This window comes from Anastrepha obliqua, chromosome 2, assembly GCF_027943255.1.
Source record: "Anastrepha obliqua isolate idAnaObli1 chromosome 2, idAnaObli1_1.0, whole genome shotgun sequence".
Taxonomy (NCBI): domain Eukaryota; kingdom Metazoa; phylum Arthropoda; class Insecta; order Diptera; family Tephritidae; genus Anastrepha; species Anastrepha obliqua.
Genome location: NC_072893.1, coordinates 60,530,133 through 60,674,311, shown reverse-complemented (window position 1 = coordinate 60,674,311; position 144,179 = coordinate 60,530,133). Strand labels below are relative to the sequence as shown.

Genomic DNA, 144,179 nt, shown 5'->3' with positions numbered 1-144,179 from the left:
AATGCGTGCTGCATTGGTCAAAATAAAGATTTTTATCACTGAAATCATTTTGTATTTAATAATTTTAATTAAATAATAATTTTTAATTTAATAAATAATAAATTTTAATTTAATTAATAAAAAATGTATTCAAACACAAAATTGGATGATTAATTGGACGTCACCTTGTAAATATTCAATATTTAACGTGCACATAAGTCCAAAATCTTTATTTAAGTTCTGCTAATGTCCACCTATGTATGCATGTATAAGTAAATTATCAAGGAGTTGAAATTCGGGAAAATATTAATTAATTGCGTTGGAAGCTTTAAAAAACAGCACGCCGATTACGTTTTCCCACACTACTAATTATGTACATATGTATGCAACTTCTGCTCAAAAAGTACCGGAATTTTAAAATAAAACGAAAAACGGTTCAATTATGTTTTGAAATTCATGCTACTCCCTCCAAACTAGGGTAGTAGTGGTATCTTTGTGGTAACGAATGCATATACGAGGTGTGTTATAAAAAATAAGGTGAGTTTTCAAATTTCGCGGGTTTTGTACATTCGACTTTCCAATTTTTTTTTATGTTGGTACACTCGTCCCGAAGGTATATTCACGGTTTGAGCAATAATAGCACGTTTAGTTTGTTTGTGAACGCTATAAACAAGACAAGTGTTTTGCGTGTTCGGCGATTTTCTGATATCGAAAAAAGTGGATCAAAGAAATTACATAAAATTTTGTGTAAAACATGGAATTAAGTGCTCGAAAACACTTGAAATGTTGACAGTGGTATACGGTTAGAGTACTCTGAGGCAAAAAAATTGTTTACAAGTGGTATAAGCTTTTCACAGAAGGTCGGGAAGATGTGAGACGACGCTCGCTATGGACGGCCCAGCACATCAACAACCGATGAAAATGTTGAAAAAGTGAAGCAAATTGTTATGGAGAATTGTCCAATCACAATTAGAGAAGTTGCTGAGGATGTCGACATATCGGTTAGCTCATTCCATGCAATCTTTTCGGGAATTTTGGGCATGAAGCGTGTGGCAACGAAGTTCGAATTGCTGAATTTTTACCAAAAACAACGTCGCATCAGCATCAGATCCAAATTCAATTAAAAGGGTCATAACTGGTGACGAATTATGGGTTTTGATATCGAAACCAAAAATCAATCGTCCCAGTGGAGGAGTTCAAGAGAACCAAGACCAAAAAAGCACGCTAAGTTCGATCAAATGTCAAAGTTTTGCTCACTGTTTTCTTTGATTACCATGGCGTAATGCATCGGGACGGTTGTACGGTAAATAGGGAGGATTACCTTGAAGTTATGCGCCGTTGGCGTGAAGCAATGCGAAAAAACGCCCAGAATTTTGCATCATGATAATGCACCTGCTCACTCATCTTTGCTTGTGATAGATTATTTGCCCAAAAACAACACCGTTATCAGGCCTCAGCCACCGTATTCACCAGATTTGGCCCCCTTCGACTTTTTCCTGTAGCCAAGATTGAAGAGACCCATGAAGGAACGGCGTTTTGCGACGATTGAGGAGATAAAAACCGAATCGGTGAAAGAGCTCAAGGACATATCGAAAAGCGCATATCAGAACTTCCTCGAGGATTGGAAAAAACGCTGGCTTAAGTGTATTATATCTGAGGGGGACTACTTTGAAGGAGGTAAAATAGAATAATAGAATAGAATATAATAACTGAAAACTGAAGAGTGAGCAACATTGTTATTCAATTAATAAGCCGATTTTTTGTGTAGAAGTATACAAAACTTTTTATTATTGAATCATGAGTTGATTCGAGTAAAAACTTCATTCAAGCGGCACCGAAGACCCTGGAGAACGTGCGCAAACCTCAAAGATTGTTCAAGAATGTAAAAAGAAGCTTAACTCCGTCGCAAGACAGAACAGGCTAGTACTTATATGGGTTCCAGGACACCAGGTGTTCAAGGAAATGAAATTGCCGATTAATTGGCCAACCGTGGATTAGCCTTTCCCCCACAAGGGCCAGATCCAATTATCGGAATCAGTTATCAATACATATAGAACGATGATCCGGTTTAGAACGCTGCAGAACTACAAAGTAATTTGTGACAAGTTCAAACAGAAAACTCGCAAACTTTCTACTAAAACTACGTTCGGTTGATGGTCGGAATCATTGAGGACCCAGTGTGCCTGTCTTGCTTAGAGGAGGCGGAACTTTCTCTGCACTGAACACTTTCTCTGTGAATGTCCTGCCTTTGCTAGAGCAAGGCTACGAATTTTGGGTTCCGATGTCGTGTGAATGAGTAATATTCGTTTTCTAAAACTGTAGGATATTTACAGATTTACCAAAGAATCTGGAAAGTTCTCACAGGACTTACAACCTCTGGCTCTGTCTTTATTCTTTCCTATCTCTGATACTTTTCTCCTTCCCTCCTTGACTATCTATCCTCTTTCCAGAGCTCTAAATACAATGCGCTTTTTAGCCTGAGTGTTTTAGGAGCCACCAAATCTCTTGGTGCTCCTTGGCTCGACCAATTCAAATTTCAATTTCAAATTAGTTGTAAAAAGATGCGTTTTTATAAAGTACTTGGGTTTCCACTCTCCGCGCTAAAGCTCTCAGCTTGTGCTCAAAACTCAAATGTAAACAACTGACAGATGTACGAAGCCACAAAATAAATATTTTTTCAAGCACGGTTTATATGAGAAATATTGGGTGCTTTTTGAACAGAAGTTATACACATAGAGAATTATGTAAGTGTAAGGGTAAGTATGTACACATCCATACAAATCTACACATGCAGGTAATTACTAAGGTAACAGATAGAAAAGAAATGTAAAAATGTATCCTTGAAGGGATTTTTTCTGGAACAATTATGTCGGTTGATAAGTTATATTCGCATGATTTTAGTTTCTCATACTTTATTTAATAACAATATATGTATGTGCGGGCATAAACCTATTTACATACATATATACGTATGTATATATTTTTAATTATATGGCTAGGTATATAAAGACGTATTCTGTACATGCATACATACGCACGTAAGTAAAAGAATGCAAGTACATTTATAGATATGTACTCATTAAATCATATATGCATGTATGCGTGTATGTAAATATTTTATATAGGTGTAAACACTCAAACGTATTCGTTATAAATATAAACTCCACTTTTAGATACATATGTACATATGTATATTATGTATGCATATGTAGGTATTTATATATTAACACCAGTCCATAAGCCACTTGAAAGCAATGAATTGGATCAACAAACTGAATTTACTCACTCAGTAAGCCGAAATTATTTTAAAATATCAATGAATAATGTTGTTGCACACAAATTTACGTATGCACATTCGCTATGGATTTCATTTATATATTATATATTTCTAGAATATCACATTTTCTTCATTTGTACTCTTAATAAAGTAATGGTACATTTTGTTTGTACATCTCTTTTTTAAATTAACAATATTTGATTTGTTTAATCCATTTGAGTCACTAAAAATTTCTGAACTTTAAGTTATCATTCACTACAAGATCGACGATTTCGTATGTACAACCGATTAATACTAAATTTATATATTCGAATTTTCCGAAACACAGGTCTCTTCATTTTTGAGAATTTGAACGTGATTTGTTTACATTTACTATTTTTCCATTTTTAAGTTTTCAGACGTGAAAACACTAGGAGATCGTGTTGTTTGGCTATTTTTCTATTGTGCAGTTTGTTTTTATCTTCGGCACTCATACGCATATCCATATATGTGTGTATGTATGTACATACATACATAGATGTGGGCAAGTGTTCATAAACGTGCATACATATATCTGATTGTAATGTGCACGCTTATGCACATACATACATACATACACGTATAGTACATAGAGTACGTTGATTTTTGTGTTCCTTGACGCCCGAATAAACTCGGAAATGAGCTAAAAAAAAGGTTTAAAACATAAATAAATGGAAGAATGTGATTCACTTTATAGCTGTGGTGTACTTGTGTACATACATTCATACATAGGTGAATAACGGGCACGAACGAACACTTGTAATCAATAAATTAATCTACATATAGCAACTAAATCCGAACTCGATATAACCGGCGCACGACGAGCGGACGGAAATCCAATTTGAATTGCTTGGGAAGTGGGTGTAGTTTTTCCACATTTCATTAATTTTCAAAATCGTACTTGACAATGTCAAACGCAATGTGTATAGCTAGATAAAGAAGGCTCGATTACCCGAAAGGAGGTGGTGTCACGCCCATTTTCCTAGATTTTTTAAAGAAGCATAGTGATAGGAGAGGCCGAGATTTTCCACCAATGGACAAACTCGTCATAGTCACAAAAGTACAATGGGGTCAACTCGCTGCCCGACAGTACCAACGATATGTTTTTCCGATTATTTTGAGGCAACTGACTTCTATATTACGAGGGTCGTTTGAACAGTCGGTGCAAAAATAAAAACTACTTAATTGTTTGTGGTAAACCATTTTTATTGATTGATATAGTCTCCTTTTAGGCTTTTACGCTCGAACAACGCTGTTCTAGTTTATTGATCCCTTCCAAATAATAGGACTTGCCCAAGTCTGAAAAATAGACATTCGTTTCTGCAAGCACCTCCTTGTTTGAATAAAATCCTTTTTTCGCTATCCATTTCTTCTAATTGGCTTCTTAGGGATCAAATACTAGTCCGAGGGATCTGAGGGAGCTCAGTCTGGAGAATAGGGGGATGTTAAACGAGCTGGAACCCTATTTTTATTAATTTTGCGACCGCAAATGTTGAGGCGTAAGCTGGTACGTTGTGATGATGGAAAAGGAAAATCACTCGACGTCCTCGTTTCAAACGAATGCCATATATAAAGAAATAGACCGATCTGGCTGAAACTTGGTGTGTGATCTTCCAAGAGATGCTAATAACTAAACATAACCACGATGCGCGCCAGTAGTGCCACCTCTCATACTTTGCACGGACTTTTCAAACGACCCTTGTATATTATTTATACTATAAAGAAATTTTATTGAAAACATCGCCTATGTCCTTCTTATAAAAGCAAATACCTAGTAACCCGTATATCCAATAATTGATCTCATTTATTTTTTCTCCAACTAACGAGGATATGCTTTTTGAAGTGAAAACTTCTTTAGAATCGTTGGGAGTGATTTGAGACTCGATGAAACGAAAAAGTGACACTACGAAGCGTTATACATATGTTGATATACGTATATGTGTGTGGCTGCGTACTGCTGAGCCACGCTAGTATAGTGAGTATTGTAGTATGTATACTACACTGCCTATTACTTACTTTGGTGTTTAGTTCAAGCATCATACGTATGTATGTTTGTATGTATGCAAGTACGTATGTATGCGAGCCTGCGTATTACGGAGCCACGGTGAGCGAGAAGGCATTATGTATACCTGTACTACACTACCTAATACTTGCTTAGACCAAGCGTCCTACGAATGTTTGTGTGTATGTTAGTACGTCTGTGTAATATACGCGTTACGACGCTCATAATAGCAACCGCGTGTGCTGTATTGCGTCCGTATTTTAACACACTTTTATTAGCTAGGGTTGTATGTATGTAACGGAATCTTTGAGCTTAATTTTCACTGGCTTTTAAGAATCTGATCGACTTGAAATTTATCACACCTATCTTTTTTTTACTGTGGGCAAAAAGGAAGGTAAATTTGGTTGCAAAATGAAAAATCTTTATTCTTGTAAATCAGTTTCTCAGGCTCCCTCCCCGAAATAAGTTCTTCATCCCGAAAAATTAGTTTAAAAAAACTAAAAAACACGCTTTAATTGCTAATCGAACTAAAAAGTAGAAAATAAATTTTAATGACAAAGGGACCTATAATGAAGTAATAGCAAATCGAAGGATCAGTCATAGTCAACTACCTCAGAACAGAGTTATAACAAAAATTAAGACACAAATAGAATAATTAACACACTTTTATTATTTTTAAACTAATTTTTATTTATATTCCTAAATATTTTCATTTTTAAATATTTACCGTAATTACAGGCGGTGTTGCAATATACCACAATCAAAATGACGGTGCTCGTATTGTAACTCCACAGATAGATCTGAATGCACAGCAACTAGAATCACTGTCTGTTCAGCTCTCTAAAGTGGGAGAAATATGTACATGCGAAACCAGATTGAGCAATGGAAAAACAGTTTTAATTGTGGCAATTTATATTTCACCGAATCAATCAATAAATAGCATCACGGAATTCATTCACGAAAATTTAATAAAGTTTACACCAGAAGTATCGCGGATACTTAGAAATAATTACGATAAAGTTCCAATGATTTTAAGTGGCGATTTTAACGTAAATTTTGCAGTGGACACAGCGGTTCCTTTAATTGACTTTCTCAATACAACATTCAATTTAAAAATGTGTAACAATCGTACTGAATCGACAACACGATCAAAAACAACAATTGACGCGGTATTTCAAAGATATGTTGACAACATCGAAACCAAAGCATTTGTATCATATTTTAGCTACCATAAGCCACTCGTATAATTTGTTGAAATTGAAAGCATTGAGGATGAATAATAATAAAATGAAGAAAATAAAATATGAACATTATAGCAATATTATAATGAACCTATAATTATCCCGCTCCTAATGCTGCTTTCGTCTCATTCTCTCTCAGTTTGTTTTACGGAAGGTTTCACTTCTATCGCGTCTAACTGTTAGACTGGTATTTTTTTTATTTCTTCTAATTTATTGTAGGTGTTAATTGCAATCATTCCAGCTTTTCTTTATAAGAATTGATAACATCCGCAAATAAAGTTGTCACAGCTTACTAGCTAGCCGGAGATATTTTGGATATTTTTAGATACCTCTCGACACGTTTTAATAATCGCTAGTTAGGGACGAGTCCGAGATGTTTTGGGCGATTGTTTCGATAGAGGTTTTTTGACAGATCATGCGTGACTACTGTCAAACTAAATACATAATTTTTTCAGTATTCATTGAAGTTTCATCATGGGAAGACTTACGACTCCACAACGTTCACAAATCGTATAGTTGTATAACGAAAATCGAAAAGTGAAACAATGTTCATCGCGCGTTCAGACCAACTTATGGTGTTCAGCGATGAGGCCATGTTTGGCTTAATAGCAAAAAATTGCCGTATTTGGGCTGAAGAGCAACGTCATTCAAGAACAGCCATTACATCTATTGAAAACAACCGGTTGGTGCGGCTTTTGTGCCGGAGGAATCATCGTCCCATATTTCTTCAAAAACGGGGCCGGCACCAATAAAACAGTAAATGGCGAACAAGTCCAACAACAACCTTTTATACATTAAAATGACACGACAAAAGAAAGTAGAGTAGTGTAAAATAAAAAGGCTTTTCTCATTCCATTTTGTGCTGATATCCTAATGCACCGGGTGCTTTTTTAAGAGATTGAGGACTTAAAATGACTATACAAAACAGAAATATTGTTGGAATGCATTTTTTTTTTGTTATAATCTGGTTGATAATTTCATAGCCTTTATTTTTTAATATGACATTCGGCATATGTCCGACATGGCTACGAATTACATGATCCATTCGATCAATCCAATTTTTGACTACTTTTCCCAATAAATCTGGCCGTATGGCGTTAATAATGACTTGAATACTGCAACAAATGGGTTGTTAAGTGCGCTGTATGGCAAGTTTAACCCTCTTCTTGGACCAAATGTTGAGGACGTTTAGCTGATTAATTTATGGAAACAAAAATTCAAAGAAAGTCAAAGAAATAATGACCGTTAATGCCGCCAGTGCTCTATGAACTTCGTGAAAAGATTTTTTTTTTTGCAAAGTAAATATTTTCGAAGCGTTGTTTTCGTATTAAATGATTCATTATGACTTGCTAAACCGTATTGGACAGAGATGTCAACATAATTTTCCATTCCCAGCTGTCAAACCATAGTTATCGATATTGATAGTTCTCCTATAGCTAAAAAAACCCCATATAAGATGGGGAACAATTGAGCAATCTATCTGAAAATTTATACTTTTCGCAAATGTGGCCGTACGTCAATCATATTTGACACTTGCTAACTGGATAGCTGCATTATACAATTAGATAAGCAATGGACCGCCCAAAAGTAAAAATAAAGATTTCTATTACGTAAAATAATTTTTTTTTTTAGAAAAAAGTTATTTAAAAAATTTTTTGTTACATTTTTAAAATTACTTAAATGCTAATTATTAGGCAAATCGACTAATACGAGTTGCATAACTACGCAACAACAAAAACTTCTGCAATGAAATGAATACAACATCGGCAACTAAGATTACATGAAATTTTAAAATGATCGGGAAAGTGAGAGAAGAACTGTGCTACGCTATGTTAGTCGAGTTGACTCTGGGGTATTGATTCTTATACTTAGTTGCTTTCATTTAGTTAAATTTATTCTCAAATGCTTTAAAGCGCCAACGCGTTTAATATAAAGTGTTAACATAAAGCTGTAAACTTAAATGCATTGAGATCGAATGAAATGAGTCAGCGATGGTGGTTACAACTTCAAATAGCGTTCGTAAGGATAAAAAAGTTTAATGCTACTATTTTCATCTAGAAAAATATTATTTATTTATTTATATATACATATATAATTGGCGCGTACACTCTTTTTGGGCATTTGGCTGAGCTCCTCCTCCTATTTGTGGCGTGCGTCTTGATGTTGTTCCACAAATGGAGGGAGCTACAGTTTCAAGCCGACTCCGAACGGCGGATATTCTTTGAGGAGCTTTTTCATGGCAGAATACACTCGGAGGTTTGCCATTTCCTGCCGAGGGGCGACCGCTATTAGGAAAATGTTTTTCTTAATTTAGGTGTTTCACCGAGATTCGAACCTACGTTCTCTCTGTGAATTCCGAATGGTAGCATTTATTTATTTACTTACTTGAAATATAATTATAAATAAACATAATACAAAATCAAGGCATCTAGCAGCAGAGAATATCGGCCTCTGGATAAATAGTAAAAGCTTCGCTTTGTTTGTAATTACATTTTTGTTTATTCCATTTTCCTTTCTGACACGCATTTAATCGACAATTTGTGTCAAAATTAGATTCAGCGCTTCACAGCTATCAAAAGGCAGGTAATAACTTCCTAAACTAACTATCTAAAAAATAAAATTTTGCTGTCTAGTGTTACAGCAAATATGTATGTATGTGGTGATGGGACTTGGGTGTATGAGTTTCACATGCAAGCCAGTGAACAGACGGCTGAATGGCGCTAATCACATGAAACCCAAAAACCACTTACATTCTGTCAAAAAAATATTGGGAATTGTTCATTTAAAAAGCGCGCGTTACACATATGTCTAAATTTTTTTTGCTGATCGCAGATTTTGAGCGTAATCTGTCAATTAGCTTGTTTTTGACACATAATTATATCAGTCAACCGCAGATATACTCTGCGATTTGCACTATGAATAAAAATATCGAACAAAGAATTTGTCTTAAATTTTGTGTGTTTGAACGAGATTTCGTGTTTTAGAAAGCCTATGGCGAGTGTGCTTTATCAATTTGCTTTATCAAGATTTGCCCCGATCTGGTTGCCCATCAACATTTGAACGGATGAAAATGTCAACAAAGTCAAGGAAATGGTGCTGGAAAACCATCATTTAAGTTTGAAGGAGGTAGCTCGTGACCTTAGCGTGTCTCTCGACTCAATTCGCAACATTTTACACCATTAATTGGGCATGAGTCGCATGGTTGCTCGACTCGTTCCAAGAGAGTTTAATTTCTTTCAAAATTCGCGCATCATAACAGGTGGTGAGCCTTGGGTGTATGAGTTTCACATGCAAACCAGTGAACAGTCGGCTGAATGGCGCTACTCACATGAAACCCAAAAACCACGTCAAAGTCGGTCAAAAGTGAAAGTCATGCTACTCGTTTTCTTTGTTGTACACTCGGAATTCGTTCCAAATAGTTCTACGGTAAATAAAGAATAGTATTTGGATGTTATGCGACGTTTGAAAATGTGCGTAGGAAACGCCCCAATTTGTGGAAAGAAAACTCATGAATCTTGCACCATGATAAAGCACAGGCTCATAAGGCTCATATTGTGAACAATTTTTTGACCAAAAATTCGACAAATCTACACATATCATCGAACCGCCACCGTGTTCACCGGACTTAGCCTCCTGTGACTTTTTCCTTTTCCCAAAACTTAAATTGCCACTCCGCGGACGCCGCTTTGAGTCGACAGAGGTCATTAAGGGGAATTCGTTGAAGGAGCTGAAGAAGATCTCGCGTTTAAAAGGTGCATTGATGAGTGGATTAATCGTTAGCATATGTGTAGTGCTACGAATGGAGCCTATTTTGAAAGTGACAAAATAAATTTTGAGGATTAAACAATTATTCTGCATTTTATTTAACAATCCCCAGTACTTTTTTGATTTTCTTGTTTTTTTTTTATTTTTTTAAAAGCTTAAATAACAATAGAATTGTTAAATAAACAAAAAGATAAAGCAGCACTAACAAAGGAGGCTTTCAGCTGAATATAAGTATTATATTCCATGTTTCTACAAATTAATCGAAATATGCTTCAGCTGTCTTTTGCTATTTTTAAATATTCTTATATTTACGAGTATACTGAAGTTAATGGGACTCAAACGAATGTAACTTTGCTTAGTCCTATAAAAAGCTTATTTTTTTAAATTGTTGTCTATTTTGTAGGCTTTAAAATATTCAGATCGGTTCGGTTCTGACCGAAGACTGTTTAAATTGGCTAATGGTCGGTTCGGCTCGGCTTCGACCTCAAAGCGTGATGTTCTGCGATTCTCTGTAGAAAAGTGAAGGAACGCAACCGATTTCTCCAGAAGCACATCAATGAGTACTAATTCCAGCAGGGTAGTTAACGTTAATCTTGAATTGAACGTGCATACTCACATACATTTATACGTAATGATAGATGATAAGAAGCACATTATCAGTGTTTGGTCGTATACAATGCGTAAAACATAAAATGAAATATGTACATATCTACATATTCGTGAATATTTGCGGGAATTCGTGCGATCTTACAAAATTTAACAACATTCGATCTTACCGTCGATCTTTTCATGCAATAATGAACGAAGCTTGGTACCGCTTTAATACATTATTTTTCATCAAGTCATTTTTCATTCAACAGTACACAATTTTATTTACATAGATACATATCTCGTACACATATTTGACTAAAAAGCTGCTTGTAAGCAAATACAACTAAACGAATAAAACTAAAGCAACCCCTGAATGGCGTCAAAAAATGTTACAAAGCCCTTGCGATACTCGTACTAGTCAATAGTACTCTCCACAAATGAGCGTTAGAACGGATTTCAAAGATAAGAAAAATAATAATATAAAGATATGTATTATTACTTTAACGGTTTAAGTGTAAGAAAAATACCGACAAAAATGTTCCAGTCAATTGAAAATAAAATTTAACGCAAAATATTCAAGGAGCACTTTGCGTCCCCGTCGCTTTAGCAAATAACTAGAATAATAATAATAGCTCTAGATTGATTTCAAATTTGCTATTGAAAGGTGGCACATCTCCGGTACATCGTTATTGGAAGTCACCTATGAATTGCACGGCGCACAGTGGTGTGGCTTTATAAATTTTTTGGTAAAAAATATTAGGAGTGCTCCTAGCATAATGAAATTTCGAATACATGATTAATTTAAACTAATTAAGAAAAAATTCTAAAATTAGTAGAACTCCGTCACTGCATAGTAAACAATTTCAAATCCATATTTTAAATTATCCATCATATAAGATGTACATAGGCTACCGAAAAGTGTCCACAGCATAGAAAATCGGGGAAATCGGTCAATAACCAGGCCTACTTTTCAAACAATAGTATTTTCAAAAACACATAAATTAAGATATTTTAGAAATGAAGAGAAAGAAATTATCAAACTTGTTATTTGGATTGGCTTCCGAAAAGCTGCTTGGCACCGCGCAGTGGTATGGCTTCATAAATTTTTAATGCATGCCTCATTTAAGGTTGCACAAATTTCTAAAACGTTTAAAGTATTAAAATATTTTATTCATCAACCATCATTTGATTTCCTACATACATCATCCATTTCCAACATCCGTTTACATAGTTGACGTCTTATACTACTTATGAAAGGATCAGATTGTTGCAAACAGATAATTCAAAACATCAGTATTTGTTCAAGTTCTATTGCACTTTCTTGGATGGTTTCTTCTCGGGTTTGGATGTCTCGGACTATTTTTCAACATTTAAATCTTTTGTTTTCGAAATTTGTCTAGATAATATTCCCCTAATTTGAAAAATGCCTTCCGTGGTACAACAACGAACATAGGAAGCTAAGAAACCTGCGGAATAAGCTAGTTAAAAAGTTTAAAAATTAAATGATCAGTTTTCCTATATAAATATATGTATATAATAATAATATTATAAGTATTGAACACAGCTCTAAGACTTTTTGGCACTACATTAAATCTAAGAAATCCTGTAGTAGTGTTCCATCTGCTATTTATTTTGGTAGTAAATCTGCAGCACGCCATTAGAAGCAGTCCGTCTTTTCGCAGAATTTTTCCAATCTAATTTTATTCATAAGAAGGGCGATCCTGCAATTTGTACCAATTACCGCGAGATTAGTCTTCTAAATATCGCCTATAAGGTTCTAGCGAGCGTATTGTGTGAAAGGCTGAAGACCACTATCAACCAACTGATTGGATCTTATCAGTGTGGCTTTAGACTTGGAAAGTCTACCATCGACCAAATATTCACAATACGCCAAATCTTGGAAAATACCCATGAAAGGAGAATCGACACACATGATATTTTCGTCGATTTCAAAGCTGCATTCGTCAGTACGGAAAGGAGTTACTTGTATGTCGCGATGTCCGAATTTGGTATTCCGCAAAACTAATACGGCTATGCAAGATGGCTTTGCTCAACACCAGCATCGCCGTCAGAATTGGGAAGGACCTCTCCGAGCCGTTTGATACCAAACGAGGTTTCAGACAGGGTGACTCGCTGTCGTGTGGCTTCTTTAACCTGATGTTGGAGAGGATCGTACGAGTCGCAGAACTTAATCGCTCAGGCACAATATTTTATAAGAGCGTACAATTGTTGGCGTATGCCGATGATATTGACATCATCGGCTTTAACAACCGCCCTGTTAGTTCTGCCTTCTCAAACTGTATAAAGAGGCAAAGCAAATGGGTCTGGTGGTGACAGAGAACAAAACGAAGTACCTCTTGTCTTCAAACAAACAGTCGACGCACTCGCGTATCGGCACCCAGTCACTGTTGACAGTTATAATTTTGAGGTGGTAAAAGACTTCGTATATTTAGGAACCAGCATTAACACCTATAATAATGTCAGCCTGGAAATTCAACGTAGAATCTCTTTTGCCAACAAGTGCTACTTTGGACTAAGTAGGCAAATGAGTAGTAAAGTGCTCTCTCGACGAACAAAACTAACACTCTACAAGGCTCTCATAATGCCCGTCCTAACGTATGGCGCAGAAGCGTGAACGATGACAGCATCCGATGAAGCGACGCTTGGAGTGCTCGAGAGAAAGATTCTGCGTAAGATTTTTGGACCTTTGCACGTTGACAACAGCGAATATCGCAGGCGATGGAACGATGAGCTGTATGAGCTTTACGACGACATATACATAGCATAGGATACAAACGCTCCGGCTCTGAAGGTATTTGATGTGGTACCAGCTGGTGGTAGCAGAGGAAGAGGTAGGTCTCCTCTGCGGTGAAAACATCAGGTGGAGAAGAACTTGGCTTCACTTGATGTGTCCAACTGGCGCCGGTTAGCACGAGAAAGAAACGACTGGTACGCTATGTTAAACTCGGCCAAAATAGCGTAAGCGGTTAACGCGCTAATTAAGAGGAAGAAGAATCAATTGGTAATAAGTTATTGATATATTATCTTCAATTAAAATTTTAAGCCTCAAAGTAAAAAAAAAAAATAAATAAGAAACGGTGCCGAGACCTGTTGAAATGTTTGTCTGCCCACGGCTTCAAGGCAACCTCCAGAATACTTTCTCGATAATATTTCACATTTACTTTGACGTCAGGCTCGATGAAAACGATTGGAAAGCGTTCATCTGCAGTTACAGCGGCCCAAACCATTATCTGTGGTGGGTGCTGCCTCCTGGTGTCCAATCGATGACACAAATTCTCGTATGAACGGTCGGTCAAATAAACCCTATCGTTTTGGGAGTTTACGAATCCCTCAATTTGAAAAATTTTTCTCGTCAGAAAACACAATGTTCGTAAATTGACCGCTTTCGGCCAAGCGAAACAACTCCTTCGCTCTCTCAAGTCTGACTAGTTGCTGGTTTGGTGTGAGATTATGCGCCTTTTGGATCTTGTAAGGCTTGACTTTGAAATTATTTTTCAGTATGCGGCGGATTCTACGGTCAAATATTTTCAGTTATTTCGCCATTTGATTGGTACCTGGTCGGGGATTTCGCTCATGTCGCTTTTTCACTTGTTGAACCATTTCGCTTTCACTGTAGAACCTTTCACGTAGGTTGCGCTATAATTCAAAATTTTTATCGAAAAGTTTGGTATTTTTTAGCATAAACTGACTTACGAGCTTTATTTGCTCTTATTTCAGTGAGATAAAAAATTCATCTCGCCAGAAAGATGTAATTAACTCGTGACTATTTTCGTGCGATTTATTATGATTTTCGACGTGAATTATCGTAACAAGAGTGCGTTGATAAACTTATTTCGACTTTTAGCGTTGAAGCTCCACACTTAGTCACTGCGAAACGCTGGTACCATGAGTTCCAACGTGGCTGTCGATCCTTGCAAGATGAATTTCGTGTATGACATCGTAACAGCTGGCGAATCTTGGATATTTGAGCCGGAAACAAAACAGCAACCGACCGTTTGGCGGTTCCAAGACGAGTTTAATCCTAAAAAAATTTGTACACAGAAGAAGCACCTCAAAGCAAATGGTCACCCGTTTTTTTCAGAAAATTTGGTCATATCGCAACTGCGGCACTAGATAAATTTATAAGAGTCGATCCTGAATGGTACATAAACATTTGTTTGCCAAAAGTTTTCGGATAATTAAGAAAAATCAACCGAAGCCGAATCACTAAGCCAATGCGAGCCTCACGCATTGGCTCACACAAGAAAGTTTTTGGGCATTCAAAAGATCGAATTAATGAATAATCCGTCGCACAGCCTTGATTTTACACCTGTTGATTTCCTTTTGTTTCCTAACATCAAAAATAAAATGCGATATCAACGCTTTGCAACGCCTGAAAATTGGTGGAGCGAATACAGAAGTAGAGAGATTTGCAAGTAGAATATTTAAAAAAAAATAAAGCTATTTTCATTATTATTTTACAGAGTTTTCATTATTGGGCGCAAAGTATAAATGGCAGCCCTCGTAAAAAATTCCCTTAAATTTGTCTAAGACAAGATATTACTTTTGGTGAGAAAAATTTTACATAGTCAGACATTTTTCTTTTAAACTCAAAATACCACTGTGCGGCGTGAAGATTTCTTTATCAAAACACAGTTCAAAATGATCCTCTAACCTCTTATCGGTTAAATTCAGGAGTTGGCGCAAGAACAAATTCAACCTTAAAACGTGCTAAGATCAATAATCGTTATTACAAAATTCTATTTATATAACGTCCAGGCTTCGAAGTTGTAATCGAAGCACAACCTTCAGACACTATTTACAATCCATACATCAAGCACAAACGCACTTAGCTACAGCAGCTGCCAACTTTCTAATAACTCAAATGATTTTCTGTTATTTGCTACTAAAGAGTTTTCACACTGCTGATAAGACAGTGTTGAGTTTTCACATTACTGATATACAACACGCTTGCATATACATACATGTATGCATATATACGTCTAATTTATTTTTATTATAGTTGACTTTAAAGGCTATGGATCTAACCCCATGTCAATTGGTAGTGGCATTTGATGCGTTTGTATGTTTCTTTGCGACCGTCATATCTAAAAAACTTAGATAATTGTGTATAAAGAATTGTGAACATGAATTAAAAAAGTGTAAAAATTGTATGGCAACTTGTCGAAATCTTTTGTCACAGGAAAAACAATCAGTTTATCATTGCGATTATTTTAGAGCTTTTGTTTTTTGTGTTATGACTATCTTAAAATAAGCGATAGATTTGTATAATATATGTATGCATACATATGTAGATATGTACTATAAAGGGGCCTTAAAGTTTTCGTTTCTTTTTAATTTTAATTAATTTCGTGCCAAATCTTCGAATATTATGTTTCAATACTTCGATTGTTTTTGTATTTTTTATTCATACAAAGTTCTTACTTCGAGATGATTCCAAAAAATATATCGCTCGTTTGCTGGGAGAGCCTCATAACTCAAAAAACCAAAAATTCGAGAAAAACGCCTTCCAAGTTTTCAATTTACTATGCCTTCCTAAGATAAAGAATATAAAAATTGTCATCTTATTCGATACTATTAGGTATTGCAATGACTTTTTTGCGCATCATACTCATCTAAAAGAAAAAATTTCTCAGCAAATGAGCGACGACGGTAAGCCGCTGCAGAATATCGTGGATTTATTCCTTCCGCGAATTTCATTTGCAATAAACAGGTTATTTCGTTTACTCTGTGAGGTGTCGCATACTGTCGACAATATAGCAGCAACTAAAAAATAAAAAAAAAACGAAAAAAGACGCTCAGATGTTTTAAAATAAAACATATAAAAAATTAGTTTATTTCTAGTTTCACTATTTTTATCCAAACCACGGCTCTTGACGATTAAATATGCAAAATGGCACCATTTAAATGTCCATCCTGTGCACGCCTACAGGTAAAATCTGATCGATTCATGACTGTCTAATTATTGAGAACGTCGAGATATCGATGTTGAAGGTTGCTCAATAACACCTTGAGCTACAGCAGCAATATTCTCAACAGAACGTCCAGTTTTTAGTCTACCAGTCCTTGTTCTATCCTCAACAAAACTAGTTTCTTGAAAATTTTCCATCAATCTTTGAATTGTCGACTCATTCGGACGATTATTTCGATAAAAAAATACGAATTTTGCTATATGTTGTTCATAAAGATCAACCATTTTCATGATATGTTTCAATAATATTAGCGCGTTGTTGTATCGCGTAAGATTGCACTTCTGTCTATTTGACAAATGTAAAAAAACAAACAAATGTGTAAAAAAAGTTACTGTCTAGGAATTAGTCTCTTCTGACATCTAGGCGTCTCTTTTGAAGATATACTGTACACGCCGTTCAAATGACAAATTTTGCTCTTCTTCCCTGTTTCTTCTCTGAATTTCTCTTAAGCAAGAACTACATATCAAGCGTTCCTGGCGCTGCGGCTTTAAACACTTTCATTCAGCTATAATTAATATAAATATAATATCATTCAGCTATTTAATTTATTCAGCTGATAAATATTATAATTGAGTAAAACGTGGAGCACTTGGTATGGAGTTCTAGCTTTATAACAGCGATATTTTTATGCCTTGTAGAGGGGTGTTATTTTAAAATTTTTCGATTAACTTATTATTCAGCGCTCTGTTGGACGCTTATAACGACCAAAAATGTCCAAAAATTAACGAAGATACCAATTCCCACAGATTCACCACTTCAGTAGTGGGTTTGACTTGTTTTTGTTCGGTTATCGAAAAGTAAAAAATCGTACTTTGTAAATTGTAGACTTTCTATCCAATATCTATCAAAAGAGATACCATCGAACTGTGGTAGCTGTCAAAGCAAAACGGTGCTATAAAATAAACTCGAACTTGCAAGGCCCTGTACATGTTTGTAGATACGACTATTGCATGTGATCGCGTTATTTATGTCGTTGGTAGTAGCTGCCGCTCGCTAGCTTACTGACTACTCAATAAGCGTCTCCCTTTTTTACGCTCAATTGTCATTATAATGTCAACGCGTTCGGTTCGAACTCCGCTGATATTGCATTCATAGTTTTACGCGGTTACAGTTCATTCACAAAAGTATTTACAAATACGAAATTTAGTGGCAAACATTTAATGAGTTATCGAAAAAGTTGACACAGTTCTTTTCTTAAAGTGAGTGAGCGACCGGCATGCTTATATTGAATAACAAAAAATACACATATTCTTATCAGTAACTCGAAGACAATTTTTTTCCTTAGATTTGGAATTCATATCGAAATTAAATTATTTTTTTTTATATCTTAAAAATGCAGAGTGTGAATGACATAGTTCAATGTATAAAGATAAATTTTGAGAAGTTAGCTTGTGTTGTAATCTATTAAAAAGAATAAAATCGTGTACATAAATAAAATAAATGGAGTTTCCACTCGTATAAGCGATGTTCCTCACAAAAAAAAAAAAAACAAAATCATGTAAATATTGTGTATAAAAATTTAAATATTAGTCATCTGTTTAAAACTGACTTATGAACGTGAATCATGGTCATGTTTCTACGGTTATACGATTACAAAAGCAACATTTCTGAATTCTCAAGCGTTGTTCATTGAGCTGCTAAGTTTTGGCATTGCATTACTTGGAATTGAACAAATAAATGAGGAGAGTTACGAGTATATCGAGCTTACTGACTCACACATAACTGGCAGACGCACATCCATACATAAATATCTCTTAGGTTTAGCTACACATACACATACATACATACATAACAAATTTATGTATGTTATTGCTACTGGAATAAATCGGTGAAACGAGGTCTGAAATGCGCGGAAATAACATATGTACATACATAGCTTACACTCCCTGCTCATACTCACTCTCGCTTATTTTTCAAATAATAAAATATTGATACTCCAGACTTTTTTGCCCGCTCTCGATTGCGCGAATTTTTGTTTATACTTACACAATAAAACAGCCAACAAGTATTGTGTTATTTATACGCATATACGTATGTAAGTATATGTGTATGTGATTATTGCTGAAGTACTCCCCGGCTCCGTACTGACTGATAAGGCCATGCAGTTGAAGCAATTTTATAGTCGATTTACAAATAACGTAATTTTGTTGACTATTAAAATGTTTTGAATACTTACTGCGCAGGCGAGGCGATTGAGGTAAAGGTGAGCGTATTGGTAATTACAAATTCGCGCTTCACGATCCATTACATATGCACGGCGTAGTACAATGAGAATATGGTCAGAATATTTTTGAGTCGAATTTTGATTTGCTAACGTTTTTCAATTAGTGATATTTTAAGAGATGTAATTTACTCCACTACGACAAAGGCGATTAAAAACGATAAGCAAGCGATACTTCTTCAGTAACTAAAGGAAAAATTAGGTAAATTCTAAGTTATGCGTATATTAAAAAAATTTAAAAATGTGTGTGCGACTGTGGCCCTTTTAAGCAAATGTTTGTTATTTGCTAAATAATAAAAAAATATTTACCAAGCTTCGTTAAACATTGCGTTTGCGCGCAATAGGCATGATATTGAAAATTAATGAAACCGGATAGCAACACAATCATCGACCACATTATGCAACACAACTTTTTCCGTCCATCTACGTTTGTCGATGTAGCTCATAACTTTCCAACAAATCTTTATGTTTGGTATCAGCTTGAGATGTATGTATTTTATATGAAAAAGCTTTTTCAAATCTCCAATGTTAATTCTCATTGAAAGGGCCTTTTTTTACATGGAAATTTTTTAGTTATCAAGTAAATTTTTTTGGTTAAAAGTAAAAAGACATGTAGGGCTCCGAACCAAAATATCAGCCACTTTGCATATAATTAATTATATTAGCTTTATAAATAAAAGTTTTGTGTATAAAAAAATATATGAGTTGCCAGAAAGTTGTATCCCTCAACTTCAGCACGAGTTGAAAATAAGATTTGAGAAAATTGTTAATATCAAATGAAACGGAAGATTGAAGCTCAACTTGAAAACTAAGGGCTTATTAAACATTGGAGAATATGTTTTCTTTTCAATGCTGGGTCAAGCAAAAACTGAAATTTTAACGAAGCTTGGTCAATCGAATCATTTATTGCTCGAAACAGTGCCGGAAGTAGGTAGGTAGAGGTGGCAGTCGGTATCTATACCAACTCACTTATACCGTTGCCGATCCACTGTGATGGCCCGGTAGTACATGGTTTAATCTGCTACTCCTCGCTAAACCATTTTGTGTTAAGTGCAGACCCATTGATCTGACTGACAATTATATCCCTAAGTTTATCAGTGTTATTCAGAAATGATGAGTATCTAGACCTAGTGACATGCCACGCGGTACAGTAACAGAGAAGATGTTTAACGGACTCTTGAAATGAGGTACGTTCAATCGTTGAGCATGTCGACCTATGAGTCAGTAGTCTGTGTTTAAAGCAACTAACATTGAAATGTTTTTCCTTGGCCGATTAAGTAGCGCTTTTGAGCACCTAGCGTCCCATTTTGGCCAAATTATTTTTGCAGCATTATATGTACATATGTCAGACTATCAACCCATCTCGTGTTGGCTAAAGTGACCTTGCTACTTGCACCACGCAGTTTGTAGGTTGAGAGGGGTGCACCTACAATCTCCATATCAAGAGAGAGACTGCCAGCTGATTCTGTGAAAAAATTGAGCCCTGTGCTCCTATTACCATTTTTATTGAACCGTAAGCTTAAACATTTTAGGTATAAATGGTATAACTTGAGCAAGACTATCTCGAGTATACAAGCTTTATTTGAGATCCTAGGTTTATGGTATATTCTGATCGATTGAAGTGTATTAAAAAAAATTCACTAAATTTGCGCTTTTGCCAATTTTTTTCTCACAAATCTCCGTTCTTGAATTTTAATTTACTGAACCTTTCAAATAGAAAAAAAATTCATAGTATTACTTTTATAAAGGACATTATAGGTAATAGAGGGGATTCACCTGAGCTACTATCTCTTTAATATCTACCGAATTACACAACTGGCTAGCACTGGAGCATTTGTGTACCAATTTCCGACTTACTTTTCGAGTATATTTGCTCTCCAATAAATGATGGTCTCAATGTCTGTTTCCAAGGTTGTAACATTTTGTTGGCTTATTCGCATTGATCAGCGACTTCAAATAGTCCAGATGCGCTAAATTATTGACATCGGACCGGTTTATTTCTGCAGATAAATCTATCAACCAACACTTCCTTCATCAAATGGATAGTTTTACGAGTAATATAGCAATATGCATATACGGGCTGCTAAAATCAGAAGACTTTTAAGACATGCTGACGAAGATATGAGACCGTTTGCCAATCACTGTGATCAGTCTAGTATTAGTATGGTGCGATTATACCTTCGATCCACGAATCGCAGCCTACAGTGACTATTTTAGCGTTTTATTCACCCACAAACCCAGTGAACCTCAAATGATCCCCTAAATTTCCTCTAATTTTTGTCTCTCAATTACAAAATATTAAAAAATACTGAATTCAAAAGTCTGTCCAATTGATCTCTTCATATTAAAAAAAAGATCTTAGAAAGCACATCGTATATTTTGCGAATGTGTTTTTTGTGATTAATTGTGACTGTTTACTTTAAATGAAGGAAATGTAGTATACCTCAGCATCAAATAAAAAGTATCAGAATTCAGTTTATTTTTGTTCTTCTGTCCATTATGTTGCCGGCAAGCAACTATGCGGAAGTCATCTGGAAAAAAAATGGCTTGTAGGATGCGTTTTGAAAGCAAATCTCCAACTTAATCTTCAAACTAATAAATTTTGAATTTCACTATATTTTTTCTTAAATGGATAAAGTCGCACCTTTTTAATCGTGATTGTGTATTCGTTGCCGATAACGCAACTTCTTATAATTTTATTGCTTCTGCCGGTGTCCCTCAGGGCAACATTTTGATCCCTTTGTTCTTTGTAATTTTTTTAAAGACTTTTCTGAATGTTTCCATTTCTCTAAGTTTTAAAACTGTATTAAGCCTGTCTGATTCATACAATCTTCAACCAGATCTCAACAACGTCGCGGCATGGTGTGGTTAGAATCTACTTCAACTAAATATTAAGAAATGTGTCGTTTGGTAAGTTTAAGCTTTTATTCACTATCTCATATTTTTTAAAGAACTCGCCTGTAAATACTCTTAATGAAATTTCTGATTTGGGACTAGTCTTTGATCCCATCCAGTTCCTTCAAGTTTCTTAGTCATTTGCCGTATATCATCGCCAAATCGTATTCTTACCTTCATTCGGCGTTTTGCTTCCGATTTTACGGATCCATACTCTTTAAAGTCACTACTTATCGCTCATACGGCCTAAGCTGGAGTATGCCGTCTTTATTTGAAGTCATTAGTGCCACATCAATATACTCGCATTCAAAGGAAATTTCTTCTTTTTGTACTCAGATCTTTAACCTTCAATGATCCGATTCCTTCATACAACGCAAGGAGTTAATTATATATAAATAAGAAATATAAATAAAAATAAAAAATTATATAAAAAAAAAAAATACTCACAAAATTTACTCACATTGTAATATCCATGAAAAAGTGTTTCGAATTTATAGTTTACTAGCTTTAACCCGCGACCCCGCTCGCGTAGGAGTAGTTTTGAGGGATTTAGGATATGTATATAAAAGAATTACAAACAATAATTTCATAGAAAATAATTTTTATTAATAACCATAATATTACAATACCCGAAATCCGTTGCTATGCCTCGTTGAATAAAATAAAAACAACCAATCAGAAATATTTCAAGCAAAATTATTTTTATTAATTTTCTATCTCAAACCGTTTTTGAACTTTGCATTTGGGTCACAGTTGAACAGCTTATACGGAATATGAAGTCTACAGTGTGCTATAAATAGTAGGAAATAGGAAAAACTAAGATTTTTTAGATTAAATTTAAGCAAATATTCGATTATTAGTGACGAATGAGAGTGGTGGCGCGGCCTGGGGGCTGTGGGAAGGGAGTTCCATCATAAAAACATGTCTATAACCTTCATTGGGTGAAAATATGAATGTATAAAAATTTTTACGTCATTTGGTGTTGTCGTTTCGTTGTGATGCCAAAGATAGCCAAAAAACCTTTAGTCTTATAACCAAAAGTCCTTCCAATGTAAAATCGGTCGCTATCTATATAATTTCTTTTCTGTCATTTAGTTTTCGAGACAAGTTACGATTTTGGATTAAAAAAAAGTAGATAGATCATAAAAATTTCTAATATCGGGAGAATCCTTAACCGATCAAAACAACTGATCTATTAAAGGTTATTACATAATTTATATTTTACTCTTCATTTTGCATTGAAATTGAACGTTTTCGAAATATATAAAATAAATTGTTTTTTTTTTGCGTTTTTGAAAAATATGAAAATTCTCAAATAATATTGTCAGAAATATTATATATAAGAAACAGATTTTCCAAAAAAAAACTGTGTATACATTTTTTAAACCTAATATACATATTTACAAAATGCAAGATACACATACATATGTATATAAAAAAACCCTCCTTAAGTATGCATAAGAAGAAAATTACTCAGTTTTACATGGACATAGTTAAGAACAACAACACAGAATCAATTTTTGTGATATCATTAGTTGGTTTTCCTTCTGGATTCTCGTACTCAACGTCATTTTTACATGAAAAATGGACAGACCGGTTCTTGGATATAAAAGTTATAAGTCATTTGTAAACCAGTGCTATTTATGATTTTTTTTATAAAAAATTTTTCCACAAGAATTGTGCACTATATTGCATATATTTATGCTTGCTCGCCCAATTTTTCATATACTGTAAGAAAATAAAATTATTCACCCATAACTTGAAGAATTACTTGATCTTTGCACCCATCTAAAATATTACTTTCAATCAAATGAAGTCTATTAAGTGAGCTTCAGGCGCGTAATATTTTTCTGCTATTCGTACTAGCGCACGAAATAACACAGACCCATATAGCATATACGTAGGTATGTACATACATATGTATTCCGAATTGTCTTCCGAAAGTGAGTAGTATTTTTTGTTGAAATTGACCTCTTTAAATTACTTAATTGACATTAATTTAAAGACAGGGCAATATAGCACTACATATAGTCTCAGGCTAAACACCATCAATACAATGAAGTTCATTATACCCAGCTATGCATGTGCAATGTTTTAAGTATACTATATTATATACATACGGACATACATACATGCGTGTGTGCTCATGAATGAACAAAAGTTTACGTGTATATGTACATATATATGTATGTATGTCGCAAAGATATGTTACCCAATGTAGCTTCACAAAAAAAAGAAAAAAGGAAGAAAAAAACAACAAATACTACTAATCAAAAGTGTCATAAATACTCCGCGTTAAACGATGGTACAATTCTTAAATAGATAGTTAAAGTCGTTCTTAACTTTATTTAAACTGTTGAAAAGGCAAGTGGAGTGTGACAGCTGTCAAAGCTGAAAAGTAAAACAATATGTTTGAGCTATGCTGTTGAGAAAATATGTATACAAATCTCACACACTGCGGCACCACAACTCAGTTCTTAGTGAATTTGACAGAATCTGTTGTTGAACTGACGTCATAGCAGAAGTTTGTTTGTATACTTTTATTCACAAACAACAATTTTCTTTTCATAACCTTATCAATTATCTTCCAGGCATACATTAATCTTCTCATTTTTGTTTACAAAAGTTGGCTCTTCTGACATACTTCTTTCACTTGTTTGCTTTATCGTGCATTCTATCATTCATTGTTGATCTCTGCTTCCAGATTTGAAAATACATCCCGTTTAACTTCAGTATAAGAGGATTACGAGTTTCGAGTAAGTGCCAGCTTTAAGTAGCACCAAAATTAATGCGTGTTTTTAGGCAACCAAATTTCTTGCAGGGGGTTCGCATACATACGATAGTAGGAGTGCGGCCATGCAGTTTTTCTACTTTACATCCTTTAGCTGATTGTACGAGTACGAGTATACTCGGCGATAAAAATTAAGTTTCAAGAGTTTACGCACATATATACATATGTGTGCACTATGATTTTTCAAAAAACCCTGACCAAGTGTAGCAGGATGGGAGCAAACTCAAATTGCTTTTTTCTCATCAAATTAGTATTCAGTTGAACCATATTAAAAGGTCAATGAATGGCGTACAGTTTCACTTGAAAAAATAGCATCTCGAAACTTTGATAGTATGTTTTGCATTTGGCGTAAGCGTATGCACATTTGCACATAGTAGATTAGCCAAGCCACAACATTTTGGAATACACTGTCGTATGCATTTTTGAGCGGTGTTTCCTTAAAACTCCCGGGATTCAGACATTCATTATTTTGCAACAGCTTAACTGGAAAGAAATTGCATCAATATTGGTTGAGAAGCTCACCTACCGTACACTAAATAATAACTTAAAGGGTTTTAAATATATTGTATTATATTTTTTTATTTCAAGTGAAAAATATTTATTTATTTAAAAAAAAGTAATATAAAAAATAATATAATAGTATTTGAGTACGATAATATTATCAGTCTTTGAGATTCTGGCAACTCAAGCGGCTTTGCTCTCTCATAGCTTTTTCTTGGCATAATGGTGCTCAAACTCAACAACGTAAACGTGCGCCCGTTCGCCCGTATAGTTGACACGATGAAACAACGATCTGCTGTGCGGAACGGTGGGGAGAATTCATTTACATGGGGCTCTCATTAGTTTTATAGTGTCAGCTGATACTGGCCTACATTTACGTTGGTGAGTGTGAGCACCATAATTTTCATTACAATTTGTGGTGCCGTACCTTAGCCATAACCGTAGCCATAACAATCAGCTGTTGTGACTAAATATATGGGCATCACCATAACGCCATACCAATAACCGTAGCCGTATGTATACGAGGTGTGTTCAAAAAGTACCGCAAATTTTGTGTTTTTTCAAAAATTATTTATTTATTCATTAATATCTATTTTGTCCCCTTCAAAGTAATCCCCATGAGATGTTATGCACTTGTGCCATCGTTTTTTCCAATCTTCTTGTTCAGCTCCTCCTTCGATGCCGTCTTTATCTCGTCAATCGTAGCGTAGGGTCGTCCTTTCATGGGTTTCTTCAGTTTCGGGAACAAGAAAAAGGCACAGGGGGCCAGATCTGAGATCTGGGGAATCCGGTGGCTGTGGCATCATTAGTGTGTTGTTTTTGGCCAAAAGGTCGCGCCCAACTACGATGTGTGAGCAGGGGCGTTATCGTAATGCAAGAGCCAATTTTTGTTCTTCCACAAATCCGGGCGTTTCTGGCGGATTGTTTAGCGCAAATTGCACATAACTTGCAAATAATATTCCTTATTGACCGTTTTACCCTGTGGCAAGAACTCATGATGCACAACGCCCCTGCAATCGAAGAAAACGTTAATCAAAACTTTTACATTCGACCGAACTTGGCGCACATTTTTCGGTTTTGGTTCGTGCGGCAGTTTCCATTGAGATGATTGAGCTTTAGTTTCCACGTCATAGCCATAAACCCACGATTCGTCACCAGTTATGACCCTCTGGAGCAAATTTGGGTCGTCGCGGACAGAGTCCAACATCTCATTATCAATATTCATGCGATGCTGCTTTTGGTTGAAATTGAGCAGTTTTGGTACGAATTTTGCGGATATATTGCAGCCGGACGTAGAGCAAGAGGGATAGTTTTCTGGACCACAGAATTTTTTATTAGTAATTTGCTTGGTCATCTCATCGCGGCGTCGTTGTCTTTCTATAAGTTTCTTTGTTTCAGGTATGTCCACTATTCCGAAACGGCCTATACGAGCACCTCTTTGGTCTGACAGAAAAGCTTACTCTTTTTGAGAAACTTTTTTTTCTCTTGGACATGAGCAAGTTGTAAAATCTTGAGACTTACAAGCTGAAATATCAAAAGTCGGGAAGTATTCGCCTTAAAGTCACCAGCACGTTTTTTGAAAGCACGACTTCTATGTGCAGAATACAAACCCTTTTTAATTTCTCTGTACTTTTTATGATACTCATTTATCATGTATATTACACGTGAATGTGAAACTGTGCGAATAGAAGCCTTGTTATAAATACAAATGATTTTCTTGGCAACTTGTCCGGCTATGATCCGAAAAGCCGGCTCTCTGTTTCCTCTTGACTCTACTCCCAGTTCCCGTCTTTGAAAAAAACAACATCTCATTACATCTTCATAACTTGGTAGTTGATGATCTGGCAAATCTTTAGGACTTCCAAACAATGGGCAATTAAACGTTTGTCTTAGGGAAAATTTGGTTAATGCCATTGTCGTCATATAAACTTTTAATAAAAGATTATAATTAAATGCTTTCATACGAAACAATATCTTTCGAATAAAGCGGAAGAAAAAATAGACAATGTAATTGCTGTAACTTCAATTCAACTCGCAGTACAAGGAGGAGCTGGGAGCTCCATAAACGTATTGCTTGATCAAACAAACAGAGTGGAGTGTAGTGAATTAAATTGTTTCGGTGAGCCTTCTCATATAAAATTTGTGTCTAACATATATCGGTATGATAACAAATAGTATTTTCAAAAAAGTTAAAATTGTTCAGAATTTAAACCGAAATTTCAAAATTTGAGGACTCTGCTAGCGACTGAAGATATCGTTCGATTGGGCTGCAACTTTTCCGCAATATTAGAATTCGATCCTAAAAAAAATTCGATTCACACAAAAAAATCGAAATTCGAATATACGTAACCTGCGAAAATTCAAAATTTGCATTACTTTTTGAACACACCTCGTTTATTGAATTTTGGTTTTCCGCGTAACGGTAAGCAGCTGTGAAATACATTACATTTGTTTTGATATTTGCGATAAGAATTTGAATATTAGAACGGAACGACGAAAAATTAATTGACTTAGTCTTGATTTATCCTTGTTTTTATGACAAAATGCAAATGTTTTCATTGGTTCTACTTCAATCTCAGTTTTTTATGGTTAGAGCATGACTAATCGACAAATCGGCTATGGTGTTATGACTATGATCATATCTTTACATTTAACTGTTTCATTTATGCCGTGAGCTACTAAAAAGTTGTCTGAACTTTAAATAAAAAAGTCAAAACTTAATTCTTCACCCATATGTACATATTTTTTTAATATTATTTGGTACAACACGAATTTTATTATTTCAGTAATTTGAAGAGTTGAACAGTGAGCTAAAGAACCCAAACTGTTTCTACCAAAAAATTTTTGTAAACGCAAAGAAGTTTTCAATGTTGCTTTTTGCCATAAAAAGAGGAATTTTCTGCCTTTTCATAAGCTTCTTAATAAATTACAAATACGGAAAATTTGAGATACCTGAGACTTAAAAGCGGCCGAGACCCTGGCTGGAATGCATTCGAGACTCTTTCTAGAGGGATAAACAATGAATTAGCCATTATTTTTAGACATCATGAAGGGTATAATCGGGAATATCTGCTGAAAATAGCTAGCTTTGTGAAAAAACACCAAAAGTGGCATATTTGTAATAAATCACCTGATATGGCCAAGCCTGTTTCGAGAAAGGCGGCTTGAGTTGATTATGTTCATGGAAGCAATTCCAGTGGATGTAACTAAAGAGAAAGGTATGAAAGAAAAGCGGCCGCCGTAGCCGAATGGTTGATACGTGACTACCATTCGTGAGTGCCTAGGTCTGAATCTCCGTGCATGATAGGAAAAGTTTTTTTCTAATAGCGGTCGACCCTCGGCAGGCAATGGCAAACCTCCGAGAGTATTTCCGGCATGAAAAAGCTAGGCCATTCGCCGTTCAGAGACGGCTTAAAACTCTAGGGATATTAATGGTGGATGCTTCACTTCGTTGGGAAACTCTATTTTGAATTCAATGGAGGATTTCTTGATGAAAACTCGTACACCTATTTTTCCACCCAATTTCAAGTCATCTGTGTATAAATTCAGTGGATCTTGGTTCCTTTTGATAGTCCCTCCGCTAATTTTCTTTGAAGATATGTGGATGGAAGGATCTGTTTGAACCTAACGAAAAAAATGTTACTATTACAAAATTTTATATTTATTAGTCGTTGGATCTAGGCTGTACGACGTTTTGGCATTTCTGTTTTGGAAAATAAAAAATTATCATTAGTTTTGAGCAGAATTTTTTTTTCAAAAATGAAAAACAATTAAAAATAATGAAATAATTAATAATACAACAATAAAATAGTTTTTATTTAACTTACATCTATTATTGAGAAAAAAATTAAGCTTTTTAAGAGATTAATAAAGCTTACATTAAAAAATAGTCATTGCTGGTGAGCGAAAAAATTAATTTTAAACCAATAAATAAAAATCAGAAAGTATTCATGAAATAAATTTATAATATTGATTAAATTTCAATTATATTACTTCGATTGTCTACACGATTAGTAATGAAAAAATTGTTGAACAATCTAATTGAAGCAAAAATTCTAAGTGAACCTCATAAAAGAGAAGACGTACTACTTTCACGAATGCGACCTTCTTGGCGTTCATCCATGAGTCATGGCATCTATAAAGCGCAAGGTCAATATTTGCAAATTACAAGTTGATTTTAGACAACGATTTCTTTTATCATCGATAATTAAAAGTTGCACGCTCCAGAGCTGGTGAACCATCTGATCTTTATGTTTATGCCGCAAATGGGCAAAAAATAAATATTTATTTTCTAAGAAAAACATTGCACTCCACAAAGGCTACCGAAATGGAAGACAAGGTTAAATTTGTGAGATAGGGCTAGTTTACTGGGGCTCCTGCCGAGAAAAACTCGAGACATTCCGGTGCATAGAAGGGGCTGTCAGAATCGATCCCGAAATACTCAACGTATGTCCGGCATATGAAGGTACACTGCACGATGCACCTAATCACATGCCCCCTTACTTTCTCACTTTGGTCCCTCGGTGGTTGAAACAGCATGTTTCCAGGGCCTACCGTTAGATGAGATAGACGGACGACCGATGACTACACCGTACTGGAAATTGCTACAACAACAACAATAAGGTTAAATTTAGTACTCAAGAGTCGTTTTCGTTTCTGAAAAAAAATTTAAATTCTGGTAACAAATATTCGCTCCCAGACAGTCAGTTCTACGTAGCCTGAGCGGCCAAAATTTATATCCGGCCAAAGACTGTTATACCAGCATTATTTCTTAAGATGAATTTATGCTGTTACAATAATAACAGGGTTGAGTTTAGTTGTACATTTTCTTAACGAAGTTCTGTACTATAATTCCTTTATTTACTTTTCGATTAATTTCATATCTGATAGAGTCCCAACAAAGCGGCCACGCAAGCCGATATAAAATTAACAATATCAAGATTGAGTTAACCGTCTTTTTTCTTTTTCACAGAATGGATTACACAAGCACTGAAACCAACTTGGCAAATGAGGACGGGACCGACAAGTCTGGGTGAGTAATAAATTTTCTCTAAAGCAAAACTCTAAATTTAATTTTAAATCGTCGTCCAATTTGTACTTGGGAAAATAAAGTTGAGTCACCAAACAACTTTTAAATAACGGGTGATCAATCATGAGGTGATTTTTTCAATAGTTAAAAAAAAAACAAAAATGTAAATTATGTTCAAAACCTTTATTTACCATTTGAAAGGACATTCTTTGACATTTACTTTTTGAATATGACTTCATTCAAATGTTGGCCGCAACTACGCTTAAGGTGGTCCATTCTGAAGGTCCAATTTCCAATCACTCGTTCGAGCATTTCGACTGGTATGTCGTGAATAACACGCGTAATGTTGGCTTCCAGAGCTTCAATCGTAGCTGGTTTATCAGCATAGACCTTGGACTTCACGAATCCCCAAAGAAAAAAGTCCAAAGTGTGATATCACAAGATCTTGGTGGCCAACTCACAGGTCCTAAACGTGAAATCAGCTTCTCTCCGAAATGACTTCTCAATAAAGTCACTGTTTCACGAGCTGTATGGCAAGTGGCTCCGTCTTGTTGAGACCAAATGTCGTAGAGATCATTAGATTCAATTTCAGGTAGCAAAAAGTCCGATATCATGGTACGGTAGCGAGCACCATTCACAGTTACGTTGCGGCCATCATCATTTTTGAAAAAATATGGACCGATGATTCCACCAGCCCATAAACCACACCAGACCGTTGTTTTTTCTGGGTGTAAAGGTAGCTCTTGAACCTGTTCTGGTTGCTCTTCATCCCAAATACGGCAATTTTGCTTATTGATGTAACCATTGGGCCAGAAATGCGCCTCATCGCTGAACAAAATTTTGCTCGAAAACAGCGGATCTTCTTCAATCTTTTCAAGAGCCCAATCAGCAAAACGGTGACGTGCAGGAAGGTCATTTGGCTTTAGTTCTTGTACGAGCTGTATTTTGTATGCTTTTAAATGAAGATTCTTCCGTAAAATTGACCAAGTTGTTCCATACGACAGTCCAAGTTGCTGAGAACGGTACCGAATCGATTCATCGCGGTTTTCATGTACACTCTCTGCTACTGCCGCTATATTCTCAATGCTTCTTGCTGGACGTGGTCTATTCGGTCGAGAATTATCCACCAATGAATATTCGGATTCAAATTTGTTGATGGTATGTCGAATAGTGTTTAAGGCAGGCCGATTATGTTGACCATAATGCGGTCTAAGCGCACGAAAAACATTTGTCACAGAACGCTGATTTTCATAATACAGTTGAACAATTTGTAGACGTTGTTGCGGTGTGAGTCTTTCCATGATGAAATGCCAAACGCTGTTCAACAGATCCACGATGACAGTTTGCCACAACTCGCGCGCGATCTGTAAAAAAAAACGCAAATGAAAAAAACTCCTCTTAATTGATCACCCGTTACAAACGCTTAGATGTAGGAACAATAATAAATGAAATGCGGTTGGTAGTAGCAATATACATATATATGTATTTTCTTTATTCATTTGTGTAGCTTACATGTGGCTTTTACGTAATTAATTTATTTTATTAGTATAACTAAATATAAGCATCACTTTTTTATTTAGTTATTTAGTTATCATTTTCTTGATGCCTACATATTAACACCAAATTTAGGATTCTGTTCAATACATTTACTGGCTTGCATAAGAAAAGTTTATGGCATTTTTTATCACAAATTTAAATAGTACTAAATGCCATTATATTGGCGCAAAAATAATGGATTTCTTTTTCGCCAAACTAATCTATGAGAAGCCAAAATAAGATATACTTATGATACAGTCTGAGTCTGAAGAAAAAAAATCGTTTTTTTTTCATGTAACTTCAAGATATAGGTATTTCGTTCTGCTTTTTGCTGCATAATAGTCCAACTCAAGGGCTACGACGCACGTGCTAACTCAGGTTAGTGCCGTTTGAAACTTTCCCGTAAACGCAATCAAACAAAAATGAGTGGAACCTACGCGAAGCGTCTTGAGGCGGTCTTTTTATGAACGCATTTGGAAGGGCCGAAATTATCTTATGCCGCGGCTGCAAAGTGATTAAAAAATCAAAAAAGTTTGTTGTGATGTGGAATCAGCGGTATAAGGTGTACAACAAAAAATGTTGATGATTTTTTTTTTTGAAACGAGTGACAACAAAAAAGCTGGATAAAGTTATCGCCCAAGTTTTTAAGCGGGACTCTTCTTTGTGACAACGCCAAGCACGCATAATTCTTGCTAAAAAGGGAACAGATGTGAGTATCAACACCATCGAATGTCGACTGAAGGAGGCGAACATATCCTACCGTCCCACATCATCAAAACCACTGCTCCCAGAAAAATCCATTAAGAAACAACAAAACAAGCAAATGGCGTCACAGTATTGGACTGGCCTTCCCAGTCCCCAGACGCCAACCCCATTGAAAATGTGTGGAGAGCTATGAAAACGCATCTTGTCGGAAGGCCAGTCCATGATTTAAAGCAACTTGTGCATCAAGTTCGCAAAATCTAGTCCTGTTTGTGAACGAGCTACGCAGAGAAGCTGGTTCAAATCATGAAGAAGATGCCTAAGTCGCCTAAGAGCCGATTAATTTTAAGAATTAATTCTAATTCCCCGTTCAAACTTCATTCGATTTTTTTTAAGAAATCTAGTAATATATACATTGTGATTTTTTTCGCAAAACACAACGTGAAATACACGTGTTGATTTTGTACAAAAAATCAGTGCTTGTTACTAGTGGAATGAATACAAGACTTTTGAAGAAAGAAAGTGAAACGGATATTGTAAATTATTGCTATTGAAATACAGTTTGAAATTTTGCTAGCTCCAAACGTTTACTCCTAAAATTTATTGAAACTTTTTAATACTATGGACTGAAAAACGTAAATGCCAAATATAAATTCCATCGAAACTTTTGAAATAGGTTATGAAAAATAAACAATGGGCGGCCGTCAAAGCGATTTTATTTGTGTGGGAGTAGATCAAACAATTTTCCTCGGCGGGCAACAGCAAACCACCGTGCCCATTTATTTCTGCCACAAAAAAACTTCTAAAAAACCATCTGATATTCAGAGATACCATTAATTTCTATAAATTGGAGGAAAAACTCGGTCTAAACACCGATTTAGACGTCTTGAATACTCTACCTTTCTCTCCACTTCTTCTATGTGTGCCGTTCATAGTAATTTTTGATGAATGTTTTACCTAAGAATTTTAGCATTTGGCACTTTCATACCAAATTAAATAATTATTTTAAGATGTTTGAGTTTGTGTTCCCTTGTGAATGATACGATGGTTGTTTTTGTTTTACCTTAACACACCACCTTTTAGTTAGTCTTAATTCTAGTTGAATTCTGTTACATATAGTCTCCTTCTACATATTATGACTATGTCGTCAGCGTTGCCATGAAATAATAAATCGTTGCGGTCTAATTCCAACAAGAGTTCATCTATTACTAAGCTCCACATTAGTGTTGAGCATGGAAAGCTTTGAGTGATTTGGGGTTCGCCGAATATTATTCACTAGAATACCCATTTTACGGAAATAAGTTGTTCAAAAAGGTGGCAACCCTATTCAAAAATATATTAAAATAGAGAGATTTTCATACCTCTTTCGTTTTTCACCCATATAAGTAGTATTTCAGTTAATTTTCTTTTTAATGGAACTAGCAAGTTTTTCACACAGATGGTAACCATTTCCAAAAATATTTTTTAAAATAAGATTTCTTAGATTTCTTTCATTTGGCACCCGTATTGCGATATACAAATTATTTATTGTTAATTATTTAATACATTGTTGAACTCAATTTTTAAACATGTGGCAGCCCTATTAAAAAATTAATTCGAAATTAAGATTTTTCAAACCTCTTTTCTTTGATAGCCATATTGCTATATTTAATTTATTTTATTATTTTTACTTCAACTTAATTTTTCAAACAGGTGGCAGCCCTCTTCAAAGTTTATTTATCTAAATTTGGCTCTCTTAAATCTTTTTTTCATTTGACACCTATATTGTAATATTCGATTGGACTTGTTTTCATTTAACAGATGGCAACTCTCTTAAAAAAATAGCCTATTTCTCAATCCACCTCATCAACTATCTGAATCACAGTCATTCAAACTCACCAGCATACAAACTTGCACATTTAGATTATTTTAAAGGACATAGGTTATTATAGTCTAGCTCAAGCTTAAATTTTGTTTTTGAATGTTGGGTATTTGTACGTTCAAAAAACTTATAACGAAAGCTGTCTTAACCAAGATCTAAAAGATTCATTCAAATATTAAGGGGTCCCGATGGTCCCAATGGTTTAGAGCTCGAAAATTAGGGTATTTTCAGGAATTTTTTTTTTACAATAAAAACAAATTAAAAACCGTATTTAAATTTTTTTTTTTTAATTTGAATAGTTTAAAAAATAGCACTGAAGTTGGCCCTCCCGAAAAATAGGACCTGGACTGTGTTGTCCATTTTGGCTCTTCTTTTTATCTGAGACATAAAACCAAAAAAATTATTAATCAGTATGACTTTAGCTATGTCCCGTACTAATATAGAATAAAAAAAAAATTTACAAAATGGCGCGGTTTTGAATTTGACACTCCAAAAATCGGGTTTTCTTTTCAGTATTTTAATAAAAAAAAAAATGAAATAATAATATGATTCTAGCACGGGCGATAGCCATTGATGTTAAAATTTCAGACGATTCGGTTGAATAGTTTTTTTTTTGACAACACCGGGCCGAAAACAGTCGTTTTGAGGTAAATGAGTTTAAAGTTTCAGGTACAGGAGCTGTAGAAGCTATAATATTGTGAATTTCCGCATGAAAATTTTACAGTATATTCTTAAGATACATACATACATACATAATTGGCGCGTACACCCTTTTTGGGTGTTTGGACGAGCTCCTTCTCCTATTTGTGATGTGCGCCTTGATGTTGTTCCACAAATGGAGGGACCAACAGTTTCAAGCCGACTCCGAACGGCAGATATTTTTTATGAGGAGCTTTTCCAGGGAAGAAATACACTCGGAGGTTTGCCATTGCCTGCCGAGGGGCGACCGCTATTAGAAAAAAACTTTTTCTTAATTCTCTGAATTTCGAATAGTAGTCACGCACCAACCCATTCGGCCACGGCGGCCGGTACTATATTTTCGAAAAAACGAAAAATCGATTTTTTGAAATTTCTAAACCACCTGGTCCCCTTAAGCTGTGTGTAGGTGGAACAGACACCATTAATTCTAATTAAATTAGTCAAACCAATGTAATTTTTTAACATTACAAAATGGATGTACGGGTATATAAAAAACTAAAATAATAATTTTGGCCGGCAGTCTTAGCTACCAGTGTCTTTCGTAATGTAATACAATTATTCATAATTATATGCGAAATAAATGAGTAAATAAATAAAAAATAATAATAATTACCAAGAAAAAATTCTGGTCAGAGTGCTGGTTCTTAAGCGAAATCGAATAATGAATTATGTCTTATCGTTTTCAGGTTTTCTCCCGCTTTGTTAACATTTGCTGGAGTAGCAACTTTTACTATAATGATTGTAGGCATATTTGGCAACTTTCTCACCGTTGCTGCTTTGTATAAATGTCCAAAAGTCCGAAATGTGGCAGCGGCCTTCATTATAAGGTATGTATTTTCTTTTCTAAATCAATATAATGAAATCATCATCATTCATAGCATTACAGCTCGTTGGGAGCCTTAGCTTCCTCCATAATTCTTCACCTTGCATCTCGGTCCATAGCCAGACTTCAATAGTTGGTCACTCCTTCGCTTCTGAGGTCGTCCTCAGCGTCGTCTAACCACCGTTTCCGCGGCCGTACTCTTCGCTTTTCACCAAGCATGCGCGCATCTAGAACTTTGCGAAGTATTCTTTCATCCTGCATTCTGCAAACATGCCATAGCTATCGGATGCACTGCGATTTTGCAACCGCATAACGTTTTCGCCTTGTAGGAATTCCTCTATCTCTATAATGAACTAACTGAGTAAAAATCAAAAAAGTTAAGAAAGGCAAACATATTTATTATTTACAACTACCCCTTATTAATACAAATCAGTCAAGTAATATGTACAATGTCAATTTGACTCAACATCAAAAAATCAAATTTAAGCAATAAAAAACAGAAAGTCTATACATTTATAGAAAACAACCCAAAATATATTGAAAAATAAATATAAAATAAAAAAAGTATTTATTTACACAGAATGAGGTGATGTTGTGGTCAAATTAACACAATGCACTGAAGCGAGTTAAAGAGAATTTCGCGGCTTGCTAATGACGCACCATGACTACCGTATATTCTGTCAGACTTAAATCCGAATATCTCACCATCGGTTTTTGAATATAATAACGCATTAACAATTAAAATTCTAATAATTGTCAAATCATTAGTAAAATCTGTCCTTATCATTTCCCTTCAGTTAACTCATCGACCTTCTGTGTATATCCGCGGAAAATATTACATTTCATTTCAAAAACAAACACTCCTTTGAACCAGGCCCATTCAGAAAACCGTCCACCGGTAATAACTACTAATAAAGCTTTTCAATGAATCACTAAAATAGGGCAATCCTGTTCTGTCGATTATGAAAGGGTTGTTTACTTTACCTTGACCGCTATACTTTAAACCACACCAAAGCTTTTTAAGGCTATTATCATTGACGGAATGACCCAATTTCATCAATTATTACCATCTTCAATCTTCAAAAGCAGACCTTAGGGCCACCGAGTGTCTTGTTTTAGACTAACCAAACCTAAATTACCATTTTTGAGAAGGAGTTAAATTTACTCTCAATATTCCCATACCTAATCTAAGTTGATTTCCAACGTTTTATGTAGCACTCCGCAAATATAATATTATATAAAAAAATTGTCAAATATGCTTCTTCGACTAGAGTCCTATTTGAGTTAACTGATGTTTTGTATACGTACCCTTCACTTTCCTTGCGGAGCTCTCGGTAGCCTATTGCCGAGTAGCCAAAAGTTTGAGTAGGAATTAAGTAGTTTTTTCCTGTAGTCAAAATGCTGGTTGAATTAGCTAAATAAAAAAAATAATTAATTAATTAATTTCTTTTGGTTTTTTTTTCTGTTTCTTTAGTTTTCGTGGTTTGAATGTTAAAGTAATCAATTTTGTTTACCTTCTGATTGAAATTCGCCGAAAATTCGTGGGAATTATTCAACTGTTTTTGACATTCGAGCTAACGAATTGCGAAAGCAAATTCTGCTACTATTGGAGTTAACTCAATTAACTTTGGTTAGCTCTTTTTTCTCTATGCTTGCATTGCCTTCAGTTTCAAGAGTAAAGCAATAAATATTTTAGTGACAGCTCACTTAAAGATTATACATCAAAATCCGTTAAAAACTCGATTTGATAAAAATATGAGTTAAGGTATCTCTATATTAAGTATATAAATAAATAAAACAAATTTTTTCTACAATATTACAGCTTATGTATGGCCGATTTGCTGTTTTGTGCCATAGTGCTTCCCTTCAGTGCTTTGCGGTTTATTCAAGGCACTTGGACTCATGGAAGTTTTCTTTGTAAACTAATACCTTTCATCCAGTATGGAAACATTGGCGTATCATTATTATGTATAGCAATGATTACAATTAACAGGTAAGAATTCCAAAAATCAAAAACCTTTAATGAAATTGAACTAACTACACTTATTTAAAAAACAAAATTGGACGATTAATTTTGTACCACTTTGTACCACTTAAGTCATAAAAACCGTCATAAAAATGCTGATTCTAAATGACAAATGATTTTTTATGAAGTCATTTCATGCAAGAAATAAACTTGGAGGTATGCCATAGACAACCGAGAAAATACTGAGAATAGAAAAATATGTTTGGTATTATTTCATGTTTCGTGTCTAACACTTGCCACGAAACTAAGGACTCAATGTTTAAATGAAAAAGCGTGTCGCTAATGAAATTTACATATCGCTCATTTACTTCAATAATGTCGTAACTCAAAAAGCCAAACTGTCGAGAAAAACGTTTTTAAGGTTTTATTTCAATTTAAACTTTGATACCTCTAATTTGATCCCCCTTTATTTTCATCTAATGAGATACTGTTAATAGATGTTGGCTTGAATTTTTTACACAGCATAAAAGAAGAGATTGTGGTATTTCCCAATACGTATCCAAAAAAATTGTTTTTCTTGATTATGACACTATTGAGGGATATTTATACCCAGATATGGTTAAAATGACCAATATAATATTAAAAATAAGTGAATTCGAGCATCTTCTGAAATTATATACATATATAATTGGCCCGTACACGCTATTTGGGTGTTTGGCCGAGCTCCTCCTCCTATTTGTGGTGTGCGTCTTGATGTTGTTTCACAAATAGAGGGACCTACACTTTCAAGCCAACTCCGAGTGGCAGATATTTTTTATGAGGAGCTTTTCCATGGCAAAAATGCACTCGGAGGTTTGCCATCGCCTGCGGAGGGGCGACCGCTATTAGAAAAAACTTTTTCTTCATTTTGGTCTTTCACCGAGATTCGAACCGACGTTCTCTCTGAATTCCGAATGGTAATCACGAACCAACCTATTCGGCTACCGCGCACGCCTTCTGGGATTAGTAACTTCCAATTATTTATAAGACTACGTTGTAAGATGTAATGTAATTTGGCGCAGTCAGTAAATTTATTCTTTCTTTCAAAGGTACGTTATGATTGCTCATCATGGTTCGTACGGGAAAATATACCGGAAGCATTGGATTGCGGTTATGATAATCTTCTGTTGGGCATTCTCATATGGTATGCAGCTACCTACTCTCCTAGGAGTGTGGGGAAAATTTGATTATGATGAAAGGTTGGAAACCTGTTCGATAATGAGTGATAATCATGGACACAGCAGTAAAACTACACTTTTCATCACTGCATTCTTAATACCCGGTATGGTGATAATCGCTTGTTACACAAAAATATTCTGGGTGGTACGCCAATCAGAGTTACGATTGAAAAAACATGCGAATCAGCAAAATTCCATTCCGAATAATTTAAGACCCACACAAACACCTACGGGTACTGTTGTGGAAAGCGAGCAAAATCGAATGTCATCTAATTTTGCTTCAGACAGCAGTTTTTCCACTGATACAAAACAGGATATCATGCAGAAACCCTCTCGCATCAAGGATCAACGAGAGATGAGGGCAAAACGAAATGAATGGCGTATTACAAAAATGGTGTTGGCTATATTTTTATCATTCGTAATTTGTTATCTGCCCATAACAATTGCCAAAGTAGCCGACAAAGATGTAGAGCATCCAAATTTTCATATTTTCAGTTATATAATGCTGTACTTGTCGGCCTGTGTAAATCCAATTATCTATGTTATTATGAACAAGCAATATCGAAAGGCTTACAAGACAGTAATTATGTGTGAACCTTCAAAACTATTGCCATTTGCAAAGGGAACCGCTGCCGGTAGTAGTGCTGCAGGTACGTAAGCTCTGTGATATTATTTTGAAGGAACGGTGTAAACTAAGTCACTAATTCGTTTTAGAGAAATGGAAAGATACCGCATTGAGCAACAACCACAGTCGAACAATGGTCTCGCAAATGTCACTGGGAGAGCAACAAAATTCCAACCCGAGCAATATGCAACAACAGTGCAGTTCCATGGAATTAACGAACAAAGCGCCCTCCCCAGACCCATTACCAAATGCAAATGCAATAATGGAGGAGAGCAGAACCTACAAAAACAACCCACAAGTGCTTCCAGCGTCGATGCACATAACCCAAGTAAATTCCCTAGCCAACCAATCGTCACTTTTCATGCTGAGAGCGCCGAGCAAGGAACTGAATCGAATAGCTTTAGTCGGGGGCGACATAATTCTCGAGGAAGAGGAAGAAGTAGCAACACCAACTCAACTGGAGCCATCAACCTCCACAGAGGTAATAACAACAGTGAAAAAGGACGTTGCACAGAAGAAAGCCCCATATTATGGCCAAAACATAAATGTCATTCCAGATAATGACGTTAAGCTTATAGATAAGACAAAAATTTAAAAGACTTTTTCATTTGCTTTAATACTGTTACGATATTTAAAATTTTTAGTTATTAAGTTTACGAAAATAAGTAGAAGTTAAGAATATACAAAAACTATAATAAGCAACAAGTTCTGCACCAAAAATGGCGATTTACCGAAAAGTTATAATACTTTTTATTAAGTTTTGTTTTTTAGTTTTTGATTGTACATTGGTCATATTATATGTGTGTATGTACATATGCATGTATAAATATAAAAACCCACATATGTATGTAGGTATGTAAATAAAAATTTTTAACGTGCACTAAAGCAATTGCCATGTTCCAACTCCATGTCTGAGACAGTTCAGATTTCTCTTGCGAAATTTTGTTTTCACCTGTTTAGAATTATTTAAAATGGCCAGAACTACTGACCAAAATAAGATGCCGCTGATATATGGACCATTATCAGATTTTTCGTTCGATCTATTGTTGACAGACCGACTTTTATTCGATACTGGATACTCAAAAGATAAAGATGTATCGATCGATGTGGATTTAAGGGGGTAGTATGGTTAATTCGGTGTAAAACAAGCATATTTTTCGAAATTTTTTTTGTCGGCACAGTTGATTTATTCAAAATTTTAAAATTAATTCATTATAAAGTCATATTTAAAGAATATTGTGTGAAATTTTCATTGATTTTTATGAAGAAATGAGTTGGTGGCAGTGAATCTTCGCGGACGTCTCATAAAAAAGTTGTCCCTCAGAACCCATTACTGGATCAACTAAAATCAAAAAACCAAATTGATTTCATCAGCTAATAAAGTTTCGCAGGTAACAACGTCGATTTTTTTTTTTTTTTTTTTTAATTTAATTTTTTAGCGCTTTGAAGTCAAAACACCGAATTTTCATAAAAAAAACTTGAAAACTTTGTTGTTTTAAAATATGACAAAATTAAAAAAAAAAAACTCGACGTCATTAAAGTAAAGAAACAAAAAAACCAAATTTGAAAAGAATCGGTGCAGTAGATATGAATCTGCAGTGGACACCGACCGTAAAAAAGGCAAGTGTGAGAAAAACGCGTTTAAAGATTTTCGGCAGCGTGAAATCCGGTTGGAGAGGTAGATACTTAATCCTTTGTGTCTTTGTCAATTTTACTCTAATGCACTTCAAACTTTCACACAATAATCTTAAGATGTTATAGAATAATTTAAAAAAAAAAAAAAAAAAATGAAAAAAAAAATACCATACTACCCCCTTAAACTTACAAAAATTTAAATGGTGAGAACCAAAACTGTTTTAATTCAAATGCACGTCTTCAATCTTTTATTGACAAACATTCCATTAATTATAATAGCTAGCTATTGCTTGCGATTTAATCAGTATTTTTTCATTTAATAAGTACATATACATAGACATACAAATTTCCACAGAAGAGTTTATAGAACACCTTAATGTAATATTGTTTTATTGTTATTTGCGATATTTCCCTAATAAATATTGAATTTTTTATTTGTAAATTTTAGATGATGTGCACATTTTGAACTCGTACATGTACATACATATGTATGTATGGTTATACAATAATCCAACAATAAAATATTACGTAGCATTATCTAGGCATATGCATATAAAATAACCGAAGCCTGAAACTAACTATACATAGTATGCAGCAGGGCACATTAAACAGGTAGCAGCAGCAGGGTAGCAATTTTTATTTTGTTTTATTTATTCGATTTCTCAATAGCAACATTTTGCTTAAATTACTCTGAACTGTCAATTTTTGTTTATAGATTTTGACATTCTAAGGACCAAAAGCAAACACAAAATACATGGTTCTTGTTGTTTTTGTTCCACTGCTACTACCTGTTCAATGTGCCTTGGTATGTATAGATAGTGGAAAACATCGAGTGACCGATAGTTTTCTTCATACCAACGATTGTGTAACAACTAACTTTTATTACAAGAAGCCGATTGTTTTTATTTAAAAATATAATCACACATATAATGATTTTGATCTTAACATAAAATGCGTTATTATATCTAATATAAGCTAACTGAACAGCCTTTCGTGTTCCACTGGCATTTTTGATTCAATGACATTTATTTCAAATGCTGGCCGCAACTGCGCCGTAATTTGGCCATCCGAAAGCACCTATTTGGAATGACTCGCCGGAGCGCTTCGGTCGGCTGGTTTATCCACAAAGCATATGCGGCGGCCGCCGTAACCGAATGGCTTGGTGCGTGACTACCATTCGGAATTTAGAGAGAACGTAGGTTCAAATCTCGGTGAAACACCAAATTAAGAAAAGTGTTTTCTAATAGCGGTCGCCCCTCCGCAGGCAATGGCAAACCTCCGAGTGTATATCTGCCATGAAAAAGCTCCTTCCGGTTCGGCTTGAAACTGTAGGTTCCACAATTTGTGGAACAACATCAAACACGCACGCCACAAATAGAAGGAGGAGCTCGGCCAAACACCTATAACAGGGTGTACGCGTCAATTATACATATATTGTATATATACATACATATATATATGTATATATACTGTACATACCACCACAAAGAAAAGTCCAAAGGAGTGATATCACACGATCTTGGTAGCTAATCCACTGGTCCGAGGCGAGAGATAAATTGCTCACCGAAATGACGACGCAGTAAATCCATTGGTTCACGGGATGTATGCAAGTAGCACCATCTTGTTGTAACCGAATGTTGTGGAGACTTCCATTTCCGGTATCAAAAAGTCGTTATCATGGCGCGATAGTATTCGTCATTCACTGTTACATTGGCGCCAGCCTCATCTTTGAAGAAATATAATGATGATCCTCCAGCCCATAGGCCGCACCAAACGGTTGTTTTCAATGGATGTAATGGCTGTTCTTGAATGGTTGCTCCTCAGCCCAAGTGCGGCAATTTTGCTTATTGAAATACGAAATTCGCGTACCTGAGGACGCAATGAACACTTTTTACAGAGCGTCGATTTTTGTAATACAATTGTACGATTTGTAAGTCTTTCCATGATAAAATATCAATGAATACTGAAAAAAGTTCTGTATTTAAATTGACAGTAGACACGAGTGATCTGTCAAAAAAACCGTATTGGAAAAAGTATCTCCAATCTGATCACCCTTTATAAGTAGATTATCTTCTTTTTCGAGCTTAACTCTCAATCAGTCATTAAGTAGCGGAATTAAACATACAACATTTCTCTCCCGAAATCCGAGATTACAAAATAATCTTATAATAACTTCATATATAACTCCAAATCCATACAAAATTTCTCTGTCGAAATCGGGGCTTATAAAATAATAAAATAATCTTCAATTATAAAGATACTTTTTTCCGTACAACCCTGTGTTTTTGTGTTAACGATAATTATTATAACGAATTTAAGAAGAAACGTCAAAGTAAAAACTAAATAAAATGGGCAATAAATGGTCTAATACAATTTTTTTTAGACATTATTAGTTATTTATTTATATTACAGAAAATGTGACAGTGTGTCCATAGGTGCTTTGGCCTGTTATTCCTTATTATAAAATCTAATTTCGCATGCATATTGCTGCCATACTTTTTTGCAACCTCAGTAGACGTCCGGTCGGATTTCCCCCAACTGTCGTAATTACGCAATTAAATTAACTATTCTTCTCTTTGGCAGTTTTCATATCGTTAATAAAATTTAAACAAGCCCAAAAACAATTTCTATGAAGAAAAACCTTTCAAAACAGTCTTGACAGCTGATTGTCAATTTTGCAGAAGAGAAATCAGCGAAAGCAAGTGGAAAGCCAAGAATGATAGAATACATCGTGGTGAAAAGCAAGGAAAGAAAATGGGTTTGAAGGCCTTATCATTTGTTCTCTCACAATTTAATACGGGGCCTATTTTCTATGTTGACGCCCATGAATTGTGTAATTCTTTGAGTAGAGGTAACTCTAGTCTTCTTTATACTATGTTTGCTTACAAATAACTTATTTCTTTTCTTTTCTCTTTTCTATTATCATCCTTGTTTACTTTAAGGGATTAGACCTCTCTGGAATGCGAAATTTAAGGAATTGGTTGAATAGGGGGCTATTATTTAAAATTATAATTTTTTACCCTTTCAAGGAAAAAAGGTATGTCTATTTATTATCAAGGAAGTATTATTAATAAAGCGATTGAAAATAGATTTTAGGACTTTGTCCAAAATTTGCAAAAACTTAATATAATTGAAATGAATGAGGACTGAGTGTTATTCTGGACAACTAAAATAATTACTTATTTCTTGCATATTTCATTTGTATGTTTTTGTTATTATAAGCTTTGAAATTCCTAAAAACCTTGCAACTCTCTTTCGTTATTTTTACGGATTTCGGATAACCATCACAAATCTCTTCAAATTTGATAAAAAGGACCGTCGGAAGTGCTATTCTATAGCAGTCAGCCGTCCTCCTATTTGTGATGTGCGCCTTTATGTTCCATAATTCCAGGGACTTAATATTTTAAGCCGCCTCCGAAAGGCAAACGATCTTTCATTGCAGAAATATTATCAAAGAGTTTGCCATTACATGCCGAGGGAAAAACGCTATAAGAAAAAAACTGTTTCTATCATTTGGTGCCCGGGTTTTGAACTCCTGCCCTTCCGACTGGTAGTCCAGTCCCAAGCCATTCGGCTACGGCGCCCGCCAAATATAATAATTAAATAATAAAATATCACCCAAAACCGGTTTGGCCCGTTTTTTTATTATCAAATAGGGGATTTAGCATGCGTATTGCAGCCTTAGTAGCCGCTTTTTTTGTGATTTCTCCCAATTGCTTACTACTGGCGGTCAATTGCGCCATTAAATAAATTGCTGATTTTTTTCCTCTCTTTCATATTATTAAAATTATTTGTCCAAAATAAATATGAACTAACCAATGTGAAAATCAAAGCAAAAATACGTACACGTACGACATCTAATTTAATTAATCTCAAATGTGACTGCGCAAATAGGTAGCTTATTATAACAATCTGATTCAATAATCTCGGATATGTGAACTCAATTTTATCTTGCAAATTACATACAAATCTTTGTTACAGTATTTTTGGAATTGTAAAAAATAGTTACAGCCCTTGAAGTGAGGTGAAATCGCCTCAGAAAGATACAATTGGAATGAAATTCTTGAAAATTACGTTATTTATGGGCAGTTTTGTAGAACAACTTTTATATACTTATTTCCATGACGTCATCCGTACATTACATTTTCGCCTTTGTGTACTGTTGAAGGTTAAGTAAAGAGTGAAAATACGTTACCCAAGGCGAATTGAGTACTGAAGGTGGCGCCATTGAAAAACAATTGCTGTACTCTAACAAAACAAACGAACAAAACACACAAAAGGCGGACGAGTTACATGTTTTGTAAAAATTCAGTGAATGGCTTGGCTTATTTTGAATTGTGAGATTTAAACTAATCAAACTAATGAAAACGAAGTGCTTCATGTTAAATTCCGCGAGCATAGATTAATATAAAGCCTCCAAAAGCAGTATTTTTGCGTTTCTATGCGGATGATGCCGTGGCGAAAAAGTGTGTGTGGGTGTGTGTATAATTCATGTATTTGATTGTTTCCATTGCTTTCGCCTACTCTTCCTTTTCACAAACAAGTAATTCTTCTTCCTTTTGTTTGTTTATCCATTGGCTTTTACGACACAGCGGATTCGGAAGGCGCAACCATGTATTATATTATCCTTGCTTCTACCCAACAGCGAGTGTTGCCAATAGACGCAAAAAGTAAAACAAAACAAACTTTATATTCTGTTTACAATATTCTTAATTTTATATCGCTAGTGGCAGGTTTTCCAACACCGTTTTTCACCGTCAAACGGTAAAACATCGAAAACGGCGTAACTCAAGACGTACTCAATACGGCGTAACTTTTACAAATGTCAAGCAATGTCGATACAATTTTAGTAAGAATGTTAATCTCAGATGTGGCAACATGAGAAAAACGAAAACCGAACTCTAATCAGTTGACTTTGTGCATCACGTTTCCCTTTTTTATACAAAACAATATTCAGATATACATATATTATATAATAATTAATAATAATAATATATATTATATACACATATACAAATTCAAAATGAAGGCAATCAAAAAACGGGAAATGGAAATATTATTATTGTATATATCAAAAATACATGTAAACCATAAAATATGGGACTATTATTTATTATTTTCTATGGAGTTTTCAGATTAGATTTTTTCAGGTGTCTAGAAAACAAATAAGTTAAAAACTACTAAACTTTCGAAACGTAAACTTTTCTCTTCTATAATGTGGCAGGCTCGCTCTTTTAAACGTATGACATAAATATAAAATTGTCTCACATTCTTCGTCAAAACATCGTATTATCTCGATGTATCGAAAACAAACATCGAGAATATTCGGCACATCGATCTTTTTTGAATATCTCTAATGATCATATAAATAGGGGACTCCCACCAAGCCTTATAGTATGTGGATCGTTTTGATACACAGCAGAGAAGTATTGGTTTAGTGATTTATCATTTGCGAACTTAGTAGGTTGTGTGAGTTAAAGAAACAAAAGTATGCCGTGTTTAACGTGCACAATTTGTGCAGAAGTCTATAAAACTTCGGACGTCGTATACACCACGACTTGTGGGCATGTATTCCATTTTGCATGTATGCAACAGTGGCGAAGCCGGTATGTGATAACGCTGAACAGAAAGTGCAAATTATATTTACATTCTTTGTGCACATACATACATGTATGTACATACAATTATAAATTACAGTACCTGCGTAGAGTGTATTGAAAAATCTAAGCCCAGCAGCAATTCATAAACTTCGTATAGATTTTTACGTAATTTTAGATGGCATTTTTAAAATATGATATTTTGGTTTGTCTAATTATTTGGGCATAGTGCGCATAGTGCGCTCTGCAAAAAATGATGTAAAGCTAAATACACACCAGGCAACCGTTGAAGCAACGGTTGCAGCAACGTGTTGCCTTTGTTTAAGAAACACGTTGCGACCGTTGCTTCAATCTCAGTATTGTGTATAACTGTGGTGCAGGAAAGGTACGAGCGGAAGATACGTAAAATTAAATTTTTTAAATGATCGAGGAAATACGTAAAATTACTTCTCTTATTATAATTGACGAACTTTTGTACGAAAATGAGGAAGAAGAAATGCAAAAAAAGAAGAGAAAGAAAATTTGGTCCAAAAATTGGCTTTTAAAAAAAATCGAATTTTCGAACGAGAGGCTGCTGAAAGAACTGAAGGAAAATGAACCAGCGGACTATAAAAATTACATGAGGATGGACGAAGCCCTGTTTAGAAAATTGTTGGACTTCGTAAAGCCCAAAATAACGAAACAAGATACCATAATGAGAAAGGCAATATCAGCAGAAATTAGACTGGCAATAACTTTGCGGTATCTTGCAACAGGAAACTCTTTTGCGGACTTGAAATTTTTATTAATTTTATTGTATTTTTTAATTGTTCGTATGATTTTTTTCTAAAATTTTTATTTTTATATTTTTCACTACTTATATCCCACAGCTCTCTCAAATTTTTATATTCGTTAATAAAATTAACATAATTTTCATTATTTTCATTTGCCATTTTTTCCTTTTTCACTTTATTTTGCTCCGCACGAACCTTCTTCTTCGCTTCTTTTCAACGAACTGAACGAGTAAAAGCAGTAAACAATGATACACACGAAGCAACGGTTGCAGCAACCTATCCCAAAAATCAAATTTATTTGATATTTCAGGCAACGGTTGCAGCAACACGAAAATCAATTGGCAACACAGCTACACACGAGGCAACGGTTGCTTCAACATGGCCGTGTTGCTGCAACGGTTGCCTGGTGTGTATTTAGCTTAAAGGGGGAATAAAGGGTTGTATCCTCATCCTAAAACTGGAAATCGCACCCTTCTAAAGCATACAGTTTTTAAATTATTGTAAAATAAAGAAATAACCCTATTAGTCCTACGCGGTTACGCTATTCACAGTATTTTTTCGCTTAAGAAGAAAAAATCTTCAGAAATTATAACGTGTTGGCTTTCCATTGCTACCACGATAAATTTGCTTATAATGTCTTAGGTCCGTGGATTGAATTTAAAAATTTTAAAACTCAAATGTAGTCACTATATCAGCCTTTCGATTTATAGTACGGCTGGAGTTTAGAACAGTGCCGATCTTGGAATTTCTGGCAAACTATAATGTTTTTTTTAATGAAACTTGGTGGAGATGTTAGTGAGGTGTTAAGTAACACTCTTTATAACTTTAAATTAATCGGGAAATAATAATTTTTTAATTATTTACATTCAAAATGCCCTTGGGAACATCAGTATAATTTGCCACATTACACTCTATATTTTTTAACATTTCACTATAAATCACCAAATATACACTCACACGCGTGTTTGTACCGATTTTTATGCTAATATTCTAATTATATCTATTAAAATTAAATGCAAATTCATTTCCCTATGCAATCACATTCCAATTTTAAGCGCGAACAAGAAGAAGTTGGAATTACAACAGTATGGTGTTGCCGGATGCCTACAAATGAAAACAAAAATTAAGTACTTGAGTTTAGTGTTAATGATGGGAATGGGGGTTATTGTGCCTGCTTACTACATACACGCATATGACGTTTTAATTTTGGGTTCAATGGTTTTAATACGGAAAGGAGTTTTACGCAAAAATACTGTGCATTGCGTAGCCGGAGTTGGACTGATGAGGGTTATTTTTTTGAAGTGCGGCCGAAGGCCGCCCACGCGAAAAGGAGTTTAACGCAAAAATACTGTGGATTGCGTAGCCGGAGTTGGACTGATGAGGGTAATTTTTTTGAAGTGCGGCCGAAGGCCGCCCACGCGAAAAGGAGTTCTACGCAAAAATACTGTGGATTGCGTAGCCGGAGTTGGACTGATGAGGGTTATTTTTTTGAAGTGCGGCCGAAGGCCGCCCACGCGAAAAGGAGTTCTACGCAAAAATACTGTGGATTGCGTAGCCGGAGTTGGACTGATGAGGGTTATTTTTTTGAAGCGCGGCCGAAGGCCGCCCACGCGAAAAGGAGTTCTACGCAAAAATACTGTGGATTGCGTAGCCGGAGTTGGACTGATGAGGGTTATTTTTATGAAGCGCGGCCGAAGGCCGCCTACGCGATAAAGAGTTCCACGCAAAAATACTGTGTTAATTAATTTAATTTAATTTTAATTACCTTATTATTTTTTGTGATACGCTTAATATCATTGTTTTTAAGTTTAAATGAGTTGTATGTTTTTATTTTCAAATTCATTTCTCAAGTTTAAATTACAGCAAAAAATACTGCAGTTTTACAATGAACCTTCCACTGAACATCCCTGCGTGCGAACTTCGTTTTCATTTCAGGTGTATGGCAACACCAACTTTTCGCTAAATTATAGAACTTTAACATTAAATTACTTAAAAACTATAAGCCTCCGGCAGGTTCTGTTTTCAGTTTTAAGATGGGGATACACCCCTCTATCACCCCCTTTTTACCGTTTTTTCCAAAGCGATCGGCACTATACTAAATTCTAGCCTATAGTACTTTTTATAAATTACCATTAAGAATTAATAGGAATATTTAATGTTAAAAATGCCTAATTTTTGCATAAGCTTGAAAAAATGCGCTTTGTAATACCGTGCAAAATAAATGTGCGAGACGAACTGTCAAAGGAACGATAATGATAAAAGAATAAAGCGAAACCCAAAAAACCCAGTCAACCAACAATCAGGGTCACTTATAAATTTGACGATAACACAACATTTTCATAAATACTATGAAATATAAAACCTAAGTTAAATGCTTGCTGTGTTAACAATTGCTTTATACATTTCTCTTTAACGATATTTCAGTACAAGCTGCAAATACGGCCGTAAAAAACCTCTTTTTAAAGCTTTTCCTGGGACCCTATAGGGGCCCTCTCCAAAAATTAAGAAATTAATTTCTCGTGTCAAAAACCACTTACATAGACTTTCTTCCAAAAAATTAAAAATAATGAGGCTTGAAATCGACTATCTTGTTCAGAATTGCCAGTAGAATACTTCTTTTGCCGATATTAAGTAGAGAAAGAGAAAAAATTGTAGCCGCCCTAATGTATATACATATATACACAAATATTTGTCATATCACCTCTTTCCTGCAATATCAAATATCATGCTTACTCCACACCAATAAGCCAGGTTTATCTTAAACGAATTCCAGAGTGATATTGAACTTTTTTCTCCGGCAGGGAAGCTATTATTTTGGTTGACTTTTAAGGCACATCAAGCGATCGAATATGTGTATGTGCATACGAATGCGGATGTAGATATACATACGTACATGCAATATGTATAACTTTGTTGTAGTAGTATTCCAGCAAGACTAGGCAATCACGATTCACTGCTTCCGAGAATGTAAGCAAAGCTGAATTTATTCATTTCATACGATCTGAATAAACACTTTGTGTTTATTTATTCGTTAAAACGATATGGTTGTGGTAGTGTTCGTAATACAAGTTCAAAGTTTTGTTCGGGTGATCCTCCGAAAGGAAATCGAATTTTTCGTTATATGAGAAATGGGTGTGGTTACATTGCGGATTTCTTCAATTATATGCAATATCAAAATGACAACAAATTTGGCAGTATTTAAAGCAGTGATTTGAGTTTCATTCACATTCTTAAACATATTTTTTCTCATTTCAAATAGCAACCGCTATTTATTCGGAGACTTTCACGGGAACTAAAGTTTACTAAATTTAAAATCATAATCTCAGACCGCGATGAATGTGAACTGGAAGGACCTTGGGTCGATCCCAGAAGTCTCGAACAGTTCATAGACGGTTCGAAAACAAATATTGGAGTCGGTGCGGAAATCTATGGTCCAAACATGAAAGTTCCGAGCCAATGGGCAAATGGCCTAGCGTAAAAGGTGAAATCCAAAATAAACAACACAGGCGTCATAAACATGTTTTTGATGGCGCTATCTATTTTTTAAAGAGTTAGTGCGTTGAAAATTACATTCCTAGCTGACTTTCAGTGAAAGGTTGGTGACACTCGGTTTAGTGGAAGCGCAGTTATTGCGTTTAAAGTGTCAGTATGTTTGAGTCATCGGTACAAAAATGAGTTTCGAACAAAGAGCTAATATCAAATTTTGTTTTAAAATCGGTAAAACGTACATAAATGACAATGAACACACGGGCCCAAAATCAGCAATCACCGAAAACTCTATCAAAATTGTTCGTAAATTTATCAAAAATGAACCGAAATCATCGTTGAAATTCATGAAATCGGAGTTGAATATCTCCAAAACATCGATTTATCGCATTTTAACTGATCATTTGGGCTTACGAAAGGTCTGTGCACGTTTCATTTCGCACAAGTTAACTGAAGACCAAAAATTGCTCAGAATTCCACATTCGAAAGGCCTCATTAAAGAGGCGAGAAAAGACGAGAACTTCCTTTACAACATTGTAACGGGTGATGAAACGCGGTGTTTCCAATATGAACCTGAAACTAAGTGTCAAACTGCCAAATGGAAGGCCCTAGACGAGCCTCCATCCAAAAAATCGCATTTGGAGAAGTCAAAAATCATGTCGATGCTCATTTGTTTTTACGATTCCAAGGGAATGGTTCACAATGAGTTCATGCCAACGGGCCAAAGCAATTTTTTATCTTGGCGTTTTGAAACGTTTGTTGCATCGCATTCGTTGTTGGGTCGAATTCGCCCTGAATACCGCGAATGAGGAAGCTGGCGCTTATTGCATAATAATGCACCATCTCATCGATCCACTCTTGTGACTGATTTTTTGACTAGGCATCGCATTTCAATCACCGTCGCCATCAATCACTCACCATATTCGCCTGATATGGCTCCCTGTGACTTCTACCTATTCGGAAAATTACATTTGGCCATGAGAATAAAACGTTTTGCGTCCGTAAAGGCCATCCAAAAGGCTTGTACCGACTTTCTGAACGATATTCCGGTCAATGATTTGAAACACTCTTTCGAAAAGCTTTTAGACCACGCAAAACCGTGTATCGAGGCCAGAGGGGACTATTTTGAATAAATAAACTCGAAGTTATCAGAACAAAGCTCCTGTGGTTTTTGTTTTAGACTTCATCTTGTAGGTCTAGTATTACCTACTTCTAAAATATGTAGTAGGACGGAAAAGATCTTTTAGGACAAAATTATTATTAATATATTAGGTGCGCAGAGGTGGCCGCAATTAAAGAAGCAACTGACTGGCTACTTACTTGCGTAATAACTGTTAAGAAGGTAAATATTTACTCCGATAGCCAAGCGGCAATTAGGACCCTAGGCTCTATGATGGTGCATTCGAAACTGGTCAGGGAATGCCTGGTCTCTCTCTCGATTGCATCAGAATTCTTCGATATAAAGATAATTTGGGTACCTGGTCACAGTGACATTACTGGAAACTGCGAAGCCGACGAGCTGACCAGACAAGCGATCTGTGAGGTAGTGTTCCCGCGAAAGGAGAGGATCGCGATCCCCTTGACCACCTGCGTTCTATTCCTGGAAGGATGGGCTTTGCACCAACTCAGCGAGCGCTGGGCAAGTACACGAACGTGTAAGGTCGCGAAGTCCTTCTGGCCACGTTTGGATATGAGGCGTTCGAGGCATATTCTGAGGATGACAAAATCTTATCTCTCAAATTTCGTGGGCATCCTTACGGGGCACTGTCCGCGGGTATACATGTCGTGAGACTCGGAACTTCTTCGAGTCCTTTTTGCGTCAGCTGTATGGAGGATGAGGTGGAACCATCTCAGCAGCTGCTCCTCAGCTGTCCAGCTCTCGCGGGACTAAGATTCAAGCATCTTGGTTCTCACTTCTTTTCTGCGCCTGCTGATATAACAGGTATTGAAAAAAAAAATCTGATGAACTTTATCAGCAGCATAAAGAGGTTAACACAACCGCAGACTAGTCACCGTTCGTAGTCCACAAACACTCCCTTTCCCGTTCGTCCTCTTTTTTTTCTTTCACCTCCTTTCCCCCTCACAAATGGTGTCACAAATGAGGTCGGGTAGATTTAAAGAAAATTAAAAGGGAATTCGAGTGTAGTACAATGGACTTAATTGTGTCTGAGTGCTGTTGTCTCGACAAAAAAAAACGACTTTATTTATAGCCACATAGATCACAAGCGATCTGCTTAGGACAGTACATACTTCATTAAATTTTCCATACTTGGAAGCGGGACGCTTCGAAAAGTAAAGTAACTTAACAGTTTGTCAAAACGGAAATAATGCTGTGCTGCTAAGTCATCTATAATGTTGGATTCAAGGGAATTTTTTTGTTTTATTCACTACTCGCTAGGTGGTGTTGATCGAAAGCCTCTAATGTCTCTTCCTCTCATAGTAATTACATATAAGTGAACTCCATTGCCCTGAAAAAGCAAAACAACGAATAATCTTTATACTTACAATGTACGTACTGCTGACTATTATTGTTATTAAATAACTGGCGTTTACACTTATGTTAAGGTGCTGGCCTAATCCAGGCTGGCTTTGCTTGGCTTTGAAAATTTGTATGGTCAAATGTGCGCTTTGAACGCTATAATAACAATAAGATGGTTCGTTTCGTTCTTTCTCCTATTTGTGGTGTGCGTTTTGATCTTGTTCCACAAATGGAAAGACCTACACTTTTACTGTGTTTTAAGCCGACTCCGAACGGCAAGTTGTTTTCATGACCTTTTAAATGGCAAAAATACACTGGAGGTTTGTCATTGCCTGTCGAGAGGTGACTGCTATTAGAAAAAACTTTTTCTATTATTTGACGTTCATGCACGGAGATTTGGAGGTCTATGAACATAGTATTATATATTCTATCTAAAACAATAATGTTAGAACACATGATTGCGCGTTCCCTGGCCGTGGTGTGAGAGCAGAAACGAAACTAACGACCAGAACAGAAATAATAAGCAAACGCAAGGGAAAAAATTGCAAATGGTTGCTTTATTATTATTAGGCTATCACAATTTAAGACGCGAAATTTAATCTTTATTAATTATTTTAATTTAAACATCAAACTATACATTGTTTGATTTACAAATAAGTAACCTTGTACACAACATTTTGTTTATTTTCTGTGCTGACGTCACTCAAACGAGCTTATTCTGTCAAATTCGCCAAGAACAAAATGGAGGTAATGGGATGGAACCAACTTTGTACTCTCTAAATCGGGTATCCCAACTCCTTAAGATAGAGCACCAAATGGGTTTTACACTTTTCTGTTTTCAGCGGATTTCGTATTCATAAATTGCATAGCATCTTTTAAATCATTTTTTAAATTACTATTAATTATTTTTATTTTGTTTTTAGATCTACAAGTTGTCCGCAATGTAGAGAACATAACCCAGAGACGCATAGAATATATTTAGACTTCGATGAAACTGCAAATGATCAGAAATTAAGTGAGATCAAATTCCAATTAGATCAAACAGAAAAGTCGAGAAGTGAATTGCAGTTACAATTAGATGAAGTTGAAAGAGATTTCCTACAAATTCAGAGAACTCTTGTTGAAACCGAACAACAAAAAATGTGTCTTGAGTCCACAAATCAATTTTTGAATGCTCAAAATGACAGCAGAGAGCAAGAAATTAGGAATTCTAATTTAAGAGCTTTGGAAGAATCGGAACTACTTCTCGTCAAAACAACTAGCTTAGAGCATAGACTAAAAGGAGTTCTGGTCGAATTAGAATTAAAAACAGAAGAATGCTTTAAATTGAGCGAAGCAAACAGTAAACTGAGAAAAACACTGGAACGTAATGAACAAATATATGAAAACGCCCGTAAGCAATATGAAGCAGTTGAAAGAGGCCTTAAGACACAAATAACTGCACAAATCGAATTAATCGAAAGAAAAAATAATATAATTGGTGAACTTACCGATAATGAGCGTCAAGAAATTGAATCACGAAAAAAACAGGCCACAACAAATAACGAATATAAATCATCTGAGATTTTGATGCAAAAACTAAAATTAGAAAGAGAACTAGAAAAAAGTTTCGATAAAACTATGGAATTAGAGGAAAACCATTTGAGAAGTAAAGAAATTTTAAATATCGAAATTGAGAGTTTGAAAGCGGATATTGAACGCAAAGATAACGAAATAAAAAATAGAAAGGCAGAACATATGAAACTGATCAATAAGCTTAGTTCAATGGGCTCCAATGCAACGGACATATTACTTCGTCGCCGAAATGAAGTTTTATCTACTAAATTAGAAGAGACGCGTTGTGAACTGGAAAAGGCAATACAAAGTTCTGCAGAAAAAGACATTGTTGTCCAAAAACTGAAACAAAATGAAAGTTTACTACTTACGAAATTAGACAAATTAGCGGAACAAGGACAAACTAAAGAGCCAGTGGAACATGAAGCCAAGTCTTATGAAAAAACATCAGGTGCCTCAAACGAATGCCAAGCAAAAGCTAATGAGGGCACGAGTGTTACAATCAGGGGAGTTTCTGAAAGCGATATTAAAACACCACTGATTGATACAGTTTTGATGTTTACTGAAATGATGGCTATTCCTTGTCAAAATTCAGATATTAAAGATATATTCACTTTGAACAACAAATATAAAATGAGAAATAACACACAAAGCGAAAATATTAATTTAGTAGTAAAATTTTCAACTCTTAATATGAAAATAAAGTTTTTAGCCAACAAAGACAAGTTGAAGCCAAAAGGCATCCATGTTTTAGAGTATGTGGACGATGAAATAAAGGAGCTTTTCCACTACGCGAAGCTTTTAAGATCCGTTGGTTTCCAGAATATTTATTGTAAAAATAACAAAGTATTTGCAAAATACAATTCGAAGTCACCAGCACGAAAATTAAACAGTAAACAAGAAGTTAACGATATTATAAAAAAATCCAGTTGCCATAAAACTGAAAAAAGTGGAAATATTTCGGAAGAATCTCAAGAAAAGTGTGAAAACAAATCCGAGGAAGGAAATAAGCGAATGGAAGGAATCCAAGCAGAAGAATGTGATGACGCATACTATCGTAAATAAGAAAATATAAACACATACATATATACATATGTGAATATACTGCCCAGAGTATGAACACTGAATAAATTGGTAACAATACGCTTGAAAAGACATGTTGTGCCCGTCGTTTTCTCCCTTATTAATTAACCATACATTAATTATTAACCGTAAAAGGTTTAAATTTTAACTATATTACTTATTACACACATACTTAATTTTGTAATCAAATGAATACCTTATAGTTTTGTGCATGAAAAGTGTATTTTTGGAAAATTTTACTTGAATATATTGTAATAAAGCCATAATATTCTTTGAACTGTTTATGGGGAACATGTCGCAATGTTGAAGCCACACATGCAAGTAACTCATTGCAAGAAGACAACGCCTATGATCATTGAAAAACGCAATATTTCACCCTCCGAAGCAAAATTGTGACAGTAACTTTGTAACACAGAACCAAAGTGACGATCAAGTTCGTCTGGCGATATACAGTGGTCACACAATTTATTCGTACACTTACAGTTTATAAACAGATACACCTGATACTTAGCACGATTTATACAAAAAAAAAAAAAAAATTTAATATATTCGTGAAAAATAACATTTGTATGCAATATTTAAGGAACAAAAACTTCCAAATTCATTTCTGGAATTAGAGAACTTAAGGTAATAACGAAATAAGACATAATTCTATATAAATATATTATTCGTATATAGCCATATAAAAAATATTTTATTAAAAAAATAATAGAAAAAACGAATATATTCAGTACTTTTTTGGGCCGCTTTCAGGTTTAATAACTGCTTTCAAACGTCGGTGCATACTTTTCACCAATACCTTGTGTGTATTAGCTGCAATTCTCTTCCACTCAGCACTTAAAGCTGCCTTTAATGACACCTTTGATGTTATTTTGTGCTTTCTGGAGGAGTTTTAAGTTGCTTACAGTGGTAAATAAGCCATTCTTGCACGATATAAAAAAAGTGTTTTGGGTCATTGTCTTGTAGAAACAAGAACCCTTTAGCATTCAATCCAAGTTTAACAACACAATCATGAAAATTATACTTCAAAATGTTTAAATACAGATGTTTGTTCATTTTACCATGAATAAAAACCATTTTTCCTACTCCAGATGAAACTCCCCCAAGCCATTACATTTCCTCCTCGATGCTTGGCGGTAGGAATAAGATTTTTTCATTTAGGTCTGTATTTTCCTTTCGTTATAAATATGACGTTTTCCCAAAAAGAATATGGCTCATTTATATAGCGTTTGTGTTTCTGAAACTAAAACAATCTTATTTCGTTTTCAGCAATATTAGTAAAAAAAACTATTTTTACTGTTACTTTTGAGCTGGAAGGGTACGAATAAATGTTTTGCAGCATTTTGCTACGTCTGCTTGCTTTCCTTGGAACCATTCAGTGTGAGTTGAAATAACGAGAGTTTTTTTTTTTGAGGCAACTCATTAGGAATGTAACATTCTTACAGTGACCCAAAAGAAATATATTGTCACAGTAAATAAAGCTACGCAGGGTGTACGAATAAATTGTGTGACCACTGTAGGTCTGTTTTTAATTTTGTTGCTGCCACCGGTCGACATCAGCTGTCAGGAAATATAAAAAATATTCTTCGCAAACGTTGCCTAGCATGCAGAAAAGCCTTGAATATTATAACCATGATACTTAAAACTTTCATTATATGATTTAATCACAAAATTGGGCGATTCATTTTTCCGCTTTTGATGCGAATTTCGTTTTAGTTTGACTGGGCAAATATTTCGACGAAGTTCGCTCAGCGATTTGATTCTGTTCATGCCATCGAACAAGCCCCACAGTTATGGTATTATTATAACTCGGGGCTTGTTCGAGGTGCAATCACAACCGCTTTGTAGCATTTTTAAGGTTCATTTTTGGTGTGAAATTCTGGCAACTTTGGCAAAAGGATAGAACGTTAAGCTAAATACACACCAGGCAACCGTTGAAGCAACGGTTGTAGCAACGTGTTGCCTTTGTTTAAGAAACACGTTGCGACCGTTACTTCATTCTCAGTATTGTGTATAACTGTGGTGCAGGAAAGGTACAAGCGGAAGATACGTAAAATTAAATATTTTAAATGATCGACGAAATGCGTAAAATTACTTCTCTTATTATAATTGACGAACTTTTGTACGAAAATGAGGAAGAAGAGATGCAACAAAAGAAGAGAAAAAAAAATCTGGTCCAAAAATTGGCTTTTAAAAAAATCGAATTTTCGAACGAGAGGCTGCTGAAAGAATTGAAGGAAAATGAGCCAGCGGACTATAAAAATTACATGAGGATGGACGAAGCCCTGTTTAGAAAATTGTTGGACTTCGTAAAGGCCAAAATAACGAAACAAGATACCATAATGAGAGAGGCAATATCAGCAGAAATTAGACTGGCAATAACTTTGCGGCATCTTGCAACAGAAAACGCTTTTGCGGACTTGAAATTTTTATCAATTTTATTGTATTCATTTTTAATTGTTCGTATGCTTTCTTTCTAAAATTTTTATTTTTATATTTTTCACTATTTATATCCCACAGCTCTCTCAAATTTTTATATTCGTTAATAAAATTAACATAATTTTCATTATTTTCAATTGCCATTTTTTCCTTTTTCACTTTATTTTACTCCGCTCGAACCTTCTTCTTTGCTTGTGTTCAACGAACTGAACGAGTAAAAGCAGTAAACAATGATACACACGAAGCAACGGTTGCAGCAACCTATCCCAAAAATCAAATTTATTTGATATTTCAGGCAACGGTTGCAGCAACACGAAAATCATTTGGCAACACAGCTACACACGAGGCAACGGTTGCTTCAACATGACCGAGTTGCTGCAACGGTTGCCTGGTGTGTATTTAGCTTTATGTTCTCTGGCATAGCGTTCTAATTGTCAAAAATTCAATCATTGCGTGCAAAGTCTTTTAAATCGGTATAATAAAAAGTTTGCTGGCACCATTGCTTCATTATTTTCTTTGTCATTTTCAATATAAAATTTCCGTCAACATACAAATTATCAAGAAAAATATTTATAAAAAAACTTCGTATTCTTATTCACCTTGACCTATCTATTCAAAATAAGTGTTGAACATCAGAAAATTACCAGCCTAGCAAACGTTCATAAGTGCTGCAATACTGGCGCTTTTATTACGAGACGAGGGCTTTTCGATAAGAAGGTCGCATAGACCGAAAAATTAAAAAAAAAGAGAGTGTAAACGTAGTAACGGTGCAGACAAAACGAACAGTGAACAGTTTTATGACAAAGAAATAAAAAAAGTGGTATTTTGTGAATTCCCATTCAACCATTTAAATTATAATTCAAAAAAATATTCTGTGACACTTGGCATAAAATAGCCATAAAGAGAATACAGAAGGGGCCGCCTTCCGGCAACCACTACTTTATTTTTAGCGAATTTGATAATTAAGTGTTGTTAGTACAGAAAATCAACAAATATTTGGGTGCAAATGTATGAATGTATGTGGTGATGCACGGTTTATTCTATTTTGTTGGATTCCCGTTCACTTTCGCTTATTACACCTATTCTGGCTATTTGTTTAGTTTCTATACTGACGCAATCTTGTATTCTATGTTTTTTGGCTCAAAATTAATTTCTGTTTTCTTTCTGGCGTTCGTGGAAGATCATGATTCATTTATTAAAGGTTTGCTCACTAGTGACATAAAATTTTTGACACTCCCTTACAAAAGGTTGTATTTAAGAAGGTGCATAAAAAGGAAAAAATTAACTCCTTTTTGGTAAAAATGGTAGCAAAATAGTATTTTGTTACTTAAATGGAAACAAACTGAGAACGGTTTAAAAAATAAATTTTAATTAATATTTGAATGTAAATAATCGTACTCGTATAGATAGGAGTGATTAGCGAAAATTGCCAAGTCTAATATTAATAAAACAAGAAATTATTTCACATAATCCCAGATTTTATATTGTGAATTAATTTTTAAATTTAAAACCAATCGCGAAGTTTCGCCAATATGAAACTATTTTGTTAAAAATAAATAAATAATTGGCACGTACAATTCTGTTAGGTGTTTCGCCGAGATTCTCCTCCTATTTGTAGCGCGCGTTCCATAATTGGAAGGCCCTACAGTTTTAAGCCGATTCCGGTAGATGGTTTTTTACGAGAAGCTCTTTCATACTGGTACTGTGCTTTTCTAAGCCTCCTCTGGACACTTCATCCATCCATCCATAGGAAGGGCTCGTTAGAAACAAGTTCTGCCAACTTTTTTATAATGAGGTCTGCAATGTAATCGATTGCGTCGGGACTATTCAATAATTCTCCCTGCTGTAACTCTTTAGCAAACGCTAGCTCTTTGCAAAACATGAGTTCCGTTGAAATCACCACATCATAAGAAATAAAGCTGTGTAAATTCTCCACTCATCGATCTCGGATTGCGTCAATTACTCTACAGGTTATGTTCTGACTTAAGTGGTATGCATTTCATGTCATACTACCATAGTCCTGAACATACCGATGAAAACTCTTTAGCGAGTTGTTGCTCGTAAGCAGACCATTTTGAAAATTAAATGTTTTTTTTTTACAAATTTTACTTTTCCTCCACTTTTACTCAAAATTTCTAGAGCTAGCAACCTAGTGTCTTGCTAAGGGAGCCGATTTGTCAAAAGAGAAGGAGGAAGCTGCTTACTGATTACTGACTTTTATTATTGAATCATGGTTAAAGATGGCATATTTCGAGTTAACTGTCACATGCTGAATCGGCGTTGCCACCGTATCGCAGAAGGGTTCTTAGTTATAGTCTTATTGTGTTAGGGAACGCTTTTCCTGTAAGGCTTACAAATCTGACTTGTAAAACAACGTTCTTTTTATGAAACAAGTACAAAGACATTGGTATCGAGTCCGCTGATGGAATTCTACACAAGCAATGGGCTATAGGTATGTAACAGATTTAACTTACCATATTTGTTATTCGCTGCAATACATCTCCACCATGTAGTCTATAGGAGATTGCTCACCGCTGAAAATGGGCAATTAGTAAAACAGTGAGTTATACCAGTTAAATGAGGTCTAATTATACTCGCTAGCGGCGAATCTTGCTCGATAACTTTGTTGTTGCTCTCACATGCATATTTTTCGTCAAGTTAATCGAGCGGATAAATGGCGAATAGAAGAGGCCTTAATGTATACGGTTCGAGTGCCTTTAGAAATGTAGTAGTGCAAGCTACAAAAGAATTGATTTAAAAATAAATGCATGGCTTAGACTTCTTTGACGCAGTGTGAACTATTTTTCATGATGCAGAAAATTACCTTTACAAAATCAGTATTTATTTATGTATTTAATATTATTTTTAGCACACAAGAGGAAAGAAAGGCTTTACGCGACAAACTTTTTTAATTTAATAATTTGCAAAACTAGCAATCAAAGGGACGCAAACATCAAAATAACAAGAAAATTGTGCGTAAACGGACTTTAAAATTCGTATGTTATATGATAACATTGTAAATTCGATTTCAATCTCTCGTGTTTTATAATCTTCGGGGCACATATAATTTTATTTTCAGCAAGTTAACTTTGTTGAGATTATTAGTTTAAAGTGGTAGACAACTATGTCGGGTTTTTTATCAAAACTTGTATTTATTTCCTTCAGCAATTAGCGGTAGATAGATACATTTTTATGGGTATCATGATATGAATGGTAGTGAGTCCGAACTATAAATACATCAGATCGCTGGATATAAAAACAGTGAAAACTGGGTTTATATAGTTTAGCTCTATTTGCAACAATCTGAAGTCCATTTTTATTATTTTGCTCGATATTTCCACCAATAGGTGAATATTGGTTGTCTCTTTCTTTCAATTAATGTAACCTACTGTTGTTTCCTTCGTTGTATATGCAATTGTGCAGGCAGTAAGCGGCGTATCAAGTATATGGTTAACTAAAGCTGAAGCCGTATTAATAATAGTGAGATTATAATCGAGACTAAACTTCGACGAAACGTCCAATTAAACTAGTAAGTTGTATTAAACGTTTGTAAGTCATGTGAATACTTTACTAGTATTTGTTAGTGTTTGGGATGTAAACATTAAAGTGCAGTGCATATAATTACAAACAATTTGCAATCAAACATAAACTCACCTAAGACGGCATTTTGAGTCGCATTTGGTGAAATAGTGGGGATACTGTGTTTGTGAATAAATGTAATAAGAACACAGTGTTGTATCTAGAGGTACGAGGAATATTAATGTAAACATTGTATATACATATGTATGAAGTTTCTTGCTGAAAGAAATAAATATCTTGTAATGGTTTTGTATTATTTAATATCGCGTACAATATTTAATGTCAAAGTAGCTAAAGTTTCGTTTACGACCACAATGCATTTGGATAGTGGACGGAAGGGGCGTGTCACCGCCACCACCATAGGATGGAGCAAATACCCACCATTCAAATTATGAAGGTCTTAATCTCCTACGATCCCTATATAAACCTATAGAAATGTATAACGCAATTGTTAACCCAACAAGCATCAAGTTTTATTGTAAAATGGATATATGTATATCTATATCTAAATTTATATATACGTACATTTTTAATATATATTATAAAATAGGGCATCGTCCGAAAATCGCTCGATTTTTTATTCCACTTTTTTACTAAATAATATATATGTATATGTTAATCCTGAAATTTAAAAAAACCGAATAATGCCGTTTTGGTCCGTGGATCAGGATCGTAAATGAATAGTATCCCCCTTACCGCAGTATAATGAAACACAGTTCTTCCTCTTACCGCAGTATTACTATTGTTGTAGCAGTTCTACTGATATTCGCTGCCGCTTTCATAACGTTGGTGCTTTTTTTAATTAAAGAAAAAAATGGAATTTGTTTTCCTTTTGGTTGATTGGGTTAAAAAAAGTGCGTGTAGCGTAGTACACATAACAGAAGTGAAACTTTCAAGGCAGACAAAGAAAGAGAGAGAGACCCGAGATAGAATGAGAGAGAGAGAGAGACCCGAGAGAGAATGAGAGAGAGAGACCCGAGAGAGAGACGAGAGAAAGAATATATATCTAAATAAATTCATAACATTTGCAGAGAATACAAATAGACAAAATTTACAAAAAACGGAGAAGAGTCGACCGGTGTAGGTAAACGCCGGACACAAACCGTGGCAACAACGGGCACTACTCCGAGCGTTTATCACCCGCACTAACGCAGCGATTTCAGGAGCGCAGCAACGGCACAAATTACCGCAAGGCAATACCAATAAATCCGACGCCGGAATGGATAGAATTTTATAGTACGCACAAGGACTAGCCAGGAAACGGAAATAATCGCCAAAAAGTAGGCACCGAAAAAAAACCCCCAAAAAAAATTGGGACAAAAAAGCCCCAAACAGTAGGCACCAAGGAAATATACCGCCTAAAAGCAGGCACCAAAATTACATTTCCTACAAGTTTGCACCAACAAAGAAGCGCCAAAAAGTATGCCGTACTATTTCTCACTAGAAATTAGCAACCACAAGGAAAAACCCAGGACAAATAGCCTAAAGTGTATCTAAGGTATATATAAAGTATAACTCTCTCTCTCCTTTTCCTCTACGTTATATCTTTTTTCTCTCTCGCGGAACGCAAATGCTCAAAACGTTGCATGGCTTGAAATTTTACTCCATTCTCGCTCGTCCATCGACGTCCAAGAAGTTTAACTTCAAAAATAGAGCACCGTGTTTGTTAAATATATGATAAAACTACCTTTCATTCGATATATGTTTTGTTATAAGGAATTCCACAAAATTTAAATGAACGAATAATGCCGCTGTCTAATATCAATTATGTTTAGTGGGGTTTTGCAGTTTATTTTCATATGCACAAGAATCATATCGATTTTATTTAATAAATTGCATGCTTAGGCCCTTTCTTTGGATTTACCAAAACAAAATATATGTAAAAGCAACAAGCTTCGTGTGAAGACCCCTAATGTGTTAAGTGGAACCTTATTTTATAAGAGTACAAAAAATGCTTACTTTGAACTGGATGTTTCAATAAATTAGTATACAAAAGTTTTAAATTTCACTTGAATGCAAGTGTGTGTTAAAGTTTTTTAATTTGGTCACCCAGTTGGGCACAGTAAACCGAAATCATTAAGTAATTAATTAACCGCACCCCAATGATTTGCTTCATTGACGTTGTTTTGTTTATTTGCGTACATCCTGCTTGAAATTTTTAAATTCAGACTATCAATTGGTTTTTGCAATTTGGTGTTTTGAATGTTAAAATTTCCATGATAATGTAAACAAATGAGCATAACAACAACAATGAAGAGCACCAATTTGACATTCAAAACAGCATATAGCAAAATCAGCAGCTCTAGTGCCATCACCTTGAATAAATTCGCCTTTGTGTATTTGTATGAAAAACGTCTAAAAAAAGTCTAACGTGTTCGACATGAAAACATGCATAGTCCGATTGAAATTATCCGAAAGAAAATTTATTTGGATAGAATTTTAAATTTATTCGATTTACACGCGGAAATTTTTTTTCTTCTGTAAAGTACCGCCATAATATTCGGGTGTTGTTGTGTAACAATATTTGCGAATTGTTAGCTTTTAAAATTTTTAGGTTGTGGTTTACAAAAATAAAATTATCAAGAACTTCTGTTACATCAATGGTTATAATAGATGAGAATCTGTAATCCATGGTAAGTTTTTTAAAACAACGCCTCAGATTTTTAGAACATTAAAAGTTTGTGGTAAAAAATGGGAATTTTTTCAATAGTTGCAAATTAAACTGTTCATAAACAAAATATTCAGGTGAGATCGAGGAAGAATTTTCAGCGAAAAAGTGTTTACCTGAAATATTTTTATTTTTCACTAGAGCACATGTTTTCTCTGACATCTATTATAATATTTTTCATTATTTCCTTTGCATCCATTTCTAGCGTTGAATTCTTTTGTTTTACTTACTATAAGAAAAATCTTAAAATATAAATTTGTACGATAACAATTACCAAAAGAAAAGAAAAGTGTTCTGAATTTTCTAAATTAATATAATTCATAAATCATTGTTATATGTAACAAAAGATTTCGAACGCAGTTTGTGGTGAATTTTACTGGCAGCGGTGAAAAGTTGATGTGAAAAAATGTCGACGCGAAATATTGCTCATTAGTCAATAGTTTCAGACGTTCTTTGTATACATTATTTTCTGGTGAAGGTTAAAATTAAAGAAAATAAATGACATGGATAGTGAGCAAGAGCCGAGTTTTCGAATGGGGCCATTGTCGCCACAGGAAATTAAACCAGACATATCAATTTTAAATGAAAGCAATACCAGGGGATTTTCTCCCAAATCGGCAAGTCCGGTTTCCTTTGGTGCGATCGGAATGCAAACGATGAATATGGCAAACTCAGCAGCAGTTGCAGCAGCCGTTTCAGGTCATAACACGAACCAGATGCAACCGGGTCCGCAACAGCAGCAATACCCACCAAATCACCCTTTAAGTGGATCGAAGCATTTGTGCTCCATATGTGGCGACAGAGCGAGTGGCAAGCACTATGGTGTTTACAGCTGTGAGGGATGCAAAGGCTTCTTTAAACGCACGGTTCGAAAGGATTTAACTTATGCTTGCCGTGAAGATAGAAACTGCATTATCGATAAAAGACAACGCAATCGTTGCCAATATTGTCGGTACCAGAAATGCCTTGCCTGTGGAATGAAACGTGAAGCAGTTCAAGAGGAACGCCAGCGTGGAACTCGTTCGCAGAATGTTCGTACAGGCGAAGATTTCAATCCAACCAGTTCAGTACGGGATTTAACGATAGATCGCATAATCGAAGCAGAACAAAAAAGTGAACAACTTAGTGGAGATAATGCTATACCATTCCTGCGCGTCGGACCCAATTCTATGGTTCAACCAGATTATAAAGGAGCAGTGTCACATCTGTGTCAAATGGTTAATAAGCAACTTTACCAAATGGTTGAATATGCTCGAAAAATGCCACACTTTGCTGAACTGCAACGTGATGACCAGGTCAATTTACTCAAAGCTGGTTGGAACGAACTACTTATAGCAAATGTAGCTTGGTGTAGTATTGATTCTTTAGATGCTGATTATGCTACATCCGGGGGTCATGACACTTCATTCGGCCGTCGTTCACCTATACGCCAACCACAACAACTTTTTCTCAATCATAATTTTTCCTATCATCGCAACAGCGCTATAAAAGCAGGAGTGGCGACCATATTTGATCGCATTCTTTCGGAGCTTAGCGTAAAAATGAAACGACTTAATATTGATCGTTCAGAACTTTCTTGCTTGAAAGCTATTATATTGTTTAATCCGGATATACGAGGTTTGAAGGGCCGCAATGATGTTGAAGTATGCAGAGAACAAGTATATGCTTGCCTAGATGAACATTGTCGCACTGAACATCCCGGAGACGATAGTCGATTTGCACAACTCTTACTGCGGTTGCCTGCACTGCGATCCATTAGCCTTAAGTGCCTGGATCATTTGTTTTTCTTTCGCATTATGGGTGATAAACCCTTAGATCAGCTTTTCTATGAACAACTTGACGCACAAATCTGCTAAGCTATGCATATATTTATTCACTTGAAGTGCTGGAAAATTTGATCGACGTATGTATGTTAAATGACTTTCTAACTTATAAAGTGACAATGCACTTTAACGGCTACACTTTGCAATTTACTTTTTCAGTTTTGTTTTTTTAGATATATTCCATTTAGTAGCTCACTATTTACTGTAAACAAATTTTAAAATACAATTGTATTATTGTAAATTAAATAAATGTATTTAATCTGTTAAAAATAATGGTGTTATTAACTCAATTCGAAATTAATATAAAGAAAACATAATTGGCTTAAACATGTTGTTGTTGTTGTAGCAGCATAAACATTCCCCATACTTACGCACGGGGAATGCTGCTGGAGTGACAGTCCTTGGCCGGATATAAATCCGGGTCGTTACGTAAGCGTAGAACCGACTGTCGTGGACACGGTGCCCACTGTCCTGGTACTTGGCACTTGGTGTAATAGCAAAAAAACAGAAATATTATCATTCGGTTTGTTCTACATTCCGAATTGATGCCCTGCATCTCTTTTAGATTTCTTTCAATTTGCAGTAGAGTAGAGTAGGGTATACACAGAGCCAATACTTAAAAACAAAAATTGATTGGGATCGAAATAGCGGATCATTATTCCTTCTGATTCGGAGCAAAGTTTTTCAAATTCGAAATGCAAATCAGGCCTGAAGAAAGATGTAAATACAAGGTGTCATAAAATTAATCATCACATCGAAAAATTTATAATTTCTGCCAATGGCGCTGTACATCCATCATATTTGACACATGTGAACTAGACAGCTGCAGTATACAAACAAACAAGCAATGCAGCACGCTAAGGTCAAAATAAAGATTTCCATCACTCAAAATCATTTTTTTATTTAATAAAAATCTTATTTGAAAACTAGTAGGTTGATTAATTTTGCGCCATCTTGTAGTAAATTTAGTAGGTATATGATAATCAGTTCATCCCAGTTGGGAAAAAACAAATTACGTACTGTAGAATTTCAGAAAATTTAAAAATTGACGAAATGCCCACAAAATGAAGACTGCTGCGCTTAAAAGTATGCTATACATCAAGGTGCAATTTTGGAATCATACTAGTCTATGGGCCCGCAATATGACGATCTCAAATCACTTTGTGCAAAAATCTACTAAAATTATGACACACACACACAGTTATTAATTCCATATGAAACTTGTAATTTGAGGCAGTGAAACTATTCATGGGCGCACAGCGCATATTATCGCGTAAAATTAAATTTTAGGTGTTTTGTATTAGGCAGTCGCCGTAGCCAAGTGTATTTCGGTCATGGAAGAGATCCTCATAGAAGACCATTTGCCGTTTGGAGTCGGCTTTAAATTGTAGGTCATTCCACTTGTGGAACAATATCAAGACGCTCGCCACAAATATGACGTGGGAGGAACTCGGCCAAACACCTAACGAAAGTGTACGCGCCATTTACATATTTATTTTGTATAATATTTAGGTGTTTTGTAATTTTTCATTGCATATTTTCCCGGCCAGATGCTTTAAAAAGTCATAATAAAATATGGTGGAACGTTTTCGACTTTAGCTTCCTAATTTAATTTTCTATCGATTTATGGTTACGTTTTGGTAACGTTTTAAAAAGGATCCTCGAACAGGACGAAAAAATGCTAAGTCTGCGAGCCCAAACGAAGGTTTTAAAAAAGATGTCCGACGGAGGGTTAATGTAAAATGTCGTCTTCGGTTCGCATACTGGTGGGAAGTTCTCAAAGATTTATGATTGTATACGAAAAAGTTTCTTTTAATTGAAGGAAACTAGTTTTTTAATTTTTAATTTTTAAGATAAGGCAGAAAACACCATAAATGATATTTATTATTTATTTAATCTTTGGCTGCATTGATAGAATAGTGTTATTTGGGGTATTCACAAGGGTATTTATAATAGGTGTAAACTGCAAACGGCTAAAAATACATTTAAGGGGTTCGCTCGGTACCGCCGTCCGGGTCATATTACGAAGCATTCCGCAGTTAAAAAACGGTTGGGTGTGGCATCAAGTCCTGTAAACACTTATTTAACTTATGACACATTGTGAACCACCTAATTGTGTTAAGACACATAAACTTATGTTTGGTAAATAATGTTTGGCGCTTATTGCTTCGACGTTTTTATTTAAGGAATAATCTAACGTGAATTATGAGAATTCGATGCAATTGTCAGCAATAAGTTATTTTTATTAAACGTTTTGCAATTTATTGCATACGTATGTATGTATGTGCATACGAACCTATCATTTTCGTCTCCCAAATGCATATCAAGCTTTTTTATTGCTCACATTTCTAGCCGTATAATTTCCAGAATTTGGCAGAGAAAATCAAAATTTCAATGGCCATAGCCTTGTATTTTCCTCAATGCTAGATGTATGCGTACATATGCACATATCATACATATGTACATCTGTAAATAAGTATTCGAAGGAAGCTTATTTTTAAATAGATCATTCGGTGTTTATAAATAAATTAAAAGAATTGCAAATTGAAATGATTTCTGGTGAAGATGAGCGAGAGTGGAGTGAGTGGGTGGCAATATTATGAAACAGTTTACCTAAAATTAATCTTAAACACTTGTGCGCAAATACAATGAATATGCTCGTACATACATATGCACATATACAGTTTGCTTGCGAGTGGAGGGAGGTGAGGGAAGAGAAAAATGAATTTGTTGTCACTTCAAAATATTCAGGAACACATGGAAGTTATGTGCGGAGTATTAATTTAGTCCTTTCACTGCAGATAAAAACTGTATATACATATATACATAAATGCGTAGCTATCTACATACATACATACATATGTATTATGTTTATGAAAAACGTTAGTGAAACACTTCGATCAATGGGAGAAAGGGTAATGGTTGTAAATTTTTGTATCCATTAAATTTCGTTTACGTCTGCTGTTCGCAACAGACTAACAAACCATTCAATTTATGCGGTGTCAAAAATTGCATATCTCGACGTATAATATTTGCACATACATACATACATGGACATATGTGTTTTATTCATACACTATAAATGTCGGCATGAATGTGTACATAGAGATGTATGTACATTTCCGACCATATGCAAAAGTACATACATCCTTACATACATAGTACGTGATTACTTGATTGTCAAGTCTGCCTCTCCTGTACTTGTTCATTTCCCAAAAGAGAAACAGAGGGCCTTAGATGCGATCTCTTGCACTTGTTTAGCGAGTCGCCGAGTTGTCATGGCATATTTACAAGCATATTTACATACATACATACATATGTATGATATATAGGTACATACGTAAATAATTTGTGTACATTACAAATACTGAATTGCAACATTTAAGTTTTTACTGAGCCTACACTACCTATGTATGTATGTATGTATGCATAACTCAATCATTTTGGAGTCGGCACAAAAGTAAAGCATCATGTTTTGATATCCCATTTAGTTTCACCGCCCACCCACTCATATTCGGCAATGTTACTTCACAAATCAAACATACATTCATATGTACATATGTAGGTATAGTATGTGCAAAAACAAAAAAATATTCTACTTCAAAACTCTTTTGTTCAGAGCACTTCGTACATACATACATACGTATGTTCATGTGTATGCATGTTTGTTTGCATGCGCGAGTATTTTACTCGCTACACCGTTTGTTTACTTGGAAATCAGCATACACATGTAGGTATGTATATTTTCACATACATACATACGTACATGCATATCAATATTAGTGGATACAACTGTAGGAACGAGTATAATTGAGCATCGGGAAGATTGCCGTGCGACTGCAGTGCTTTTTCATTGCTTTGGGACTCAGTTTGTCCAAACGTCGATCACTGGCGCAACATTAGTTTTGAGTTGGCTACCAACGCGAGCGGGTCATTCTCTTTACAAGCGACACGTACTTATCAGACACGGTTTTTACTTATTTAGTTTTAATTTGCCTTAGTTTATTGACGATATACAGAAAGCCTTTGTGGATATTTCAAATTGAAGCAAATAAAATAATTATTATAATCTTACATACATACATATGTATATACACATATGTATGTGTACATATATTTAATGTACATATATACTTTACAAATATATATATATATATGCATATGTATGTTTGTTTGAAAGCTAAATGAAAATAATATAAAGAAAATTAAATCGGAAAAGAGGGACTATTTTTAAAGTGTGTTATACAACCTAGAACTCTCCTGCGGCAGCATTTTTAAATTTTGTCCCACTCATGGATTGTTGAAAAGGCAAATTTTTTCATCAACAACAGCACAAGTGGAGGAATTGTGTGGAAATATTTAAATGAATATGATTTTTAGTGATTAATTTAATTAAAAATTTTATAGAATAAAATTAAAATATATATACGTATATATATACATATATATGGGAAGATAACATATTTGTATAGTGTTTATGAGAATATGCAAATATTTTTTTTATTTTATTTCGTTTGGGATTTCAGATCTAATTTTAAGAATACTCCGAACGAATTATAGTACTTTAATAACGTCCTCCTACACACTTCTAAGATTCAACCTAAATTAATACACTTAAGTACATGATTTTGCTAATTGGAACAAATCAAAAATTTTAGAAACGAAATAAAATCAATTATTGTACAAAACCTCCGAAACGAAATTTAACGGATAATAACTGATAAAACAACAACAACCAACATGATGATGGAGAATGGGCTCTCCATGGAGTATGGAGATGGTTACATGGAACAAGAGGAAGAATGGGAGCGCGAAGGACTTCTTGATCCCGCGTGGGAAAAGCAACAGAAGAAGGTAAGTGGCTGAACATTTTCTAAGAATAATTAGTAATTCAAAAAATAATTTTGCACTTTTTCATCGTCAAATGAGATCACTCGCGTCAATCTATTGTCCTCAACTCTGATCGGTTTTTTAAAGTATGACCATTTTTCTAAAAATAACCTCAAAAAGTTCAAAATAGATTTTTCATAATACATGAGTGTGCGGTTCTGTTTGACTTTCTAATCATATGGTACCGATTTTTCAATTTCCTAGCTTTGCTATTGGCTGGCATTTAGAATATTCTTGTCGATATATAAAAAATGTCTTTCTTTTTTAATTTCATTTCATAAGTCTATTGAGTTGTGCATATATATGTATGTATGTATGTAGTATATACAGCCCCAAGTATGCAAAAGCATACATATGTATATGTTTGCATATGTATAGGTTTAGAAATATTATTCTTATTTTTCGTGTTTCGATTCCGATAAAGTTTAACGAAAAGAGCTTTTTATTTTTAAAAATAGATTTTAACACGACACGTAAATTAGTGTACAAGTGTTTGGGGCTCTTACTTATTGAAATAAAATTGAAAATTCTCAAAATTTTGCACTAATTTTAATTTTTGACTTATGAATTTTTCAATGCTACTAACAAAACGAATTTTTCGGGTCCAAACATTCTTTATTTCATCTTCTTTAAATGTGCTCACTCAAGAGCATATGCGTGTATGTACACATATTTGCGTGAAAAGCGGAGAAAATCTCAAAAGAATTGGTAAAATATTGAAAGACATATTTATTTTAAATGTAAAAAATATACAAATAATTTCAAGGTTTCACACTTTAGCAAAAATAAAAGGTACTCGATTGGCTACATACGAGATCAAACCTGTATGTAGTCTGTATGAGAGGTCCATATGTTGATCTCACAAGCTAACCTAACCTAACTTATAGAGGTTCGATATGCATGTTAATTACTGCACTTTGTTTGCCAATGCTATTGGTCTGCTTTGGAAGATCACAAACTTCTTTAAGATGTTGATTTCTTTGGCAACAGGAAGAATATTTGTTTCTGAAATTTATATTTTTTACATGGCATAACTGTTTCATGCAGGAAACAATATAATGGGATCATTCTTTTTTCATAAATTACTTACTATCGCAATTGGCGTTCATTAGGCCAATAACTGTGATTGTATATGTAGGCGTAAATAAATGATCTGTATGCATTTTACTGCAGCCTGCATACTCAGTGCCAAAATGAACTGTGCACTTGCCATAGCTCAAAACATACCCAAGGCTGTCTACAAGACGCCGTAAAAAAAGCCAATAATTTGTCAAACACAACTGAAATGATAACAATACAGAAGATTGTGTACATAAACCTGTTGGATCGCTTCTTCAATTTATAGAAGAAGCACAGTTATCAACCTTGCTTGAAAATGGGGAAATACTGCATACACTCGTAAAAGTAACCAGGTCTCGTAAGGAGAAAGTGCTTGGACAAAAAAATTATTGCTAATTTACAATTATCTTTAAAAATTCAAGACAAACTCAAGTATTGAACTTTGTGAATAAAAAGGTCTTAAAGAAATCTTGTAAAATCAAAATCACTATCCTCGTCGTAGCTAAGCACAGGTTTGTTAGTCTAGTCTTTAATATTTTTAAACGTCAATTATCACTTAGTGTTTTTTTTAAAGCATTTTAGGAATGCAATATATGATAGTAAATTTGTAGCAACTGTAGCTGTTGTAGAAAAATATGACAACTGCAAGAGTTTTGCCAATTAACATAGCAACAATTTTTTTCTTAATTTCTTAAACATGCATGCAAATTAGAAATATTTACATTCAATCAACCCACAGCTGAGATAATTTAATAGAAAAATTATTTTCAATTTTTAATTGTAATCTTTTGTAATGATGCGAAAATTGCTTGAATGCCTTTCCCCTACATTCTTATGTATGAATGTATGCATCTATGCATAACAAGAGCTTATATTTGTGCCTAGTTCTACTTTTACCGTTCAGCTGCTTTTGGATATTCTTAATAATTGCGGATGCAAATTATACTGCATGAATTTAAATCAAATCTATGAAAAACTAAAAATGGCGGAAATGGCAGTTTGATGGGCACCTGTTTCATAATTTTTAGGCGCATGAAAAATCATATTGGATCCTGCGCTAATAATAAAACGCATTAGGCAAAGAAATTCGTAAACCGTAATATTTTCACTAGTGAAAGAAACTTTGTGTATAATAAATGCTAATGATTTATGTGACGATCTGAAAGATAATTCAGTCACTGTGGCAATAGTGTGGCGACAGGCTAAAATTCAATGAGCAGCGTCAAATTTCATTCACCCAAAAATGGATTGCGGTGAAGAAGTGTGCGACGGTTTGAGCTTTTAGCTTTTAAGCACATAAGAATGTTTGCTTAGAGAGTGTTTAAAAATATTGCTCAATATTTGATTATTTTGCGCATGCGCTTAAGGAATAATTTGTGAATTCAAAAACGAAAATAATGTTGGCAGAAATCTATGTACGCGTAGTCGTTCACAGGCGGCTCGCTGCACGGCTGAGTGAATGGGTTCAAATGGCAGATAAAAATCAAAGCAAAATGATCACGTATCAGAAAAAGAGAAGAAAATTAAGACACAAATTAACAAATGCAATCAATTGTACTCGTATACCAAGCAAATATATCGGTATGTGTGTACACATATTGAAAAATATGAATGCGAAAATTTATATTAATAACTAAACTAAAAAACCAATAAATTTGGCCTAGCAAAATGTTGAAGGTAAAAGTTTTGATTTCGGTAACTCATTCGCATGTGAATAAATTAGTCATGTTGCAAAAATTTCCAATCTAAAAATAAACACTCATTTCAATGTTTCAGTTTCTCTGTATGTCTGTATGTCTATGTACATACATGCATACATATCTACGAATGTACAAGTGCATGGGAAAGAGAAACATTCATTGATGTAAAAATGCATACGAGTATTTATGTATGTAATTCTTAAAAAAAAAGTTGCAAGAAATTATTATTTTTTTGTGGACATACATACGTACACATGCACATACTTATATAACTAAAATTCTTGTCTATTCTGCTCTCAGCAGCATTCATTGTCAAAAATTGCACAAACATATTTTCTATAAATAACGGCAAATATGCCATTATATTTACTTATCTATCTTATCTACCTGTTGATGGAGGCGACGCAGCTTGCTTGTTCTGAGCATTTGATTAAATCTCTTCAGAACAGGTGGGCCTGTAGAACTTTCGTTAGATTGAAGTGCCAAACCAATCGTTCAAGCAAGCACATGTTGCTGACATTTCTCTTCAGCGGCATTTGCAAATTGTTTAAATTTATTTCGGAAACCATCATCCGTAAAATATGCTGAAATAATTTAATTGTGTTGAGGCGCACTTTGGCTTAATGGCTTTGCAAATAAGTAAAATAGCCGCATTTGGAGCGACACTAATCCATAGGTGACACATCAACTGTCGATTCACCTCGTCCTTCATGTCAGCGGTGCACAATTTTAAATTTATATTTTCACATGACAAAAACTGAATTTGTTTCTCTTTGTGCGAAACAGAAAGTACATTCCTTTTCTATTTTTTATAATTGTTTGTTTGTTAAACAAGTTGGCGCGCTAAATTGCAATATATTAGCTATATACATATGTATATACTTACAGTCAATCGAAAAAGTTTTGGCACATTCATTTTTTTTTACAATATTCAAAATGTTCTTCATGCTAAATTTTTTTCGTTAATTTTGCAAGAAAATCGAGTTTCTACATAGTATAGTAAATGCCGTATATAGTATATTGAAATCCAGAAAGTTTTAGCAGAATTTGTGAAATTAATGAACTGAATGAATTTTAAATTTTGAAGTTTTTTAAACGCTCATTAAATTCTAGTGTAAAAAGCGCAAGTTTGAAATTATTGAAAATTCCTTTTGATTGTTTTAAAATTTTCTGCTGATGGTCTCTGCATTTTTTATGTATTTATTATTCTATGTTAATAGTTTTGAGGAAAGAAATCCATTATTCTTGCGTAATATTTTAGCGCTAATGGTTGAAAATTGTTTTATGGTCGATCTTTAGCTTCTGGGCGATGCTACGACTGCCAACAATATTACGGTCAACCTCGATTATTTCTGTGATTTGATCGACATTTTCGACATTATTGATATTTTCCTTAACATCGAAAATGCCTGAACGGAATCGACGAAAGAGAAGTGGTCGTCCTCGTGTGGCTCGAGCCAGTGCAGCCATAAAAGCCGTCCGAGAAAGAATTCGCAGAAATCCCCTTAGAAAGTAGAAAATCCTGTCCAGGGAAATGAATGTATCGACCAGATCCATGTCAAGACTAATTAGAGATGATCTCCACATAAAAGCCTTCCGTTGCTCAACTGGTCATCTTTTAACAATGCGTTTGAAGAAAATTGGATTCGACAGATGCAAGCAGCTTCTTCAGTGACACGCGACCAAAGGCCATACAAATATTCTTTTCACAGATGAGAAAATTTTCACAGTTGAAGAAGGTTTTAATAAGCGGAACGACAAAATCTATACTAAAACTTCTAAAGACGCAAAAAATGGGTTCAGCCTCCGTAATGGTTTGGTGGGGAGGGTTTTGTAAAGGCGTTACATTTCTTCATTTCTCTCTCAAAAGGAGTTAAGACCGTGAATGATGGGGCATGACCGGGAGATGTCTTAAAATTCGTGGTGAAGCAGTTGATCAGTACTCCCTTCAATGTAGAGCAATGGATCTGTCAGCAAGATCCGATCTAGCCCACAAGGCAAAAACCACCCAGCAGTGGCTCAAAAACAATATTCCTGGGCTTATAACCACAGAAGATTGGCCGTCTGGAAGTCCAGATCTGAATCCATTGGGCTACAGTTTGTGGTCAGAATTCGAGAACATGGCTTGTCGAAGACCTTACAGAAATTTGGAGTGTCTCAAACAATCTTTGGTTTGAGCAGCGACGTCAATATCCATGGAAACCGTGCGTGCTGCCTAGCTGAATGGCTTAATGTTTGAAGGCTTGTGTAAAAGCAAATAGTGACCATTTCGAATGAAAATTAAAATTTTTTTTTTTCATATTTGCATGATCAAATAAAATCAATTTCATTAAAAAAGTATTATAATTTTATATCTATAACGGACTTAATATAACTTGTAGCAGAACTTATGGCAGGACTAAGCATATTCGCAAACGCAGCAATTCGCAGCGAAACAATTCCTAACGCCGGACGGAGGAATTTCTGGTAAGCTACTTCCGCTCAGCGGAGTGGATTTAAGTTGTTTAACTGGTTACTTTACAGGCCACTGTAGCGTTATAGGGCTGTCAAAATTGATTCTTTTCGTCCGTTGCGGCAACGCATTTGACTGACGTGACGTGTAAAGCGTACCGTGGTTCCACAATGAAAGTATTGCCCCATATGTATAAAAAAAGGAGAAAAACAGATGTTCTTGTCGTGAAGACAAATGTTATATTTCGTTGTTTATAAACAGGTTTTTATTGGTTGTGAAATTTATTGACGTGATAACGTCTTATAATTCGATTTAACAGGCTGCACGCACGAAAAAATGTGTCGTTACCTTGCTCATTACTGTTCATATGTAGTTACCTTGCTCATATTAGTGTTACCTTGCTCATATTAGTGTTACCTTGCTCATATTAGTGTTACCTTGCTCATATTAGTGTTACCTTGCTCATTAGTGTTACCTTGCTCATATTAGTGTTACCTTGCTCATATTAGTGTTACCTTGCTCATATTAGTGTTACCTTGCTCATATTAGTGTTACCTTGCTCATATTAGTGTTACCTTGCTCATATTAGTATTACCTTGCTCATTAGTGTTACCTTGCTCATTAGTGTTACCTTGCTCATATTAGTGTTACCTTGCTCATATTAGTGTTACCTTGCTCATATTAGTGTTACCTTGCTCTTTAGTATTACCTTGCTCATTAGTGTTACCTTGCTCATATTAGTGTTACCTTGCTCATATTAGTATTACCTTGCTCATTAGTGTTACCTTGCTCATATTAGTGTTACCTTGCTCATATTAGTGTTACCTTGCTCATATTAGTGTTACCTTGCTCATATTAGTGTTACCTTGCTCTTTAGTATTACCTTGCTCATTAGTGTTACCTTGCTCTTTAGTATTACCTTGCTCATTAGTGTTACCTTGCTCATATTAGTGTTACCTTGCTCATATTAGTATTACCTTGCTCATTAGTGTTACCTTGCTCATATTAGTGTTACCTTGCTCATATTAGTGTTACCTTGCTCATATTAGTGTTACCTTGCTCATATTAGTGTTACCTTGCTCATATTAGTGTTACCTTGCTCATATTAGTGTTACCTTGCTCATATTAGTGTTACCTTGCTCATATTAGTGTTACCTTGCTCTTTAGTATTACCTTGCTCATTAGTGTTACCTTGCTCTTTAGTATTACCTTGCTCATTAGTGTTACCTTGCTCATATTAGTGTTACCTTGCTCATATTAGTATTACCTTGCTCATTAGTGTTACCTTGCTCATATTAGTGTTACCTTGCTCATATTAGTGTTACCTTGCTCATATTAGTGTTACCTTGCTCATATTAGTGTTACCTTGCTCATATTAGTGTTACCTTGCTCTTTAGTATTACCTTGCTCATTAGTGTTACCTTGCTCTTTAGTATTACCTTGCTCATTAGTGTTACCTTGCTCATATTAGTGTTACCTTGCTCATATTAGTGTTACCTTGCTCATATTAGTGTTACCTTGCTCATATTAGTGTTACCTTGCTCATATTAGTGTTACCTTGCTCATATTAGTGTTACCTTGCTCATATTAGTGTTACCTTGCTCATATGTAGTTACCTTGCTCATTGCATTGAATGAACTGCAAGCGAAAGCGCGGAAGGAACGACAAAGCAAACAAAGCAAACGAACGGCAACGTTCGACATCTTGCTCTCTCCTACTTAAGTGAGCGTATATATGTATGTATATGCGCATATGTACATATATAAATTCACGTATTTGTATTTGCATATGCCTTCTTATTGATTATTATTAATTTGATTTACTTGAAGACTTTAAAATAAAACCAAGTTTGTTAATAATACCTGTTGTTTTAATGTTATTATTATTAATTTTTTTATTATATATGAAGGAAAAAATGTATGGTAATATTTACCATATCTATACTAATATTATAAAGAGGAAAACTTTGTTTGTTTGGTTGTAATGAATAGGCTCAAAAACTACTGGACCGATTTTAAAAATTCTTTCACCATTCGAAAGCTACATCACGAGTAACATGGATTATATTTTATTTTGGAAATAGGCCTCGAGATATAGGTCAAAACGTGGACCCGGGTAACCTTCGGATGTGTATGTACAATATGGGTATCAAATGAAAGCTGTTGATAAGTGCTTTAATACGGGGTAATTTTCATACCTATTGATGACTAGGGTCTCGAAATATATGCCAAAACGTGGACCCACCGTGACTTTGAACCGAATTAAACCAAACTTACACACATTGTTAAGTAGGTATTGAAGATGATTTCCGTATAGTTTGAATACCTATTGGTAGATAGGGTCTCAAGATATAGGTCAAAACGTGGACCCGGGTAACCTTCGCACGTGTATGTACAATATGGGTATCAAATGAAAGCTGTTGGTGAATGCTTTAGTACAGAATATTTTTCATGCCGCTCCGTGACTGGGGTCTCGAGATATAGGTCAAAACGTGGACCCGGGTAACCTTTGGTTGTTTATGTACAATATGGGTATCAAATGAAAGCTGTTGATAAGTGCTTTAATACGGGGTAATTTGTTATGTTATGTTATGTTATGTTATGTTATGTTATATTATGTTATGTTATGTTATGTTATGTTATGTTATGTTATGTTATGTTATGTTATGTTATGTCATGTTATGTTATGTTATGTTATGTTATGTTATGTTATGTTATGTTATGTTATGTTATGTTATGTTATGTTATGTTATGTTATGTTATGTTATGTTATGTTATTATATGTTATGTTATGTTATGTTATGTTATGTTATGTTATGTTATGTTATGTTATGTTATGTTATGTTATGTTATGTTATGTTATGTTATGTTATGTTATGTTATGTTATGTTATGTTATGTTATGTTATGTTATGTTATGTTATGTTATGTTATGTTATGTTATGTTATGTTATGTTGTGTTGTGTTGTGTTGTGTTGTGTTGTGTTGTGTTATGTTATGTTGTGTTATGTTATGTTATGTTATGTTAAAGTATATTATGTTATGTTAATGTTAACTCATTCTCTATATCCATACAAAATATCTATCAAACAAATAAAATTAAAATTTTCTTTTGAAAAATGCAACCATTCAATCAGTATTTTCTTATGACGTTATCACGTTAAACTATCGTCAGTAAACCGACTTTACAGACAACCTCTTTTATAAAAATAATTCTTATTGAAGCGAGGGAGGGTTTTAATAGAATTTATAGAAGTCGTAGAGTGCGTGTGGGTGCCACCATAACTTCGAGATCGGGACGCACATTCCATTTTCAGGACAACTTGGTTAAGTCTAGCCTTTTCTCTACTATTTAAAGCTTTTGTCGAAAATATAAGGGGGCGTTTGAATTTACTCAATTAATTGAAATTCCATTTATTTTATGCATTTCATTTGATATAATAAAAAACTCCATTGATAAAAATTTGCGCGATACAAAATTGTACTTCTTTAAACATTTGCCATTTTTGCCGCATTTGCCGTACGGTAAAATGAGAAAGTTGCCAGTTTTTGTGCATTCCGACCTGGCGTACGGCGCGTATGTGGCGCCTTCGACTCAAATATACATAATATATTTTGCTGTCGGTCGAATTCTTTGCAGCAACAGATTCAACGGACCCTTGTAACTGGTCTATTAGATATCACTTAAACAAAATTGGTCTTCTGATACCATCATCAGTCGATTCTGTGAAATGGACATTGGAAATTCTGAACACATTCTTCGTGAATGTTCTGTGCTAGGCAGAAAAAGGCTACACCACCTTGATAGTATTGCCGTGCATTCTTATAAATTATGGAACAATAAGCCCCAGAGTGTGATAAAAAATTTAAAAAGTTTTAAAATATAGGATAACTCAGCAGGCTTTGTACAATAGATTTCTTTTGGTTGGTTGTGGTTGTTGTAGCGAAATAATATTAGTAATTTATACTCGTAGTAAATATCTTTATTATGTCTCTAATGTTGACCAAATACTGTTATAATTTATTTAAAACCTGAACATCCTACTATGGTTGCCTGTAAAACGGTAAAACTACATATTTTATCAACAAAACCGTTCTTACACCGTCTTGTCTCTAAGTACGCAACAAATATCTTTCGTGTCCCATAATACAATGAGCGGCCAATTGAAATTACCATGGAGGTAGTAGAACCTGTTGGTTGAACTTACCAAAACGGTAAACATAACAAACCGGATTGTTTTCGAATTGGTTCAAACTCGGCGAGATATGGCGCTGGAGCTCGCCTGGCCTTACTACTCCTGATGCTTAAGTAGTTTCTTTGTTATTGTTGTTCAGAGTGAACGGTTGTAAAATACCAGTTGTGTTGCACCACAGCCATACTCGGATGCTGAATGCTGATCATTGTCGCTATCAAAAGAAAAAAATCGATTGCATTTCAACAACGCGAAGAGAGAAAACAAGAATATTGGATTGGGTGTAAGTCATTAGACGGGATTAGTTAGTTGCGGCTTTTCACCTCGCAATTGTGGTGAGACGTGCATAAGCATGTAAATAGGTATCAATGTATGTATGTGTGTGTGAGTGCGTGTGTGTGCGCATACAATGTCAATGATTGCACTATTCAGTGTTGAAATTGAGATCAATGCATAACGGGTACTGAGTTGGCTGCAACTGGGGACTTGTATTTTTTGTTGTATTGATATGAGTGCCATGGAATCCATTCGAGCTGCGTTTTGTTTTCTCGTACTGTTAGATGCTCATTAGATACCGTTTATAGCAGACCTATTTGGTTTGATTTGACTTAATCTACAACAAATTTAAATTCAATTTCTGAAGAGGTAGCATCTCTTGTAAATTAAAACGGATAATGGGGAAAATCGCATTGATAGTCACCTGCCCATTCACGCGTATATACATATAAATACATATATGTATGTATGTGTATGTATGTACATTTGAATTTGTATACGCGTGTAAATGCATAACAGTTAAGTATGCGCGTGCTTGCAGTGCGTTTATGTGTAAGTAAATAAAAAGTGAAGCTAATGTAAAAGAGCTCCAACAACAATAGGATATTTATAGTATACAGTTATCACTATAAATTCCAGTTATTCTCAAATTTCTTGCTGTCCGGCTTTGAGATTCCAAAATGTTATACTTACCAAATACCTGTGTGGAACTCTAAAAATAGGAAGTCACTTGTATTTGTAAGCTAAGCTCATAGCAGATACTGAATGTTTAACCTTCAAACCTACAAAATGTATGCCTTTTTATCGAAGCAAAATTATTTCTGACACGAGGTTGAGCCAATGAGTAGCTCAGAATTTAAATAAAGAACACTCTATTCGGCAAAAAACATTTTACGTTACACATCTTCTGCTTTTAGGTCGATACACTTCATTCAAGGTTGCACCAAATTTTTCGGTGTTTTCCAAATAATACGATTTTTGGATGACCTCAAAAGAGACATTGGATTTATGAATGATCTCGTTATTCAACTCAATTTATCGGGTGCTTTTTTAGCTACGATAACTACGGTTTGACAGCTGAGAATGGCAAACTGTGTTGACATTTCTCTTCAGTATGGTTTGGCAAGCTATCATGAATCGTTTAACGCCAGAACAACGCTTCCAAATTGTGGAAATTTACTTTGAAAAAAAAAAAAAAAAATCTATTGGCGAAGTTCATAGAGCACTGGTGGCATCATCGGTCCTTATTTCTTTCGCAATGAGGAAACAGTTGTCGTTGTGGTGAATGAGGAGCGCTATCTAGCTACCATACTGACTGATACGTCGATGTTAAGACTACATTTGGTTCCAACAAGATGTCGAGTTTGCCATATAGCGCGCTTTACAATCGATTCATTGAAATATTCAAGCCATCATTGACGCCATACGGCCAGGTTTATTGGGAAAAGTAATCAAAAATTGGATTGATCGAATGGATCATGTAATTCGTAGCCATGCCGGACATATGCCGAATGTCATATTCAAAAAATAAATGCCATGAAATTATCACCAGATTGTAACAAAAAAAAAATGCATTCCAACAATATTTCTGTTTTGTTTTATCATTTTAAGTGCTCAAGCTCTTAAAAAAAACTCCCTATATTAGATTAGATTTGTGGGGGTTGGACAAGTCCAAGCATTCGGTCAGGAGACCATTGTACTACACTTGGGTAGATTTCAGTAGAAAGAATAGAGATAGGAAAGATAAAAAGTGGGTGGTAAGACGGATAAATTATGTAGTTTGAGGTCCCTCTTCCATTTATGAATCTTAAGATATCTGGAAGAGGAAGAGTATGAAGTTTATCCATACTCAGTATATCGCAACCCAATATCCTAAATCTGATTCTGGAAACCGACGGACAGCTACAGAGAAAATGCTCTGCAGTGTCGTCATGCTCCAGACAGGATAGTCATATTGGATCGAAAAAGATGCCCAAGATAGCCATATGCTGACCACAAACGTTGTGCCCTATGATTACCTTCACTTTCTACTGAGTTTTAGGGGAAAGGCGCTATTTTCCTGTTTGGTTCTTTCACAAAGCACTTGGCTACTCTGCACGAGTTCAATCCAGACCAACGTCCTCTATGGGTAAGCGTCATGAAGTCGTCAAACCATAGTTGAATCGATGCGGAATTGACACCTAGAAAGGGTTCAGGGCCTAGTGGAATACTGGCACAGCCTTCATTAGCCACTTTATCAGCTAACTCGTTCCCTGTAATACCACGATGTCTAGACATCCAAAAAACACTAACTTTGTTGTGTTTTGCAACACTGTTCAGTTTTGCCTTACATTCACCGATTAACTTCGAAGAGCAGCGTGGGTTAGCAAGGGTTTTCAGTGCAGCTTGACTGTCACTACAAATTCCAATACTGCTACCCCACCACTTTTTCTCAATTAGCCAGTATGCCACATTCAAGATGGCATAGACTTCCGTATGGAATACCGTGGCCATGGCATGTCCTGCGGCATAGGCAGGCCGACATTACCTCTGGGTAATTTTTTCATAATATTTGGAAACAGGAAATAGTCACAGGGTACACAATTTGGAGAATACGCGACGAGGCGAGGGTAGCAATGCGAAACCACTGCGATTGCGGAATTGTGTTTCGACGGGTTGCTCTGGAGGAAGACAACCTTTTTTTTCACCAAAAGGGTCGTTTGTTTTTACTTCGGTGATCGTTTTACCCTTTTCAAAAAAATCTACTTTGCATACCGAAAATCCGTCGCCATGATTTTGTTTGCTGACAGTCTAAGCTTGACCAAATATTTACGCAAAATTACAATCGCTGCTACATTCAGCTTTTTCAAGCGCATGTACACTCAAAGATCATCCAATATCATGGGTGGATTTAGCGCCAAATTTTCGCGTGGCGATCAGCACGCTCAGACTCACCTGAGCTGGTGCGACGATCCAAAATTTTAGTAAAACAGTGGTTGATGACTTCATTTGATGGTGGATAATTCCCATAATACTTTTCAATTATTTGGAAGATTAGTCAGAATATTAAGGCGCGTTATTTTTAAAGATGCTTCATGGGAAGGAAAACGTTGAATTTGTGGCATTGCCATGGCCTTCATATTTGGTATCTGTTCAAAAAAAAAAAAAAAATTGTATGCCAATATTTTCGAGCCTAAGCTTGTTATTGCGAATACTATATATATATATGTATATGTATATAAAAATATCGTATTTTTTACATTTTTGAAACTTATCGTTACATGGAAAGTGGGTGTGGTGAAAACTTTGGATTTTGATAGAAATGGAAGATGATACGAATAATTTGTTATTTTTGGAATCGTTTTTTACAGAATGTCTACTACGAAGAAATATAACTTTCCCATTGTGTGGTGGTCAAAAAACAAAAAACGCGCTCGACTCACTACTCAGCTATATATATATATATATTTTTTTTTTTTTTCTTCGCAGTAGACTTTTTGTAGAAGACGATTTCAAAAACAACAATTTATTCGCATCATCTTCTATTTCACTCAAAATCCAAAGTTTTCACCACTATAAGTTTATAAACATGTAAAAAATATGATATTTGTATAATTAATAAAGCAAAGTTGCTCAAATTTTGTGTACGGAAGGATATCAGAAAAATGGAAAGTAGGTATGGTACGACTTAGTAGAAATTTAAACGTACACACCAGGCGTATGTATTACTTTAGATTATTATTTTATTATTTAGATTACTATTTATGTATATACATATGTACTTGAACTTGCTTTTGAATATAATAAATCCATACCCAAAAAATCGCACTGTGAAACATTCTTATTCGGGATGAAATGGTTTCATAAGAGTTGCTATAAATAATTTTTGAGTTGGACATTTACCAAAGGCGTTGTTCTGGTTACTGTCACACAATTACATACATACAAATGCAGCCATTATATTCGATACACTACTTACTAGATAATTTATATTTAATACATTATTTCCGATTTTGTGACTATACAATATGTATGTATGTATATACAGGGTGGGCCATATAGCGTTTGCTTTTTGAACCACCTATTTTTTTGAGAATGGTAACAAAAATGACATGCCAAATGTGTTCATAATTTATATACTTGAAGGTTTGACATTTACGAAATGGGACGCTATACGCTTGAACAAAATTGGGAAATATTGAAAACCTATTTCCAAAGTGGTGAGTCTTCTTCTTCTTTTCTGATTTTCACATCGGTGGCTACGTCAATAAGCAAAATTGGAGCCCAAACAATCGAAAATGTGGTTAAAAATTGGGTTGATCGAATGGCCTACTGTAAAGCCAGTCGTGGCAGTCATTTGACCTATATTATTTTTTATTCAATCTTCAAAATAAAAAAAAAAAGTTTGAAAAAATATTGATTAGTTTTGTTTTATAGCCGTTTGAAAAAGCAAATTTTACATGGTCTACCCTTTATGTACATAGGTATGGTTGAACACTGGATGCAACACTTTTTTTGAACCATTTCTGGCGCGATTTTTCATTATAAATATTTATACAAGTCTGAGAGTAGCCAGGCATTGAGAACAGAAAGAAAAAATAAGTTTTCTAATTGAAAAAAATCGAATATGGTGTGGTGATTTGAAAGGTATTTATACCGCAAATGATCGATAAAATTAACAGCATGACAATGGCCGAGCGTTAAGAGCGGGTGTGCGAGATTACTAAGGTTGTTGGCATTCTACGGCAATGAGTCGCTACAATTATGTATGAAACCGAGTAGAGAAACACGTATTTGCATGTGGAAATGACTAAGTCTGCTGCCAGATGGGTGTGAGTTTCGCGCACTACCTGCAACACTATTCCCACCTATGGTATGACGATCCTTAACCCGATTGGGACAATTAAAGAATACTGAAATAGAACAGTGAGATATGCACTTAGATATCTTATAAATAATGGTTTGACTGTACTGCCAGTGCATAGTTTTTTCATGTCTCGACAAAATCCAATGCCTTCGACCAATGCCTTAAGGTCGCAAAATACTGATTCTACGGACCTACTAATTGAGGTTAGTTCGCTCATAGGTACATACGAGTATATTTGCTCTAAATGAAATAATTGACATTCTCCAATGCTATAGGATGATTTTTATTAAACATCGGCTGTAGGTCTTAAAATATTACTATTAATTAAAATTAATTAAAATATTATATGCGCTGAGCAGGCAACTGATAATGTTAAAATTTCATTAAATCAGTTATACGAGTATATGTCTGCACGTACGTTTGTATGGGTATATATAAATCTGCAGCGTAATATTAATTTTTTATAGAATTTTTATTGCATACAAAATGCATACTGTATTTATGTATAGCTGTAACTATGTTTGGCCTGCATTGAATTGATTAGCTCCAACTCACGTCAGATGGTCGTGTGTATGTATATATGTATGGTGTGCAAGCAGTTAGTAGGTATGTATGTTAGATGTGCATGCACGTTTACTCCAGCATTCTTAGATGCCGTATTTGCAGAAACAGGTTTCTGATTTCTGTTGTCTGTTTTCAACCGACGCTTTTCTTACTCAGAATAACTGCATATCAATGTTTATATTTGATGGCTTGACGCGACTGTGGCTGTTGGCTGGTTCTCGGGAGTTGAGTCGATGTCGTGCCAGGCTTTGATTGAATATACTTATAATTTAATCTCAGGCGACCATCAATTCTGTAGGCGCATTTAATAACCGCTTAAGTCGAAAATTATTCATATAAACTGGTGCAGTGGCATAGAAATATATTAAACAGAAGCTTAAGGGTTATCTCCGTTGGATATCTTTTTAAAACCTTCCGTTGTGCACCCAGGTCGTGCCTTTTTTCGTCCTCTTCGAGGGTCCTTTTTAAAAGGTTATATCCATAAATCGATAGAAAATTACATTTTAGGAAGATATCTTGAAGCTCAAGTCGGTAGCTAAAAGAAATATGTTAAATTCAATCCAGAAATATGTTAATAACGCGTCCTTATTCCCATTTAGCGTAAGTTATACCTACATACCAAATTAGTAAAAAATAAAATAAAATCTTAAAACGTACACAACTCTATTAATTTTAATTCAATTACAGTCAAATATAGCTCATTCGACGCAAAATTAAATTTACTATAACAGTAGTGTACTAAAAAAAATCCTCAATATCGGATAATATCGTAAAAATTATGTCAAAGTTGAAAAAATAGAGAAAAAAATAAAGAAAATCCAAATACTTCCGCCTACAGTCTCGTCAGTTGTCATTTCAGAAAAATTGTCAACACACTGTCAAAAAGGCTTGTTTTTGTTCTTTCGAACTAAAAAAACAAATTCGAAATCGGATGGAAATTGGCGAAGTTAGGAGTGATTGTTCACATCAACCTACTGAAAAACGGTTTTATGGCCATAAAATGAGATTTTGGGGGTGTATTGGAAATTTCTCCTATACCATTTTGTTTAGTTTTTCTATAGCCACAAGTTGTGCTAGGTCTCCATAAAAGTATATTTAATTTGTTTTTTTTTTGTCACACAGTGTTATTGGCAGGAAAAATCACAAAAATTAAAAATTTTTCACTTGAGCTGCCTCTCGTATTAAATTAAAAAAAAAAAATAAAGTAAATAAAATGCAACAACAATAATTTGTTCCATTTCATCATCGCTGTCAGATGAAGAACATTCCAATAGCAATTGCTTCCGTCCTTGCATCTATGTACATATATTGCCAAATTAGTTCATAACCAAGAAGTACAAGCATAAAGCACAAAAGATACCTACAATGCTTTCGATTTGTATTTTGGAAACTGCAGCCACGGTGACTGGAGGCTGTGGCTCAGAAGTATCTATAAGAAAGTTCTATATCATTGGCCGGTTCCTATTTAAGGGGGGGGGGGGGGTAAGGGATAAACGTTAAAAAAAAACACTTTTTTCATGAATTTATTGTAGCGAAACGGTTCAAGTCAGTTTATTAAAAGTTGTTGCATATTATAAAGTAACATTTCAAGAATATTTGATAAAATTTTCATGTAAAAATATTGCAAAATGAGCGAATGAGAGCACATTTACGTAGACGTCTTTTCAAAAATACATTTTGCAGTAGTCAGCATATCTCAGCGTAGAATCATCTGAAATCAAAAAAATCAAATAATTTAGTTAAAGTATGAGTTTAACTTCCCCCCAACGTTTATTTTGACGATTTATTTTCATTTTCAGCCATTTGGTAGTCGTTTGAAGTAAAAAGTGATTTTTGACGAAAAAATGCCGCCATTTTGTAGGTGTAAAACTACCTTAATATAAAAAAAAATGGCGAAAAAAAACGTTGGGGGGAGGTTTTTTATGTGTAAAATATGTGTGCAAAATTTCAAAAGGATCGGTTGAGTAGTTTTCAAATGCCAATGATTACGTACTTTAAAAAAAAAGGTTCGAGAAAACCGCGTTTAAAGTTTGTAACGGACTACGCGCGCAACTGCTGCGTCTCGACAGATGTTTGAGGCGGCTCGGCTTTATGCTCTATAACTTAAAAAGTTTTGCTCGGATTGACTTAAAATTTTAACACGGTATTTTTGAAATGTTTTACTACAATAACATGCAAAAAAAAATCGATTTTTATCCCTTATTGAAGTCATAAAAGAGAATTCGAAGAACACACTCGAGCTTGACTTGTTTACAGTAGCGCAGAAAACAAACTATGTGACATATCACGCTGAAATTTGCCATGTAAGCTTATAACAGTCCTACCAAAAAACAAAAAATTTATTTTTGCCATATGTCATCCGCGGACCGTTTCATTGATAACGTCTCGTTCATATTTGAGCAGAAGGTACAGTCGTAGTGGTCCTTAGTGTTACCAGATGGAGCTAGACCTTTACGTTTCTTTGTAGTAGACATTCTGTAATACGTCTGCGTCTTTTGCGAATCTAAGTAAACTCTCAAGCTCTATCCCCGAGAGACATTCTAACCTTTCATATTATAAAGCTCCTCAACATTTTAATCTGTTCTAGCTAACGCAGGACAAGAACATAGAAGATGTTCTAGCGTTTCCCTCTCTTCCAGTTTATTTCAGAATCTGCAGCTATCATTGTTTGTAATTCCTATCTTGTATGCGTGCGCAGCTAGCGAATTGTGGCCTGTCAGCATACCTACGATAGTTATAAATATTATCTAAAATATATTTACTTACATTCTCCATGTTAAGCGCAATTTTTATATAAATTTAGAACTTTGATGCAATTCGCAATTCAGCTGTTTTTCTTACTTGCAAATTCTTACGAGTAAAAACGTATCCAGTAAAAACTTCACTAAGTAAAATTTCGTCTCAAAATGAAATGTCATTTTGCTCTCTCACTTTTCCGTACTTTGCAAGTTTTTTGGATACATGAACAACAAAACTTGATAATTTGTAACAATTTTTTCAAATTATTTGCTTCATGAATAGATCTATAAATATTATACTCTATTAGGAAAAAACTTTGTTTAGTTTGACTTATCATCCTGGTTGTCTAAAAAAATACCTATGTTAACATATTTAACGCAATTCGTGTTTAAGTCCACTTAGAACTTTTTTGTATTTATAGTATACTTGCACTCATACACACCATACATACTTATGTAAATGTATATCAATATCAAGATGAATAAATTATTTCAATATTTTTTTTTATATATTTGTTTGCATAGACATTTACTGCCTGGTGTAATAGTCATCTGAGAAAAGCCGGAACATCTATCGATAATATTGAGGAGGACTTTCGCAATGGGCTGAAGTTAATGTTGTTGCTTGAAGTGATTTCGGGTGAGACCTTACCAAAACCCGATCGTGGCAAGATGCGCTTCCACAAGATCGCTAATGTAAACAAAGCGCTGGATTTCATTGCATCGAAAGGTGTGCATTTGGTATCGATTGGCGCTGAGGAAATCGTAGATGGCAATCTAAAGATGACGCTTGGCATGATTTGGACCATCATTTTGCGTTTTGCTATTCAGGATATTTCCGTTGAAGAGATGACCGCTAAAGAAGGCTTGTTGTTGTGGTGCCAACGCAAAACGGCTCCATACAAGAATGTCAATGTTCAAAACTTCCATCTTTCATTCAAGGTAAGAACCAATATATATGTATATCGCTTGTTTGCCGGAAGAGTGTCATAATCTAAAAAAAATTTTATTTTGAAATGAAATGAAGAAATAACGGTATCTATCAAGACGATCTTCTTACACAAAAAATTGTTTTTATTTTTACGTAGTGAGTTATCGTAATTTGAAAATTTTAAGAGCGGTTTTTCCCATATTTTATGGTAGTTTTTTTAATTGTGCCACTCTTCCTGCAAACTTGGAAAAAAACAAGGTGGCGCAAAGTTAATCACCCTACGGAAGATTTATAATTTTTCCAAATGGTGTACGAATCGTGTCAATCATATTAGACAAGCAACCAGGCAAGCAATGGAACGCCTAAAGGTCAACATAAAGATTTCCATCACTCAAAATATTTTTTTTATTTAGTAAAAAAGTTATTCAAAAACAACACTGGATGATTAATTTTGCGTCACCTTGCATAATACTTTAGAAGGTTTTAACGTATTATTTATTGCGTTTGCATTTAAATCTATTCTATTTTATAGGACGGTTTAGCTTTCTGCGCCTTGATTCACCGACATAGGCCCGACTTGATTGATTATTCCAAACTCTCCAAAGACAATCCATTGGAAAATCTCAACACTGCCTTTGATGTTGCTGAGAAATATCTTGATATTCCAAGGATGTTGGATCCAGATGGTGAGTGGATTGCCTTCAAAATATTAATTTTTTTATCGATAGATGTATGTGTGTACATGCACATACATACGTACATACATATATGTGAGTACACATGCAGTTAGTATATGCGGCTCTCCATTACAGGTACTTCATATACATATCGACTCGTGTACTTACATTATGTGTGTATGTATGTATGTATATGTATGTAGTACACTTATATACTTACAAGAATTTAGAATTTCAATGCTCATATGTTGCTGTAAAATAAGATGTCCAAATTTGAATTGGTTTTTATTTTTTATGAATTCTCAACAACCATGAAAAAAATATCTACTAGATTTGATCAACACTCCAAAGCCGGATGAACGCGCTATTATGACATACGTGTCCTGTTACTATCATGCCTTCCAGGGAGCCCAACAGGTTGGAAATGTGACGCATGTACCCGAACCCACAAGACAATACACCTACGTCCCGAATTACAATGTGACTAAACTTCACATCAATACACTTATTCATTTTATTCTTTTACAGTTTGTTTTTTGGAAAATGCGACCTTTATGCATAAATAGAATTTTATCTAAATAGAAATTAGGCGCTCTAGTCCGATTAGTGGAAAATAAAAAGTTTTTATTTTGCATAATATGCTGCGCGCTAAACCCTACTCGCTCTAAATGCTCTAAAAATGATTTAATTGCGTTTTGTTTAAATACTTATTCACACTTTAACTATTTCTTTTCGTTCTTTTTTGTTGTGGCGTTGCTTTAATCAATTTGTGCCGTTACTTAATTAAATGTTGACTCCAAAAATGTGTAAAGTTTATGAAAATTTATTGAATTGAATATCCTTACAATCAAAATCAAAAATGCGATTTATCGGCCGCGCTACAGATTTGAAATTTCTTCTCACATAAATAATTTCAAAATATTTAATTTATTGTACCGCCAAAAAGAACCAAACAAACACTTACTTTTCCAAAAGGCAAATTAAACAACAGTTATTCATAAAACAGTAACGGGTCAAGAAATGTCTAATTCTAATAAAATTTGCTTTCACAAGTACTTATGTATGTATGTCGATACGCAGGAAAGAGATTGAATGATTTGTAAAACTTTTCTGTGGACTTTTCACAAAATAACTTAAGCCCTTTCTATTTCAGCTCCCAAAAGTTTAAAGCCTTAGCTTAGTAGTTCGTTTTAATAAAATTTGTATACTAATATGAAAATTTTCTACGAAAGATGATGATTTATTTAGTGATTGAGATAAGTTGTTGTTGTCAAAACGCCAAATACATTTACGTGCATTTATCCCAAAAAAGTCTCAATCAAAATAAGCTCAAATTTTACTTTTAAATTTCCATACTTTATAGATAATGTAAAATATGTACGCAAATATTAAATTTTTCTATGTAAAATCGTGATTTATTGCTTAAAAGCAAAACCAGCCAAAGTAAGATTAGTTTTCAAAAATCCTATATATGCACAATATGTCTTTTTATCTCGTAGTTCTCATCAAGCTAAGTTAAATCTGATTTTTGAGTTTTCATATAATGGCATGCTTAATAGTTCAGTTTAAAAAACGCCTAATAGATAGATAGTTCTACACTAAAATTAAAAAAAGCAAAAAAAAAAAAACGCAGAAAAGAAATTTGTTTAAACGGGACTCAGATCGCAAACAATTGTTGTTTTTTGTAGTGAACTTCCAAGTTGTTGTAACTGCGTAACACCTTCAGCTTACATTTTTGGTGAGTGCATAGATCCAACTGTAGAGTTCATCTCTATTTTTGATCGAACAACTTCATCTGCTTCGGGGCCCGGGAATGCACCTTACATACTATATATGCTTAATGTTAATATGAACAGAAAAAAATGTATTTACTATCAAGAATTGTTCTCGTCCAAGTACATACATACATACATAAGTACATATCTGTGTACACAGCTGAGGCAAATTTACAATGATTTTCGAAAGTTTGTATGTATAGTTACGGTCTTGATCCGAAACCATCGATCATCGCTTCATCCCTTTTACCTGTTGCCTGAACGTTTCTTCTTGAATTTTTTGGCACGTGCGCACACATTTTTTTTAACAATCTGCTGCATGAGGTTTTTGCGTTGTTTTTACTAAGCTTTCAGGATTATCAAATACGAAGTACTGCTTTGATGATTTTCATTTACAACTTTGATAATAGATTTTATTAAAAAAATCCAAGGCTGCTTGATTTTTTTAAAAATACTAACTTGTGTTTTGTTTGTTGCTTTCTCTTTACTTACATCCTAACAGACTTGCAGAATACTGCGCTGCCAGATGAACGAGCAGTCATGACGTACGTGTCATCGTACTATCATTGCTTTAGTGGCGCTCAAAAGGTCGGTGTTCATCACAAAATGTTAGCCACTATTCCTATTTCTATGTGGATAACACTTTAAAACAATAAAAATCAATTCTATGCGCATATAAACTCAGACACTTTAAATAATAAAATTTTCTTTTTTCATTAACACAAAAAAAAAAACTTTCAATGAATTAAAAAAAAAAGTTTCAATGGAATGGTGTTATCCACATAAAAGTATTTGTATTTGCATACTTGTGAAGCTAATAGTGGTATTTGTATGTAAGTCATTACATTACAATTCCTTTCTTAATCGCTTTGTTTTGCTACTACTAAATTTTCTTCAAAATTATGTTATAAAGCGTTCATTCTAATACGAAATGTTTACTTGATTTAAAAAAATTGTTAATTGTTAAATATTTTATTTATTGTCAGGCGGAGACAGCCGCTAACCGCATTTGCAAAGTGCTTAAGGTGAACCAGGAAAATGAGCGCCTTATGGAGGAGTATGAACGTCTTGCAAGCGATGTGAGTAATTTTTATTAGAAATCTTTGCGTCTTTTTAAATAATAATTTTTATTCCGGTAGCTTTTGGAATGGATACGCCGCACAATGCCATGGTTAAACTCCCGCCAGGCAGACAATTCATTGGCCGGTGTACAAAAGAAGTTGGAGGAATACCGAACCTATCGTCGAGGGCACAAGCCGCCACGTGTTGAGCAAAAAGCAAAACTCGAAACTAACTTCAATACCTTGCAAACGAAACTCCGCTTATCCAACCGTCCGGCATATCTGCCAACCGAGGGCAAGACTGTCGGTGACATTTCAAATGCTTGGAAAGGTTTGGAATTAGCGGAGAAGGCATTCGAAGAATGGCTTCTAGCTGAAACGATGCGCTTGGAACGCCTGGAACATTTGGCGCAAAAATTCAAGCACAAGGTAAACCTAATGGGTTTTCAAACAATTATAAAAAAATTTTTCTTAATAAATATGTTTTTCATTTTCAAAGGCTGATGCTCATGAGGATTGGACACGCGGCAAGGAAGAGATGTTGCAATCTCAAGACTTCCGTCAATGCAAATTGAACGAATTGAAAGCTCTCAAGAAGAAGCACGAAGCTTTTGAGTCTGATTTAGCCGCTCACCAAGATCGCGTCGAACAAATCGCTGCAATTGCTCAGGAGTTGAAGTAAGTTTTCAAAGATTTAATTAATATAATCTCATGCAGCTAAAAAAACACTACTTTGCACACCCTAAATGAATAGCGGGACTGCCCACGAATTATACATATCGACATTAGTTTGTGTGTGTATGATCAACATAAATATCTCTGAATTGAGTGTAATCTATTTAACATTTTCTCTGTGTAAACATTGAGTTCAGCAATCTTTATCCGAATGTTGCATTTCAGCTCTGGAATCTTTGTTGGCTTATTCACATAGACTTTACTTTTCATAAAACCTCACAAAAAGTAGTCTAGTGGAGTTGGACCGCATGATCTGGGTGGCCAGTTTATGTCACGATTACGTGAAGTTAATCGGCCGAAAACTCAGATCACAATAATGCAATATTTTGCGGTGTTGTGTGACTTATGGCTCCATCCTGTTGTAAATTAAGATCTTCTATGTCTATTCCTTCAAGCTCAGGCCATAAAAAACCTTCTATATACAGTAAGTATAGTGAGCTTTTTTATTTTCATTTTCGAAAAAATCGGACTCATTATTCTACCAGCCATAAAACCACACCCAACAGTACATTTTAGTGGATGCAATGATTTTTCTCGGATGCAATGAAATTACTCGGGGGTTTTCCTCTCCCCATTTGCGAAAAGAGCTTGATGATTTTGCGTGAATAACAAGCAATATGTCCAAAAAACGAATTCAAGATATTTCAGCGCTGAAAATGATGTTGACTTCAATTCTCGTTGTTGGTTAAACATCTGTCAGTACATCTGTCTACTTCACATATGCCAAAGATGGCATAAAAATTGTACCGTGTAGGAATTATTCACATATAGCCGTTACTTTTGAAAGACCCTTTATATACATATATCGAGATAAAGTTACTTGAAAAAGTTGTTGAACTAAGTAAGCCTTCGATGGGGTTGTTTTCCTGTTTTGATGGTAATAAAGAGCGTAGGCATGCATAGTCCATAATATCCCAAAAAACATTCTCGTTATCAATTATATTTTCGCAATTTCATCAATGACACATATGTCGAATCTTGAATTTTAGTTCAGATATCGACATTTTCGTGTCGTCCATGTACACCTCGCACTCTTACGTTAGTGGTTTTTCAAAAATGGGTGGTTGCTATAGACCTAGAACCGACTGTCGTGGGAATAGTTTTAGGAACGTATTTATGGTTCGAGTTCAGCCGATAAAGAAGTGCGTCGCAAAATTCCATCGCCATATTTTTAAAATTGAGATATGAGCTAATATGTATATGCACAGCCACACAGCCACACAGCCAGACACATATGGCTAAAGATACTATTTTCTTTATGCGGCTTAAGAGTTGATATATTAGCTGCTTTCGATTCACTAACCACCATGATTTAGCATTACTGCATAATTTTCGTTTTGACAAACAGTAGTGCTTTTCAAAGCGTCCTGTGAGGCAGTCAAAGCAAGCGTCCTTCTGTTTCTTTTCAAAGCATCCGGCCTATCCCAAATATAATAGAGATATATCCTTAATTTATCCATAGAAGGTGGTGTGAAAAGAATAGGTGTTCTTCAACTCGCTTTTAATTTAGGAATGTCAGTAAAACGGCTTGATGGAAAGTTGTTGTTATATTTTAGAATGCGCGACAAACTAATTTTATTTATTTTTCATTCATTCAATTCTCTTTTCCTTGGCAGTTCCAATTTAAAAAATGGAAAAAATGTTGTTGCTCGAATAATGTTGTACCTTGAATAGATTCGCCTTAGCCGTAGCATGTCGCTTGTGAGTTAAGCGGCAATAAACAAAGTCGCTTGATCATTGCTAAGCTGTTGTTGCTTTCACACACAAATTTTTCGCTTGGCGAGCAGAGCAGTGCTGAATCGAAAGCGGCATCGTACTTATTGGCCTGGTCCGTTATTCTTGTAATGTGTCCAAAATCACAACGTTCTGTTTTTCGAGTAAAATACGTTTAAAAATTTAATTGCGTATTTAAAATACAATTAACCAGAATTTTAATATTTTTGCTTAAACATCTAACACTGTAAGACGGAAAAAAAGAAAATAGCAAGGTTTCGACAATGGATACTGGTAGGGGGAAAAATATAAAAATTGAATGTTTATGTTTTTAAGGATGCAGAGATACGGTAACTTATATAAACATATGTATGTACTGTTATTAAACCAAAACAAATTTTTCAATATAAACTAACGAAATTATCAATTCTATCAATTCCTAGAGGTCCAAGTTGGTGTGTTAAAGGCCAAATGGCAAATATTTTCGCCACACATATTAACCCATTATATCCCTCCGTTATGAGTCTTTTTTGCCTTTTGCTACAAGAGAGATAAAAAAAGGCCTACATATTGAGGAGCTAGAGGGTTAAAATCTTCAAAAACAAAAAAAAAATGTTTTTTACATAGAACTGCTGAACACGTCATCTGTCTGAAATATAAGAATCCTATAGTTTCCTATGCCGATTTACCATAAGAATATGCGAAATGAAGTGAACTCTGACCCGTTCTCCTAAAATAAAATCAGATGCTAGCTTTTAAATCGCGTATCTTCTTCTTCTTGATTGGCGCGATAACCGCTTATGCGATTTTGGCCGAGCTTAACAAAGCGCGCCAGTTGTTTCTTTCTCGAGCTAACCGGCGCCAGTTGGAAACACCGAGTGAAGCCAAGTCCTTCTCCACCTGATCTTTCCAACGCAGAGGAGACCTTCCTCTTCCTCTGCTACCACTTCTTGGTGTCGCATCGAATACTTTCAAAGCCGGAGCGTTTGTATCCATTCGGACGACATGACACAGCCAACGAGGCCGCTGGATCTTTATTCGCAGCACTATGTCTATGTCATACAGATTATTGTGCCATCGCCCACAATACTCGCCGTCGCTAACGTGCAAAAAACGGTCCAAAAATCTTCGCTTATACGGGTATATTTTTTATTTACCGGAATCCATTGGCGGAACATTTTTACTTTGGAAAAAAGTTTGATTTTGTCGAATAGTGTAATTCTTTCTTTTAAACTGCATTTTAACTTTCATACATATGTACATATATGGCATATAAAATAATATTAAATACACATATTTTACTGACTGACTTTCCTTTTTTTACAGCACTCTCGAATATCACGATTGCATATCGGTTAATTCTCGCTGTCAACGTATCTGTGATCAATGGGATCGCTTGGGTGCGCTCACTCAGCGTCGTCGAACAGCCTTGGACGAGGCTGAACGTATTTTAGAGAAAATCGATATATTGCATCTGGAGTTCGCTAAGAGGGCTGCTCCATTCAACAATTGGTTGGATGGCACTCGCGAAGATTTAGTTGACATGTTCATTGTGCATACAATGGAGGAGATACAAGGTCTCATACAGGCTCATGATCAATTTAAGGCCACATTGGGTGAGGCTGATAAGGAATTCAACTTGATTGTCAATTTAGTACGTGAGGTAGAGTCGATTGTTAAGCAACACCAAATCCCTGGTGGTTTGGAAAATCCATACACAACACTCACTGCCAATGATATGACGAGGAAATGGAGTGACGTTCGTCAATTGGTGCCACAACGTGATCAAACGCTTGCAAATGAGCTACGTAAACAACAAAATAATGAAATGTTGCGCAGGCAGTTCGCTGAAAAGGCCAATATTGTGGGACCATGGATTGAGCGACAGATGGATGCTGTTACTGCCATTGGAATGGGTCTACAAGGTTCGCTTGAAGATCAATTACATCGCCTCAAAGAGTACGAACAGGCGGTATATGCTTACAAGCCTAACATTGAAGAATTAGAGAAGATTCACCAGGCCGTGCAAGAATCTATGATTTTCGAAAATCGTTACACAAATTACACAATGGAAACATTACGCGTTGGCTGGGAACAACTGTTGACTTCCATCAATCGTAATATTAATGAGGTTGAAAATCAAATTCTAACACGTGACTCTAAGGGAATTAGCCAAGAACAATTGAATGAGTTCCGGTCCAGTTTCAATCACTTCGATAAGAATCGTACGGGACGATTAACTCCTGAAGAATTTAAGTCGTGTCTTGTCTCTTTGGGTTATTCAATCGGAAAAGACAGACAAGGGGAGATGGACTTCCAAAGAATTTTAGCTGTTGTCGACCCCAACTCAACTGGTTATGTGCATTTCGATGCCTTCCTTGATTTCATGACTCGCGAAAGCACCGATACTGATACCGCCGAACAAGTGATTGATTCGTTCAGAATTCTCGCAGCCGATAAGGTAAGGGAGACCTGCTTTATTATACTATATTCAATACATTTATTGAACTGGTTTATTTTTAATATTACCATATAGCCATATATATTGCCGGATGAGCTCCGACGAGAACTTCCTCCAGATCAAGCGGAATACTGCATCCAGAGAATGCCACCATACAAAGGTCCTAACGGAGTGCCTGGAGCTCTTGATTACATGTCCTTCAGCACCGCTCTCTATGGCGAGACTGACTTGTAAAAGGAGCATTGTAAACAATAACGGAAACATCGAATAAAGTCAATAATTCACAATAGGAATACATTGAATTGATATAGATACCATTTGAAAAACTACGATGCCATGAAAACGATGAAACTAGCAGAGGGTTCCTGCAGTGTTTTTCGAATATTTAAATTCATAAAATTTCGATACATTTCTGGAGTATAAAAATTCTGACATAAATTCTTTAAACTATCATTACTAATAACCATCACATCGGTTTTCATAGATCAATTCAATAATGCAAACATTTGTTGCGCATATCGGAGTACATGTAAACATATCTGGGGTAATAAGGGCACTATGATAACTCCGCAAAATCAAACGCATGTATACGTACACTCGCCCAAAACTGCTTGCCATTGTCATCCTGTATTTTGAGATCTTGAAATTTTTAATCGCGATTATATTCCCTGAATATAATTTTTAGACCGAATAAAATATGCGTAAAGCTTGGACTGTAAACAAAAGGTCAATGCGAATTAAGTAGACGATTGGAAGAAAAATAAAATAATGAAAGAAAAATGAATAATATTGTTAGTTCTATAGGCCAGAATACAATTATTCGGTTCACTAATACATATCTGGGGCGAATAATATTATATATTTATTTTTTTTTTTAACTTTTGTTATATTAATTTAATATTTATTTTGAGATTATTTATAATGATTTCATAACTCTTTATTTAATTTCTAAATACGTTTTATATAATTATTATATAAACTTAGTGTATGTTACAATGATTGAAAAAGAGAAGAGAGGACATTATATAATAATTTGTAAGGATTCTAGAATGTTCAGATGATATCTAAATGAAGTACACTTATAACATCTATTAAAGTCAAGAAAAATATACTTTTGTATATTAAAACAATCCCAACAGCTATACATACATTTCGGAGCTTAAAATAATCACATTTAAGAGACAAACAATTGAGAATTCCGTTCATTCTTGTTTTTGTTCTGTTTTGGGTACGAAAGTGGGTGGGACTGGAATTATATTGATTTAAAATAAACTGTATATTGAGATTGACGATATCATTTCTTTGCAAATTAAAAAATAAAAATATTTTTAATTCTCATATCATTCCAATTAAACCTAAATATTTGTGGGCCTACTATTGTATGGCCTGGATAAAAACACTTGGTGAAACAGCAGGGCGAGCTACTACAAAACGGTCTCTTTATTGTATATATCTGGCCCAGCTAGAATGTTCTGAATGTTAATCCAACAAACGCCGAAATGGCGTTATTTACAAACATATATAAAATACCCGCTTTCAAGATCCCTTCGCAAAAGGGACTTGCACTTGCTACCGAGATAAAGTACCTAGATTTAAACTCCAGAAAAGCGTTCATTGCCTTATGGGGTTAGGTGTAGTCAGAGGGCCGAAAAAATGATGATTCTCAATAATTTTTTTTTTGCTAGTCAATTGCTTTATTTAAAAACAATAAAAACATATCATTAATACATCATATTTCGATTTGACTTTAGCGAAATTTCAAAAAAAAAAAAAAAAAAAAAAAAAAAATATGAATGGTTAAAGTTATCGTTGCTTGTATGGAGCCCGTTTTCATCACAAGTCCTTGGAGATTCATCTTAAATCAATCGGACAAGATAAATTAGTTTTATTAATAGATAATCTTGTGCCCGATCGAGGGTTTTTAAATTATCAATATGGCGACCTCAGGAAATATTTTTCAGATTTTCGAGAAAAAAACCGACAATTAATTGTTTAAATAAAATCGAAACTTTGAAAAAAAAAATTATTGATAATCCTGTATAAATTTTATTCAAATCCATACCAAGCGGCTTTTATGTTACAGTGAAGATGTTGAGAAAAACGCATTTAAAGTTTTGCTACTTGCTCTCGAACGCTTCCGAGCGCCCTTTGTTAATTGTTGAATAACTCGAAAAGTATTGGTTCACACAATATTTTTAAGATATTATACTTTAAGAAAATGCAAAAAAAAATCCAATTTATTGAAAATTCGGACTATCCCCAACCCCTAGTGTGCATGCAAAACGGCTACGTTTAAATGATTGGGTCTTAAAACCACTCTTAGTACACTGATTGTACACTGTGGTTGTGAGACCTACCGTCTTCTAGAGGGCCACTGTTAGAAAAGATGATATCCAAGTGCAAACTGGAAAGGGTACAAAAGGCAGCATCTTGGCTGATCTCATGAACGCTGCTCTCTACGCCCACCAAGACCTTTGAGACTCTACTGGATCTTCCGTCAAGAAAGAAGGCAAACTTTTTGGTAATTGCAACGTAGTTAGATTTAATGCATGCCTGCCCGTGAAGTATTTCAGGAAGTAAGGCTACTACAACAAACAGCAAATTAGAACCTGTGTGGTATTATTGTACTAACCACAATTGGATACTTAAAGCTCAAAGTACAGGTGCCACACCATAACGTCTTAACCTTAACCGTAGTATTAATCATAACGATATCTACATATGTCATCAATTATTGGTGACATAGCCATAAGCAGCTGGTATTTACATACACTTTCACTTATTTGTGCATTTCGAAGTGCAGAAACTAAAGAAAATATAACAACTTTAGTTTCTGTACTTCGAAATGCACAAATAAGTGATCATTTAAGTATATATTAGCTGCTTATGGCTATTGCAGCAATAATTGATGACATAAATTTCGTTATGGTTAATACTACGGTGAAGGTTATGGCTTAATTCGCGTATTACTTAGAAGCGAAAATTGGATAATCTGTTGCAAAACAAACGCAACGGAAAACTTCACTACCCAATCGAAATGGAAGACGAAAAGTAAGTAATGCTGTGGTTATGCTGGGGTTGGGGTTTACATAGTTGTATTCCTGAAAACTGAAATTTAGTTTGAACATTCCTTTTTCTTTCCTGCGAGCAGTACTTATTGAAGTACTTAAACATATATGAGCCAAGATTTCCTAAGTGGTCCCCCAAAGTTGACTTTTTTCGATTTTTTTAAAAAACATTGGCCGCTTTTGAAGGTTAGAATGGTGTGCAATATTGTCACTAAAGCGCTTTCATTAATTTTAGTTTTTCGAGGAGTTATTTGTAAACAAATTTTTATGCAAAATTTATTAAAAAACAAACAATGTTTGAATTTTTGACTAATTTCTCATATACTTAGAAACAAATTCAAGGATTATTCATTATATGCGTCAAACATCCAACTTTCTTTTCATAAAAAAAATATTACTGTATCTTTGAACTACAAAATAATTGTGTCGCTTATAGTAAAGGCTTACGAAAAACCTTAACAGTATGTTAGAAAAAGACAGAAGAATATAAGCTGCCAGATATAAATTTGAACATACCGAGAACAAGCTTCTGGCAAAGCTGTGGCCGAATATATATATATATACATATATATAAATATCTGCCGTTCGGAGTCGCCTTAAAACTGTGGTCCCTCCATTTGTGGAACAACACCAAAACGCACACCACATGTAGGCGACAATTATATGTGTATATATGGCGACTCCGAACGGCAGATATTTTTATATATATATTATATATATTTAATCAATCTACACCCATTTTGGGTGTTTGGCCGAGCTCCTCCCCCTATTTGTGGTGTGCGTTTTGATGTTGTTCCACAAATGGAGGGACCTACAGTTTGTCAAGCTACGCAGCCTTGTCAATTTCAGAAATAGTTATATGCAAATATGCCGTCACTCACACTTCAGCGAGCGTGAGTTAGTTTTGAAGAATTTCAAAAAAAAAGGATGCCGTATCGTAAAATATGTAGCTGAAATTGTATTAGGTTGGTTAATAAATTCGTTGCGTTTTTACCGAAGACTTTTATTTAAGCAAAAACAATAATTATATCAATAAGTTAATCAATTATATATTGACAGGGAGCGGAAAAATGGCAATCTGTCGGTGTAAGGTCCGGAGGATGCTGAAGAACCTCCCATTCCAGCTTTCGGGGTGCGGCTTTGACGACTTGTGCAACATGGGGCCTAGCGTAGTCGGTATGGTTTGACCATGCCGATAAGGTTTTTTTAGTTCAATAGCCTTATTCACGCGGTGTAGCTGGGCAACGTAGAGCTCATTGTTGACCGAGTCATTCTTTTCGAGCGTTTCCCTGTGCACCATGCCCTCGCAGCCCCGCCAAACACATTTCATGACCTTTGGATGAGGATTCGGCTTGACTCTCGGCTTTGGCGTATTCCTGAAGTCACCCACTTCTTTCTTTACTTCATATTGATGTACAGGCACCGTTTCTTATCTCCCGTAACGATTCGGTACAAAAAGCTATGTTTATGACCGCGTGCCGCTCGATGGCTGGCGAGATGCTGAGAAGCAATTTAAAGGCTTTGTTTTTATCGTCGAGCTCGTGAGGCACCCAGGCTCCCAAATTTTCGGTAAATCCCATTTTTGAAGGGGATTGAGAATCGTTTTATAATCGCAGTTCATTTTTTCCACCAATTCCCGACTGCTTTGGCGAGCGATCTCCTTCAAAAGTGATTCGAGACATTCTTCATGGAATTCAGAAGATCTTCCGCTACGGAACGTGTCATCGACATCAAAGTGGCCATTTTTGAGCTTTGCAAACCATATCCGAGCTGTAGACTCGCCTATGACGTCTTCTTTATTCATGTCGCAAATGTCTTGGGTTGCTTCAGCAGCTTTTTGATCTCGATGAAAAGCAAAGAAGAACAGATGTCGATAATGCTGATTTTTTCCTCCTGGGTATTCCATTGTTAAGCCTCAAAACTAATAAAAAATTAAATAACTCAAAAATACAATTAACATAGCTTTGTAGAGTACAACGAGTTCTATCGAATGAATACTTACCCTTTGTCAAACAGTAAACAAATCGTAAAATAGAAGAAAATATAAAAAGGGTCTGAACTTAATCCCCAACCTAATATTTCTCGCCGAACGTGTTGTTTGAAAATATGGTAATATGAACCAATAATTACGTCTCATTTAAACTGAATTTTACCCTAAAAACTATGATTGAACAACATTAAACTTCAAAGTAGTATTTATTAAATAAAATCTAACTTTCCCTCTTCCAGTTCTACTCTGCAGTGAAAAATTTTGTACTGCGCTTGATTAGCTAGTGATGACCATTAGATTGTCAACATTTTCCTGACAGAATGCATGACGTTGACATTATTGAACTATGAGACGGAATATGATGCTCTCTCATAAAAAGTAACGTTGCCACAAATATTACGGCTCGAACACACCCAAGATATTTTCACATCAAGTTTCGCCATCTACAACACCAGCTGTTTCGTCAATTATATTTGGAGTATTATTTCTGGAAGCTTGCCTTTTCAGATGCGCAGGGATTTGTAGTGCTTACAACTAGTCACAGAGCCCCTTGGGCGTGCTCTCACACAAAAAGAGGGAGTTTCGCACCTAGTTCTTCATCAAGGATGATAGATTTTCCAGGTTTGCTTTTTAACTATGGTGAAAAAGAAAATTGTGAGGAGAACTTTGTCTGCCACGTCACTTGGGGATTCGGCAGTCGATTTCTGCACGAGCATTTCACATGCATTCATACACTCGTCCACTCGTTGTTGAGATAGCAAAGAAGCACCATGAGCGAATACTGCATTATTTTGTTGTCGTATATCACTCGTACAATCTAATCGTCAGCCGAAATTTGTACAATCATTTCACACATATTCACACACTTGTCCAGTCAGTCGTTATTCAGACGGAAGCGAAGTCTCATTGGTTGATTTGTTTCATACATCACCAACGCAGTTGATTTTGTGAAATTCGCTGAGAGCCGAATAACAGTCTACTAAGCAGCACACTACTAAAAATCTTTTATTTTCCCTCTGGTTATCCATGGTCTTGTATTCTCTCATTTAGCTGGAACTGGAACTAGAGGAACTATTGAGCACAATTACCCCCTGTGTTCTTTAAAGGCTTTGTGTCATAGGTTTTTCATGTAACAGTTTTTCCATTTACGAGGTGGTACATTTTACAGGTAGTAACAGTAGAACATCTGATTTGAATTTTTTCTAATTATTTGATCTCTAAATTGTCAAACTTTCTTTGGAATCTTTGTTTGAAACTTTTTTCTAAACTGTCAATTTTTGTTTAAAGATTTTTATCTAATGGGCACCAAAACAAAAAAACAAAAAAAAGATTAATGTGCTTTGCTACGATGTAATATTTCCTCTAAAGTAGCAATTTAATAAATAACTGTCGTGAATGAGCTTGATAAGAGGTGCACAACGAATGCTGTTTGGGTTTCTGGGCACAGAGGCATTTCTGGAAATCGCATCGCAGATGAGCTGGCTACGAGGGAACTGATCTAAAAACAGTTTAGTCTGTCCTGTATGCGGACATCCTTTTCACATTTTAAGAAAATTCTTGTGGGATAACTAGACAGAATTGGCCTAGAATGGATGAAAACACATGTAGGCCCTTCTATTAGTACAGCAGTTTGTATCATTACCATTACCTAATAGGAACACAAAGGAAACTTATGGAGTTGTCCTCTAGGTACCAGTCATAGGCTGAGCCTGAATACACGTACAAGAGATTTCAAGATGGAACAACAAATTTTTAATGAAAGAAATAGGTTTTGTCAATGCCATAAGCTCAGCTCAAGTTAACTGTGGAAATGCCATTAAAATGGAGGAATAGTAAGTACGACTAATAAGTAGTGTGAAATTAGCATATTTAAACAGACCGACAGAGTTTTGTTTATTAGATCCTAAGTTTATCCTTCGTTACGACTTTGAAAGTAAATCGGTTCTATTTTCACTTGTGCTCTACTGTGTACACTTTGCCCGAAACTGAGACTATCACGTCACATTATTTTTTCCTTTATTTCAAGATCAAGTGCGCGAAGTTTTCACATACTACCTTGATCAAAAAGTGCCCGGAACAATCGCCAGAAAACTCACTAAGTCAACTGACTTCAGTTCTGTTTTTTTTTTTTGTAGTTTGCCGCATCTGTGATTGACATTTTTACCAAAATTTTATCGTCATAGCTTGACGTTTGTAGAAGTTACGCCGTGTTGAGTAAATCTACCGCATGTGTTTTTTACAGTTACAAAAATGGATTCGAAATCACTACAACAACGAATTTATAATAAGTTTTGCGTTAAAAATGGATTCAAAAGTGCGAAAAGCTTAGAACTGTTGGGAAAATGTTTCGTAATGGTACTCTAAGGAAAATAGCCATTTAAGAGTGGCATAAACGTTACACAAGAGATCGTGAAGCCATCGAGGGCTTTTGATTAGCCATTATTAACCTGTAGTAGCGTAGAATTCATTCATTGGAGAGCTACTGTCGTAAGGCACAAACGTCAGTATAAGTTTTTTATTTGAAGCGTAAACAACAATATTTTTACCACACTTGAAAATGTCGAATTTCGTGCCAAATAATGTGTTTTTGCGGGGAATTCTTTAATATGAAGAAAAAAGCAGCCGAAAGTCATCGTATCTTGGTGGAAGTTTATGGTGAGCATGCTCTAGCTGAGCGAACGTGCCAGAAGTGGTTTGCACGCTTTAAAAGTGGTGATTTTGGCCGCGCCGCCAAAGTTCATGGATACCGAATTGGAGGAATTGCTCGATCAAGATCCGGCTCAAACGCAAGAAGAGGTTGCAAAAACTTTGGGAGTTGATCAATCAACCATTTCCAAACGTTTAAAAGCCATGGGAATGATTCGAAATTCAAATTTCGAAAAAAACCGCACGAATTTATTCATAGACCTATTATCTTTATCACTTTTGCTAGTAATGCTACTTACTAAGTGTTCACTGAAGTCCAATCCAATTGAGATTTCAAACATTCTATAATATGAGCAGCCATCTATAATATTACAAGCAAGAAAAGCAGCTCAATTGACATATGGTTGCATTTTTGCCAACAATTGGCATTTCTTGCAGCACCTGCTACTCTTCATCTGAAAGTGAACAAATTTATATACTATACGACTAGAGAAGTTTTTGTGCCAATACTTACTTACTTCCACCTTCTGAAGAGTTCCTGGCAGTATCTCAATAGTTAGTTTGCCTTTGTTTTTCATGCTAAATTTAGATATCGTTAATGACAAGAATGCCTCGTAAACTTACGAGCTCGTAAAAAAGCTGTCAAAATTCTTATTAGAATTGCTTACACAAATTGTTTTCGTTTCATAAATTTAGACGTTTAGATGAATACCCCTAATTTAAACATGAAAAAGTAAATTTTATTGAAAATCATACTCAACTATTCGCGAGCGAAAAATTTAAATTTTAGTTTGAGCCCATTTATACGATGACTTTTCGCCTTGGTGACAAAAGGTTTAGTGAAGTCAAGGGGGAAGGCATACATGCACGGCCAGCGTAATCGAGGGTTTTTTGACATTTTTCTATTTTCATTCAAGTACACTTTGGGATCGCGTTTACCAATGAGAATTGTCCGCTTAAACGTCAACAACACTGAAGGAAAGCCGCAAACAAAAAGCCATTGTGTAAATGCGCGAAAATTTTCTAAGACTTCTTTGAAACAGAATGTCCATTCGGAATTCACAGAGAGAATGTTCGAATCTCGGTGAAACACCTCCGAGTGTATTGCTGCCATGAAAAAGCTCCTCATAAAAATATCTGAAAGTGATGTCAGCATTGAGCCTGTTAGTGGCGAACAAGTAATGAGCAAAAAATCGCCTGGTTTGGGCCTCATAACTGAAAAATTCTTCAGAGATTGCCAAATAATTGTGTTACTTGTCTGCCTCAATTGATCAATTTGTGTTTTTTGTTATAATATGTTCCTATGTATTGAAAGTCAGCAGAAGTAATTATGATTCTGAAAGCCGGAAAATCGCCAAATGATGTGTCCTCATACCGACCTATTTCTCTGCTACCAATGCTGTCCAAACTTTTTGAACGACTGTTACTGACTCGAATTTTGCCGATTATAGAAAACAAGAGAGTTATTCCAACGCACCAATTTGGCTTTTGCAAAAATCACTCAACAATCGACCAAGTTCACAGGGTTGTTAGAACCATGACGATAGAAGAAAATAAAATTTGCGCAGCGGTGATCCTTGACGTCTCGCAGGCGTTTGACAAAGTTTGGCATACGGGCTTACTCCACAAACTAAAATTGATTTTGGCCAGGAATTATTGCGAAATCGTTTCTTCCTATCTAGATGACAGATACTTTCGTGTCAGACTTGACTTCATTACATAAAGCAAGCGCAGGGGTACCTGAAGGAAACATCCTAGCCTCTCCTATACGCATGACTTGCCGGTCCACGAATAACACGTTACCGCAACCTTTGGAGATGACACGGCTGAGACTACAACGACGAAATTACAATCAGCGATGAATTCGATTGCAAAATGGGTCAAAAAATGGCGTATCAAACTAAATAATTCAAAATCGGTGCACATTGTATTCGGCCTGAAAAAACAATTTCCAAGCCAGCCTACATAAACAGCGTAAATATATCGTACGTCAACGAGGCAAAATAATTTGGATTAACCCTTGATGCTAAATTGCGTTGGAAGGCGCATGCCAAGAAAAGAGCTGGAATTAAAAACAAAAAACCTTCTTCATATTATTGGCAGACACTCTATTCTGTCAACGAACAACAAACTACTGCTATATAACCAAATTCTAAAACCGGTCTGGACGTATGGCACTCAGCTATGGGGATGTTCAAGTGAATCTTGCATTATTATTATCCAACGATTCTAAAATAAAGTGTTGCGCAACACGTCAATCGCCATACTATGTGAGAAATCTCGACCTCCATTGTGATCTTGGTATGCTGCTCGTCCTTGACGTGGCGAAAAAGTATGCCATGGCTCACAGATAACATCTAAGTCCACATGTCAACGCTGAAGTATTGGCTTTGCACCATCCAAGCACTCATTGTCGGCGGCTCAAGCGCAAAACAGTTTTAGACCACATGGGCACCCAGTAGCTGCTGTATCTTATATATTTATACATTCATAATGAATTTATAAATGTTAAGACATCTTAGTTTCCTTCTTTTAATATAATATATACGTTCAATAAAAATTGCTCGTTAGTATCTTTATTTAGTTGTACTAGTTGTAATTTCTAAACGTTATTCTCATTATACTTTAAGATGGGTTAATTTAAAAAACAAAATGTATTTAATTTGATTTATGCGAATGCAAATGGGCTGTCACAGCACTGAAAGGAGTTAAAAATTTTCTGCAGAAACACGCTACAGACATCATCTTAGTATCAAAAAGCCACTTCACCAAAAAGAGTTTCTGCAATACTTCCTTCTACTGTTTCTATCACACAATGCACCCTGAGGGATCTGCTCACGGAGGCTCTGCTATACTTATAAGAAAATCAGTACTGGCACTACAAATCCACACACTATAGCACAGAAGAGATTCAAGCATAGTTCAAGACTCAGTCGGTGCATTACTTATTTCTGCAATATACAGTCCACCTAAACACAGAATTAAAAATAAGGATTAGGTTAAGTTTGTTAAAACCTTGGGAGTACGTTTTATAGCAGGAGGATACTATAATGCGAAAAATACATTATGGGCTTCTCGGCTTCCGATAAGAAATGGACGCGAATTGCACAACACAACGACATCATTGAACTTAAAAGTTTTCTCAACAGGAGAGCTAACTTACTGGCCTGCAGACCCAAAAAAGATTCCTGTACTCCTTGATTTTTGTGTCATCAAAAGTATATCGAACCTGCAGATAACTTGCAAATCCTGCCTGAATTTTTCTTCTGATCATTCGCCAGTGATAACTACAGTAAATGAGAAATTCGAAAATATGTCTCAAAACTGCCAGCTTTTCAACAGCCGTACAAATTGGACTTAATTTAAAACCATTTCGACGTCGATAATTGGCAAAAAAGTTGCTCTAAAAAGCGAGGTTGCTCATGTGAGTCATCATATACAAAGAAGCTCAAACAGCGGTATCTTCATAAGAAGCGAACTCAAAGAGAAAGGCAAGAAAAATATGGCAACAAAAAAGCCCTCCTTAACATAAAAGCCGTTTTAACAAATTATCAAAAGAAATAAAAATTGTTTGTTGAAGAGCAACACGACAGAGAAATGAGGCAGTTTCTATGGGGTTTGGATCCAACACACCTCACCAACTATTCTTTGTGGAAGGTCAGCAAAAAAGTAAGTACAAAAACCGTCCACCCCAATCGAGAAATCAGAGTTTTTTTCTGGACACTTAAGAGATATTTTTACAGCTGGAAGAAATTAAAATGGTGCTCAAGGCGGGAATACCAGGTGATTAAGTGAAATCCTATCGCCCTATCAGCCTTTTACCAATACTGTCAAAAACTGAAATAGTCTTTCTTAAACGTTTAATGGTTTTTATTGAACGCAAAAAAAAAAAATATTCCGGAACATCAAATGAAAACGCATATCCTTGCCAAAAGGCAAACTCTAGGATTAATAACTCGAAATATGGAAAACAAGCTTATCTTTTGCAAATCTGTGATAAAACAATTCTGGACTTATAGAATCCAACTGTGGAGCACATCATCAAATTAAAACTTGGATATCCTGCAGCGTTTCTAGTCCAAGACCCTACGCATCCTAGTCAACGCTTCGTGGTACGTGAGAAATCACCAAATTCATCGGAATTTAAACATAAAAGAGGAAAAACAAAAATTAACCGGAAAATATCGAAATCGACTTCAATCGCACCCAAATGAACTGGCCTCTAACCTCATGTCACCATCAGGCATCTTTTTTAAGTTGAAAAGAAAAACATCGAGCTACTATAGGTGTGCTCAAAAAGTATCGCGAATTTTTCAAAAAATATTTATTTATTAATTAATATCAATTTTGTCCCCTTTAAAGTAGTCCCCATGAGTTATTACACAATTGTGCCAACGTTTTTTCCAATCTTTGAAGCCCTTCAAAAAATCACTTTTTTTATCTTGTTCAGCTCCTCCTTCGATGCCGTCTTTATCTCGTTAATCGACGCGTAGCGCTGTCCTTCCATGAGCCTCTTCAGTTTCAGGAACAAGAAAAAGTCACAGGGGGCCAGATCTGGGGAATACGGTGGCTGTGGCATCATTAGTGTGTTAAAAGTGTGCCAAAAGGTCGCGCCCAACTACGATGTGTGAGCTGGGGCGTTATCGTGATACAGGAGCCAATTTTTGTTCTTCCACAAATCCGGGCGTTTCTGGTGGATTGCTTCGCGCAAATGGCGCATAACTTGCAGGTAATATTCTTTATTGACCGTTTTACTCTGTGGCAAGAACTCATGATGCACAACGTCCCTGCAATCGAAGAAAACAGTAAGCAAAACTTTTATATTCGACCGAACTTGGCGCGCTTTTTTCGGTCTTAGTTCGTGCGGCAGCTTCCATTGAGATGATTGAGCTTTGGTTTCCACGTCATAACCATAAACCCACGATTCGTCACCAATTATGACCCTCTAGAGCAAAATTGGGTCGTCGCGGACACAGTCCAACATCTCATTATGCTGCTTATGATCGAAATTGAGCAGTTTTGGTACAAATTTTGCGGCGATCCGTCTCATGCCCAAATGGCACATGCCAATCGATATGTCTAGGTCCTCAGCAACTTCTCTAACGGTGATTCGACGATTGGCCAATACCATTTTCTTCACTTCATCAATTTTTTCGTCTGTTGTTGAAATGCTCGGGCGTCTGGCACGCTTTTCGTCGTTCACATTTTCTCGGCCTTCTAAGAACATTTTGTACCACCGATAAACGTTGCTTTGGTCCAAAGTAGATGCTCCGTATGACACAGTCAACATTCGGAATGCATCCGCGCACTTAATTTCGTTTTTCACACAAAGTTTGATACAGGTTCTTTGATCTATCTTTTTGAATACGTAAAATCGAGGACGAGCCAAAACACGAGCAAGCAAAGCAGCTGTTAACAATTAACTGAACATTCAAAATGGCCGAACTCGTAGGCATGAGTGAGAGACATGAGTACCAAAATATCGCCACAAAAAATCAAAATTTGAATATACGTAACCTGCGAAAATTAAAAATTCGAGATACTTTTTGAACACACCTCGTATACCTTTAACAATACAATCAAAGTCTCTTTCAAATGTAATCAAAAAAATCAAATACTTGTAAAATGTCTTCTGAATTATAGGTATAGACAGAATACAAAATAAAGTTTATTAGAAAAAACTTTTTCTAATATATTAACTTAAATTTATTATTTCGTGTAAACTTATCCGATATCGCCTTATAAATTTAATTAAATTTTTTTTCCTTATGCAAAGTTGAGGTAAAGGAAATTGATAAATTGATTTAAAAATTAATTATTTCTATTAAACTAAATAATTTGTGTGGGAGCAGCGAAAATATTGTTTTTAGCATCCTTAACAGTGAAGAGGGATTTTTAGTTAAATGAACTGCAATTATGTATAGACCCCTGTATTTCTATTGTTAACTACACAAAAGTGATTCTTTACTAAAAGAAGAAATATTTTTAACATTCCTTTTGGTTGACGTGCAGTGCGTGCGACCATAGTTTGTGCAAGCATCGGTATATAAGTTTTTGTTGTTTTTCGTTTTTGATATAATTTTCATGTCTCTGTTTTGAATTCAAGGTATTATTAAGATTCGCCCGCAAATATTCGGCCATCGAATCATTGGGTTTTCTCGATTTTTCAACTCCCTTCGCATTTTTTAAGATGCTTGGCTTGTGCCCACTATTTGGGCTCAAATAACCGTCGACAGAGACGGTCGGAAACGGCTTATCGGCACCGTGCAATTTTTCTTCAGAAAGGATTTCACTGGCAGAAAGTTGAGCAATGTAATCACGCTTCATTTGTGCGATGTCTGCTTCGATGTTTTTAAGACGCAATCTCCTAGCTCGTCGCACAATTAACCTAGAAATTCGTTTTTGCTTTTTTGCTCTAAAAAAGAAATATAATATACACATAAATACATATAATATTTATAGATATATTACACATATAGAATGTTGTTATTTGATTTTATATGTAAAAACTCCTACTTTTCTTTTGCGCGAAGTTCCTCTAAAGACATCGGCTCGCCAGAACATATCTGTAAATGAGAGTTGTGCGCCGGCCGACCAGGCCCCTTTTTCGTGTTCTCTCTTCTTCGCCACTTGGCTCGACGGTTTTGAAACCATACCTGGAAATATACAGTTGTTGATAATTTAAATATTTAAATATGACTGTATATGTATGTATCAGGTTGGAGAATAAGTTCGTAGCGTTTTTACCAAAGTCTTTTATTTAAACAAAAAACAATAATTATATCAAAAACTTAATCAATTATATATTCGCCGTTGCTGATTACAACCTCTTTGCACCTCTCAACCAATTTGTTGATGCTATTTCGCCCAAAATTGCCTGTTCTGGTGTCCAAGAAGTTGTTGAGTCGATTTTAAGGACCTCTTTGTTATCAAAGGTAACAGCTTTCATATGGTTTGACAGGGAGCAGAAAAGATGGTAATCGGTCGGTGCAAGGTCCAAAGAATACGGCGGATGCTGAAGGGCCTCCGACTCGAGCTCTCGGAAAGCCGTTTTCACAACTTGTGCAACATGGGGCCTGCGTTGTCGTGAAGGAGTACGGTGCCATCATGTTGATCAGGTATTTTCAGTCGTATAGTCTAATTCACGCATTGTAGCTGGGCAATGTAGAGCTTCTTGTTGATCGTGCATTCTTTTCGAGCGTTTTCCAGTGTCGTGCGCCACCCTTTATATAAAAAACTTAAGAAATTAACATTTTGCCCAACCAGTTATATGGGAAGCTATGATAGCGGGAGCTAAAGCTTAGCTTAAGAAATTAAAAACTAGTAAATGTTAGGTTTTCCAGCTTTAACAACCCGTCAATGTTAGATTTTCAAGTTTCGGCCTTACGTAAATCGGAAGGAATCGTGCTTCCATATCTTCGATTTTATAATTCTTAAAAATAAATGTCGCAAAAAACTTACATCTACTTCTAGGATGGATATATGAATATGATTTATAGGAGAATAAATACAAAATTTTACGTGCTGAGTAATCATTGCCAATTTCTTAAGTTAAGTCTACACTAATTGAGTTTTTAACCTAATATAACTTTTTATTTCCTTTACAAAAGCTGGCTAACTGCCGCTTTCTTCTTCGATCTCTGAGCTGTGTAATCTCATCTACCACCGGTAAAGTAACCTTGAGAAATCGGAAATCAGTATATCGTTATTCCTACTTATACCTATTTTTGAAGACGCAAAATTGAAATATACTAATCTATTCTAACGCCTCTCTGGGCATACCCACTTATGTATTAGCCTTCTTGGCAAAGACCAGCTAAGACCAGCTAAGACCAGCTAAGACCACAAAATGGTGTAGGTCCTACGGCTGGTTATAATTGCAAGAAGCTGAAGGGTACCATAATATTCCTTTACAAGATAGGACATGAAGATTCGATTGGATAAAGCCTTGATAGCCAGTAGCTTGGGGATCGAAAAAAATATAATATATTAAATGGACCTTTCAAAACTTTTTGTAGGGGTTAAGTACCTGCGCTAACATATTTTTGATCTAACCAGGTTCAAATGTTGGGACTCCATTTCTGCAACTTTGGGGTTTGTAAATCTAATAAAAAGTTTCCTAGGAAATTAGATTTCTTGGGAAATTTAATACGTAACCTTGCTACTTTTAAACCCACGTAATTTTCTCAGTCTACCTTTTGTCTTTTACCTTTTGATAATATCCCATCAAATGTGGTTAGTTCCGGTTCGTCTTATGACCGGTAAACACAGTTACGAGAAATTGTATGGCGAGGACTCCCCAGAACTTTCTGCATCCTGCGTCTATTGTACTGGGTCCAAAGACTTTTCGAAGTAGCTCCATCTGTCCTGCGCTTTTCTTAGAAATAAGTTGTTCAATTCGGCCGCCGTAGCCGAATGGGTTGGTGCGTGACTATCATTCGGACTCGGAATAGGCTCGAACATCCGTGAAACACTAAAATGAAGAAAATTTTTTTTCGCACGCGCCGGCAGACAATGACAATGGAGCTGTACCATGGCGTCGTCAGTGCCGTGATTTCAGCTTGACTATCGGAAAAAAAGTTAATATCTCGCTCGCTCCCGCGTTCTCTAAGTATTATGCACGACGCAATCATGTTATTGCCGGAAAGATACCAGTAGATATCCACGAGAGAGCGCTACATCGCTTATACGGTGGACAAGGAGCAATATCGACGGCAGCAGAAAAAACTACGGAGACAGCACGATCTAACTATAAGCGAGAGGCAAAGAAGATGAGAAGAGTCTATCAAAGGCCGTTGGACGTACAGACTCATCCCAAACCTGGAGAAGTGTGTGAATAGAAGACACGGCGTTACTAACTATTACTTCCCCAACTAGTCACCGGTCACGGATGTTTTCTGGAATATCTGCATCGCTTCCAGCTAACATACAGCACCTATTGGTCCAACTGCTCCAATTAAATAGAGAGCGTAGAGCGGAGGTCGGGCCCTGCTCGCGAAGGAGATCGGACTTGTGCAAAACATGTGTTCGTCCAACGTCAAATGGGACGCAGTAAGAGCTTTCGTGGTCTCAATCATGACGAGACTGCAACAAATTTATTGGAAAAGGAAAGCTCAGCAGCAGCACACCACCGGAGACGAGCTGCTTTAAACAAACAAACAATCGAGCAGACGCTTGAGATAAGCATTAACTACAGTATTAGACAGATAACAAGACGATAGATTGTAAATTTCACACTATCGCAAAATTTCCTAAGCACCATTTACTCAAAAAAACACTGAGGAAGAAATGGATTTTATCGAAGGCGTAGAGTCTCTATATGTCCACAGGAGAGGAATCTGGTCGCAGATGTCTGTTGTGTTAGTAGACATAAGCATGGCCCCACTCTGATGAATTATCTTTAGGTCCCAGTGGGAGCGTGCCCCAGATACCACTGCTGTGACGGCGCCTTTCATGATGTTTCTGACATTTTGATTTTACCCTCCTTGGAAAAAAAAAGTTTTCTGCATGCCTCGACGATTGCGCTCCCATCAAATGTAGATACATAGCTAGCTTGAAGCTGCTGCTTGGATATAGTAGTTGTTGTTCATAGATAGGAATTAAAAATTCCTTCAGTTAAAAATTTTTAAGGGAATTGCGTGGAAATCAACGGAAAACATTAGCAACAGTAGATTCAACCATTCTTGGGGCGTTTTTTCAATTGAATTTTTGCAGAAACTGTGACCATACTGTTACGGTTTATTGCTTTTCTGAGAGGACAATCATTTGGATTTTCATAATTTTTTCAAATATCTAAAATTGGATGGATTTTCCATTCAATAGACTAATAAGAAAACTAAATAGAAACGTTACTACTGACAAAATGGAGCTACAGGAAATACTGAATGTCAAGCAAGGAATACAAAAAAAACAAATTTAGATATAGGTACATATGTACATATGCCTTGGTACTATGCACGCACATAATTAACTCAATTCTATAAATGCTCGAATGATCGTATAAATGAAAAATCCGTGTGTAAATTGCGCTCAAACAAGTGCCTCAAATTCAATATTAAATAGCATTATGGTAAATTGACTACAATCGTGAAGCAAATTGTTTTTGATGTGGCTGGGTTGCATGCGATGTTTATTTAGCACGAAACCGTTTCCCCTAACAATTTCACTTCAATGAAATACTGCAAATGGGTATATGTACGTACATACATACCACATATTTTTTGCATAACTTAAACAGGGTATCCATAGAGGTTTTTGCGTCCATTGACATACTGGCACTAAATTTGACTTTTACGGATTTTGGGCGGGGCAGGTCGATGGATAACCAATACCGATTATTTTTTTTCCTTGTTCACTCCTCTCGGGAGCATAGGGCCTCGACAAGACTCAGCCTTGCGTTGGTTTCTTTAATCTGGTTTTTGATTTCTGACGGGGTAGGTGATTAGGCTACCGACTATAAAGAACCCGAAAATGTTAGGAGATAGTCACGGGGTGTCTTCTGATGTCGCCCAAACATAAACTCTACAGGGAGAGAAGCATAATATTATGTTCTGCAAGTAATGTTCCTGTAGAGATCACCACAGCATCTAATATATCCCTATTACAGATCAAAAGCTACTTTCTGAAGTTAAAATACGAGGTTTATCGTAGTAATATGTAAGTACATAAAAGCTACTGAAGGACTAGCGATACAAAATTACCACCACTCTTGCCCTACGGGCTGTAATTGGATATCAACCCCTCCCTATCAATCGCAAAAGAAAAGTTTGAATTGCCTGGTGAGAGCCCCAGAATGCTGACTCAATGACATCTCCAGCAGAGCCAGCGAGTGAAAAGTTTTATTTTCCACCCCACTGGACTAAAGCGCGTATGAGTTCGTTTACAGGCTCGTTCTTTCATACAAACTAATGCTAATTAGAAACACCAAATGAAGCTAAATCTTACTTTATCTATTCTTTTGCACACAGAGAATACTTCAAGGGGCTGAACTTTTGAGACAGTTGAAGTTTTGAATAGGCAGCGAAGTTGTTGGAATTTAAGTCGCTGACCTAAATTTGTCAAAGATGTGGTCGAAAAACTCATAAGACGTACCTGCAGAATTCAACGTCGTCGGCAATCGCAAGCGCTTCTTTCCCATGAGAAAATGTAGCTTTATTTTTCCATGTGACAGAGAAGTGAAAAATTGGTGTACTTCTGTTATAATTGTGTACCTTTCTCATCCTATATTCTTTTTTGACAAATAATTTGGCTCTTTGCTTCCTCCTTTATACTTTCAAGTTAGCGTTATATTGTTAAATTTCGATTAAAAGCGTCAGAAGTCTATTACCATTTGAGATTTTTAGCATTGACAATAAAGTGATTTGGACACCGCCTTTACTGCCGCTTTTCGAATTTAGATAAAGCTACACTTACGATTCGTTTACCTGGACCAATGATACTGCCAATGTACGTCAATAACACTGGTCTATGAGCAAAAGGCTTCTACAATAAAAATTGTTAATCTGTATTATTCGATTTCTTTTCGCAACTGTGGTTCAGCTGTGTTGGATGCGGTTTTCTTATGCAGGCTGACGTTAATGATGCTGATAGAATCTCGCCATTTTGTTCTGCCTACACTAAATTTTGTAAAAAAGCGAAGTGAATGAGTCCGAGGTGGGATGTAGAAAAAAATAAAACATTTCCTGTGATCCAAAAGTAGGCCTTCGCTCCTTGCGACACCCTTGACACTGTAGATAGTTTTACTAATAGTTTTTCCTTGCGTTTGAGCAAAAAAATACGTCCGTTCGGAATGTAAAATCATGTATACTTGATATTCAAAGATCAAAATTGTTTTGATTTCCATACAACTAGTGACAAGAATTGAGGCAAAATGCTCTCAGACCTCACAATCGGCGGCTTGTTGTACAAACTGATTGCATGGTGAATGCCCCCCATAAGAATGTGCTTATGTATTTAACCCTTCAGCCAATCGTTAAAGCAACTGTAACTGCTGTCGAGGTATTCATTCGTTGCCAAATTGATATGTCATATTAAGAAACAATTTTATATAACTACCATATCATGACAATCATATGTATGTATGCACTTATATATGACACGGTTTGGGGCAATTATGTGACTATACATATGCACTTTGTAGATTATATGCTTACACACATCCATACAAATATACAATTTTTGCAAATGAACGTGCAAGCATGAAAAAAATATATTACAGTGAAAAAAATGACATCCGTAATTGCATTAACCATTTTCAGTAATTGGAGGGAGAAATTGTTTTATAATAAAAAATTCATTGTGGTCTTTCAATTTTCTTTGACATGAATTGATATGCATGAAAGTGTTTTTGTACTTATATTTAGTACTTACAGCGACTTTGCTTTCTTTCAAGTTCAAACGCTTTGCCAATGTTTCTCTTAAGCTACCCTCAGGATAATGATTTTTAAGGAAGGCTTGTTCTAATTCCTCCAGCTGCCATGAAGTAAAATTCGTACGATGACGGCGCTTCGAGTGGCTACTCTCCGTCTCATCATCTACCAAAGATTCTAAGCAAAGAAGAAAACGACAACTTATTCTTTAACCAGCGAATTTTTAATTTCAATTAACTATAATATATTATCAGAAAAAATCAAAAATACTAAAACAAAGATCATAATCTTATAGAAAAATGGGTGTAATGTCAAAGCTTTGAATTTTTTGGCATTTACTTGAAATATGGTAGGAATATTCGTTTATGGTTTATCGATTATGCCGAAACAATATATACAAAATATAATATAAATATATACAATATATATACAAAATTAATCACTCCATTGGAAGATGTATAATTTTTGCAGAACGCGTATTGGTCAAAATAAAGGCTTCCAACATTCAAAATCATTTTTTTATTTAATAAAAAAGCTATTCCAAACCAGGTTGCGCCACCTTTTACATATATAAAATGGACAAAACCACTGCCACCTTCCAAATATATATGAGTATTTAAGGTAGTAGTCTGGTTAAAAATTGAAAAAAAATATATATTTTTATATATAAAAATTTTTTTAAATTATAATTAAGACCCCAAGACCTTCAAAAATGTTATTGATGCTGACGTTTACGATAGTAATCCTCTCGTCGAAAAAAGCGAGTGTGTCTTGCAAGTGACAAAACGCATGTACGGGTGAAGCTGAGCCGCCGAAAAAGAAAGAACGCAGATCGAAAAAGGTGGAAGGACTGATGATGCACAAAAAAGCAAACATCTTGCGTTGACTAATAAGTTAATGGTCAAACTTAGTGCGTATTATGGATTAGCAATTATTCGAAACGAAAACTCAGTGGAAGATATGAAGAACGTTGTGTGGGCGACTTACTACCATTTGACTTCTACTGACGAAAATCCCCAGTATTCCCATTGCCCGGAGGGTGCCGAGTCTTGGTGTGAGTATCAAAAAATCAAAGCCGAAAAGAAGGAACATACTTTTGTTCATCCGCCTGCTTTTGACGAGGATACCGTACTGCTTTTAAAGCCAATTTATGGAGAATTGTCGTGGGAGGATCTTTTGAAACTGCTTAGGCAAAAACACGCAAAATAATAATGAAGCATTTAATCATTGCGTATGGAATTTGGCTCCAAAATATATTTTTGTTGGGCAAAAGGCCCTTAAAATTGCTACATTGACAGCTGCATGCACTTTCAATGAAGGATTTCATCCTATTTTGAAATTTATAGACACTATGGGAGTTACAATCGGTCCGCACGCTGCTAGCTACGCTACGAAATACAGTGCCGCTCGGGTATCAAAGACGGATAAAGACGCAGCTAAGGCTTCTAAAGCGCCCAGGTCAAGTCGTAGAGCAGCAAAACTTGCTAAAAATGATGCCTACGAAAAAACTGAAGGATTATTATACGCACCAGGTATAGACGAGTAATGTAAGAACGAATGTTGTCAAGAAAATCTATTCGAAAACTTTAGACGTGTTTTTCTCAAACCAACGTTTTTCTGGTATGCCAACGATCTACAGTAAATTCTATTTAACCGATTGATCTGAAATTTTCATCAGTTATTCCACACATCAGTAGTTCTGGCAGGTGCTGCTTTCGTTTCTTTTCAGCCCTAACTTTCCATACTACAGTCTGATTTCCACCCGAAAAACATACCTTTTTCAAAAGTCCGCCATTTATTTTTCAAAAAAAAAATTTCCCATTTTAGCACCTGCCAGAATGACAAGCATACAGAATAATAATCAGTTTAACTTTTTCGTTTCAGTTATCCTGAAGAGCCAAAATCTTGTTAACAAGCCACCTATCTTTTTTAAGACGCTGACTACACTACTACAAAAAAATTAGTAAAAAAAAATTGTTTTTGTATACTATTTGATGTCAATAATAACACTATAATATAGCTATAAAATCAAAAGATCGCATTTTATTTTCTTAAAAACAAAAATTTATAAAAAATATCTATAAAAAATTAGCATTTGACCGGACTACTTACTGCCTTAAGAAAATCTCTGCTGTTGATGTCTCTCTAATCTTCTCCATTATTTTTGCGTAAAATTTTTGTACAAATGGTTTAAAACTGTTTCATGTTTTTTAGCTCTTGGACTACTAACATGCCGGTCAACTTCGATTATTTCTGTGATTTTAGCGACATTATCGACATTTTCTTTACAATCAAAAGTGTCTGAACGGAATTTACGAAACCAAAATAACCCGCACTTCCATTGTTAACACCCTGTAAATCACAACTGAATGGAATAAATAAAAAACAGCAAACTAATTTTTTTAATGTGAAATGTCACCTTGACAACGAGCAGAAACTTTAAATTGTATCATCGATACTTTACGAGATATCGATTACTACTGCCATCTACCGAGAAAATAATGTATTTCTTTTTCCCCAAACTAATATTTTTTGCAAGAAAATCAATATGTCTATAAAATTCGCTTTCCAAACTGATATTCTTATGAAGAATCTTATGCCCAATCTTTCTTTCGAACACTCCATCGGACACCTCATCGGATGTTGTCATTGTCCATACTTCTGAGCCGTACAATTGGACCAACATGATGAGAGACTTATAAAGTGCGATGTTTGCTCGTTCCATTGCCTATGTAGTCCAAAGTAGGATTTCTTAGCAAGAGAATCTCTCTCCCGTAAGATTTTTAGGCTATTGTGTTAATGCTGGTTCCTAAATAAACAAAGTATCTCACTACTGCAAAATTATAACTATCAACAGTCACGTGGTTGCCGATACACGATTGAACCGATTGTTTGTTGTATGACAGGAGATACCTCGTCTTTTCCTCGTTCACCACCAGATACATTCACTTCAGCTTAGAAAAGCCAGAGCTAACAGCGCTATTATAAAATATGGTGCCTAATGGCTCGCCTATGTGACGCTGTCTGAAACTTTGCTTAGTATCAAATGGCTGGAAATAAATATTCTTAGTTCTATCTTAATGCTGAGATGCTGATATTGTTAATTTTGCACAGCCATGTTAGTTTTGCGGGGACATCAAATTCAGACATCGCGACCTTTATTTAGAGCATATGGCGTCAACCACTCCTCCTCGCCAGCGCACACGGTTTTGGGCTAGAGATCTTATTTCAGCTTCTGTGAGCGCCGCCAGGTGGTACGTGGTCTGCCAATTCCTCTACCAGTTTGTTGAAATGGATTCCAGGGTAGCGCTTGTTTAGCGACGTTGTCGCCATTTTTCCTTAGCGTGGGGCCAATCCATTGCCATTTCCTTTGTTTTGATTTCTGATGCAACGTTGAGCTGGTTAGCTTGCGCCAACAAATTGGCGTTGGTTATTGTCCGGGGACAGAAAATTCGCAAAATCCGACGAAGACCGATTTATGAATGTTTGCAGGCACTTCGTGATCTTCGTAGTTATTTTCCAGGTTGTGTAATCATTTGGTAGAACGGATTTGACGTTCGAGTTAAAGATGCGCAGCTTGGTGTGAAGGATGATACTGTTGTTTTGCTACAATGCTATATGTTTTGCTAATCCCATATTCGACCTTCACCTCAGAGCCGCCATCCGCGGTGACCATGCTGCCATGCGGCATATATACAACTCGTTTTAGTGCTGTCGAAAGCGTCTTTAATCGACGAAAAGGTGGGTACTTTCCAAGACGTGCCTACTGCAATATTTGGAGAATTGTTGATTTTCCAGGTCTAAAATCACACTGATAAGGTCCAATTAGTTGGTTAATGGGATCTTCAGTCTTTCGTGCAATACCCTCGATAGAACCTTGCAAGCGATATTCAAAAGACTAATTCTGAGGCAGATCTTTGCGGCGTTTCAAAAACAAGTGCATCTGTGCCATTAAACTTGCAACTCGTTATTGTGCTTTTCTGCATACAGATTTTGTTAAGTTTCCTTAAACGGAACAGAAACGTTTGAAAATAATGCAGTGGACTGCGCTCATGATAAAATCACGTCGGCTGGTGAATATGTAGGGGCATTAGTCAAAAACAATAATAATAACAACATTTCTATACAGGAAGTGGCGATGATGAAGTTTTCTGTAACAAAAAATAGTTTGTCTCCTTCTTTGTGTAAACAATATGCCACAGAAGTTTGACAAATATTGCCCGATGGTCATTGTTGCTGACAGTGGTTATGAAAACACGAATGTCGTGTAGACGTCACTTTTAAACTGTATAAATGGAGCAGAAAATCGGTATTCATTATAACGCGAAATTGCATTGAGTGCTCTCATACGGTGTGTGGAAGCGTAGATTTCCTTACATTATTGTAGTCCCAGCAGTACTGAGTAATGGTTGTATTGGCTTTATTGGTAAAACTGCACCACAACTTTCACCTGAAATTAATGAAATTTCGCTTATAATTACTATATACAAATACTTATTACTTACGTATATAATTCTTTTAATAACAATTATTCTTTTTTTAATGACTCTAAGAACATTCACTTCCAAGGTCTGACGTTTCTTTTATTGGTCTGACGTTTCTTTTCTTTGCCAAAACAACTTCTGCCTGTAATTTAACCTCCATTCATTTGCTTTTGACAGAAACGAAATTCCTACAGGACGTCGCCTTCAAGCTTTTGATACACAGTGTTCGAGGTGTCCGCAATAGTGCGCCCATCTTCTTCCTTTGTGTGACAGGATCGATTAGTGGTGTTTCTAATGTGGGTAGAATCCTGCAATTATTTCCAACGACTTACAGTAAAAAACTTATAGTTTCAATAGCAACATACGAATTTTTAGACAACTTATTGTCATCATCCGCCAACACAGTCTTTGAATCGCAAGTTTTCCATCTCTTTGCCATTGCCATTGAAAAACGTACTGAAGCTGTTGCCATCGTTTGCGGCTTTGAACTCCTTCGCCATTTCTTCACAAGTAAATCCCTTGCCCTTAGCACTGATGCAGTCGACTTTTTCGCATTCATTTATGCTGCTGTATTTGCCACAAATGCCAAACAATTTCTTCGTTCCAGACGCATTAAATGTAGATTTTCGCTACATATGAATTTAAAAATGCTCAATAAAATATATGTAATATAATATTACAATGTACCTAGAATGACCTAAATCAACTAAGAATAATAGACCCAAAAGAATCGTAGACAGGTTCGAATACAAACGCGCTTTAACTCTTTACAATAAAAAGATTAAGAGAATGAATTGTAGATAATAATATAATATCAGAAGTTTTTGCAAAAACATTGAACACACCAACAAGATTTTTAGCAGTATATCTTTACCTAACCTTAAAAAAGTAGAGGACACTTTCATCGAAAGTGAAGATGAGAAAGTTAGACTACTTTTTGAGACCCGCTTTCCAGGCTTCTTTACAGGAACAAAACATACTGAAACCCTGGGAAGAGTTAAAAGGAATGAATGGGTTCTTCCCATTGAAATATGTACGACACCAGGATTGAGGAATGCAGCTTCGCGTCGCCAAAATTCTTTCATTGGGGGAGATTTTTAAGTGGCGGGTCCCAAACCCAGCGCACAAACAGATATCCTGGGATGCTTCGCTTTCTCACGTTGGCTTACTCCCGAACGGGTGTTCGGAAGCTACAAGTGCTACTTTGGATTAAGTAAGCAATTGAGTAGTAAACCCGAATAAAACTAACACTCTACAAGGCTCTCATCATGCCCGTCCTAACGTATGGTGCAGAAGGGTGGACAGTAGACAACTACATCTGGATCAAGATCCTAGCAGGAGCAGCACTGTATTCAAGAATCATGCAAATAGGGCTGACCGATCAACAGAGACTGCTCGGTATCAACTGACCAATGTGTTTGGAGACAGCATAGCAAATAAAAGGGGAAAATTGGGGATGCTCACAAAAAATACTTCGATGGATGTACAGGCCTATATTTGGACCTATAATTTTCTGCGGGACACAAGTCTAGGAGATTTGCACAATGAAGTAATCAAAAATCACACACTAACAAGGTTACAAAGACTCGACAGGAGTCATGAGTATATGCATGTTCCATAGCATTAATGGAGGCGATTGGCTCAGGCGTGCATGAAAATCGCCGGAAGTTTTGATATTCTTGCTGAACTAACTCCTGACATCTCAATGCCATGGGACGTGATGTTACCGTTGTTCAGTTTTGTCAAACGTTTCAAGACTGAATTATAGAATAAAAATGCTTGGGAAGGTTGATCTAAAACCAACAAGATAAACTAGAACATGATAACTTGGTAGACGGACGAATCCCTCAACGAGGAAGATGCAGGGAGATGTCTGCCGACTGGGGAAAGATACTCGGATGCGCTAGGCAAGAGTAAGGGTTACATGAAAAGTGGTGCTGGAATGTCTTGATGAGCTTAAAATCTTAGATCCAGAGCCTTTTTTGTGGCATAGGAAAGGATAATTCATCTGTTTTATGCAGGAAGTAAGGAGAAGATAAAACTGGGACAATCTGCTGGTTTTATGGCAATCAAAAAACAGTGCTAAATCGATTTAAAGGTTCTGGGGAATTAAATAAGAATAATTTCAGAATCATCACAGGTGTTCTAACAGGGCATTGCAGAATTAATTATCATCTTACTAACCCGGGAATACTTACCTCATGATCAAAACACCAAGTAAATACCATCTTGTTAGTACCGTATTCACCTGATATGGCCTCGTGTGACTTTTTTTGTTTCCCAAGTTGAAGTTACCACTTCGTGGAAGCAGATTTCAGTCGATAGAGGGGGTTAAAGAGAATGCGTCGATGGAGCTGAAGGTCATCCCTTCGTCGGCCTACCAGGGGTGCATAGAGGACTAGGCTAAACGTTGGCACCTGTGTGTTGCTTCAGACGGGTCATATTTTGAAGGAGATAAAGTAAATTTCCATGAAATTTAACTCTGTTTTGTTTTATTTAAACATTCCCGGTACTTTCTGATCATAGGGTATATACAATACTTCACCGGAGTTTGAAGGTCATATGGGGCGGAAGATGAAACATATCCTAGCACTGATGCATGTGCGGCACAAACAACTGGGTAAACATATTTTACCAGGGGAGTAAATAAAACTCAATAAAATACGACTAATACTAAAATTTATTGAAGAAGTTAGGCTCAGAGAAATACTCAAATCTGTGAAATAGCGCACGACAGATCTTTCAGATTGTAGTGCTGAATTCCCTCATAATAATAATAATTATAATGTACGATTTTATCGAATTATAACTGCTTATATTTGAAATTTACAGTCTAGGTATTCCAGTCAAAAACATAAGGAAAATTACTATTATTTAAGAAACAGCTGACGGGTTTGTTCTAAGCAAAATTATTATTAAGTCGCTAAGTTGGAGAAATGAAAAAAAATTTACTATCTCAGCTAACTTTAGTTATAAATAAGCTTAAGCTTAAGCCTTATTGGAGCGCTCAACGCTAAGTCTCTGCCTCAATTGAAAAGTTAGCTTAAAATCGATGCAAAATTCATGCCGAACAGGCAAGGTCGAATGTGCCTAAAAGTTACATTGTAAAATGTAAAAACATACCAGCTGGTCAGTGAGGTCAGGATCTCAAGCGCACATCCAGCTGCTATTAATTATACTTATTTAAATTTACGTAGCGGATGCCCCGCTATACGTACACACATATACATAACTATGGTATTTCCAAATATTTATCATTTGTAAGGCTCAGATTCTCGTCAAACACAGGATATAAGCATCCCTGGCAAAGCAAAAGGCAAAATAGTGTTTCGCAGATTAGCTTTTGAGTAACTGAGAGTAAGTAGCGAATTCTCATGAGTATAATAAATAAAATTATCTGTACCACTGCATTTTGATTTCCATTGCGCTGCTATCACAACGAAAGTTGCTTTTGATTAGGGATGCGGTGGTATCAGTACTTAGCAAACGATATGGATTGTGAAACAAGTTCGCTACATAAATTTGTGTAAAATGCTTATTAAGGAAATAGACATACATATTTGTGTAATTAAATGACATCAGGCCGAAATAAGCGAAACAATTTCACCCCTTTTTGGTTTGGTAAACAAAGGAATTCAATTTGAAAGGAATTCATAAGTACTATACATATGTATATGAATAAGCTAGCATATCTCCACTCACCGGCCCCCGCTTCTGACAACGACGGCACCTCAAAAAATATAAGCTTGAAAATGAGAAGAAATTTTATTTAAATCTTTTTGTTTGGCATTTTGCATTTGCACTGCGTTGCAATAGACGTATCAAGAAGAAGATTCCGAAGGTTATAACATATTGCTGAAAAGTCCCGGGCTTAACAAAGAAGACACGTTGTTTTTTTCAAAATTACCTTTATTCATCAACGTAGTTTTCATCAAGAACAACGCAATCATTCCAACGTCACTCTCACATTCCAATACCACTTTTGCGGAACGAATTATCTTTTGCCCCAAAATGGGCCTTAGTTTCAGCGATAACCTCTTCATTCGAGCGAAGTTTATTACCAGTGAACAATTTTTTAGGTCTGCGGACAGCGAGTAGTCGCTGGAGACCAAATCTGGCGAATATGGTGGATGTGTAAGCAATTCGAAGGTCGATTCATGTAGTTTTGCGATTTCTTTGATTGATTTGTGACACGGTGCGTTGTTAGTGCAGTGAGCAAACGCATAACCCACTTTGCACACAGCTTTCTCATAGTCAAATGCTCATGCAATATAAAGCCAAAACGTTCGTTTGATATCTCTACGATGTCAGCTAACTCCTGCAAATTCACTTTTCGATCATTCAAACCGATTTTGTGGATTTTTTATACGTTTTCTGGCGTCAACGGCTCATTTGGACGTCCACTGCGTTGTGCATCATCGGTGTCTCTACGACCACGTTGAAAGTCAGCAAACCATCGTTTTATTGTTGTTTCTGGTGAAACGGAGTCTTCATAACACTTTTGAAGCCTTTGCTTCGCTTGAACGGTATTTTTTCCCATCAAGAAGCAGTGCAAAATTAAAACACAAAATTCCTTTTGAGCCATTGTTTTGAAAATAATAAAAGTAGCGTCCCTCTTAGCACAATAACTCACGAACTAATGAATAGAATATCATGAAATTTTAACGACTGTCTTTGTAAGGTAAGTACTAACTGAATCATTGGTGGGCACACTGCATTATAAATGTACTGCATTACAAATAGCAGTAATCAGTAAAATTTTACTGATAATGAAGTTTAATTTGCATTACCAGTAAACTTTTACTGATTACTGAAAAAAATTTGCAGTAAAAATATTTTTTTACTAATTACTGAGAAAAATTGCAGTAAAAATATTTTTTTACTGATCACTGAAAAAAATTGCAGTAAAAATATTTTTTTACTGATTACTGAAAAAAATTATCTTCAAGAAACGCTCTTATACCTGATCGAACGAGAAGAAACAACAAATTGTCTAAATAAATATCAGGCTATTAAAACGTATTTTTAAAATATAATACCCCATTACCGTCATCTGCATCTGTAGAACGGTCGTTTTCATTCGCTGGAATTGTAAATCGGCAAAAGGCAAAAACTCAGCGATGCAAATTTTGAAATGCTTGTGTTAAGAAAGGCTAATACCTAATAGCTAATAGCAAATCAAATTATATTAACAGTATTTTTACTGCAATTTTTTCAGTAATCAGTAAAAAAATATTTTTACTGTAATTTTTTTCTGTAATCCGTAAAAAAATATTCTTACTGCAATTTTTTTTCAGTAATCAGTAAAAAAATATTTTTACTGCAAATTTTTTTCAGTAATCAGTAAAAGTTTACTGGTAATGAAAATAAATTGCAATATCAGTAAAATATTATATTTACTGCATTTTTACTGTTACTGCAAAGTGCCCACCTATGAACTGAATAAAAGGTGTATGCAATAAAAGTAGTTCCATCTATGTGTTAGGCCCAGGACTTTACTGATATCAAAACCCAAATGTTGTGGAGATCACGGGTTACATTGCCGCCAGCCTCATCGTTGAAGGAGTATGGGCCAATGATTTCTTCAGCTCATAGCCCGCCCCAAACGGTTGTTTTCAATGAATGTAATGGCTTTTCTTGAATGGCTTGGAGTTGCTCTTCAGCCCAAATGACATTTCTCACAGAGCGTCGATTTTCATAATACAATTGTGAACGTTGTTGAGGCGTAAGTCTTTCCATGATGAAATGTCAATGAATACCGAAAGAAAGGATGTATTTAGTTTGACAGTAATTAGGTGTGATCTCGCAAAAAAATCTATTTAAAACCCAATCTGATCACCCTTTACTATCTCCTTTTATATTTCAATTGAAATTTCTACTAGTAAAATTCATATCAGCCAACCAGCAAACACCCAAAAGAAGTTTAATTGCCCTGGATGAAAAAGATACAACTTTAATTACAATTACCATGAACGTTGGAAGTTTAAAAATGTTAAATACTTTCTCATTTAATTTGCATAGATTTGAGCACAGTTTCGTAGACTGTCAATTTTCAGGCATATATTATATAATATAAAGGTTTGCGGAGATATGTATAAAGGAATAGTTTTGTGGTCATAGGCTTGATGTATCTTGAAAATATAAAACATGACGAGGTAAAAAGATTTAACTCATTTCTGTTAAGACCACTTGGGATGGCAAAAATTACAAATTATTCTCACGACCTCTGATTGTGATGATTTTGCTAATCGTCTATTGATTCGACGCGTTAAGCTAAGAGAGAGTAATCAATCAAACCAACTAACCTGATCACTAGCTGCATATTTAGGTAATATACAGACTGAAGCAAAATAAGAAATAATGGGGTGAGAATTGTTCGCAGGGCTTCTGTCACATTCGCACGTGTCGGGTAACGGGGTGCATCGTTGTCCCACGAATCACATTTGAAGCCAGACAGTTTTTTTCGTCTTCAATTAGATATGCAGATGTGTTTGCATATCTAAGTACGATAAACACACATACATGCATACAATTCTTGATATATTAAAACTGTAAATTAGGAAAATCTAAAAAAAGGTACAAAAACTGCAAAAAAACTGTAGGTAAATGTTGAACTTTGTTATGAAAATTAACTCAGACAACTGATTAACTATAAATGCGCACAAATGACAGCTGAATTTCATGCTAAATGCATAAGTGTGACCCGAAAAAAATTTGGGTACACATTTTTTACATTGCAGTGTTAATTTTTATTATATTTTTTATATTTGTGGAATATTTTTTTGTGATTTGTAACAGTTGACGGTGCCGTTGGGAGTAAATTCAATATTAAATAGCTTAGAGTTAATTTGAGGGTAGTTTTATCACCTAAATACCCCCTAACAACAATCCGCCCTGTTTGAAAGCACAAACATTGTTCCGGTGTGTGTACTCGTAAGGTGAACGGAAGGCGGACACATGAACGGCGTACGCCAAATATTGCCGGTAGCTTAAACTGATTTTGTTTGGCTTTTTTGCTGGTTCCACTTCAGTTTGTTTGTTTAACGACCTTTGAAATTAAAAACACAATACGCATAGAGGTTCACCCATAGCTAAACATTATTATTTGTATGTATGTGTACACGCACCGGCATGGAAGTTCGTTTTGTTAATTTAATGAACAGGGCCGGGGTCAACTATTACTTACTGAGTGGTTGTCTCTGATTTAATTAGCATTGAATTAAAGTCACTTGATGCCTTTTCTATTGTGTTTAACTTTTATTTCCTATTACCGATTTTTCTTTCGCGAACGGTACGAAATTTCTTCGGCTGTCTTGAAAACACTTAATTGGTTCAAAAGAAAAAAATCTAATTCCGCGGTAATAGGCACAAATTGTAGAATCATTCTTTTTATAGACAAGGCTGAACCACTTAAATTTCAGTTGAAAAGTAGACATTCGATCAAATCTTGCATAGGTGGTGAAGCACGCACCTTACCATCACTTCGCCGGCGTTTTTGAATAGCTCAGCCGGCAGTCTATGCAAGGCGAATCTATTCAAGGAAGTGGCACTTGAACAACAACAACATTTACATACATTTATTTTTATAAAAGCAGTTGTTTGAGCCAAAAAAATGTCATGAGAATGTAAACAAACAAACAAGGCGGCAACAAAGAAACACCGTGGATATTCAAGACACACAATCGCAAAATCAGCTGCTGTAGTGCCATTACCTTGAACGAAATCGCCTTGGTAGGGTCCATCGGATTTGTTGTTTTTTAATAGCGCTATTGTTATTCGTATTTTGCCATAGTCGGGTAACGAATCACGTGACTTACACTGCGCCCACAATTCAGCAGGTTTCCGCAGTGGGTATTGCATAAATTATGTATGTACTGGGTATGAGTCACCAGATCGCCGACTTTATTTTTACTGGAAATCGCTTCGGTTTTGAAACCTTTTGCAAGCCGCTAAAATTTCTGATAACGTTTTTTGGCCTATTCATATCAGCCATTTCTCGCTGCAGCAGTCGCCCTCGCTAAAATTCGATATCCTCTTCGACGGCGGTGCGCAGAGAGCGAGAGCTGTGGCTTCATTGATTGGACGCTGAGCGGTGCTTTATGGAGTGGTAGTTCAGAGGAAATTTTCTGGCGGTCTGAGGCCAACTCTTTTGGCCCGGAGCCCGTTCTGCCACTCCCTTCTGCAGCCATCAAAGCCACGGTTAGCAAACTCTAACTCACAAGCGAGCTTGGCAGGCTGAGAGAGGCTGCAGATGGACAAAACTGATGTTACCTGTCATGTCCGACCGATTGTCGCAGTTCCTCCTGTCCCTAAGCAGAGGGAACTGTAGGAGGCTGGTTGGACTGATGAAGGGGCACTTTCTATGGACAAAGCACATGTAAAAGGTAGGCATCTCAGACAGTGTACTCTGCCCAGCATGTGGAGAGGAGGATGAGATGGTGAATCACTTTCTGTGCGTCTGCTCGGCCTTCGCTCGAATCAGGCTTGAGGTCTTTGGCACTAAGAGGTGACCACTTAAGAAGTGACCACCTTGGCTCCTTGGCACCACAATATCTGCTCAGATTTCTTCGGAGGTCGAGTAGATTTAAAGAAAATGAAAAAGTGCAGTACAATGGGTTTAATTGTTTTTGAGTGCTGTACTTGCTAGTCTGCCCCGAAAGAAAAGAGATTGCAGGTTGGCTATTACGATCATGCGCGTTTTTAAACATTTTTGCCCCCTTTGGCAACATGATTGATTTGGTTTCACATTTTACGATCAGAAGATAAGTACGCAGCTTGATGGTACTTGGCGGCGAAGCCGTACCACAATTCCGATCACGAATTTGCGCTCCTTTACATAACAGCTCTAGTACACGCAGCAAAGTCCAATATCTTTCCTTGCTCCGTACCTGGTATCTCTTGGGTGGCGGTGATGTCAGAGGCACCTTCCCCCATTAAGGGACCGGACATTCCAAGTGCACGCCCTCAAATTATAGTCCTTTAAACGTTTGCCATGACCGTCATTAAAAGTAGGGGTTTCATTTAAGGCTTTGCTTGCATTTCCTTTTGAAAGTTGTCGTTCGTGGTGGATGTAAATCCCATCGCACCACGCCACTCTGCGGGGCTTACATTTCAGATGAACATAGCGAACGGCTTGCTGCGAGGCAGTAGCCTTCTTGTAGCTACATCTCTTTGTGCACAGATCCTGTATATGCAGAAGGGACCATAAATCGAATACTGATGTCGCCGCAGCCTAATGGTTTTTTGTCTATCACTTCACTATCACTTGTACGGGTTCGAAACTCACTCAGATGATAAAACACGTTTTTTCTAATAGTCGCCATTCCTCGGCCATAATATTACTACCAATAACAGACTGATGCCCACATTCTTGAGAGGTGTTCAGGTCGAGTATCTTCTTGTAATATGCGACTTAGTGTTATCTCAGAATTGTTATTGAACACAATCTCATAACCCTCCGAAAGGTAGAGGATTTTAATAAGGATTTACATATCACAAACCTACTCAGAGGCTTACAATTGCGCTTGCTGTTAGAAAAATCTGTTTGTCGCGCACAAACATGTAAAACCACCCGATCACCGTAATAGTACTCCAAATTTTTTCTCAGATAGCGATGAACGTTGATTATAAGGTATGCATGTACGATGGATAGATATACATACATATAAAGGGTGGTCAGACTAGAGGTACTTTTCCAATACGGTTTTTTTTGCAGATCATGCATGACTACTGTCAAACTAAATGCATACATAATTTTTTTCAGTATTCATTGACATGTCATCAAGGAAAAACCTACGCCGGAAAAAACAAATCGTACAATTGTTTTACGAAAATCTACGCTTTGTGGAAAGTTTTCAACTCGCGTTCAGGCCAACTTATGGTGTTTAGCGATGAGACCCATTTTGGCTTAATGGCTACGTCAATAAGCGATATTACTGGATTTGGGCTGAAGAGCAACCCGAAGCTATTCAAGAATAACCATTACATTCATTGAAAGCAATCATTTGGCGCCGTCTATGGGCCCATAATTCTTGAAAGATGAGGCTGGCGCCAATCTAGTAGTGAATGGCGAACGCTATCGCGCCATGATAAACGACTTTTTGATGCCGGATGCCGCAAATCGAAGCCCGTGATCTTCACAACATTTAGTTCCAATAAGTTGGCGCTACTTGCTATACAGCCCGTGCAAGAATGTATTTACTGCGTCGCCGTTTCGGTGTAAAATTTATCTCTCGTCTCGGATCAGTGGATTGTCCGCCAAAATCATGTGATATCATACCTTGTGTAGTAGGGCGGGTCGATTTAAAAATCGCTCATTGCTCTGTGAAAATCGTATTCTAGGGATCAAAATAAGAAACTTTGCCGAAGGAACCATACCTCTAAAACGAATTCTGATGTCCACCAATTTGGGTCGAACGAAAAATCCCACTTTGACCCATTTAGAGTGCTCCAATCGAGTCCAAATGTATGGCCGACCTCCACTAACTTTGGACGGCCGATCCACCCATGCCAGTGGCACACCCCCTGGAACTCCCCTGGGGGGTTCCCCATACAATCATTTCAAAATATCACCATTTTTGGCCTTTACATGAGAAAAGAAACTAAAAAGTTCGACCCAAATTGGGGGACATCAGAATTCGTTTTAGAGGTATAGTTCCTTCGGCAAAGTTTCGTATTTTGATCCCTAGAATATGATTTTCACAGGGCACTGGGCGCTTTTTTTGCCTCCCCACAAATCGACTCGACCTATTGTGTAGGTATGTAAAGTCTAAATGCTTTGTGGATAAACCAGCTTCGATAGAGGTTTTCGAAGCCAAAATTGCTAAATTTATTTACGAGAAACCGACCGAAGTCCTCCAGCGAGTCATATAAAATTGGTGTTCATGGATGGCCAAATTACGGCGCAGTCGCGGTTGTATGGGTCATATCAAGTTCTGCACAACTAGAATTTGGCTTTTTACTACTTCTTATCATTTTAGTCCTTTAAGGGGAATTCAAACCTCATAATCAATCCTCTTGTGAAACTGCCAGTGAATACAAACTAAGTGTGCAATTATGTTCATACATACTATGGGCAGGGTTACACTACTTGGTCGTTTTTGTCTTGTTACTCATACTTTCAAAATGAGCATTATAGCATGTGGCACGAAAGCAAATGAGGGCTCGCCTTGATCGTTCAATAGTCGATCTCTTCAGCATGCGGCTGCCAATTTTTTTCTCCAGTTTAAAGGTAGACTTTTGAAAACATGCATGCTTGCTATAAATGTATACATACAAACCATAAGTAGTGGTATGCACGTATTTATATACGAGTATGGTTGTTATTACGAATGGGGTCTAATTATTGTGGCAAGCCCTTGAGTTATAATTTGCCTGATTGATTTACATAACGATACAAAATGATCAAGACATTATTTTTTATTATCGTACACGAAGGAGCAGGAACTGAACTGTTAAAGACGAGTAGGCACTGTAATTGAAAGTCTGCTTGTTGCTTATTCGGCTTTCTTCTTGTCGGTCTCTGTCGACCACAAATAATTTTTTTCAAGTGTTAATAATCGCGTTAGTGTTCAAAAATATTTATGGTGCTGTTGCTGGAAATGAAAACACTGATTTTTTTAACATCAAAATACATTTCTTAATCAATTATCCAATATCATAATTAGGAACAAGGAATTTAAGTTTGGCCGTGATTATGTGCAATTTATTTTCACCTCGATACTCCTTTCAGAACACACTTTTATATTGGGTTGAGTGCACTTTCGAATAAGTAGTTCTTATGAAATATTACAGGTGTCTCAATAAGGACATCGAATTTTTAATGTTATTTTTTTTTTTGGATCTGACAATGCCAAAACTTTAAACGAGGCTTGCAACTTCATCATTATGATGTTGACGGTGGAGTAACGATTGGACATCATTCAAAATTACTAACGAAATTATGAGTCTGTGGTCACAGTTTTAAGTCGCTTAAGTTTGTCATTGTTGTCTCCCAGTCATTAAAATTTAAAAACAAATTCTGAGTCGGTTTTTTCAACTTTAAGTAGCTTAAGTCGATCGTAATTGTTGTTCCCAGCGATTTAATTATATATGGGATAAGCTCGAGTAAAAATATCAATATTTAATGTTCTTATGCCAGTGTGGCAATAGAAGTCATTCAACAACTAATTAACTCGAAAAATTGCCACTTAAACCTTAGCCCCACGACTGATGACTCGATGATTAACGGAAAATGTCCTCATAGGTCACTCACAATATTCGATATTCCTCGGAAATCTCCGACCCTCGCCAGAAGAATTTCGCTAGCTTACATGTTAGTATTTTTGCACAGCGCTCGCTGAGTGGACACTACTTAGTGCTCACTTTTCCAAGAGTAGATCACAGGTAGTTAAGTAAATTCCAATCCTCCCATTGCACGAGGAACAAATGAGGAACAATTAAGGGACAACTGAGATGATCACAAGTGAAAATGTGCTGAGATGATTTCACCTCTTCCTATTGCCAGTTGTTGTAAAAGAGGCTCAAAGGCTTTGTTAGCATTACTCGTTTCCTCGGGCACCTGCGATCAACTCATGTCCGGAAGAATCTCGGTAGCATGCAAGTTAGTGTTTTTGCACAGCTTAGATCCACTTTTCCAGTAGTATACCATTGACAGTTAAGTAAACTCCAATCCTCTCATTGCGCGAGGAAACCATCTAACGGCTCACCAGTCTAGTTAGCTCATAAGCTTAGCAGCCCCCTGCATTGCTCGTGCGGACAGAGCTGAAGTGAGCAGCGAATCAGCTGCTTTTCTTTCACAGCAGCTACTTCCGCTTGGGGCACACTGCAGTGGTCTGGAAGCTATAACTTGTGGGTGATGAGGATGTGCTCGCAAAATACTCTTCCGTCAACCCTTACGTCATCCACCAACCCTTCGAGCCATCCATAAACGGATTTACCAGAACCACCTATATCTAAATGCTGCACCTCGTCCACTCTTTCCTTGAAGGAATGTGAATGAGGGATCTGTAAAGAGATTCGCCGAAAATGCCACTTTAGGCTGATACGACATTTGTATAAAAACATTTTAAAGTAAACCACATACGTATGAGACACTAAGAACTAGAGAAGATTGAATAATAAATCCAGTGAGCTATACGAATATACAAGTAATCGATTTAAATAATTATTATTAAAATACGCCGATCACAGAAGAAGGAACAGATGGTCTGCTCTGTTGGTATAACTAAGTTGCGAAAGAGAGCTGGAGTTTTCAGTTATTTTATTAACCAATAACCTTTTTTACCCATATCAATTAATTTTTTCTCAAAGGTAAACTTTTAATAATATAATAAATGAAAGCAATATTAGACACCACCGCGAGAGGGGAGTTACTCTCATAACCAAACTGAAGTAGCATATGGAAGTTTTGACTGCTGTGAAATTCGGAAGATCTCTTGGTTACTGATAAAAAAGTTTTTAAGTGCCTATAGTGTTCATGTATGTATGAGTGTATATGCGCATAATATGAGTGTATATGAATGTGTCGAAAGCCATAAGCGAAAAGCATTTGTTTAAGACAACCAACTGGCGTCAGAGCGATTGTTGCAGAGACAGCTGATGCAAGCTCCCTGAGTCTGCCAATATCGCCGAGGGCTTGCAATGCCAATCAAAAAAAAAAAGAACCAAAAAAAAAAAACAAAAACAGCATGCCGAGACACCTATGCGCAGAAATTGCAAAATTGAATCGTCAATAGCAAATATTATGAGCCATTATACAATATCTTTAACTACGCATGGGTATACTTTTATGTGTGTGTGTTTGCTTGTATGATTATACAATGACCACTTGCTTGCTCAACCAAATTCATACTTACAAACATACGCACATACATACACATTTAGAAGTATAAGAGCAGCGTGAAAAAATTTGCTCTTTATTTGCGCTGACGTCGGACCGATCGTTCGACATAATTAATGTTAGTTTTAACGCTGCCTCAAAATGTTATTTCCCTTGATTATAGGAGGAAGACAAGCGGCAAGTGTTTGTTGTTCTCGCTTCGGTGTTGGCCAAATTAAGTAAGCTGTTGCTATTGTTTTTGCATTTGCTGCCGCTAAAATTCGTCCGTCTGTTTGTTCCTTTGGTTACCTGGCTGGCTGGTTGGTTGGTTGGTTAGCTGTTACCGCAGGCAGTCATGGGGAAACATTTTATGACGATTACTGTAATTCGTTTGCCACAGACAATAATTACTTTCCATTACGAAAATGGCGGGCATATTATCACCTGAATATCACACAGCAACGGTTCCTCGTCCGCTTATCGACTCATCCCTTTGGGTACTAAAGACTCCCAAAGTCAGCGTGGAGATCATTTAAGAGCGATCGCACTAACTCACTTTCGTACTACATACGACTGACTGACTACTCCACGATTGGCTGGGTGTTGGTTGTTGTCCGGCGCTCCAGTTGCTTGGCTAGCAGGCGCTCATCGCTCGTCGCATGCGCGGCCAGGTATATATTTATGGTCATAAAATACGATAACTCAATCAAGGTCCATAAAAGTGATGTGCGCAATTTTTTCCACGATTTACCGTAGCAACTTTAGTACGCCCTGTCTGTTTGTACTCAGCTGTTTGCGCTTGCAAATTAATTTTCAATTGAAATATGATGCTCTGTATGTGTAAGTTTGTGGCTGGGCGCACTTTTAAGTGTACGAATATGCTGCAATGGAGCGCGTATTGTACATATGTACATATATACGGTATGCTCATAAATGTTTACGTGAATGTATGTATGTATCTACTTGTATGTTCATAGGCGTCTGAGAATGTTACCTGAGAAAGGAGGGATACTCGTATCTGCTAGATTCAATTTGAAACAACAAGCAATTCGTTAGAGGCAGAAAATGTTGGGTTATATAAGATGGCGCAAAATTAATCACCTTATCGGAAGATTTATAAATTTTGCAACTGGCGTCGTACGTCAATCATAATTGACACTTCCGCACTACACAGCTGCAGTATGCAAACAGACAAGCAATGGAGCGCGTAAAGGTCGAAATAAACATTTCCATCTCAGGAAACCATGTTTTTTATTTAGTAAAAATTGTATTAAAAAAATTATAATTTTCGGCCACCTTGCAGATATGTACATTTGTCTGTCAGAAAGAGTGTTCGTAAAAGTTATGTAAACAAATCTTTGTTTGGTGTTTTCTGCGAGTTTCGCAGTCTCGTATTTGAACGAAAAATCTACTATCTGAAATTTAGTTTTTATAAAACAATTTCATAGCGTGGAAAATGCTTAAGTTAGCCTACAGGGACTCTACTCAGGCATTGAAATTGCACCGCTACTTCCTAGTTTTCATGTTTGTTCTCGCTACTACTCTGAACTTGAACAGATGAGTAGTAGGTAGTGGGATCCATGAGCGTAGGTAGGTAGCGATCATTTTGCCATTGTGCGAGTAAACCTCGCCACACCAAAACCCAGCAACTTACATGGAAACGAGAGTCCTTCAAGGAAAGCGCTTTCTGCGAAGCATGACAAAGCTGCGAAATAGAGACCGACTCGGCCGATGAAGGCAGAAAATATAGAGAAGCGACTAATGTCCGCATGTGCCCAGATGTAGATCTTGTGGTACCAAGGAGCTAAGGTGGTCATTTCTTAACACATCAGTGCCAAAGACCTCAATACTGATTCGGGCGAGGTCAGGGCAGACGCACAGGAAGTGGTCCGCCGTCCCATTCTCCTCTTCACAAGATGGGCAGAGCACACTGTCTGAGATGCCTGCATTTTCAATTTGCTTCGCCCGCAGCTGTCTGCAATCCCTTCTTCTTAATGACAGGAGGATTTGCGACAGTCGGCCGGACATGACATCAGCTTAGTCCATCTGCGGCCTCTCTCAGCCTGCCAAGCTCGCTTTTGGGTTGTAGCAACCCATTTGCTAACCGTGGCTTTGATGGCTGCAACAGGGAGTGGCAAAACAGGCTCCAAGCTAAGGAGCCATCCGTGAAAATGCGAAAACAGTATTTGCCGGGCTCATTTTCAGAGTTTGATGAGGATTGAGGTACAATTCATACCAACAATGCCAATTTCTAGGCTCGAATCGTCACATTCGTGAAGGTATATCTTGTCCTGGTATGATATACGCGAACATACCGAATTTTGCAGGTGAAGGGATTATTTCTTCCATGATAGTATCATTGAACGTACGCTTCTTACGAACTGTTATCCAGTCAGAGAGCGTCCATTGAGAGCGTGCAAAGTTTGACAAATTTAAAAGATTAATACAAATAAAAACTTAAGATTACACACAATCAATACAGATAAATAAATAATAAAAAGAATAAATAAAAATTAAAAATAAAAATTTGCTTCTGGAGGAGTAATTATAATAAATTTAAGACGACGCAAAAGGAGTTGTAGAACGGACGATATTATTTCACAGACCGTGCTCGGGCATATTCCAAGAAGGTAGTCAGTATCTATCATTCGTGCCTGGATACTGAAATTAGGTACAAGGACATAAAATAATAATACCTTAACAATTCAGAAACAGCCGTGGCAGTCCCCATATAAACCAATTCCTTCTCATTGTATGGTTTCGATACCATTTATGGTAGAGGAATATGATTTCGCTGCCTTAATAACGCCAGGAAGTACAGGATGTTGGTAAATGCAGCGTGGCATCCCCCTTACAGACCAGTTTTTAATATTACGTAGTTTCGAGATCATTTATGGTGGATTAATGGAAAGCTCCTCATAAAAATCGTTTTCCATGCGGAGTCGGCTTAAAACTGTAGGTCCCTCCTTAATAAGTATGAAAAGTGGGTGGTATTGATAAAGAAATCATGGCACCTGCCATACAAACCAATTTTTTAAGTATTGCATGTTTTCGAAAATTTGAAAAAAATGCCTTTATATTGCCGAAAAGTGATCAGGATTTGGTGAAAGGAGCACAACAATCAAAACGTAAGCACTGAAATAATATTATATAATACAACAATATTTAGTTTCGACCTCCTCACTAATATCACGGGTTTTCGAAATTTCATGACATGTGTTAAGAGGAAAATTAGTAAAAATATCAAAAATTGTACTCATTATATAAGTATGTTATAACTAAACGAAATAACTCTTTGAATAAAATTAGTTTTTCCGCGACAGCAATGCGCGCTTGCCTCTGATAAAAAAAGAATAATTTAAGACTACGTCTATGGAATACAAATGGTGTTAACTAAAGTTAGATCTATACACTTTTATCAGAAACAAATTTTAAGTATAACTTTCCCAAACCTGGCTAAGTAGGTAAGAAGAAATGTGGTGACTGCTTCAGAGGCTAAATCCTGTGGTTGTTAACGTTTAGTCTAAGCTTATTGCATAATTTATTATAAAAATAAATATTTATAATAATAATAATATTGAAATAATAACTTTTGAGGCCACAAAGACGCCTTCAAATTGAAAAGTTGGTCGCTCAAGTGCTCCGTTTAATAAGGGTCAACCAACTATTTTTTTTACATGGAGAAGCCTTCCTTACAAAAGCGTGAAAACAAATAAATACATGTGACTTATAGTAAATTTGAGGATATATTAGACAACTTTAAAAAATTGTGTAAGATGAAAAAACGCTAAATATGCTCTAAAAAATCAGTGAAAAGAAGTAATAGTGAAATGCGTATTATATACAATATATATATATAATTGGCGCTTACACCCTTTTTGGGTGTTTGTCCGAGCTCCTCCTCCTATTTGTGGTGCGCGTCTTGATGTCATGCCACAAATGGAGGGACCTACAGTTTCAAGCCGACTCCGAACGGCAGATATTTTTATGAGGAGCTTTTTCATGGCAGAAATACACTCGGAGGTTTGTCATTGCCTGCCGAGGGGCGACCGCTATTAGAAAAATGTTTTTATTAATTTTGCTTTCACCGAGATTCGAACCAACGTTCTCTCTGTGAATTCCGAATGGTAATCACGCACCAACCCATTTGGCTACGGCGGCCGTATTACGGCCATATTACATAAGTATTTATAAAACAAAAACAATTCATTTTTATTACAAAAAAATTAAAATTAGTTTACAGTGAAAATTAAATCCATAAAAAATTGAAATTAGGAATCAAAATGAAATTTGCAACTATTCATCGCTAGTAGATGCATCAGATACTATTGTCAGATATGTCCAGCCCATCTGTCGGGTTTTATTTAAATTATTAATGTTGAGATGGCAACTCTTAAATAGTCAACGTGTATTCTAGTTATTATAAATTCTTTTTTGTTAAGCTTTTCTTATTTACCTATATATGCACAATATTGAATAAACGTTTTACTTACTCCGCTTTTATATCTTGAAGAAGAAAGACGCATTTAAACAATTAACGGTCTCTGTAATTTTTTCGTTGTAAAAAAGTCTGTTATTAGAAACTGTTTTTTGCTTTTTCGAGTTGTTTGTAAAAGGTGGCGCAAAATTAATCACCTTTACGAAACAGCAACATTTGATGTGACGTGACGCTCTAAGTCAAATGATTTGATTTCTGTTTTTTGTTAGGTTGCCACATCTGTGATTAACATCCAAACTAATACATTTTATCACCATTGCTTGACATTTGTAAAGGTTACGCCGCGCTGAGTAAATCCTCTATATGTGTTTTTTTATTTTTTTACAGTATTAAAAATGGATTTGAATTTGCAACAACGGGTTTGTATTAAAAATGCATTCAATGGTGCGATAATCTTAGAAATGGAGGACAACTTTTTCGGGAATGATACTATAGAGAAAACAGCCACTTATGAGTGGCATGAACGCTTGTGGGTCCATCGAGGATGACGAATGTAGTGGCAGTTGATATTGACAAAGACATGATTTCCAAGGCTGAATCCGACCCAACATTCATCAAACGCATCATCACTGGAAACGAGGCGTGGATTTATGAGTATGACATGCAATCCAGATATCAGGCGAGTGTGTGGAGAGCTCGTAATGAACCAAGACCAAAAAAACAATATCGTTTTCAGTCGAAAAAGAAACCATGCTCACAACGGATTTATGGATTACAACATTATTGTACACCACGAATTTTTGTCAAACCGCCACCAGAAGGTCAGACAGTTAACAAAGACTCGCTCGCCAAAAAAGAAAGCATTTGGGGGACAACTCATGAATTTTGCACAATACGCGCCGTGCGCTTATTATTCGTAAATTTTTGACCAAGAACGTAACGAATACAATCCAACAGTCATTGAAATCACCTGATATTGCTTGCTGCGATTGTTTTCTGTTTGATCGAGTCAAAAAACTACTATAAGGAAAGCATTATAACAGCCGAAAAGAAGTCATGGAATAATTGAAGATGACTCTGATGGCTATACCGAAAATAGAGTTCCACAAATCTTTCGAGAGCTGAATCAAACGCTGGCATAAGGGGTTAGGGGTAGTCAGAGGCCCGAAAAAATTATGATTTTCAATAATTTTTTTTGCTAGTCAATTGCTTTATTTTACAAAAATAAAAACACAGCATTAATACATCACATTCCCACTTGACTTCAGCAAAATTTCAAAAAAAAGTATTAATTGTAAAAGTTATCACTGTTGTGTGTAGCCCGTTTCTCCGGAAGTCGCTTGCGGTGATCATCCCAAGTCCTTGAAGATTCATCTAAAATCAATCGAACAAGAGGAATTAGTTTATTAATAGATAACCTTATGCCTGATCGAAATTACAATATGGCGGCATCAGGAAACAATATAACTTTCGAGGAATAAACTCAAATGTTGTACCTTCTGAATATATTCCGGGAACATTTTGATCTAGGCGGTATTCCGCATACAGAGGCGTTACGATTGCAAAAAGACCGAACGCCATAATAATTTCTTGCTGAATCCCACTATTCCATGAACCATGTACCCATTTTAAAAACTGAGCTAATACATACTAAGTTATAGATTGCATAGCTTGAGTGGTCATGCGAATTATAAACGAAACTTTTCGGAATCAATCGGCTCAAGTGATCCATCGTCAACAGAAGCATTCATTTGGAATAATACACGCCTCAATCGGTTAGACGTCGGTTTAACATTTAAAAAAGTGTGAAAATTTATTAAGCTAATGAATGGGGTATTTTCAATTTTAGAATCGTCAATATCTCTCCCATATTAACCTTCATGCTTCAATAAGAATGGATTGCCTTGTCTTTTTGAGGTTTCGGCCAACAAAATTTGTAATTTTACACATAGTGGAGCGGCTGCCAAGAATGAATTGTATGTATAATATTGTACAACTAAATGACAATGATTTCATAGGTATTTAAAATAAATTCGGTTTTCAAACCATATATATATATATATATATATATATATAATTGGCGCGTACACCCTTTTTGGGTGTTTGTCCGAGCTTCTCCTCCTATTTGTGGTGGGCGTCTTGATGTTATGCCACAAATGGAGGGACCTACAGTTTCAAGCCGACTCCGAACGGCATATATTTTTTATGAGGAGCTTTTTCATGGCAGAAATACACTCGGAGGTTTCCCATTGCCTGCCGAGGGGCGACCGCTATTAGAAAAAAGTTTTTCTTAATTTTGGTGTTTCACCGAGATTCGAACCAACGTTCTCTCTGTGAATTCCGAATGGTAATCACGCACCAACCCATTCGGCTACGGCGGCTCGCGCATCAGCATCAGAAAATATCTGACCGTAGTAGCATCCGTCGCATACTGAAAAATGATCTCAAA

At 35.8% G+C, this 144,179-nt stretch overlaps 6 protein-coding genes across 16 annotated transcripts in view; 4 read left to right on the top strand and 2 right to left on the bottom strand.

The window, feature by feature from the left end:
- The window catches only part of LOC129238937 (G-protein coupled receptor moody), a 16,024-nt gene extending 12,368 nt beyond the window's left edge, over positions 1-3,656 (bottom strand). The window contains exon 1 of one of the 3 annotated variants that reach the window (XM_054874181.1): positions 3,266-3,656. The gene's annotated coding sequence lies outside the window, so the exon portion shown is untranslated. The remainder of the gene's footprint in view (positions 1-3,265) is intronic. The other 2 variants (XM_054874179.1, XM_054874180.1) reach the window with 2 other exon arrangements.
- A 14,269-nt stretch (positions 3,657-17,925) lies between these two features.
- Positions 17,926-41,131, top strand: LOC129238882 (G-protein coupled receptor moody). 3 transcript variants are annotated; one of them, XM_054874107.1, is made up of 7 exons: positions 17,926-18,065; positions 19,050-19,289; positions 30,247-30,306; positions 35,788-35,928; positions 37,747-37,917; positions 38,979-39,757; positions 39,822-41,131. In XM_054874107.1, exons 3-7 carry the CDS (start codon positions 30,248-30,250, stop codon positions 40,325-40,327), a joined length of 1,656 nt encoding a protein of 551 aa, XP_054730082.1. In that variant the 5' UTR covers positions 17,926-18,065; positions 19,050-19,289; position 30,247; the 3' UTR covers positions 40,328-41,131. The 3 variants fall into 3 exon arrangements, with proteins under 3 accessions (XP_054730082.1, XP_054730081.1, XP_054730083.1); XM_054874106.1 differs by lacking the exon at positions 19,050-19,289; XM_054874108.1 differs by lacking the exons at positions 17,926-18,065; positions 19,050-19,289 and adding an exon at positions 24,720-24,738.
- A 5,627-nt stretch (positions 41,132-46,758) lies between these two features.
- On the top strand, positions 46,759-56,605 carry LOC129238538 (uncharacterized). The gene is made up of 2 exons (XM_054873593.1): positions 46,759-46,973; positions 54,626-56,605. Exons 1-2 carry the CDS (start codon positions 46,858-46,860, stop codon positions 56,319-56,321), a joined length of 1,812 nt encoding a protein of 603 aa, XP_054729568.1. The 5' UTR covers positions 46,759-46,857; the 3' UTR covers positions 56,322-56,605.
- Positions 56,606-62,208: 5,603 nt separating this feature from the next.
- On the top strand, positions 62,209-100,122 carry LOC129239122 (alpha-actinin, sarcomeric). Of its 7 annotated transcripts, none has more exons than XM_054874430.1 (10): positions 62,209-62,307; positions 71,375-71,702; positions 90,090-90,506; positions 91,028-91,181; positions 91,504-91,652; positions 93,934-94,026; positions 94,087-94,437; positions 94,508-94,686; positions 97,783-98,917; positions 98,993-100,122. In XM_054874430.1, exons 2-10 carry the CDS (start codon positions 71,589-71,591, stop codon positions 99,149-99,151), a joined length of 2,751 nt encoding a protein of 916 aa, XP_054730405.1. In that variant the 5' UTR covers positions 62,209-62,307; positions 71,375-71,588; the 3' UTR covers positions 99,152-100,122. The 7 variants fall into 7 exon arrangements, with proteins under 7 accessions (XP_054730405.1, XP_054730407.1, XP_054730409.1 ...); XM_054874432.1 differs by having other exon boundaries at positions 62,218-62,307; positions 71,507-71,702; XM_054874434.1 differs by lacking the exons at positions 62,209-62,307; positions 91,504-91,652 and adding exons at positions 70,695-70,801; positions 93,450-93,535.
- On the top strand, positions 65,389-67,108 carry LOC129239123 (protein ultraspiracle). Its single transcript, XM_054874435.1, has one exon. The coding sequence runs from the start codon at positions 65,529-65,531 to the stop codon at positions 66,879-66,881; it is 1,353 nt and encodes a 450-aa protein (XP_054730410.1). The 5' UTR covers positions 65,389-65,528; the 3' UTR covers positions 66,882-67,108.
- Positions 100,123-112,606: 12,484 nt separating the features above from the next.
- Positions 112,607-119,494, bottom strand: LOC129238169 (homeobox protein unc-4-like). Its single transcript, XM_054873203.1, has 4 exons — positions 119,464-119,494; positions 118,991-119,166; positions 113,138-113,277; positions 112,607-113,036 (listed from the first exon to the last, which is right to left on the bottom strand). The coding sequence occupies exons 1-4, from the start codon at positions 119,492-119,494 to the stop codon at positions 112,607-112,609; spliced, it is 777 nt and encodes a 258-aa protein (XP_054729178.1).
- Positions 119,495-144,179: the final 24,685 nt, after the last annotated feature.

Excerpts from the sequence above, each read along its gene's own strand:
- LOC129238882 (XM_054874106.1), top strand. The coding sequence starts at position 30,248 with ATGGATTACACAAGCACTGAAACCAACTTGGCAAATGAGGACGGGACC. Across the intron at positions 30,307-35,787 it reads GACGGGACCGACAAGTCTGG|GTTTTCTCCCGCTTTGTTAA; the intron begins GTGAGTAATAAA and ends TATCGTTTTCAG. Across the intron at positions 39,758-39,821 it reads TGCCGGTAGTAGTGCTGCAG|AGAAATGGAAAGATACCGCA; the intron begins GTACGTAAGCTC and ends AATTCGTTTTAG.
- LOC129238538 (XM_054873593.1), top strand. The coding sequence starts at position 46,858 with ATGCCGTGTTTAACGTGCACAATTTGTGCAGAAGTCTATAAAACTTCG. Across the intron at positions 46,974-54,625 it reads ATGCAACAGTGGCGAAGCCG|ATCTACAAGTTGTCCGCAAT; the intron begins GTATGTGATAAC and ends TTTTGTTTTTAG.
- LOC129239123 (XM_054874435.1), top strand. The coding sequence starts at position 65,529 with ATGGATAGTGAGCAAGAGCCGAGTTTTCGAATGGGGCCATTGTCGCCA.
- LOC129239122 (XM_054874430.1), top strand. The coding sequence starts at position 71,589 with ATGATGATGGAGAATGGGCTCTCCATGGAGTATGGAGATGGTTACATG. Across the intron at positions 91,653-93,933 it reads CCTACGTCCCGAATTACAAT|GCGGAGACAGCCGCTAACCG; the intron begins GTGACTAAACTT and ends ATTTATTGTCAG. Across the intron at positions 94,687-97,782 it reads GCAATTGCTCAGGAGTTGAA|CACTCTCGAATATCACGATT; the intron begins GTAAGTTTTCAA and ends CTTTTTTTACAG.
- LOC129238169 (XM_054873203.1), bottom strand. The coding sequence starts at position 119,494 with ATGTTGGAAGCCTTTATTTTGACCAATACGC. Across the intron at positions 113,278-118,990 it reads TGAAAGAAAGCAAAGTCGCT|GTATGGTTTCAAAACCGTCG; the intron begins GTAAGTACTAAA and ends GTATATTTCCAG. Across the intron at positions 113,037-113,137 it reads GAACTTCGCGCAAAAGAAAA|AGCAAAAAAGCAAAAACGAA; the intron begins GTAGGAGTTTTT and ends TTTCTTTTTTAG.